This window comes from Lonchura striata, chromosome 4, assembly GCF_050655825.1.
Source record: "Lonchura striata isolate lonStrDom1 chromosome 4, ASM5065582v1, whole genome shotgun sequence".
Taxonomy (NCBI): Eukaryota; Metazoa; Chordata; class Aves; order Passeriformes; family Estrildidae; genus Lonchura; species Lonchura striata.
In genome coordinates, this window is record NC_140706.1 from 19,491,110 (window position 1) to 19,635,288 (window position 144,179).

At 35.2% G+C, this 144,179-nt stretch overlaps 1 long non-coding RNA gene across 1 annotated transcript; it reads right to left on the reverse strand.

Moving 5' to 3' along the window:
* Positions 1-28,738: 28,738 nt before the first annotated feature.
* LOC144246118 (uncharacterized) lies at positions 28,739-118,823 on the reverse strand. Its single transcript, XR_013339801.2, has 3 exons — positions 112,497-118,823; positions 32,966-33,042; positions 28,739-28,753 (listed from the first exon to the last, which is right to left on the reverse strand). It is a non-coding gene; the product is annotated as an uncharacterized LOC144246118 (long non-coding RNA).
* Between the last annotated feature and the right edge of the window lie 25,356 nt (positions 118,824-144,179).

Here is a 144,179-nt window from a genome sequence, read left to right on the forward strand (position 1 = left end):
GTAGAAAACTGCAACCTTTGAAATGCTATCATGTTTTTTTTTAAGCACTTATATCTTGAAACACTACCAAATGTCGAAGTGTGCACTTCTTATATTAGAGCTCGCTTTGTCACATCACCACAGCCTGGAATGTATTTAGCATTAAGGGAGGCTGACACAGGGCTCTGCTTCAGGGATTTTTGATGCTCAATTTCATTCCATATAAGTTATAATTACACTTCTTGAGAGTAGGAAGATGGTTTGTCAAAATCTTCGGAATTGCAAGATATCATTTCAAGACCTATTTGTAACTCTGGAAAAACAGACAAACAGATACAATGAAAATATAGTTAGGCTCTGTTTGCTGTGCACTACCCTGAGACAGCTCTTTTTATCATAGTGTCTGTAGTTTTACAGGATTTCTATTGTCTCTCCTTCTGTTTATAGGAATTTTCATTACGTTCTATGAATCACAATACTTTGCAGCCCAAAGGAAATTTTTACTAAATATATTTTAAAATTAGATATTCCCAAATTTTTTTAAAGCCCTCCTTCATGCCCTGGTAATAGACAGAATGGGGAAAAATAAAAGGATACGATGTAGCCTTACTACAGTCAGTAAGGGTTCACAATTTAATTACCTCTAAATTCAAGCTTTTGCACAGGTGGTGGAATAAAACATGAAAGGCTATAGTTTGCTAAATACTCCTATCAGCACCTATGCTGTCTCAGGCAGTCCCTATATTTCTGATGTTCCTTATCCTCACTTCCCTTTGTTAAAAATAACTAGGAAAAATGGTTTATTTTTACTCTGGATCAATTTCTCAATCTCACAGTTCACATCTGCAAACAGTTGTTATAGCTCAACTGAGAAAATGGCATAAGGACTACAGTGATAGCTGAGAGCTCCTTAAGACAAACTAATACTGAAAAAAGTGTTCTTCAAAATACAGGTAAAGGCATACACTAAATAAAATTATTTTTTTCTCTTGTGCCTACATATGAAGAAGTCAAAAGGAAAATCTGTTTGGAAACAGCTAGTCAGTTATTTTTCTATTGTGTATTAATAACATTTTTGCAGCCCTGATACGTGTAGTACACATCCTATTCTTTTTTTATATCCAATTATAAATATATTAATCATGTTTTATTTGGGGTTTTAGGTACAAAACCCCAGCAGTTAAGAAACAAACTCTTATTTTAACCCCAGCTACTTGTCCTATCCAGGAAAACCTTATTCAACTCTTTCTGAGTTTAAATAAATAAGTAGAAACTAGCTTAATTCAATTTTCAAACTTTTTTTTTTTTTTTTTTTTTTGGTGTGTGTGTCTTATGAGTGCTTATTGTATTTTCTTCTTGAATTCCTATGGCATGATTTATCATGATCCTTAATAACCTCAACAAGTCTTTAATAGAATTTCTTACATATGAAAGGACTTAGTTGATAGCTTATCAGTTACAGAAAATACACAGGAAGTGGATAATAGATTCACCAGGAGCCTCTGTTCTCACAAGAAAAATGTGACCTGAAAAATTCTTTTACTAATGGCTAAACCCAACAGATTCCAGAAGTTAATTCTCAGCTACATTTTGGGTTATATTGCATAATTTCATTTCTATCAAGATATGTTAGGTTAATGCAGCATGGTATATGGGCAAAACATAAAACCTTTATAATATATGGTCTTACTTCAGGCTCTAAAGAAGTTACATAATGAAATCTCCTGCAGGATGCCACAGGTCAAATGAAGCATGTGTTTGGAAAAAGCCAACACAGATTTACCAAGGGTGAATGACACCTGACAAACCTGATTGATTTCTATGTCCCACATCAGCCAAGCACTGGACATTGCCTACATAGATTTCTTCAAGACCTTCAATGTGGTTTCCTACTGCCTTTTCCTAAAGAAACTGATGTACTGTGGTGTAGTGGTCTGTGCTGTGGGTGGGAAACTGACCAGACACACCTACAAGAACACATCTGCTTTTCAAAGTGTAAACCTGTCACAAATGCTGTCCCCCAGGGATCAATATTGGGCCATGAAGGGTTTAATCTGTTCGTACTGGATGGGATCAAGTGTACCCTGATGAAATTTGCCAACAAATTGAATGGGGAAGTGGACACTTCAAAAGGGAGAGTCACCCTGTAGAAAGACCTGGATAGATTAGAAAAGTCGGCCTTATGAACATATGTAAGGGACAAATAGGTCCTTCACATAGGATAAAATAATCCAGCAGTGAAACACAGGTAGTAATCTACCTGGTTGAAGTTTTGTGGAGAGGCACCTGGTGGACAACCAGTTCTATATAAGTGGACAGTGTGCTGTTTCATCAAAGAAAGGCAACAGGATTCTAGGTTGCATCAATGTGGGCATCACCAGCAGAGATAAAGAAATAATTGACCCACTCTGTTTAACACTTGTCAGGTCACATCTGGAGTACTGTGTTCAGTTGTGGTCCCTACTGTACAGTAAAGGATGTGGACAGACTGGAGAGGGTCTAGAGAAGGGGCACAGAGATGTTCAAAGAACTGGGAAGCCTGACATGTGAGGAAAGGCTGAGAGAGATGGGTTGGTTCAGCCTTGAGAACTGGAGGCTTAGGGGAGACCTTGTTCTAGTATTTAAAGGGTGACTACAGAGGAAAATGGAGACACCTTTTTACAAAGAGTCATGTGGAAAAGACAAGAGGTAATGGGCAGGAGTTGTGCCTAGGGAGATTCTAACAGGACACAAGAAAAAAAAGTTTACAGAATAGGAACAATCAGCCATTGGAATAATCATCCCAGGGAAGAGGCAGATTTCCTAACATTGGACACCCAGAATTTTGTGGGACATGAGGCTGGAGCACCTCATCTAGTCCATGCTTTTGCCAAGAAAGGTTGAAGCAGATGAATCTAGAGGTTCCTTCTAATCTGGTGTTCCATAATTCTATGATTCTATGAAGAAAATATGGATGCAGTTATTTTTTAAAGTCTAATCCAAATACTTCTAAGATCTTAGTTTAAAGATGTTATCTTTCCAAAGGAAAGCAGATAAAAGTGTTATTGATTCTCTTAATTAAAATTTAGTCACTGAATGCTTTACAAGGGAAATACAATAACAAATATAATTGTGCACAAAGGAGTCTGCAGATCGTGAGGATATTATCTCAAATGTCTTCTTTCTTTTTTTAATCTCAATAATAGAAGCTATTTATTTATTTTTGTTTGAGGTTCCTCAGCATTTTCAGTCAATGTTGGATGCATCTGTTTTTCAGTTAACTTTTTCTCTAGCAGGCTCCTTCTACTTCATCTGCATGGCATCTTGATGTTTTGAAGATATGATCAGACAAAACCTACATCTACTTTTCTATATTTTCATTCTTTCACAAGTTGTGATTTTGTTGGCTTATTTATTTTTTAATGTAAAATTAATTTTATATCAAAATATCAGAAAATGAAAACATTTAATTTTGCACCTCAGCATACATGCAGCTTAATATAATCTTGGAGTCCCATTGAAAGAAAAATCAACATCAATAGAACCAGGGCCACAGGAGGAATTCTAAAATAACATTGGTTTTTACAGGCATTTGCCATTTTTCTGTGTCCTTTACTTTCCTAACTAGGAGAAATTTTCTGACAAACATTTTTAATTTAAATAAATATAAATTTTCATTGTTAAATCAGCAGAATAAAGTCAAATTCCCTTGTAAAAGGACATTTGTTTTCCTCTCTTTTGTTTTAATTACCACTCCATGGAACTAATGTATATCCATCTCAACTACTTGAAAAACAGGCTTCATGATGACTCTGTAATAAAACTGCTCATATATTTATTCCAATGTCAGGGTTGAAAGTCATTATTCCACTCCTGAGCTTGTTGCCACTTTAACTTCCAGTAATCTATTTGATTTAAAATATTATTTTGAATTGTCTGTATCCTATGTGGTTGTATTTGGTCTAGCTGAGATTAAGTTAATTTTTGCCATGTCAGAGATAGAGCTGTGCTGTGCACTGGTATCTGGAAAGGTGCTGCCAGCACAGCAGTGGTTTGGGTGCTGCTGGGCAGGGCTGGCACAGCAGCAGCACTGTCTCTCAGCATTTCCCCCATCACAGGGCTGGGAGTGGGCAAGAGCCTGGGAGGGACACAGCCAGGGCAGCTGGCCCAAAATCATCAAAGGGATATTCCACACCATGTGACACCAGCTCAGATACAAATCTAAAACATGGAGTAGGAAAGGGTGACATTTGTTATTTTCAGTGTTTGGCTTCTAGACCGAGTGCTCTGTACGCTGAAGCCCTGCTTCCCAAGAAGTGGTAGAACATGACTTGCAGATGGGAAGGAGAGAACCAATTTTTTATTTCTCTTTGCTTGTGCATGCATGACCTTTCACCTCTGCTTTAGTAAACTGCCATATTTCAACCTATGAATGGTCTTCCATTTTATTTTCTCTCTCTGGCCAGATAAGAACTGGGGAGTGACAAAGCACCTTGGTAGGCATCTGGCATCCAGCCAAGATCAACCCATCACAGTGCTATTCCTTTTAGCACCTTGTCAAGATATATTTATCCCCTCAACTCTAATCTTAGCCATTTTTATTTGTCCTGTCTGACTTAATTTTTTCTGTGAAAGACTAGCATTTGTTCCTGTCTTAGCTACAATGCATATGTTTTTAAATACCAAATAAACAAATGCATAGCTAATATTCCATGTGGATTACCCATTGTACTATTAATTCATAGCTCATAATTTGAATGACAATCATTTTAATGCAGCAAGATAGGGTTTAGAGGGTATGAGTCTGGGTTTGGAGTAAACTGAAGCTTCTCTAGTGGATCACATCTTAGGAGACTGAAATATGGTACACCGACGCTCACAAATATGGTAACGTACTTAAGTTGCTGCAGAAAGTCTTGAACCCATTGTGGGGCCTGCCTTGGTCTGTCTCTTTTATGCATAAACAGGTCAGTCAACAAAAAATGAGGAAATATCTTAACTTCAGAGTTTGGTATGTTAAGGAAAGACAGCGCAGTGAAAATTTCCTTCTTTCTAGGAGTTTGTAGTTCACTCTCATTGCAAACCACCAAATTAGGAGCAGGGTATACAGCTGTGGGTAATGTTTTCTCTAGCTATTTATAAATATGTTCATTCATATATACAAGGGCTTGTATAATTCACTGTTCAAATATATTTAAAGGTCACTTACTACATTCTTCTCTGCAAGGAATTTAAATTTGTTGTGCGGTTTTGCTGGACTCCATCTCTTTCAAGAACAGTCTTTCAAACCGTATATAAAGCAGACTTTAAAAAGTTTATTAATGATCTAGTTATATTTTTGCAAAAAATAATAACCACTCCATGTTGGGTTTTTTTTTTGTTTTCTAGTTAGTCAAATATTTTACTAGCTGTAGGCTATAATAGCTGTCATTTATTGGAAAAAATGGGGTGGAGCAGAGTTTTTTCCAGTCACAGCTGATGACATATAATTATACACCAGAAAATAGAACTCCCTGGAGAAAAAAATAATTCAGATCATGCTCAAGTGAAATTGTTTAAGGCTATTTTGGATGGCATGGGTATTTATGAGCTCTATTAATAATAAATGAACTAATGTTGTAGTTCTACAATTTGGAGACAACCTCATCTGACCATTGAGATGATGCTGGCTTTCTGGCAATAATAAAAGTGCATAAATATTAATATCTTAAGAAAATAAAACCTCCTATCATTCTGTAATGGTTAAAAGTACATAAAATGTAATGAAAACATGAAATGTAATGGTGTCCTGGTTCAGGGCAAATTTGGGGAAAGACCCCCCAAAAGGGTTCTTTCAGGAAAGCAGATTCAATCGGCCCCTCCCCCCAACCAGTTCGGGAAAGATACCTCTTTGGAGAAAAGTGGAAAAAACCTGTTTATTAAACTAGCAAACTTAGACAATATTAAGCAACAAAACTTCTCGCCACTCCAAGAGAGACAATCTCAGAAAGATCCCTCAGGTCGCAGCTGGGCTCACTCAGTCTCTGCTCAGTCCCTCCGGCGCTGGAAATGCCACGGCCCAGGCCCGGCCACTGGGCCATCGGTGCTGCTGCTGCTGCTCTCCTGGTGTGCAGTCCAGAGCGGGTCCAGAGAAAGGGAAAAAAAAAAACACAGTCCAGGGAACTTTGCCTCAGCTAGCTAAAACTAACTAGACTAAGGAAAAAAAAAAACCAACGGAGAGCTCCGTCTCGTTGTCCGTCTGGACGCAGACAACTCAGTCCAGGAGCAGGAATGTGGAGGAGTGAGTGCAGTTCTTGAAAACAAACTCCGCGCTTCTTCCCCCCCTCCTTCCCTCCTGGAACAAGTCTTAAAGGTGTAGAACTTATTATTCAACATGAACAGGGCAGACGATTGGGGATAAAGGCATCATACAGTCAACCCAGGACAAATGGTTAATGAAATTTGTGATAGGTTTCTTCATTTATAGTTTAAAACCACATTAGATATTCTTTCAGTAGAAGAAGTTATTAACCCTTCAACCAGTTACTTTCCTAAGAGTATTAATTACTTGAATTTCAGTAGTGTAGAAATATGCAGATGCACAGAAATTTTGTAAGCCTTTGCAGATAACTTTTTGATATATTTTTTATACCTGTCCAGAAGATAATGAATGGTGCCTTATTCCAGGTAAGTTAAAAAAATAAGAAATAGGCCCCAGCTAAAAGATCCAGTAAATGCCTTCTAAGTGCTTGTCTGTTTGAAAATGTTTTTAGTTACAAAGCTAGTTAATATTCTTTGGGAGGATATTCTTGCTTTGAAACACAATTAATTCCACAAAAAATTGTACAGTACCTAACAGGAAAGTAATTCCTTCATACTATTTTTTGTGATCATGATTAAAATTACTATGGAGCAGGACAAAATATGAAATTAGGATTTGCCTAGGTTTATTAAAATCTGAGGACATGCATTTTCCCACACTGGTCAAACTGGGATCAGCACTTGTAGCATAATTCATAAATAGGAAAATGAGAAAAAACCTCAGATTTGAGAATCAGGATAGTTCTATTTCTTCCACTTGGTTTTACAGCAGAAATGGTTTATTCTTTCTGAGGAATTTCTATGCCAGTATGTGATGTAGGTGAATACTGGGAGTCCTAAACATCCTGGGAGCTGGATGGAGAGAAAGAAGAAAACGTTAGAAAACTCCTGCAGCTCTAGAAGTCACATATCCTTATTTCCCTCATGAGTCCAGAAATACTGTGCTAGGCTTTTTTATTATTTTTCTTACATTTCAGATGTCAGTTATATCAAACATGGAAAGAATATTTGCATCTCTGAATTTGATCATCACAACCAGGGATGGTAAAAGATTAAAAAAACAAATAAACAAGAGAAATTAGTTATTATTTTCTCCTGTCAAGGAATTTAGTAATTCTCTTCAGTCACCTAAATACATATCTGTATCATCACACAATTTTCCATGAATATTCATATATCATATATATATATATTTATTTATATGTATCTATATCTAAGCATTAAAAATTAAAGGCTGGCAGGACAGGACAGACATAAAAGAATGAGGACATGAATAATTTTGTAACCCTGATTCTAAAATGTTAAGTACCAAGGTTACAGCCACAGTTCAAAGTCTGATGTAGCAGCTACAAAACAGATCTGGTTTTTCTCACAGCTTGATACAACTCTATATATCAAGCCACTTCATGAACTACACTTCAACCAAAAGATACAACTCAAAAATTGCACAGGATCTAGGAAATAATATTTTATTGCACATTACCACAATGCATACAAAATGTGAAAAAAACTTGCCAGTGCTGTAGACCTGGACTGGGATTTTGCTGGTTATACCCAAGCTAACAGAATTAGGCATTTGATAATTCAAGCACAGTGTAAAAAGCAACACTTGGCAGCAAGTAATAAGGTCCTTCAACAAGGAGGCCATTATTTCTTTTCCAATACATTGCAAACAATAATCTCTTTTAGTATTGTCTTGATACTGAATAGACTCCCCTGATCTTGTTTTGTGTGGTTTTCTTTAAACCTCTCTTGTATTATATGCATGGACATGTGTGTGCATCCACATATAGACACATACAAAGAGTATTTCAAAGTTTTTGTTTAGGAACATTAAAATTCCTAACGTTAAGTAGTTCTAATTATTCTGTAACTCTTGCTGCCTAAGTACTGTTATATAGCTGCTGTAATAGAACTGTATGATCCCCAAAATTCTAGACATCCATCTCATTTCTATCAAGGCATTAATAGGGTCAAAGATACTCTCATTCACTGAGCAACATTAAACATGAATAATTGGAGATACTTGTGCTATTTTTAAACAGCTAAGGGAATCTCTATACCAATAATTTATTTAAATTATTAGCAGTAAGATGGCAATATTGAATCCATTAATAATTTTTATTTTATGAATTTCTGTTTTACTTTTCTGAATCAGAAGTATAAACCTATCCTAATTATAACAATTTCTAGAAACCTGAGGGACTTTTCTACTTTCTGTTAATTATGATAAAGCATGGGTACCATCACAGTGGACCAGTACATGTTGGAGAGGGCAAGACATGCTTTTCTTTGAGATATTCCTAACAGGAAGAACAAGAAAACCATAAAATCTTTAGGGAAGTGTTAGTATCACCAAGTCCTACTAAAATGCACCATTCTTCATTGAAAAAGTCTTGAGGTCATTCTCAGGGCTAAAAGCACATGTCCTCGTCCATGAAGAACTGAGCCTTATACTGCTGAACCTAATGGTCCAAATCTTCTCAATCTAGCAATCTGAGACCCAATTCTCCCTGAGGTCAAAAGAATTTCCTTCACTTGTGCAAGATGTTTTCTTCTTGGGGCAGGATACTCTTCCATACAAAAAGGAATTATATTCTGCCCTAGTTTTCTATTATCTTTATTAATACATAATGAAACATTTTCCTGATTTCAAAATTTTACATACTATAATGCATTTCCCCTCTCATACCTTATAACCAAATACTCTCATTTTGTTTCAAATCACTGCTTACTATAGCAAATAATGTATTAGAGATTAAATATAGGCAGTATAGCTGTCACCTAGATAGACAATATCTACATGTAATATGAGACCAATGTCTCAGATTTCTGCTTTTAAACATATGTTTTTCTGAGACATTTGAAATCTTTCCTGTTTTTCAGATGTTACTTATCTCTATAAAATATTTCTGTTTTTTAATAACCTATTGTCTAAAAGTACGACAAAAAAGTCATAATTTGAAGTCAGGTTCTGAATGTAAAGCACATTTTTTCAGTATTAGGAGAGTCAAGCATTTGGAACAACCAGAGAGTTTCTGAAATACCCATCCTTGAGAGTTTTCCAGACCCATCTGGATGATCTATCAACTGATCCTGGTTTGAGCAGGAGGCTGGATTAGAAAACTCTTCAGGTTCCTCCCAGACTGAATTGTCGTATTAACCTGTGCTGCTAATTCAGGTAATCATAGAATGTTAGGTGTATTAAACTTTTCACTTATTGACTCTTAATCCTAAATGCTCCCCACAGTTTTGCTCAGCCATACATATAAAAACAGGACTGGTAAAGTCTATCAGTGGCAGGTACTGTGGAAATTAGCACCAGTGAACTATCTTAGAGAACAGAAAGCATGTTCCTCCTTTATTAGTGCCTATACATTTTGCATGCTAGGTACTGAAAGTGAAACTTTGTCTTTTCTATCATGCCCCATCTCACAATATCCAGGTGGTTATAGACAGTTTCAGGTTAAATCTTATTTTGGTCTGCTTTGGTTTATACTTGAAGAGACTTCACCATGACAGCTTTACTTCATGGTCTAAGAATAAAAATGGGAATTGGCAATCAGGCATAACTTCATCTGCAAAACATAGGGGTCTTCAGTATGTTTTATATGAAATGGAAAGTTACTTGTGAAAAATAATATCTCTGGCTTTCCACAATTTTCCCATCTTATCCTTAGTCTCTATGACCAATTAATTGTTGAAACTCAAGATCAGATTTAAGTTGAAACTTAAGATTGGAAGTTTTCTTCTCATGCTGCCTGTGTCACTGCTAACTTCACATTTTTATTTCCATTCTATTCTCCTATTTACACTTTCTGATCTCTACTGGACTGTATTTCATTTCAACTGGTCAGTTTCTGTCATATATCCCAGTGAATACCATCAACAATTTATAATTGCTATTTGGTAATGTCCTGGAGCTTCAAATCTAAAAAGTCCACCTTTATACTAGAATATAGAATGTTCTACATAAGCAAAGATATATGTGTTGTTAATCATCTTTATGTTATGTATTAACATTGGATTTGAAAATTTTTAGCAGATCAGATATTCCTATAGAAGACTAAGGAACTTATTTTTAAACAAGGACCCCTTCCAACCAATTTCTAAGTAACTGTTCCAAAGTGTGATGTTTTTTAAAAAAGTCTGGTAATTATCTAACATTGGCAAACAATATATTGTTTTCTGCTTTAATTCTCAGAAATTAATGAGCTGTTTTATATGACATTAAAGCTGAAGCAAAAAAACAAAAACCACAAAGAAAATCAATCTGAAGCAATCACTTGTAATGGAAAAACATATACCCAAATAGATGAAGTTTATTGATGTTTGGAACAAATGAAAGTAGAACCTTGTAATGAAAGGAATCAGACTACCCTAAAAATAATTGATATTACCATCATCTAGTAAAATATCTGTTCAGATATATGTGGAGAAATTAATGCTTGACATTACTAAAGGTTCAGAAATCAAGCCAAATTAGACACCCATTCTCTCTGTCTTTAAATATTATTGTATTGCAATTGTACATTTATGTATGTCCTGGTACTGAAAGCCCAGCAATATCCTACAGTAACCATCTCTGGAGTATTCTGTGCACACACACTACAGTAATTTTGCTTTCAGTGGCTTTCAGTCACTGTCAGCTATGCATCGTTAAATGTTGAGTATAGCATGCCATAAGAACAGATCCACTCCCTAGGTCTAGCTCTGGATGAGAGCTGTTAGTATGCATCGATGAAATATTGTGGGATTTGAGATGATGGGTAACAAGTTTCAGCTTCACTGTATGCAAGAAAAAAATTCAAGAGCATACATAAAATTACCCACTTTTCTGGATCTCAATTTGTAATTTTTGGGTGAAGAGCTTCTTTTTCTGTGCCCAATGAGTTCATTGTGATCAAAATGTATGTCACCCAAAGCACATGGAAATCCAAAAGTTGTGATCTGTCCATAGCAGAAAACTTTCTATATTTTTATAGAACCATTGCAGTTGAACTGAAGCTATTTTCATGACTTATTGGAAAATAAATATGACTCACACTCCCATTCAGTGCATTCCTGCATCTAATTGAAAAGACTATCAGGTTGTAAACCAGGAGGAATATTTGCCCATGCACAAACTTCAAGCTCTCTGGTCATGGGCATGAATCTTTTGTGCTCAGGAAACTTGTACCATCTACAGTTTGTTCATGTCCTGGTGGGGATCTTATACAAATTCAATAACTGAACATGGTTTAGGCTGACATAAACAATTTGGATTATAATTTCTATTGTCCTTGCTTTCTCCCTTCCTCTGCAGTTTGACATCTCTCTAAAACAACAGGAGAAACAAGACTTCTGTCTGAGCACTAGGAACTATATCTCACTGATCCTTAGCATTTAGTGGTGTCCTACAGTTTCCATTTGTTACTATCTCTTTCCCATAGGTTGTCTTCCTTTATAGGGAATGGCAGCTTCTTTATTCCTTAATTATCACTGTCCCTCTGACCTACTACAGCAGAGAGAAAGACCTTGCCTGAATAAAGTAGTTAGAAGGGAACTCTGTCTTTTCACTCTGCAACCTAACACCATGTACGTGCCTGTGGGAAGATGGTTGAGTATCTACAACTGAGTGGATATTAACTGAGGGAGCATTTAAACCTTTGCAGTATTAATTTCAATTAAACCAGATCCTAGACTTCTGTATTTTCAGTTTCTCTATTGCTTTCCAACCCCTGGCAGAGAGGCAGATTTTTTTAGCATAATTCTTGGTCTGTTTTCCAGTCTGTAGATATCCATTTATGATTTCTCAGGTGTGGTGGTGTATATATGCAAGTGAAATGACTCTATGAAGACATAGGAGAAAAAGATCTCTGTAATGATAAAACTCTGCACTATTTTCCTCTTGTCTGATAAAACTAAAATTAATTTTTCAAGAGATTTAAGAAACAGTACACATTTTCTTCTTCAAATATTAACTATAAAATTCAGCCTAACAGAAATCAAAAATACTTTCAAACTATTTCAGCTCATTGTAGTAGAATAAGAGCTGAGTAAATTCTACCACTTTCTCAACAGCTTCTTCAGCTGAAACTTAAAATGTCCTGATTAGATAGCAGCTCAGACTATCTCCCTAGAAGGTAATAATTTTTCTGTCTATCTTTTTTCTAAGCTTTCAGCTTCTGTTGCATACATATGAACTCCAAATACTGTTCTCCGTAAAACAGCCCCTTTAGAATGCAAATACCTCCCAAAATAATTCTGCCATTCTGAATCTGGCTCCCCTGAGTCCCACCCTGTAAAAGAATTTATTTGTCATTTATATGAAATAGATATGAAAAATACATTGAAAAACTCCCAAATGAAACAGCGCTATTTTGGAATGTTATTAACTCATTAACTGCCGCAACCAAGTCTATAAAAGTGTCTGGAAAAAATATGTTGCACAGCTTGCCTATTCTTTGCTCAGTCATCCTTTGTGTTCAGTACTAACCTAAACTAAATAGAGTAAATAATGATGCTGGAATCTCTGGATATCATCTGCTCAAATGCCAAAATGTAACTCAGATTATTTAGGACTTTGACCAGTCAGACTGTGTCACACCTATTTCTGGTAAAACTGATAATTAAAAGAAGGAAATCCTCGGTAGTCTGGTATGATTGTGATATTAGAAATCTGTTGTTCTTTCTAAACACTTTAACAGTTTTAATTTAAAAATTAACTCAATTAGGTAATTAATTTAAAATATTAATTTTAATTCTGTAGCTTTTTAACTATGTAATTAATTGCTAAGGATGACTAATACCCATATTTATTCTCAGTTTCTGAAGCCTTCTATATATAAGACATTATTAATATTCTGATAAAATTGTTAAGACATATTATAATTCTGATAAAATTGTTAAGACATATTATAGAACCCTGAAAGCTGCAGCATATTTCTAAGAGTTTTCAGTTAAAACTCAGAATTACAAAGACAGTGCAAACTTAAGGCTTTCCAGCTGCAGCTCACAGTTCTTATTTAAACAAAATACAAAGTCTGAAAAATTTATTCTGCTTTAAAGTAGTAAAAAATTCAGGATCAAACTTTTATGATTGCTAACAACGTCTGTGAAGCCATGGCAATTTATATTAGCCTGCCATTTGGCTTCTGAGAGTGAACAAAGTCAAATGTAACTGCAATGTTATTAAATGTTACTCAAAGTCCACAAAAAGAATTTGATTTCAGTATCATAAACAGTATAAATGAGTGAACAGATAGCAATAAAGCAGATGGGAATCAAGACCACCTCCTCTACCCAATGCAGCATGGAAAGAAGCATTTCCTAGTCACCAGCTGGCCCAACATGAGTGTTCTGGAAACTTCCCTCATTAATTCAAAGTAGGGAAACAAAGCATGGAGAAACCTTACTGATGTCACAAATTTTATCATCAGAGAGAAAACAACCAGTGTCTAATAGAAATGTGAAGTTAGGAGAGGCAAGGAAGTTAGGAGGGAACATTGAGTAGTATGTGTGAAAATCCCAGATGTATTTGAAACTTGATAGTAGGTTAAGGAAAAATGGTTTCTGGAGATTACTTTTCTAGTTAATTGTTATAATCTTTATGACTTTCAGCTTCTGGTTAAATGTGACTCTCAACTATTTTTGAGTGGTTAGCTAGGTGATACAGCCAGCATACTTTTAATCTCAATTTAGTTACAATTTTAGAATCTTATCTTTCAAATTGTCAAGGAAATGTGTCAAATTGTTAAAGGAATATTTCTACCCTCTACTCTTAAATCAAGGTGCATTTCTTTCTGCTGACTTGCAGTACTTAAACTCATTCATTCCTACTTACAGACAATCCACATTAATAATAATAATTTAAAACTGTCACTCAGCAAGTCCCAGCCATCTCCCTTTTTTGAAGAATTGCAGAAAGGGCAGAAGCATAAGGGAACCCACATAATCTACCTGAACCCTTGTGCACAAAGGTGTGCTAGAATACATTGATTAGGGCCATATTCTCCTGTGTTTTTAATATCTCCATAGATGGAGACTCCCAGACCTCTCTTGACAACCTGCCCAAGTACTTAATCACTCTTGGTGTTATTTTTTATTTTTTAATGTTTAAACAGAATTTTTCATTTCATACCTATTGCCTCTCATTCCTTCACTGGGCACCACTGAGAAAAGTCTGTTTCTGTCTTCTGTATATATACCTCTCTCATCAGGTATACATGCACACTCATAAGACCCGTTGTTGAGTCTCCTCCAGGCTGGAGTCTCAGCTCTCTCAGCCTCTCATTATGTGGCACATTCCTATCCCTTAATCACCTTCACTGCTTTGCATCCAAGTTTCCCTTGCAGAACTGGACACAGCACCCTAGCTGGGGGATTCCCAGGGATGAACTGAGGGATGAAATCACCTGTCTCAATCTGCTGTCTTTCCAGTTGCTAATACTTAGAACTCTTACACATATATATATATATGCTCCTTATAAATCAATTCCTTTCTTCCAGCTTCATTGCTGTATGAGAATGAAGTATGAGTATGTTAAAATGTCTGAGTATGTTAAAATTGCATGTTTTGCACATTTTCTCATTAATACTACTGAATAGGTAAAGGGAGGAAATTGGACAAGAGCCCTTGGGATTCTGGAAATTAAAATAGCCTCTTAAAATCCAGTGCCCTGTAACAATATAGTCAGTGTTGCCAAAAATAAATAAAAAATAGGTAAATTTTTACTTAGCAATTAAACAAAAACTGTAATCCTTCTAATCTGCAAAGCCTATGTGGTCTAAAGCTGACTTTCCTCACAACTTTTCTAAATTGACAAGAAGAAAATTCCCTGGTTTTGCTTGCAGTGCAACACTATTCTTCACACTGCTAAGCTGTAGCCAACATACTATCAAAGCTTCAAGAGGAAGTCAGTGTGCCAGGTCTTTCTTCTCAGTTTAATATCCCTGACAGTAGAGTGAATATCGATGACAGCATTAAATGTCTTCTGGCAGGGCTTTGCTAAATCTGAAAGTAAAAAAATTGAAAAAATATATAACCACTCAGTAAAAGCATGCATGAATCTTTAAAGTCAGTATCTCCTTATGTGCAAATTGAAACATGAAATAATTTAAAACTCTGTAGTTTTTTTAAAATTTAACTCTTTCTGGGATGATTAGTGATGAAGCAACTGTGAATAAAATATACAGTGGTGGAAAGGGGCAAAGAAGTTGATATGCCAATTTTATAACAGTTCTGAATTTTTAGTAGATACTTTTTATAGCATTTAAGGGATGCTGAATAGAATGACAGTAAGAAAGTGGCAGGTATTGCTCTAATAACTCCCTTAACTGCTTTCTGTGGAGCACATTGAAAAACACATAAAATTTTGAACAAGATGGTTGAAACTTCTCCTGCTTAAAAATGTGTAAGTTTTTTATATATGGATTTTAATAAACACAACAGAATACTAAATATGAGGAAGCCATATCCCCTGGTTACCATATCTTGTGTAGGGGTAATTATTTTTCCAGTACTGGCAATCTAGGCAGGATTATAAAGATAGGTTATATGACTGCTAGTGCCCTAGTGAGCCATAATGCAATGCATAGAAAAAGCTCACATGCTCTATCTATGACCATCCATTTGGGATTTTGTATTTCTTTATTCCTCTGACCCTCTGAGCAACTTCAGAAATAAATTGTGACCCAGACCTGAGAAATCTATATATTTTGCTTTTGTACTAAAGCTCAGTGGATGGTTGCTTTTGCACTGTTGGAAAGCACTTAAGCAATAATAAAAGAACAGTATGGGAAGATGCCCCTGCATACATTCATTTTAAAATCAGAAAATATAGTGAGTCTTGAGTACAAAAGCTGTCATGTATTTAAATTACACATCTCAAATATTTATTCAAAGCTCATTTTCACAGAACAGGTGAGTATATAGTTGCTAGACTCTAGGCAAAACCAGAATAACAAGAACAATTTTACAGGCAAAGAGAAAGATCCTTTCAGCTTCAAAGTTGCTGTTGTTGATTTGGGCTCTTGCTGGTGATACAGATTTATGATCAATGCACAGGTTATTTACAGCCCTATTGTAAAATAACACTGCAGTTTTCCCATGATTTACGGTGTAGTTTATGCAAGATACCAGCTGGTATTTTACAGTAGCTGGGGGAATAATGTTACTGCTCACTGCAGCCTTCTGACAGTGACAAGGATTTATGATGTCACTTGAAGATGAGAGGTTATGAAGTAAAAAAAAAAAAGGCCTTTAGTCTTGTATCTACTCCTGGCATCCCACTACCACTTTACATGTTTTGAAAACTTGAATTAAAGGACAAAATAAAATGGCCTTGTATGGCACAGACACCATTCTGCTATAAGACCAGTTATATTTTACCCATGGGAAATTTTTTTATTAGAAACTCATTGGCATGATCCTTCATGATTTCTTAAAGGATTAATGACTATTGGCAAATCCATTTTTAAATGCCTAACCTAGCACCCCTTTCAGAAAGAAAATACTTTACAAAATGAGGAACATTGTTGGTGTTATTCTTTAACAGCCTAGTAGAGCTAGGAATCTTTCTTATTAATACAAATTTTCATAGGCTGTTGAAAATATGTTATCTAGAAATAAAAGGGGGGTCAATAAGAACCTAGGTACAAATTAAATTAGAAGGATCTCTATCAATTGATAAAGTAGCTGCAGGTAAAAGTAAAATTCTTCTGTATTTATAGGGATTCAAGCTGATGGGAATCCAGAAAGCGTGAATACTTAAATTTTCAGGAATTTCAGAAGTAGTTCACAGAAAAAAATATTACTAAGATAATATTTATAAAATGATAGCAACCTAGTATTCTCGAATAGGAGGGCAATCTTTTTCTAAAAAGGTTAGAGTGAAGTTAATTGTGTTTAGGTCATGTTTCTCATCTGAGTACTGGCAGCAGATTCGCAAATAGAGCTGTTTGTTGATTTTAATAGATACTTCAGAGGCAAGCAATGTCTTTATGTACTCAATCTTGTATGTGTACCGTTGAATCACTCACAATAAGTAAGTCAACTACAGTTTGTGTTGATCTCGGAAGATAATTAAGGCTCAGTACTTCTGAAACTGAACTACTCTGATCTTTTCTTTCTTCTAGTACTTTTTCTTGACTGTCTTACACAGTAATGAAAATATTACGAGTTTGCCTGCTTTGTGTTCACAGAAAGTCACAAGATGATGCTTGCATTCCCATAAAACTTTCTTCCTTCTACCTGTTCCTCTTCTCTAGCTCCCCATACAAACAGAAGAGTAAATGAATCTTCTTCTTTAGGTAAAAAGTTTTAACTTTCAATTTTCAGAAAAGGACAAAGCAAGAAAGAATGGAAGAATACAATGGGAAGTATCGCAAACAAACCAGAGATGAAAAAAATAGTTTGATAGTGTGATCAGTTTAATCTGTGACTGTTTCCTCATTGGCATCTTGATGCTTGTGGTTTAAGTTTGATTGTGAAACTCATATCTTTCACTCCCTTGGGACTTTTCTTTTGGTTTGGTCTAAGTGCAGAACTAGACTGTATGACATATACTTAGGTTCCTAAGAGTTAACTTGCAGGTTTAGTATTCTGTGGTTTTGACATTAAGAGGGTTCTGGTTACTTTGAACATGAACTGTAGAATTTTCTGCTGTAATGTCCTATGAAAAGAGACTTTGCAGAGGTATTAATTCTCCTCAAGATGTAACTGGGATGACTGAAGTGGTAAGCAGTCTTAGCTCTTTACCTTGACCATATGACAAATTTTATTTTTCCAAATGTAAAGATGTCCTGAATCTATCCTGAATAGACATTTAAATCTATCCCAAATGGGATACTTGTTCTCTCCTTACATGTTTACAGTCTAGAATATTAATATAAGCTACTTATGAAAAATTAAGAAGCTGACATAAATCTGCTGGTGGACTAAGAAGAATGCTACTTTAATATTTTGCCTGCACAGTGTGATGACCCAAGACCAAACATGTATCCTGCTGAGCCATGGCTGTTGCCAAGGTGGTGCTCTGTCTGATGGAGATGGGCTCAGGGCAGTATTCACTTGTATTGATATACTTAGTACATTACTAAATATGTCAGTGCCCCTGTATTCAAATACATTCCACATAGCTTTGTTAACGCAGGGTTTATGACTAAATTAGAGGGACAAATCTCCAAATATTGAAATATTAACAGTCATGACGTAGAAAGTGCAGAAAAAAATAAAATACATTTCATAAATAAAACAATTTAAAATTAGCCTTTTTACAGTACCTCTTTTAGCACTGGAAATTATATTAATGTATTCTTTACAGTGCATTAAATTGTATAAAGAACTTGAACTTTGTTTCAGAAAGAGAAGTTTTTTCTTTTCTTTAGGAATATATATTAAACTCGATCTTCTTTTCTTCAGTTATTCAGATAACTTAGGTTATAATAGACATTATGATTTTATGGAAATGATTAATACTATAATCTGAAGAAAAGCTATTAAGTGTAGAAAAGATAGGGAGGAGCTACAGAAATATCATTTCCCACTGAATAATCCTCCTGAAGAAAAGTAAAATTAATCTGATACCTTTCTGTTAACGGTGCAGAGTGGATCAGAGAGTTGAGATCTATGAATTGGAAGATTACCACTAGGACTGTAGAAGTACAGAATCCTCTAGAACAGACCAGACTTTTGAATTCCTATTGTTTTACTTTCATTATATGTTCTAAAGCATAGATTTAACAATGTTAAGGTAATTCCATTTTATTGACTCAATATTTTTTTAATATGTCCATTATTCTACAATCCAGCTCACCCACAATACCTTGGTCTTGATCCAAGCTGTACAGATCTCATTCATTAGCAAAAGTGAACAAACTAGATTAATTTGTTGTCTCAGTTAATATTTATTTTTTCTTTCAGTCTGAGAAATAAACTCCATTCCATCCAGCTGATCACTATCACCAGTTTAACTGACCTAACTGTGTAAGAGGAGTGAAGCTGTTCAGCTCTCAGTAGGCTCAGAAGAGGATTTTGAGTAAAGACATTTTAATTAAATCACGTCATTGACTGGGTAAGAGAGAGGAAAAGGCTACTTTCATTTTCTTATAACTTTATTGCTTCTACAGTTCTAATAGAAATAAAAGCAATCTAAATATTATTACTAGTAGTAAAATGCATAGGTAGACTTCACAATTCGATCAAGGTGAATATTGGTGAATTGCTAACTAACTAAAATACAAACTGAAGAATTTTGCTGAAATGTTTCAAAATTCAAAAAGTAATGTTTTCATTTATGTAAATATTTTTCTAGAATTTTTCCTCCAGAGTAAAGACAAATATCATACTTCAAGAATAAAATACTTCCATTCCACAACTCCACTATTGACTATACAAGTATATTAAACTTTAATTACAGAACAAAGATTATATTAAAGACATGAATAGAGTATGGCAGGTGATTATTGATGGTGTTTAGCCTAATATATGCACTGCAAAGCACAGGAATGGGTAAAAATGAATAAGGACATTCTCTTTTTATTTCATACAGTGAAAATCTGATAATAACTTAATTGTTACTATGTTCTTGCCAATATAAATGTACTTAATCATTATTGATTCTACCTGAAACATATGCCTAAAATAATAATGATTTAACAATTTTAAAGCAAAGTTAAATCAAAATTATGTTTAATCAAAAACTACTGACTTTTTTTTTTTTTTAACCTGGTCTGTATATGTCTTAAGTCAATGTATTAAATGCTTTTTCACCTCAAACATGAATATCAGTAGATGTGGATGGCATGTAATTTCTTCATTCATCTTATGCCAAAGAAATTGAATTTTCTTCTATTTTTTCATTTGCTCTTCTCTCCATATAATGCAATCCTTTGTTCCTCTGACTCTGTTTTAATGCAGTAAATAGATTTCTTATTTAATTAATCAGCACTGCCAAACTTCATATAGTTTAATGCACAAAAACTCTTGGAGCAATATTGACAACTGGCACTTCCTTACAGGTGATTTGCTAAGCATGGTGAAAAAACAAATTTTGCATGTGGATTTATGGACTGCTGAGACTTGTAGCTTTTTCTTGTTTGGGTTGAAATACATTAATATGAATGCCAGTTATAGCTGAATAAATTATTTCTTTCCTTATTTTTCTATCTATGCTATGAATTATGGGACAATAGAACAAATCTTTAATTACCATTGCCTCAAAACATCTAAATCACTAACTGTGAAGAGTCAGCTAATCAAAATTTTGGTGGGTGGCCCATACATAACATAAGTAATATAAGGTTTTCTACCCTTGCACTAAAGCTGAGATTCGTACTCCACTAGGTAACCTCACACTACATAACCCTTGTTCTTTTATATTTCCTTCCAGTTTATTCATGTATCCAGAAGTTTATTTTAATGACACTACTAAGAGAAGATGATCAGAGGGCTTGAGCACCTCTTCTATGCAGACAGGCTGAGAGAGCTGGTGCTGTTCACCCAGCAGAAAAGAAGGAGTCAGGGAGACCTAACAGCAGCTTTCCAGTCCTTAGGAAGCTGGAGTGGGACTTTTTACAAAATCATATAGGGATAGGATGGGGGGGAATATCTTTAAACTCAAAGAGATATATTTAAATTAGACAGTAGGAAGAAATTCTTTGCCATGAGGGTAGTGAGATACTGAAACAGGTGGCACAGGGGAATAGTGGATGTTTTTTGGAGTGTTCAGCACCAGATAGGATGGCACTTTGAGCAACCTGGTCTAGTAGAAAGAATGTGTCGGGGGTTTGTACAGGATGATCCAACCCAAATCATTATATGTTTTTTTTTTTTAATTTAATACATTACTTGATACTTATTTCATTTTATCACTATTAATTTATATACCTTGAATGCCATCTACCACCTTTTTAAACTGTATTATAAGGTTCTTCTGCATCATCTTTCCCTTTTCACAGCATTTAACCAGCAGAAAGTTGCTACCTGAATACAATTCTACATAAATGTGATTTTGATTGATTTGCTCTGTGTTATTATCTCTCTAGGACCTGTTATCCTGTGACCTGAACAATTTTTTAACCTTAGACTTAACTGCTCAGATGATTTAACCCAGAATATCTCCATGTAGTTCCTATTTGTTCTTGTTCACATAGTTCTCAAACACAGTTGTGCTATTTTTTAGTCCCTTGTAGCTAAAACTGCCTATGGCAGGGTGATAATGGGTATGATGCCTTGATGATTTATTCACAGTTCAGTGTCACTCAGTACACAACCTGATTCATTGCTGCTACACTTTATGAAACTTTCCTCAGGTTTTCTCTGTGACTTCCTTCAACTCTGTCAGCCCATCCTGCAGTGCCTTCACCTGGCAATAGTATGTCTTCCCAGTGCTCTCTCTACTCGTTTTAGACTATCTCTTACTTAAATAAGCTTAGCTGCTTTCCCATTTCCTGTATAGTGATTCAAACCATTCCCAGCTTTATTCCTACCTTACTACTAGAGTTCCCTTCTTGGTCTATTGCTTTCTATCAGCTAGTCTATACCTATCTAATCAAAAATACCTTTTGCATTCTCAGAGTTTTTGCTAACTGTTTGCTAACTCAACAGATCAAATAAGCTTGTGTGAAGCCAGTAGATTTATAAATCTTTTGGGAACCTTTTAACCTTTGCAGCAGCCTCACTGCTAACCTATTAAGCTGGATGAGGAAGGGTCAGTAATGGCTAAAACCACAGCTAAAAATAGAATAATTTAATCTTGGAGTTATAATAACCATTCACAGAAAAAAAAATGTTGGAGGAGAATCATGTAAAGTGGTCTTGTCTCAAAGCAGAGACAATTGAAAAGTCAGAACAGCTTGTTCAGGGCATTGTCCAGTTGAATTCTGATCATCTCTAAGGATAAATATTCCTTAATGTCTCTGGACAACCTGGTTCAGTATTTTATCCCTTCACTGTCATCTTTTTCCACCTACATAGAATTTTCTTCTTTGCAATTGTATATTGCTCAAAAAATCAATTTCTTTGCACTTCTGACAAGGAGCTGATTCTGTCATCCTTGTAACCTCCCACTAGGTAACCAAAGAGACAAAGAAGATCCCCTCTTAACTTTTTTTTTACTTAAGCCAGCTCCCCTAGCACCTTCTTACTCTTTATGTAGCCCAGTTTCTTTTATCATCTTGCATAACTTCTGGAGGACTGTCTCCAGGATGTGATTTTCATTTTCAGCTGAAGAGCCAAGAAACAAATGCAGTGCTCCAGGCATGGCCTCCCAAGCTGCACAATAGAGAATATAACCACATCTCTTGAAGATCTGTCTGCTAATAGAGCCCCATATGGCCTCATCCTCATTGTCACAAGGTTCCACTGCCGAGCTGAAATCTCTTAAAAATAAGCACTACATTCCAATACTAACTGAGAATAGGTGAGAGCCCTGATTTCCTAAGTGTCTTATGCTGTCCAAGCAGAGAAGAGATACTTCAGAAATGTAGGGATCTTTATATAAAATTCACAGCTCTACTAGGGTCCTTTATGCTTAATGTGTGCAGGATCATGTGAGAGGAGGTAAGATGAATAATGCAGATGCCAATCTAGGGCAAGTTAGTCTCAGCTTTTGAATAATTTTTAATAGAAGTTACATAACTTATCCTTTTTCACTTCTTCACATATGAAGAAAACCTGTAACATTACTTGTCTTATTTCACCTCTCAGATGTGTTTTGCGGTAACGTAGACACATTTTTATGGTAATGATGTGGCTGTGAACCAAGTACTTGCATGGGGCCTATTGGCATCATGCAGACAAAGCTTGTTGCCTTTAAGGAAAGAGTGACAATTGTGCTGCTTTTTAAATTATGCAGTATCTCACTTGCCACCCTGACAAAAATTGTAGTTGTAGCACATTATGTTACATTTTCTAGCTTCTTGGAAATTCCACAAAGGAAAAAGCCCAACAACCACTTAAATATTATGACTCCTGTTGTATCATTGCTTAATTAGGTCAATATAATTATATTAAAAATCAAACATAGTCTTTGGTTTCTCCACTAAAAAAAGTGACCCTAACTGTGAAAAGAAGCATTAGATAAACAGAATTTTAGATAATTTTTAATCATTATTTTCCAGGTCATTTGAAACACCTCTTTCTTGAAATGTCACTATAAACCCTTTATTTTTCTTTCAGTGTCATAGGAATAAATTATATGTAATATCTTTCCTATCCCTTTCCTTTTTGGTGCTCTCCACAAAACCAAACATAAAATCTCAGATAAATACTGGGGAGAAAGAAGAAACTTCCTTATCAGAATGATAGAATAGCCTGGATTTTAAAGATAATCTACTTCCAACCCCCCAGCCATGGTCAGTGACACCTTGCACTAGACCAGGGTGCTCAAAGCCCATCCAGCCTGGCCATGAATGGTTCCAGGGATGGGACAGTGAGACAGACTGCCAGGGACTGCCGGGGAGGTTGTGCAGTCTCCACGCAGGGAAGTGTGCAAGAGTGACTGCACAAAGACCTGACAGACCTGGTCCGACCCTCTGCTGGGCCTAAGGCTGGACTGGATAACTTCCTGAGGTGTCTTGCAACCCACAGGACTCTATGAAACTACAGACAAACTGAGAATGGTAAAATATAAAATGAAGTAACGATGGGGATTAATCAAACCTGTTCCTTAATTCCTGAATTCAATTGGACCATATATCAACCCAACACCCATTAATTTTATACTCCAAATAAAAGTAAATTGGAAATTTGAAAAGTTTCAAGCAATCTAAGTTTGGGGATATTTGTTTGGAGATTACGATTCAGTTTGTAGCTGAGTATATCTACTCAGAATATATTCTACTGGAATTATTTTCTAGTGTTATCCCATCAGCCCATCAAGTTAAAAAAAATGGCCTCTCTTGTAAAACAGCAACAAAGGGAAACACTTGAAAAATATTAGAAATTTATGAGTCAATGTCTATTAAGTTGGAAAGATAGTCTGAACATCCTAAGCATATGGGACTTTTTAATTCTGTATATCCTAACGATAGATAAATTGAAAGATGATTCCTTCCTCTTGTACATGGCCAAGGACAGAAACTAATTAAAACTCATTTGTTATTAAAGATTTATAGTTATAGAAATTAAATGACTACATCTAGATTTTTTAAGAGATTGAATTTTCCTTTGTAAAAGGGGATTAATAATATAAAAAATTGAATCCACTATAAAATGCAGTGCTTTTGTATACATGCAACATTATTGAAATAGAAGGGAAGTGTTTTAATGAGGTGAATTAAATTTTACTTTAATAGCAGGAACAAATGTGTGTGCATTGTTACTAATGATACAATTTTTGAGTTCTTATGATGCTTCGCTGTGCAATACAAATAGATATAGCTAATTCTTTCCATAATGCTAAAAAAATGCCTTTTCAGGAAATGTCCTAATACTTTATAATTTTATACATCACAAAAGCATTTATGTTCTCAGTTCTCTTACTGGTTTAGATCCTGTGCAACTGTTAAATCAGTATCCTTTCCTTGACAGTGAGATCTGTAAGTGTCCAGCTGAAGGTTTGATTAACCTGGTTACAATTACTTTTGTACTTATTTGTAACATTAAAGATGTTGGTTAAAATTCTAATGGAATGCATATTAAGGAAAGTGTGTTCTCCAAAACATTCAGCAACTGGGACAGACAAATTGCATCCCCCAAGAGCTAAACAGTATCTTCATGTCACAGCTTAGATTCAAATTCTTTGCCCAGTGATTTTTCTCTTAAATCACTTAATTTAAATTTACCTTTCATACATTTAGTTGGAAATCAGCTGCAAATGATAAAAATACCAACATCAAAACAACGCACTTTAAAGAATAAAAACAGGTGTGTTTAATAGATTCTGTTGCTAACAATGTTTATTCAGAAGCATATGCACCTTATAGAATAGCTTTGTCTTTCACATGAATTCTATGTGATTATACTGACATTTTCATCACTGTTAGGCTGCCCACAGTGTCACTACATGCAATTCAGTGATAATCATTAGTTTTACACAGCTTTAGATACCTCAGGATTATATTCCTAAAGCAACACTCACTTCATTAAAAGTATTACTGCATATGTGAATATTAACATAGAAATGAAAAGAGAAAGGCTGCCTCAGGAAGTTAAGTTTTTTTTCTTCTGCTATTAAGACTTACCACAAATCTTGATAAGAAGCAAGAATAGAATACAAAGTACAAAATGAATACTTATAAAGCATGGTTGAAGTATAATCATATACTAGAATACTGTCCTCAGTACTCCTCAGTAAATCATAGGAGTACAGAATATTTCTAATTAAAACCTACTGTAGCTAAAAATATCAGTATATTTTCATGTATTTTAAACAGGTCCAGGGTTTTTTAAACATCAGAAATTCACAATAGAGAAATAGCAAAAATTAAGTAAAATCACTTCTTACTGTTTTAACCACATATGAACAATATCCTACGATAATTTTTGCACCTTAAAAATATGCTGAAATTGACATCTTCATTTATTATTAATTCTACTGAAAATAAAAGCTTCTGGTTACAACAGGACAGAATGGCACAAAGTGTTTTTCTACAACCACATTATGCTAGAAGGAAAAAATGCAGCACCACAGTAGCTAAAAATGAGATTTCCTCTGAGTTCACATACCCTCCAAGCTAAAATGTGGTTTGATGTCTCTTGGTCAACTAATGTACTGGGGAATCAATTAATTAAGAGTTGCCCTAGTCTTTAAGGCTCCCTGTAGACTAATTATTAAAATGCCTTGGACCATTACAAATCTACAGCAAAAGAAAGTCACAAAAGGGTTGCTTATATTATGAGAACTCCAGTACCCAGTAGATTATCTTTTGCACTGAAGAGAATCTACAATAGGAGACTACTTCCTTTTCTGCCATGTGAGGAATAGAAAAATGTACCAATAGAAAATCTGCATGTTCCTGAGTGTTTCTTTTTTGTATATTCATATGCTTTTATCAGTTGTCAAATTGGTTATAGACGGAAAAAATCTGCTTTCTAATTTCTGATTTTTGTTTTCTTTTCCAAGATTGAGTTAGCATATATACAATGCTTAGGGATTTTAAAAATTCTATGAATTTTTAAAAAAATGTATAAAATCATTAAATAGAATTTCTTACAGAAGGGCTGAAGCTGTCTACAAGGTCACTGCTTAGAAACAGTAGGACATTTTCCCGTATACTACAACTACCCATTTTTTTTCTGCTCTGTCCTTTAAGAATCAGAAAAACACAAGGACTCTAGGCAAGGGATTCTGTTATCTCAACCCAGTTTCACACGTCTGTAGCTCTGCTCATTTCACATTATCAAAACCATGGTGCAGAGAGAGCAATAAGACCAATGAAGTGATAGAAGGGATGACATGGAATATATTCATAAAATCTAATTTTGTTTACTCTTAATTTCTTCTTAATTCTTAACTAATTTGGATATCTCTCTAGCACAGATGCATTCCATCTCTGACAACTGATTTTCCCTGAAGGGGCATACCGTATCTGCCTGCTAGCCACCTGAGTTCATCAGATATCTCAGGAGAAGCATCCAGGGCGACCTTGTGTGTTTTTCCAAATCCATTTTTGGATTTCATCAAAAATTATTAGCCATAGGTACATCTTGTGAGGTCACTCAACATGAAAGAAAGTTGAGGGAGCAATTATGTGGCCTTTCTCAGACAGAACACCCATCTTCCAGTATATTACCAGAACAGAGACATGTAAGGTCATATGCAAGAAGTAAAAAAATGCTGCTCAGTATTACTGAGTTATTCTTGTGCTTTGTTGTTGTACTGTGTGATTTAACAGTTCTGTTTACTTGATAAATATGATCCATTTAAGATTGTACCATACAGGTGAGAATGTTGCCTCTTTCACATACACTTATGGTGAACAAGCCTGACTATTTGATTGCAGACACAGAGAGACTTCTGTATTTAAAATACAAATTAATCTTCTGATCTTAAAAAAATCCTATTATATTTTAATTATTAATCATTTTTGTTAATCATAAATTATGTATTAAAAGATACTTTTACAGTTTGAAATATATTTTTTTTCAAAAATAACCCTCTTACTTTTGTTTATGGATTTGAATAGGTTTGAGGTGAAGAAATATTTTGCAGTAGTTCATTAATCAATGGAGGACACAAAATTTGCAACAGTATAACTGAATGATAAGACTAAATTTAATACATATTTAGTCTATACGCAAAGGTGTTATCAAGACTATTTCCTTCAGACTTAGAATTGTTCAAAGACCCACCTGAGGAAATTCATATAATTGACCTGTGGAATTCTATATATGCAAGTCAAAGGCTGGCCAATCGAGTTCAAAAGCATGGCTACTTGATCAAATCACACAAAGCCATAACAACTGTAAAGAGAGAAAACTAACTCAATAGGAGAAGCAGAGGAAAGCAACAAAGAGTACTTGCCTACTGTTTGTGATAGCAGTCTATTTCAGTATTTCAACTGGTATAAAATCCCTGGTTTTAAAACTTTCCCTTTTCAGAACAAGCTGTACCTCTCAATCCAGTGATCTAATTGGTTACCATAGGAACAGCTGAAGACTTTCAGGTTTTGAAAACTGAGCCCCTAACAGTTTCTGTATATGCCTCCAGGTCTAGCCTGATCCTGTAAAGGAATATTTAGGATTTTTAGACCCCTTCTGAAACCCTGTAAAGCTACCTATATGCCTAGTAATTAGTATAAAAAGAGATGTGACAGAAAAACCTAGTGATTACAGGAGGAAGACTATCTAGTTAAATGAAAGACTGTGGTGGATCAGCAAAAAAAATGAACCCAAAAAAATAGACTAGGAAGAACAGCAACCTCCTAAGCATAATAATTGGAGATTCTTCTGTTTTCTTAATTTTTAATAATTTTTCTATAATTTTTAGAACCTTTTAGCTCTATTTCAGTGGCACAATATTTGTAGTTGGATAACTATGCATAATCTGTTGTATTCACTGGAAGCAATTTTTTGCACTTAACACTTTTGAAATCTTGGGAGGAAAAGCACGTAAAGATCATAAAAACACGTGTTCATTCCTCTTTTGAGAATTACTCCAATTACTTTAGGAAAATGTTGGATTTAGGATTAATGGATTTTTCACCCTGCTATCCAAGCAGTCTTTGCTGCCCTGACTGGCATCATTTGAGAGAAGAAGCATCAGCCTTTGCAAACACCAGACCAAGACTTTAATATTGCTCAGCTGGCATCACCCACTCTCTCTGTTAACACTGATAACTTGACCCCAGTCATTGTTTCTGCACTTGCTCAACTACCCTTCCTTTCTTTAACATTTTATAACCTTCTATGCAGGTATTTTCTCTCCTGAATCCTTCTGCACCAAATAATGCCATTTTAACAATCCTAACTCTTACCTTATATCTCTGCAAACTTTCTCACAGTTCTTCCTGTGTGAATCAATGCTGTGTCTTATCTGAGTTGATCCTTGGAGTCTTGGATCCCCAGCCACTAAAAGAGGGAGAAATGGGAAGCTTAGAACAGGTAGTTACAACACTCCTTTCCAGATTCTTTATTAATTTGATGATGGAATGCATAAGTAAGGAAACAAAGGAGTAGTCAGTTCCCTTGGAGTGAGAAGATATGAAATGTCAGTGTCCACTGCTATCTGCAGAAGTGCTTGTCCCCTTAGGACATAACCAATTGTTAACAAAAAAATATGTTGTTCTCAAGAGGAAGATGGGAAACAGTGTTATGAGAAAGTAAAAAGGCTGAAAATCACCAAGGATAAAAAATAAAGTAAAACCATTCTTTATTTTTTGTAGTTATTTGAAGGTTATATGTATATTTTAGGAATCTAAAATATTAAAGAAATAAACAAATAAGCCAAACTTAAAAAACAAACTGCTAATGATTTATGTCAACATATCCTGAGACAGAATAACACCACAGTTTTTTGTGACTGCTTATCTATTATTCTGTTTATTCTTATTAAAAACTGATGCTTTGTGTGTTTGTGTTCTGTATATGAGTCCAGGATAAAATTAGGGAGATGGGTTTGAAAGGATGCGAAATACTAAAATATTCTTTTTTAACTGTTTTATTAAAATATTCAATATGTGAAAAATAAAATAATATGACAGGAGTTATAAGCTATGATTAGCTTCCCTAAAAGAATTCTTGATTTTTTAGCTCTGATTTTAGTACTCTGTTGCCCACATTGCCCTATGTTTCTGTTTCTTTGTTATGCTGTGGCTTACACAGTCAGCACAAATAGCAATTCACATCCATGGTCAAATCTTCAAAATCAGCACCTTCTTGCCTAACTAAAAACTAAAATCTTGTTTTGGACATGTTGCTCAACTCAGTTTGAATTTCTAATTGTTCAAATTATTTCAGAGGGACCTTCAAGCAATGAAACCATTCTAAAGAGATGGCAGGGCTTCACAGAGAAATTTCTGAATGCTTATGTTAACTTTTACAGGAGAATAACTGAGGTCTAACATTTCCCATTTTCTTATTAGCTAGGGCTTTAAAGTTTTGGGCTTTAGGGTTTTTTATATGTTTTTCCACTGTCTATTAAAACCTGACTATTATCCATCTGTAGAGAAATTATAACAGTCTGATGTTTAGTTCATGTGGAACAGATTTGTTCTTCAGTTTTAAGACTCACAATTTGAGGTAGTGTAGGCAATCCTTATAGGTGTATGAGCATGTTACTCTTCTGGATACATAAGCATACAAAAAAAGTAAGGGTACTTCTCAGTGTAACAATGGATCCATTTCTCATGGATCAAAGCAGCAGCTTTTAAAGCAGCTGTTGCTCTTTATCTCCTGCTATAAACTCCTACCTACTGCTGCTACTTCTCCAATCAGCTAATACAGTGAGAATCTCAATGGAAAAAAATGTCTTTCATGATATTTTCTCACAAAGTGACTCTTGATATAATTTCTGATAGAGGACAGGATCACTGGGGACTGTATAGTATTAGCACAGTAAGCATCTTTAGCAGAAACTTTGCAAGCCTTTTCATTGCTTTTCTTTTGCATTCTGACAGCTCTCAGCAGCAACATCTAGAAAGTTTAGAAAATATAAGCGAAAAAAGCTACAAGCAAAGGCACCAAAGAATTCATTTTCTGTATAGTTTTAGTCAATACAAAGTCAGTTAAAGCAATTTCTCTTAAAGAGAGATTGAGCACTTAAGTCCAATAATGCCATCATAACATGGTATCCATGAGAGGGATTGAACTTGTTCTATGTTGTTGACATTTTTACTCTTATTTACATCAGTAAATCCCCTAGTTTTGTCTTCATAAATTCGTTCTAGTGAACTACTTCGATACCAACTGTCAGTTGATTATAACAAAATAAATTACAAGGTAGTTATGTCCCTGTTTAGTGAAAATTTTATTATAATTAGAGTTCTCTATTCGTCATCTCTGCCTCTCAGTTTCTTCTCTTTGTTCTGTGCCTTACATGACATCCACAGGACAAAACATGGGTAATTTTTAAGTAAAAGGTGTGGATGTTTTTTTACATTATTTATATTTCACTGAACACAGCTCTGATTAATGCTGAATAAATTCTAATATAACTGCATGCTAATGAACCCTTCATCCTTCTTACTGCAACTGAATTTGGAACTTCTCTGAAGAAACATCTCCTGAGGATGCTCTTTTGCCCAGATCTGATCCTCATTCCTATTCTGTCACTCAGCAATTCTTCAGCATTAAAGATAATGAAGAACGAAAACAAAATAAACATTCTTCAGGAAAACTCCTTTCTTCTTTTTCTTGACACAAAAATGTGTGAAAAAAAAATTAGATTTTTCCTTTTTAGGGATTGTTTAAAAAGGTGTGTAAAGCCCACATATATAAAAAAAGTTTGAATTAATAACTTCAACAGAATTTTTGAACGGGAGTAAAAATCTTATTATTAGAAATAAGGTTCTACATTTTTCTCTAAAAACTGTCAGTAAGTCAATGGATTAAACACCAATTCTGCCAGGAAGAAGAAGATGGGCAATGAGAATTGTCATTGAGTTTGTCATTGACTTAATTTGTCAACTTTGTTGGCATAGGCTGGGGAGATAGGCAGCTGAAAAACAAGTGAAAATAATAAAAAGGTAAACACTTGTCATCATTTTATCAGTGATCTTAATTCAATATATTTCTCACAAATATACACATTTTACTATATAAAAACATGGTAATGAGAAGTGGTTGCACCAATGGCACTACCAGTAAATCAATATCTAAGTACTTATAAACAATAAGGCGTTTTGTCCATGGCGCAAAAGAAATAAAACATACAGGTTTTTATTTCTAAAGGAATAGCTTTGGCTCTTCAGGAGTGAATCCTGAGAAAATATTCTGTGCACAATTATTTAATCCAACTATATTTTATACTTGAGGTTAGTGCCTCTGAAACAAGCTAGTCATATAAAAATATTTCCTCTTTTATAATTATCATAGCAGTAAAAACCCTGTTTACTTACATCTTCTGGATTAGCTATTATCTCATATCTTCTTTCCTAAATAAAGACTTTATCAAGGTATATTAGGAAGAAAAATATATTAGAAAAACATATATTAGATATATCTAATGATATATTTCTAAATTTACATAAAAGCAACTGAATTTCAGAAGTACTTTCTATAGAAAGGGTCACCACACCTTAAAGAGTTACTTGGTAAGGAATAGCCAAGGAATTTCTTTTCTTTTTTTAATGTTCATGCTAATTTTTGTTTAACAAGAGCATAACATAATAAGTGTGATGATGGCACATTTTTCTGTGTGATAAATTTATTCTGTTTGCATCCATCACCTGCTATCCCATCTCATTTATGGTGCTATTATTGGCAATATGATTTTATGTTCCTGATATCAGTGTCATTTTTTAATCAGATTTGCTCTTTATGAACCACTCCATACTTGTAGTTAAGATTTTACTGCCCCATTTCCAAAATTAAAAAAAAATATTTTCCTTAGTCTCCTAGTGAGGAAGTGAAAGTTTGCAGATTCAGGTAGCAATCTAAACTTAAACCTACATTTCCTTGGTGCCTCCTGTGTTGATTTCTCTTGAAGGATAATCAGTGGTCAATGAGTGGTCAAAACAGTCTTTCGTTTATATTCAAGGAGCTGAGAAATGGATTACTAAAACTTATAAAAATACTTTAAAATATATTTCAAAGTACATTATTTGGATTTTTAATAATTAAAGGGAATTTAAATTTTTTTGTTACTTTTGTGTTAAATCTGAACTTATTAGTAAATTATTTGTGATTTTTTTTTTTTGGTAAAAAAAGAAAAAAAATATTTTAAAATTTTATCCTCTGTTTCTCAGGAAGACATAAAAAGATAAAACTTTATTGTTTTAAATTTCTTTATTAAATTTCAGTATTACACTACCTATATAAAATGATAGAAATCAAAATATTCTGAGATGAGAGACACTGGATGAAGATCAGTGTAAGGTATAAATCCACAATGCAAACACCATATTGGACATATCAGCAAAAAGAATACTTGCAACGTGGTCTAAATAATCCACATATTTATTTCTTCATATGGGATCTAGAAAGGAATAACTTCTCTTCAAATGAACATATAAGACCTTATTTTTTTAAATTTAACTTTAATTTCAGTTAATACCTGAACAAAAGGAATTAGTTTGTAGGGTCTGTAATTTAGAGTAGAAGCATACATAGAAGTGTTCATACCAGAGTTTTGGTTTGCTGTACTGGTTTTCTTCACTGTTTTGTTTTCTTGCTGATCACTTTCTTTCCTCCCCCAAGAACTAGGAAGTGAATGAACAATCACAAGAATTTCTCAATCTCTATAGATAATTAAAAAAAAAAAAATGCCAAATGAATTTTATAGCAAAATATACATGCTTAGATTCTGAACTGTGAGAAAACTCTACCAAAATGTTTTTGCAGTTGTTTTATTTGAGTAGTATGAAAGAACTTCAAAACATTTTGATCTAAATTTTCCAAGTCATGAATATTGTAAAATAAAAGCAATTTTGTATATTTTTCCTTCTTTTTTTTTTAACATGAATTGACTGATTGACATCTAGTTTGAAGATTATTTTATAGAGCACATATGTACTTAACTGCAAGTGTTATGACTTCCCAAGAGAAAACATAAAACTCAAAATGGAGCAGTACAGAGCCAGCTTCTGAAGAAATTTAAACCAATCTCCACTCTGCCCTTAATATCCCCTCTGAGAGCCATTCTTTATATGCTGCTTAGCTTGCCTCTTTGCTACAGCTACATTATATTTCTGTTTAGTTAGTGCACAATATTTTATTTTCTTAATACAGAAACTAATGAACAGTAGAGGATGATAAACTTGGACATGTGCCAAAGAGACTCTCAGGAGAAAAAAAAGAAGTAAAATATCAATAAAAATCTCCATTAAGCATCATAACCCTGTCCGAGTCTACATTCCTCTCCCCAGAGTAACAAGTCCAAACTCAGAATGCATACTCAGACTGGATCAAGCACTGTGTCTGGTTTATAACCAGATGTGAAGGGTCATTCAACCTCAAATCCTCAAATGTTCCTCTATGTGGTTTCTAAAAATATCACCAAGGTATTATTTCTAGGACTCTTGCTTCAATGACAGGAAAGTTAGTTGTTTCTTTTTTGAGTTGGCTTCTACACATTCCCACCAATGCAACCCATGACTGAAAGTGTATATCTATACCTATGATTAGTATGTCTGGAGGCACAACTTACCTAAGGATATACAGAAGTTAATTAATCATTGAAACTGTAGACAGATCTTTAGTTTCCTCAGTGGCAAATGTGGGTTTTAATTAGTATTTTATTGCATTGCTTGTAAAGGCATAAAGAAAATGAAAATACTAAATAATGCAAATTTAATATACCATAGAGTATATATGGTATTGCTACCGTTCAGAGAGACTATTAACAGTTCATGAATTTTTAAATATTTTTTCTGTGTTTGTTAAACTGTCAGTTAGAAAGTATGATGGATTAGCTCCATAAATTCAACTGACCTTGATAGGAATTCAAACTCCCTTCCTGAATTTTGAAACCTGCATAAGACAATATTCAGTCTGAAGAATTCATATCATATTACCATTCAGTGCAGCATCTCAAAGGGACTTCTGAATACTTGCTACTTTTTTCACAATTGATAGCTCCAAAGTAGGGATGTTACAATTCCCAAACAGAAATATACATAATATATTTCTTTTTTCCCCAAAAGGTATAGAAGTTCTTGCAACAAATGGTACTAATAAGCTCTGCAACTCTTTCATCACTTACAAGCTGTGGTAAAGCCTAGACCTCTTTGATGGAATTTAAAATTATCACCCGGAAGAAAGCTATGAGATCCTCTAAAAAGCAATCCTGAGATTTCCATGAGAGCAGAGGCAGAAAATATTTAATGTCATCATAGTGTAGATGTCACTGAAATACAGAAAGATGCACTCCTGGTGGAGTGGCAATAGGCAATTATAAATAATCCATATAATAAAAAAAAAATTATTGTAAACAAAATTTTATATGTTGCAACTGAAGTGTTACAGCTAACAGATGGCTATGACAAAGATTTAAGCTGCTGCCTTTGAGATGAGCTATAGACCAGAAATGCCAAGATATGAAATGTGTGACAATCTCCCCCTGAAGTAACAAATATATTTACCAGCCTTTCCAAGTTGTTCACATCATGCAAGGATGTCAACCTGGCAATATTTCTTAGGTAATAAGAAATACTCCATTAACAGGTTGAAAAAAAACTCATTGGCAAAGAAGAGGATAGTACAGGTAGACCTAGTTAGACAGCAAATGTTTGAAGGTAAAAGCAAGAAAATTCTAATTTAATTTCAGATTATTTGTGTAATTGTTAAATCTTCAGTCAGTGTCATATAAATAATTGGAGTCTAGCCAAATACCTTTGAATGCATCATAGACAAATAATCATGGTGATTTAGCAATTTTATCAATAAATGTCAGCTATACAGTCACAAAAAGCAAAGAATACCTTTTTAAAAAATCACAGGCTGCACTTCAGCAGGAAGGACTGTTTCTTTCTATAATTCCTTATTCATCTTCTGTTAATATACTCTAATATCTAGGTTAAACTTTGTGGAAAGATTCTTTTTTAAGGTACATAAAATTTTGAATCTAAAATGCTACAATTTCAAGATATTTTAAATAATCTATTCAAGTAACTAATAAAATACACACAACTCTTCCTCTTCTCCTGAGCATCAGCCATTAAATACACATTAACTCCATTATCATTCTACATTGTTGTGTATTTATTTGGATTTCCCTTTTAATGTTTAGATATATAATGATATACATTCAGGAACAAGCCCACTTTGATTGGACTTACATCAGGTTGATCAGCTGTTGCAGTACTTGGACACTGAGGCTACACATTAATGGTTAGAAATGTAACATAGGAAAATGTCAGAAAACATGTTCTAACTAGTATTTATGAAAAAGGTGATATATTATTTCCTTTACTTTACATGTATTCCTACTGTTTTGGGGTTTTTTCTCCTCAGAATTTGTTTAGCCAGTCTATTGCAAAAGACCATTAGTGTGCCATAATTTTCAGGTTAGGTTCTTTTCCATTTGCGTTCATTTATGTCTTTTCCAGAGTTGTATGGGACTCAGATATTTTAAGATCTATGTTGATGTAAAAGTGAAAAACCACATAGATAAAATTCTGTAGAAAATATTCCTATGATGTCACTGCTGAATTGTATACAGAACTTTATTTTGTTTCTACTCTAAGTCATAGATACAAATTAATATTCTGAAGCTAAAAGAACTTAACTGTTTTGAGCACCAACATCCTATATGGACTTAATGGTATGTGTCACACAGACACACCAGGAATTAAATTGGTAGCTGGAATTTGGTTTCATTTGTTTGAAAACTCATTTTCAGTATGTGGTACATAGTAAGCTGCCTGATTCCATTGAATCTATTCATTACACACGGTTTATTTTCCAATGGTGTCTATTCAATCAGAATCTGTATCTCTGAAATGCTTTACATTCCTCAGGACAAATGAGATTTAGTGCCTGTAAAATATATTTCTTTACTCATTTAGTCAAGCTGTTTCCATTTAGTTGGATACAATTTTGTGAAAGCTTCTTTCCTACCTCTCTTTCCATCACACCCTCTCCCCTTCAGCAGTGGAAGTCCATAAGCCTAATTATTTTCTACAACATATCTCTGCTTTTCATTATTTTATATGTTCTTACTGTTTTTCTATTTACAGTGTAGCATGTTCAAGTTCTTCCTGCTGCTTTTTAAGTGAAAAATACATTTATGTAGTAACTGGTAAGGTCAACTTAAGGAGGTAGAGAATAAATAAGTAAATAACATTTATATCATGTCTGACTAGTATCAAAACTAATTATTAAGTGCAGTTCATCTCTATATCCATTTTGGTTATTACAAGTTATACAGTACAGTAGAAGTATCAATCCTCTTTCTAAGGTACATCTAAATACATAGCAATATTATTCTTCTTAGTAAAGGATCCTGTTTTTTTTATTATTATTACTATCCAGTTTTTATGTTTATTTCTAAGGGAATAAAAATTATTCTTTTTCTTAGCTAAAAAAAAGAAAAAAGAGAAAAAATAGGTGCCATTTTTTTTCAAGATCCAGTTGTGATATTGAATGCCAATTTAATCAAGAGCAATGTCAAAAAAAGAGTACGTGCATTTTTTCACATACACTTCCATTGGTGTATCTAACTGAAATCTAAAGAACAGCTTGTAAGGAAGATGATGAACCTGCCACTTTTTATGCTGATCACAGAATTGCATTTATGTTGGAAGGTCCCTCTGGAGATCGTCTAATTTGACCTTATGCTCAAAGCAGTGCTGATTTGAAAGTAAGATCAGGTTGGTTATGGTCATATCCATCTGAGTTTTGAAAATCTCTAAGAGGAAGGTTTTCCAGCCTCTTTGTACAACCTACATCACCATCACTCTGAAGGGCTTTTTCCTTCAATCAGGATTTCCCTGCTGCAACCTGTTACCATTATTCCTTGCCCTTTTGCCATGTACTTAAGTGTCTGGATCCAGCTTTTTGGACCACTGTAATTAGTTTGCCCTCCTTTAAGTATCCTTGAAGAATAATAAAAAAAAAATAATCTCCTTCAGTTTCTTCTCACTTTACCTGTGATCCAGACTCCTGACAAACTTAATAGCACTCCACTGGACTACAGTTTATGTGTTTTCTACTGGGAGCCACAAAACTGGACAGTGCTTCAGATTTGACCTCATGAATGCTGAGTAGAAGGAACAAGCACTTCACTTCAGCTGTTGTTTATGGTCTTGTTAACACAGCCCAGTGGGCAATTATCTTAAGCACGCATTGCTGACTTTTTCAGTTTCTAGTCTACCAGGACTCATAGGTTCTTTTCTGAAGAGCTGTTTTCCCAGCCTACATTACTGCAGACAGTTGTTCTGTCTCAGATGCAAGATTTTCAGATGTCTGCTAAATCCATGAGGAACATGTAGATTCATTCCTCCATCTTACTGAGATTCTTCTATGTGACAGCCTTGACATTCCATATATTAATGATTCATCCCTAATGGTTGGGCTAAGTGGGCATTCTGACCCATGAACCAAATACTTAAAGCAGAAGTGAATACACATGGTAAAATTCTCTTTCTTTCTATAATAGAAAAATATTTTTAAAAGAATAAAATCTTCAACTATTATTGCTAGATTAGCTTTTTGTACATTTCCAACACTTAAAGTGTACACCCAGTAATCACGGTTTAATTCCTGGACAGGTATATAACTATCAACTCTTTGGTTTGAGAAGACTTTCTAAATCCTAAAAGATGATCCTGTTAATAAAGCAACTGTTATCTAAGCAAAAGTGCTCCTTGCAATGCTGTCAGAGATAATGCCCAGTGGGGGAACATCTGTCATGCTGAGCATATAACACCCAAGTGACCACAAGTCAATCTCTTCATCTATTAGTTTTTAGCACAGCAACTTAATTCTCTTAGTAACCAAAAAAAGGAGCCAGCAAGCATTCCCTTAGCATTTTGGATCAGATTCTATCTTAGCTATGCATTTGTAGCTACTATTTTCTCAACATAATATTTCCATAAGTAGTTGCTCTTGGGAGTGTGCTGGCCCTATCCATTGTTGCTTAGTACCATATCTTATGGAAAGGTATCTTATGAACAATGAGTAAGTGTTTTTTCTAGTTTAAAAAATATTTTCACTAAAGTTAACAAATATGCTGAATTCTTTCAGAACCATAGGGCTATCCGCAACATTCTGAAATTCAAAAATAGCTGACCTGGAGCCTATGAATCAGGATTAAAATGAGGGCAAGGGCAGAAAACATTATTGTGGAGGACTGCTGCTGGCCATCTGACCAGGAAGACAATGTGTATGAGGCCCTCTATAATGAGATCAGACTAGCCACCTGTTCACAAGCCCTGGTCCTCATAAGGGACTTCAGGCACACTCGTCTCTGTTGAAGGAACAGGAAAGAAGGGCATAAATACTGCAGGAGGTTCCTGGAATGCTTTGATGAAAACTTCTTTCTCTGAGTGATAGAGAAGCCAAAAAGGAGAGATGGTATGCCAGACCTGGCTCTCACCAGAAATGGAAAGTGGTGGGGAATGTGAAGCTCAAGAATGGCTTGGTCACCATGAAATGGTGTTGTTCAAGATCCTTATGGCAGTGAGGAGAGCACACAGCAAGCTCACTGTGGATTTTATGAGAGCAGAATTTGGGCTTTTCTTCATGGTAGTGTACCATGGGATATAGTCCTGGAGGAGACAGGAGCCCAAGAAACTGGTTAATATTCAAGGATCACTTCCTAGGAACTCATGAGTGAAGCATCTCATCAAAGAAAAGTTGAGCAAAAAAAGATGGCTACATGGGTGAACATACAGCTCCTGAAAAAACGTAGCACTAAAAGGAGGAAGCTACAGAGATTGGAAGCAAGCAAAAACAGCCTGGAGGAATACAGAAAGGGTTTCTAAGTAGACAGTAAAGCTAAAATCCTGGGGGGAATTAAACTTGGCCATGGACATAAAGGGGAACAAGTAAAGCTTCTATAGGTGTCAGTGATAAAAGGAAGACTATAGGAAATGCAGGTCTTCTCAGAAAATAAATGAGATTCCTGGTTACCCAGGGTATGGAGAAGGCTGAGGTACTGAATTAGGTTTTTGCTTCACTCTTCACTGGCAATTGTTCCAGCCACACCACCCAAGTCATAGAAGGCAAAGGCAGGGGCTGGGAGAATGAAGAATCCCCCACTGTAAGAGGGAATCAGATTTGAGGCCTTGAGCCTGAAAGTGTACAAGCTCATGGGACCTGACAAGCTGCATATGTGGGATTTGATGGAAACTGATGGAAGAAGTAGCTAACTTCTGAAACGTGCAGCTTTTACAACTATCATTCCCTGTCTGAAATTCATAATAATTCACTTAATTAGTGATTACTATTAAACTGCAAGTATTTTCAATAAGTATATTTAACATATTTTTAATGAGAAAATGAAATAATATTTTGAGTATAATAAAATATGCTATTGTTATTTTTTTCAAATGCTCTATATGGTAAAGTGTCTTATAATTTAGATGCTATATTGCTAGAATTATAAATAAATGTGTGAATGATCTTATTTATCCAAACCATGGGCAAAGTCTTCAAGACATGGAAGTATTAAGTTCATATTTTCCTAACCTAAGAGCAATATATTAAAATATTCCCATTTTACACTTTATTTTTCTTAGTGAGGTTAGAAAATTCAGCATCACCCATCAAATCAAAGGGAAAGTGATTTTTAAACTAAGATGTTAAAAAACTTCTCTATCAGAAACATATTATGAACTATCCAAGCATTTTGGGACAAACCACTGTATCTGATGGAAAAGGGAGAGTCAAAAAGTCAAACCAGGCAGGCATAAACACCTGAGCTTTATTTAACACCATATGTGCATGTTGAAATACTGATATGTCATGAAAAGAAAATGCCTGAGGAAGTCTCTTTGAATAGAAGTCACTTTACTTCCCAGTAGTGACTCATCCACTAGAGTTTCATAAGGTTTTTACTTCATTATCTCCACAGTGAAGGATTATAAAAAAGGTTGTTGGTCTTAATATACTAGGTACCTAGTATAGTCGAATGTCTAATTTCTGAAGACTTTCGATTCTGAATTCTTCAGTGCATGACTCATAAAATGAACTCCAGTGAAATCCTCATCCTGCTTTTGTGTAGGTAAAGTGAAATCAAAATATATTTTTTTCAAAATATGACTGAATTGTCATATTCTAGTGGAAGTTTTCTATGCTTACTATTCTTTGCAGCTCCCACATAAAAATGGGCAGAAATGGTCAGAAAGATGCCTTAGAAGAATAACTCCACTACTTACAGGCATGTGTAGTATCAGCTGCTTCTTATGCATCTCTTCCTTAAAATTCCTTTGAGGAAGACAGAGGTATGTAGATAAAACACTTATGCTGTGCTAATTTCTGATTTGTGCATTTACTTTAATTCTTCTAATGTCCAAGGTCCCAACTTTTAATTTTTTTTTTTTTAATTGCTATTGTCAGGAAAGGAAAATATCAGAATAAGACATGCAAATTACCAATATCTCCTCTTTTTTTTTCATCCTTTCTTGTCAAGCCTGATGACTCCAAAAAATTACTAGACAATAATTTACTTCCAGAAAATATTCTATGCAGCTTCACCTCTACAATGCTAGTCACTGCAGAATTTCCTGATGGCTATTCTGCTTTTAATATATTATTTTTTTGATCTTCCTCAAAGTGAAAAACTTTGGCTCTTTGGTGCAGTTCAAGCCATATATTATCTCAGTTAAGAAACAATTTATTGAAAATACTTTAAAAATATGTATTTATGTATTTAATATATATTATTTGTACATTTTGTATATTTATATAGTTATATTTTAATTTTAATACTTGTCTGTAGTCTGGTATTTAAATTCCAGTCACTAGATTACTTTTATTTGCTTTACAGAAGTCAGATAACCATATGATAAAATACATACCCTAGTCCAATGTGATCTGCAGTAAGGAACTTTGCTTGACAATGCTTAACCAAAGAAAGCGACATACAACTAGAATGTTCAAAGCTATGCTGGAGAGTAAAAAATTAATATATTTTTTAAAAGAAAAATATTTTCAACATAAAAACTTGGAGAAATCAATGAAAATATCCTCATAATTTGATGTTTTCATTAAGCATTTTGAATATAATGTAACTTTCTACAATGTTGTTTTAAAATGAAAATGTGTATTACTTTAGGGGAATAAACATTTTCATTCAACATGTCAACAAACAGACTATTATTATACCAGACTTCTGATAAGAAAAAAATATAAATCTGGTTTTTATTAAGTTAACATTATGAGGAATAAATAAACACTATTATAATGATTTTTGGTCTGTTTTTTTATTCATTTCTTCATTACCAAAATAGTCCTTACCACATCCTGAAATACACATTTCTCTTCCCAACCTCTTCTGAATATTTGTAAGACATCATCTATTTGTTAGTTTCTTCACATCTATAGCCAAACTTTATTTATTTTTCAGTCCCTCACATGTTCAACACCAATTTTTGCTAAAGATTCTACTCAAAACTAAAATAACCCCACCAAACTTTATCATTTTTACATGCTAAGTTTAAATATAGTCTTTCCTATTATATTTTGTAGAGGATGGCAAATTTTCCGTAAAACTTGTAGAGGAAAAAAAAAAACAGACAGTATATTTCAGGTTTTAATATTCTAGAGCTACCACTAATCACACATGAGCAAAAATATCCAGATGTCAGTACCAGAGAAAACATGTATGAGCAATGGATATTGAGATTTATTTATCTACTCATATTCTACTCATATTTCTACATCTATAGAAAACTAACTTCTGTTACCTGTTTGCTCCAATTTGCTACAAACCTCAAAATATTAGGCAATAAATTTTAGCTAACAAACATGCCTGATTCGGCTTCTGCATCATGTAGAATGTGTATACAGAGAAATGAAATGCAAGACCAATTATTTAAAGACCAATATAAGAGAGGTATTTTGGATTTTTCTTATTTTTTGTGTTGGTTTAATTTTTGGAAAAATGGAGGTTCACATTATTTTGTTATAAAAATGTTTGGATTTTTTTGTTTGTTTGTTTGTTTGTTTTAATCAGACTGCATTACAGCATATAGGCTGGTTACCCAGTAACAGTGCAAAACAACTTGCTATTGAAGTGGCAGTGACAGAACAGAATTCTTCTCAGATTAATGGAAACTGTCATTTCAGCTTTCCTTCTTTGGCTTACTTTTAGGCATTGGAATGTAGTGGACATGACTTTCTTTTTCAGCCACTACCTGAAATGGTGCTACACATGAGAATATAAGTAAAGTAATAGATATTGGCTAAACATCTTTAACATGTAAACTAGATAAAAAAAGAAGCAGAAAGAGAGAGTGTTGAAAAAGAGATGAGATGAGATGAGATGAGATTACTGATGAAGTTGTTAAAGATTAGTTTTGGGATGAAGCTTGGTTAATAAATTCATTAGTTATAATGAGATAATAGAGTGTAACAATGAAAGCTGATAATGATAAAATTAAGTGCTATTATTAATACAGAACATCAAGAAATAACTGTATGACATGGAGAACTAAAATAATAAAAATGACTTGAAATTCAATTATAAATAAATTTCAAAAAGGGAAACCATCGTCAGGATTAATAACAATAATTTTCGTCATGATGTCTAACTCACCTGCTGGAAAGAGAAGATAAAGGGAAAACATAAGATTATTGTCTGATCATCATTTCACTTTCCAGAGATTGCAGGATGCACCTGTTTGGCAGGAAAATGAAATTTTTTTGATGTAAAGATAAGTTCTAGAATAGGGTTCCAGGATAGACAGGAAAAGATTTACATAATTTTTTCAAAGTTTTGGAGACCTTTTATGTCATGCTTCTTTGAAAAAATCTGCACAATTATTATTTAGTTTCCTAGGAAAATGAAGTTTTTAGGAGCAGAAGTGATCAGAAATTATGAAAAATTGTCAGACATTCTGAAAACACTTTTCAGTATGAGGATGCATTAATAAATGACTGAGTACTGAGTAACTAACTAAATAAACAGTTTCTCTTTAGTTTAAGCACCTTATAAAAATATATATGATAGCAGTATAAAAGGAATTAAATAGCCAAACCAAATAACCTGGAATATATTCCACTTCTGTAGTCCTGTCCCCATAAATTTCTTTAGGCTCTTTGAACACCATTTTTACTGCCTTCACCTCTCCCTGAATAAATAATAATAATAAAAACCACAAAACTAAAAGGTAAGCTGTGAGTCTTTAAAAACATTTTGAAAAAATTGCTATCGGTGAACATATGAAATATTTTTTCAGCAACTTCCATGATAACCCTATTGACATCACATTAAATAACATTGATAAAACAGAAAATAATTTTTATAATGTATTTGTATCTTTTCTATAATGTATGCATAAATATATATACATGCACATATTAAATATATACACCTAAAAATACATATCAATACAACAATACAGTACAACTATAGATGCTTTTAACTTATCTTGCTGTTTCAAACAGCCTGATAGAAAGTTTTTCAAAGCAGCAAGCAACCTTGATTCATTACGCAGTTGTTTCACTGGCAAAAAGTGTTCAGGTGCTTTTCCAAATCCTACTCATAATCCTATTCATATAAAAATAATTCTTTAATTAACTTCTCTTACTGTTAGATTTCTACTAAAAGAACTCTTCCATATGAGTGAAAATGATGTGTCACCATTGACTTCAATTGGAGGCAGGAGTCTGCATACTTTATTCAGATACAATCTAGGTGTTTTTCCATCTGCTACATAGATTGTTCACAAGGGATTGTGCTCAAGAGGCCTTTCACACATTCAAATATTTTAATGTTGCAATTGTAGCAGTGTAGAGAAACAAGAATGTCCTTTTCTTCTGCAGAGAGCAGAAGAAATACATTATTGTAGGAAAACATATCAAGATCTAATTTGTGCCATGTTCCCTGGTGTTCTTGTAGTCGATGACCTGTCAGTATTTTCATGTATCATATTAATTTTATTTTCAAATATTTATAAAACAGGTCAAAAGATTTACTACGGGGTGAAATTTTAAAAAAACAAACCACAAAGTTTCAGGAAAAAGCCTCAAAGAAGCAATTTAGATATAATGTTTAAAAAGTTTACTCAGGCAATTTTATATGAAAATAACCCTCCCCAAGCATCTGCTACATAAAACAAATGGAATATACAACTCTCTACATCTTTCCACTGCGCTTTTTAAAGCCCATTTATTGATACGTAAGCTTTAGTTGAATCTTTCAGATCATAATGCAAGTACAATTACCCTTAATAAAGAAAGTCATTACAAATTGTAACTATGGAGTGGTCCACCAAAACAAAAGCTGCACTATTAAAAATAAGTGCATATAATTAAAACTGCAACTACATGTCTTGAAGAATATGTAAAAATTATGTAATTTAAAAACTATTGGAAACAACAGTTCTGAATGAGAGATTGAGTATAGCAAACTAAAAATCTAAAGACTGAGATTTTCACAATGGAGTAGACTGAGGATTTCCAGAGGTCTCATTATGTCCAGAGTATGTCAACTCTTGAAGGTGAATACACAATCCAGGTTTCCCTCTCCGATGAAAAAGTCCAACATAAGCTCTTTAAAGTGCTTTAATTCCTTTAAAGAAAAATAATCTATCATCATGAATTTTTAAAAATAAAAATTGGAAAAGCTTCACAGAAGATATTCAAAATGTTTCACTGCAGAATGTCCACACAATAATAAGTTTTGCTGTCACTGCTTATGGGGAGTATATCCAGTTCTTTTTAATTCCCAGGGATCACTGCTGTTGCTGCTGTATTTTATATAATTGGTACTACCGCTAGTAAAATATAATTCCAATTTCTTTTCCACACAGTTTGATTTATTGAAATGCATCTTAGATTGGAATAAAAAGAAAAATAAGACCCAGTATGAGGGACTCAGAATCACTTAGATGGGGGATGAACTAAGGCTCCGCACCCAGAATAGGAATTCTTGGGTGCTCTATTAGATATTCAGATATTTTAAACCACCAGGTAGGTTTTGTTAAGCAAAATATTTGCAGCAATATCTAACCATCTTTGAAATTAATTTTCAATAAAATTAGTATCCTTGAAGTTCTTAATCACAAAGCCATCCATGAAGCCAAACAGCAAAAGTTCTGAACAGTCTTGAAGGTATAAAAAGGACAAAGTGGCAGGTAGACATTTGTATAGAATTAGCCCTAGCCTTTCCCATCAATAACAGAATGAAACAACACAATCAAACAACACAGGCAACATCCCTCTTTTCCATTTTTAGCAGCATTTGTCACATAAGATGAAGATTTCATATGAAATCTGTGAATTAAAACAATCCAGAAGACAGGAATGGGAGGGAGAAGGCAGCAGTGAGCTGCACAAAGCCCTGTATTATCTGTGAACTGCAAAATGCCCCTGCAGGAAGAACACTGCACTGGGGCTTTAGAGCAACAAGATGACATGAAAAGAGAAAGGCAATAAAATGTGATGGGCAGGGCTCTCTGTAGGCACTTTTGGTTGCCAAGGAAGCTTGCAATGTTCAGAGTTCCCTTGGGAGCATTTTAGTCACTCATTTAACATAAACTGTGGAGAGTGTGATGAGTAACAGTGTCAAAGCTGTGCTGTCAGGGGTTTTGTTCTCTCACCTATAATATCATAACTCGTGCCTCTGCCAGTAGTCTGGCCTCCACAATATCATAAAACAGTAAATGGAAGGAAATAATTCCATTTTAAAGAATATATTATTTTATAGTGTGTTAGTGATTTCCAGTATTGATCATTGGTAAATTGAAATAATGTGTACTCCTGAAGGTATTATTTTTTAAGTAATTTACCTATTCATCAGTGAGTAGTTAATGCATCAAAAATAAACAGATTGCAAATATTTTTGGTTTTGAAGGACATAATAAAACAACTACCAAAAAAATTAGAATTATCTAAAATACCTATAACAGGAATTAGATTCTGTATGACAATATATGAATTCATTTTATTGAGATATTTTTTTAAAAAGCACAATTCAAAATTAAGATAGGAAATAATTGATGTAAGCTGAAACTTTAGGTTTTCAAAATGATGAGTAGTTGAATTCTCACCTTTTATCTCTAAATCAACTCATAACTTTTAACAATAACAAAATTTTGCAAAACTCATAAAAGTACCAAAGGATCTTAGAGCTACCAATCCCATAACAAAATACATTTGGGGGAACAAAATATTATTAACAATTAATATAAAGAAACACTTCTTATTTTTTACATCAAAGCATATTTCTGTATATATAAATAATTATAAATCACATTAATAAAAGTTAAGGCTCACAACAGGGTTCCTGTGCAATTTTTTAGCCTCCCAAGTGTTATGAAGTGCTAAAACAATAAGCATAATTTTATTACAGAATTAGAAGAAGAAACTTCTAGGGAAAATCCCAGAAAACCATGTAGTCAATCCCTTTTCACTAAAGCAAGATTGCTTATATTCAGAATCAAACTTGAGAGCATTCAATTAATCTTCCCTTAAAGTTCTATCTAAGAACATTTCTCTGCAATGTCATGTAGCCTACTGCGCTCTGGACCTACATTACAATTAGACCATTTCCTCTTACTAACAAACTGAAATAATTTTTCTTAATTTAGCAAGCTAGTATCTCTTTCTGCAAAGACATCTCCTTTGAAAGACAGCTTACATTACAGCAACAAGGCCAAGTGCAAGACCTGGGTCAAGGTAACCCCTGGTGTCAATACAAGGTGGGGAATAAACTGAGAATAGCCCTGCCTTGAAGAACTCGAGGGTGCTGGTGGATGGGAGGCTGGACATGAAGTGGAAATGTGCTGTTGCAGCCCAGAAAGCCAATTGTGTCCTGGCTGCATCAAAACAAATGTGACGTGCAGGGACGTGATTCTGCCTCTCTACTCCTCCCAGGTGAGACCCCACCCGCAGTACCACACCCAGCTCTGGGGTCCCAAGCACAGGAAGGACATCAATCTTTGGAGTAAGTCCAGAGGAGGGTCACCAAATTTATTAGAGGCAGGGAGAGGCCATGTTTCCTATGAGATCAAGCTGAGAAAGCTGAGGCTGTTGAACCTGGAGAGCTGAAGGATCCAGCGTGACCTGTTTGAAGACTTCCAGTATCCAGAGGAAGCCTGGAAGAAATCTGGAGTGGGACTGCTTACAAGGGCATGTAGGAATAGACCGAGAGGGAATGGCTTTAACCTGAGTAAGATGAGATGACATATTAGAAAGAAAATCTTTACTGTGTGGTTGGTAAGACACTAAAACAGCTAGCCCAGAGAAATTGGATGTCTCATCCCTGGAAGTGTTCAAGGCCAGGCTGGATGGGGCTTTAAGAAAATTGGTCTAATGGAAGATGTCCTAGATCTTGGCAGGGGGGTTGGAATTAGATGATCTTTAAGGTTCCTTCCAGGCCAAACTGTTCAATGATTCTATGATTTAGGAAGGTTATTCTTATGCTCCCATTTTTATCTCAATTTGTACATTCTCTCTTCCAGAGAGTCCCAGGCATGAGAGGGCATGTCCCATTTGCTTATTTAGAATACATGTGATATGCCCAACATAAATAAGAATTCCTTTCTGTACAGTGCCAGTGAGCAAATGGAAAGGGAAATGTTATCCTCCATATATGATGCAAAAATCCTTTTCAACTCTAAGTGAATCTTGGAATGTAACTGCCTTTTTTTTTTAACTCAGAAATACATAAAGTCTTGTCTAATTTGTGCTTCCACTGCAGCTGTACATTATTTTTAGCAGCATTATAGCCTAGACAATTTAATTTCATATTTGTGCACATTTTATTTATGCTTCTTATTTATGACATTTATACTTTGTTTTTATAGATGATTTCAGGTCAGTTTTCCATTTTCTCCAAATCGCACTGAATTCTGATCTTCCAAAGCACTCATAACCCCTCTTATCTAACACCGTCTGTACACATTGTTATCATCTAAATAATGAACTAAAATATCAATAAAATCAGTCATAGAAAATTGTGCCTCACTTGAAATTCTTCCAAGAGACAGTGAATCAATAATACTAAATATTAAATGTAGGTTTTCATCCAACTGTACACCAATTTTGTACCAAGAAAATGTGAACCATACTTTGTGAAGTTGCTCATAAGTGTGTGTTATATAGTCCCCAAGTCTTACTATGGCCTTCGTAAATATTGTAGTCTTTTCTTTCCCCTTATTCACTGCACTATTAGCATTAAAAAAAGAAAATGGATTGATATGACATGTTATTGATCAATACAAGGTGCTTTTTACCACTTCTAGTTATTATTATTAATTAATTTTATTTTTTAATAATTAAATACTGTTCTGCTCCACAGACAGAAAAAACCACTCTATTTTTTTTTCTTTTTGTCTTCTATTTTTTTTGTCTCTTTCCAATTTTAAGTGTGAATTTCAGAATGAAAGACTCAGGCATGATTAGAAGTTCAGATCACTTCAACACTTTTAAAGTAGGGTGGATTCCATTAGATTCTCAGTTCACCAAACACTGAAGACGAACTAAAGTTCTATTCAGTGTCTTCTTTTCATTGTCTGGCCTACAGTCCTATTTTTGTGCTAAGATTAGTCTTGTAATATGTTTGGACACAATTAAATTCTTAAAGACTGAAGCAAATTCTACTCAAACGTCCTTTGTTTAAATCATAATTCATTCTCTTTCCCATAAGTAATTAACCTATATATTTTACTTTTTTTTATAGTATAGTCATAAAAGATTCTTTTTATCTCTTCCTTTCACTACAAATAACTCATTTTGTCTCTTAGTTTTTCTAATTTTATCCTTTTTTTGTAGAAGTACATTACATAATGAAGGCTATACACTAAGGAACAATGAGTTATGAAGAACCACATAGTGTAAATGTAATTAAAACCAAACTATTTAACTGGACTTTCCATTTGAGTAGGATGATGGAAGATTTGTCCGTGAGAACAAAGAGTAGATTCAAAGAGAATAGAAAGAAAAAAATGTATTTGTAGAAGAATCCACATAAAAGAAAATCTGTTATGTACAGTAGCAAGCAGCATTCTGAAATCTTATTACTCCTCTGCTGTGAACAAGTATCTGTGAAATTTATGAGCAAATATCATCAAGTTCATTCTTCTTTTTCTCCTTGTAACTGATGAACATGCCCTTCTGCTACATTCCTTTAAAGAACAGATGTCTGTGGCTGATGGAAAGTTTCCAAAGAGTAATAACATTTAGTGGTGGTAACTGTTAAATTTCATAGGCAGACAGGGTCGTGTTCAGTCCATGCTCCACATATGTGTGAAAAATTGCTAACACAGCACTTATCACTAATCTCTATGTTAGCAAATAATGCTAAGGTTGGATATATTTGCTTCTGCTCAGCACTTTGCTAACTCTGCTCTTTGTTCTTGGACGGTAAACACACATGGAGCTCACATGTAAAGTCATATGACAATTGTTACAGGAAATATGACTAGTGATACTGTTACAGTGTATTAGATAATCCTTGAAGGGTAACTATTAACATCAACATAAATTAAAATTTCTTATCTTCCCCTTCTTTAGCTAGAATTTAAAACAAACAGGTTACATCATAGAAAGAAATTCAGAAATTTATTGACACTAAGTTGTTGAACAAGAAATTAATTCCTACATGAAAATATGTCTCTCTATGTGAAACCCTTTATTAACTGCTTGGGATTTATTTTGTATGGTCAATGGAATATCCTTATGGTTATAGATATATTAAGCCATCTATATCACAGGCATCAATATATTCTTGAGTGAATGATTCCAAAACCATCCAAAATCAGACTTAATAAGGTGTAAAAATACACACAGAGAGCTTCTTTAATCGACATGAAATCCTGAAATAGAAAGCAAACCAATCTAATGAAAAAAATCTTTGAAATATGAATACAAAACACAGATCAAATACTGATTTTCCTAATCCAGTGCAGAAAATTTCTACTGGCAGAGACAAGAAAAAATTAATGTTTTAAAATTAAACTCCTTTAGTTCTTTTTACTTTATGAAAGGAAATGGGTATATTTTTAACCACTACTTTCAGTGAACCATGAATTTTTAAAATTATTTGACTTGATGCATATTTCTTGGGATAACCTGTTGTTACACACCATTAAAAAAGAACATTGTGTTTCCTTGCATAATACCCCATGCTGACATAACAATGAACAATTTATCATTCTGATGAACCTTCACAATTGAGAATTTTGAGAAACTGGTTCACTGGAAACAAGGATGTAAACAATCTTAATTTATTTTATTAACCTTTGCAGTGCCATGGGTTTGTGGCATTAATAGTTTAAACCTGCTGCAAGAATTTCACATATTTCTTCTCAGAGAGTTATTCTTAAGAATACAACTATTGAAACAGTATTTTATATATATATGTATATACAGTATAAAATACAGTATAATATATATTTCATAGTTTAACAGTTGTGCCTGCTTTGAAGAGGTACTCTGGAAACACTTTTCAGTTTATTTAGGTCTAAAAGCTATGCAATAGAATTGGTATTTTCATGATTGTCACAACGTACTGTCATTTCCAGTCCATTCTGGGACAGTGCAGGGGAATGATGTTATCAAACCTGTAAGTATACAGCACACTAACTCCCATGACACTCAAAGCCAGGTTGCAACAAATTTTGTAAACTTTGCAACTGCTGGCTCACAGCCTCCTCAACATTCCCAGCTCTCTATGTGAGGAACTACTCAGATGGCATTAAAACCTCAGTGTCTACTGCACTGAGTACTGTGAGAGCAGCCTCCGCAGTGAATATTTTAAATCTGGTAAGGATGATCATCTAATTAAAAAGCTATCAGGAGGAAAGACTGCAGAGGACCTAAATATTATGTTGCTTAATATCTTTCTATCCAAACTTATAGCATCTAATTTTCTTAATTCTAGCCTGAAATTTGTTAGTCATATTTTTATCTTGAAAACAATGAATTTCCTAATGCTGATTGTCAGGCAGCCATAGCATTTTAGGATATGGTAATTTCCCTACAAGTTCTTTTTAAAAGGGAAACTCAAACAAATGTGTGTCAGCTGGTAGTACATAGGAAACTTAAAAATAAAATCTTGCATCAGCCCAAAAAATCTTGCTAATCAGTAATGTTCACATTGGGAAATATTAGAGATTCAGTTAAATACTTAATTTAGAAACTAGGATCAGTAATGCCAGTTAACCTAACATTTTGCTGTATTTAATTTAGGACTAGAAATAGGGGGGGTTATTATTTTTTCAATCTTCTTCCTCCACAACCTATTAAGAAGTGATAGGGGTGATAGAAGATTTTGATATGCATTTGGTGCCCACCTGCCCACCCAAAGTCAATCCACCACACTGACTCAGAGCAGTCCTGATTGAAATGTATTCTGTTTTACCTATATTATCTGTTCATACCTCATGAAAGATTATAACACAATAGTAGTCTTATTTGTCTTTTATTTATAGACACAAAATACACCTTAATATGGTTTTTCAGTCATGATGTTTTGCTAAATGCAATGTTCATGGTTCTGTTTACCCTGCAATGATTAATTACTTATATTTGCTCTTACTTTCAATTTAATAAATGATTTTATGAGCTGTTCCTCTCCCAGCAGTCTGTCTCCTAGGAATTTTTTTGACATGTTCTTATCTTGCTCCAACTGACATTATTATTAGCATTTTCTCTATTTTATCCTTAAACATTTTCCTTTTTGTAAGTAAAAGCAAATCCATTCTGCTGATTCTCACTTTTTATTTCAATTAGTTATTTAAAATAAATTAATTATTCACTAGTTTTGGGAGTCCCAAGGTCATTTCTGGTTTTGTTCAGTGGCCATTAATATAAAATGCATGAACAGTCTTGACAGCAAGACTGACTCCAGATATTTTAGAACAGCAGATAAGTAGATGCTGAAGAGTCCAGTAATATTTAAAAATTGGAATAAGAAACTTAAATAGATGATTTGTTACTGTTTTACACAAAAGAGTGGAATTAAGAAATACATACCCTATGCAAAATGTTACATTAGAAGCATCTAATCCTATAAAGTGTGCAGCTTTTTAATCTAAGTAAAACTGTTATTATCCTACTCTTCTACAAGATTTTTTGCTTTACAGTATTCAAGTTTATTGACTCACTAGGTCTGATAAATTACAGATGACAACAATTTGATGTACATTTATCACAGAATCACAGAATGACAGAATGATTGCAGCTGGAAATGGCCTCATGAGATCATCTAATCCAACCTCCAGTAAAGCAGGTACACCTAAAGCAGATATTATGGAATCACATCCAGGCTTGTTTGAATATCTCCAGAGAAGACTCCACAACCTCTATGGGCAGCCTGTTCCAATGCTCTGTCACCCTCAATATAAAGACATTTTTCCTCATATTCATATGGGAAATATGAATATGAGGAAACCTCCTCTGTTTCTGTTTGTGCTTTTGCCCCTTGTCCTGCCCCTGGGCAGGAGTGCCATGAAAAGAGTCTGGCCCCACTTTCTTTACACCTGTCCTCAATATATTTCTTAGTATTGATAATATCTGCTCCTCTTCAGGCTAAACAAGCCCATCTCTCTCAGTCTTTTTTCCTGGGAGAGATGCTACAGTCACACTAATCACCTTTTCCAATAGTTCCTTGTTTTTCTTGGAGTGGGGAGCTCAGAGCTGAACACAGCACTTCAGATATGACCTCAATAGGGCAGAGTAGATGAGGATAACCTTCCCCACTCTGCAGCACACAGTCACTGTTATAACTGAATATTGGCTACATAATAATTATGTGCAATATAATAAAACATACTACACACTAGAATAAGAAATAGCTTGAAGCTGTAAAATACACAAGTGGTCTATACATATACTATCTGGATAATTAGACTCACTACTCATTGAAAAGTAAGTATAACAATAAAATATCGCTATATTCTGAAATTAAAGAACTTACCATTTTATGATCATAAAGAGCTGGCAATACACAAGTTAAAAGTATAAAGAGAAAATACTACAGTAACCTGTGGTGGAACCATCCTTGAATAATGACAGATTTATCCACTCCTTATCCATTTATCTATTCAGATTTATTTCCCATTTTAGAAAGGAATTTGTTACCTCCAATTTAACTACTCATTTTTTCAGCTAGATTTTATTTCTTTGTGCTGTCTGAACATAAAGAAAACTGGAAGATGAAAAGAGAGACATTTGTCAAAATTTAAAAATTAATGTTTTGCATTACAATCTATTTATGGAGAATAAAAGGGGAGGAAAATCTGTGTTAAAAAGGAGTTAAACACTGAAAACTCACTTAATAACTTTTCTCCTGAGAACTTCTATTTGCAGATAAATATTTGCCTGACTGTGACATGTATATCTACTATAGTACTACCAAGTGGATACTCCATCAAATTCTTCCAGCTTCAGTTAAATTGATATGTAGCTAATCTGTATTATGATTTACTTTTAAGAGTGGAATTTACAAGAAGTGGAATGAATGTCGATAAAATATTGTTGACTCTTGTAGGAGAGTTGGTTGGTAGGATGGTCAGGATGGATGGAGATGGGAGATCTCTGAAGTCAGGTCTTGGAAACGGGGTTTATGATAAAGAGCTTGGGTGCAGGGGGTGCAGGGGCCCTGCTTAGAGCTGCCAGCTGCAGCTTGGAGCAGGCCCAAAAGAGCAAGAGAGAGAGAGGCAAGAGCAAGAGCAAGAGAGTAAGAGAGCAAGAGAGGGAAGTTCCCATTACAATACAATAAATCTTATTCTGTGCTATGTATTCTAATTTTCACTAACCAATCTAGTACAAGATACATATCCTATAGTATTTACATACAGCCTATAAGAATCATGGCATGACCATACTGTGTTACATTTTAAACCCTAAAAACTACTCTTTGGACCCCTACTGCCAAGCTAGTAGGGTCTGCTCTGAACCTTGGACCTGTTTGCAAGAAGGGGGTATTTTTTCATCAAAAGGGATTACCTTCAGCCAGCCATACCATTGTTTTCCAGTTGTTCAGTAACTAAGGCTTGCTATCTCAAAGCTTGCTTTCATTTCAATATCCCTTTTAGTTTCCAGAGTCTCAAAATCTTTTGCCAAGCCAAATATTTATAAGGCTTTCCTGTTTAATCTTCCCCAACAGACTCTGTGTAACAGATTTTTAAAAAGAGATATGTGTACACTGCATTTGTTTCATAGTCACAGGGTCTTGAGCAATCATCCACTGAATTCAAAACTTGAAGTCACTGAATTCAGCAGGACTGGAGCACACAGCTTCTTTTCTTGGGGAATTTTTTACAGCAAGTCTTGTATATTGATGCCACAGCATACAGGATAACACACATGAACAGTAATTTCAGAGCATCTGGAAACTTCTGCATTGGTTGTGGCTTCGTATCAGGGCAGAGTCTTGGCCCAAGCCTGTACATGTCCTGTTTCAGGACACATAATTCTGAAATTATCTCAAATATAAAATAGAACCAAAGAGAAAAATACGTAAGACTGAAAAATTACAAAACAACAAACAAAATGACTCAGTACCTGAATTTGCAGTAGTCTTCTAAAGTAAGCAGATGACCATCCAGTCTAATGATAATCATGAAACACAAACAAACATTTAAATGGATTTTCTTTTTTAGGCTCTGCTATGGAGTTTTCCTTTCTTTTAGTAGAACTTAATTTTTTCCTGTGTTTTTTATTAGGCATGGTTTATTTAACAAAAATACTATAAATATAATTTCTTTGCCTAGAGATATCAGAAAAAGGAAATAAATGTCATTTGAATGAAGGATGAAAATTTGCTTTAAAGATCTTAAGTTTGTTGTAAAGCTCTCAAATTACCTTTCATTATACTAGTAGACATTCCATTAATAATTTTGTTGAATATTCTTTCATTAAATGCTTTGCTCTTACAAATTTTTATCAGTGTTAAGTGTAGGTAACTAGGAAATACTTAGACTGACAAGAGTACCATACTTATATGCTTCTTTTTAAATTCACCTTTGAAAGGTTATAATTAGTTATCAGATTTTATGTATTTTCCTCACATTTTTAAATTATATGTATTTGACATTTTGTGTTATAAGGATCTTCCAAACTATTTTATAAATTCTGGAAATGCACCCTTAGATATCAGCCAAGATCCCTTGTTTGGAATGGAAAGAAATGTTCCATCAGTTGTCTCTTGCTTTATTACTTTTCTCTATCACACCATTGCAGTAGGGGGTGAGTCACTGTATCAAGCATGTCAGCTAAGAAATTAAAAATTGCAAATTTCAGAAACTCTACTGATTTAAAGCCCAAACCTAAATATTTTGACTGTTTGTGTACATTTCCAGCAAATAATTAGGTGAATGTCAAGGGTAATGCAACCCAGCAGTGCAGTTACTTAAGGACTGTGAAAATGTCCTGTAACATGTAATACTCAGTTTTGAATAAGTAACTGAAAATAGCAATTTTTAAAATAAAAATAATCATTTATTTATGAGTTGTCATTAGTGAGAGCCACAATTATTAGATGGACAGAAATAGGAGGTCCTAGCTTTTGGTTGCTTACTGCTTTAATATTAGTGACAAAAATGCTTATGCTTATTTTCATAATTGTATCATTTCAAAGGTAGCAAACATAAATAAAATGTTGACGATACACTCTTATTCACAGTTTAGAATATTAATCAATTATCTTAAAAAAAGAAAATTCTAGGCTCTTCTGAATTTCATAGGCATTCTGTTTCAGTCAACACATTCCCTAACCAGGTGTGTGAATCTTTGTTTTTTATCATATTGACTTCCTTCAAAGTTATGGCTAACTCTGTTATTTTTGAGGAATATTGATGAGTGTTAAAGAAAACTTGTACTGAATGAACATTTCTTCACTATTGCTCTCTATACTCCAAGAAAAAGTAGTTTTAAAAGTAAGCTCATAAAATAGAGGTTTAAGAAATTTTTTATATAATTTGGCAATTCTGCATAATCTTTACTTTTACACTATTTTACAGATAATAACCTATTAATATTTCTCAACAAAATCCAAACTTGTCCTCAAAAGAAAAAGTAACAGCCTTTCTTTTGATAGCTTCATTAGAAATAAATGAGAAAAGAAAATAAATTCTTGCATAGCAAATGTAAAAATATTCAAAAATATTCTTAAAAATGGACAAAAGCATAATAGTGATGATATTGATTGTGCACACCCATGACCCATGGTGAGAATGTTATTTTACTTCAATAGAAATGAGTAGAAGAAGCTCAGTTACCTCATCATTCTAGAGATAAATTAATCCTGCTTGTATCATCACAGGCTCTCCTCTCTTTCCACTCTTGGCAATGCAGTGGCACAGAAAGCTTGAAGAGAAGCCCAGAGGACCTACCTACATGTGTGGGCACCCACAGGAGTGCCCCAGAGGGGCTGCTGAGACACAGGAGGCAGATTTCCTTATTGTGTCACAAGTGCACTAATGTAGCCTCTCTTTTTTCCTTCTTTTCTTTTTTTTTTTTTTTGAGGAAATTAACTGAACCAACCTTACAGTTTCTATGGAATAACTCAGCAATTAAATCCTAGAGCTCTTTGTACCTGGAGCTATAATGTCATGAGTCTTATTTGGAGCTACAGGTAGGTGCTTACTTTTGGGAAACAAATGCTTCCTTTCTCCCTTCACTTTTCAGTTAGCTCAAAAAGAGATAACCATTCATAAAGGACTTTGAAAATACTTTGTTTCTGTCATCAAAATATTTTCCTCTATCATACAACATCTCAGTATTTTATCTTGGCCATGAGGTACACAGTAATATGAATTTCTTTTGAGGAGAAGGATATGCTTCCTTTTGAGCAGGATATGCGGAGCATCTCCTTGTTTTGATTTTGTCCCAAGCTACAAGGGGTAAGAAAACAGCAGTCAGGCTCTCACTTTTGAGAAATGAGAGCACAGCTGCATCTCTTCTTGACCGGAAATTCCCAAGCATGAGCATGTAAAAGCATTTTCATCCCTATGGATTAAATCACATAGTACTTTACAAATAACTTATATCTTGCAATGTGACTATTTTACTCATCATTTATCTTTTGAATTTGAACACAGAATGAGCTTTTTAAATATTGCTTTGAAATGCCTCTATTTCATGCGGCACTACATAAATTATGTTAGATAAGTTTCATTATGTGTCTTGGCTAAAATGTTGCAGCTTTCCTTAAAAAGTGTTACACATTCTGTTATTCCAATACATGGGCCATCTGATTCAGGAATGAGACTTGTATTCACCTGCTATAAACTAGGCAGGTTTGCTGGCAATATGTAGCAAGGTGCTAGCAGCTGGAGCTGAGGGACCCCTCAGGGAGGAGAAGCTGGGGCTGTCCCATGGCAGACAGGGGCAGCTCCAGCCCATTCCAGTGGACACCACAGGACACGGCTGAGCCACTCAAACAGCTGACGGCACCTCAGGAAAAACGTGTCAGAGACAGGGCAAAAAATGACAGGCAGGCAGAAGAAAGAACAGAGAGGGTGAGAAGCAGCAGAGGGAACACCACAGTCAGTGAAGGACATGCTTTATATGCCAGAGCAGGTATTTCCCTGCAGCCTGAGTTTGAGTGTTGTCTTCTACATAACCAGTTTACCCACTTTGAAGTTTACATACCCACACACAGAATAGTGAACTGAACCACAGCGATTAAATCATCCACAGCCCCCACAGGGGCTAAATCACATAGTAAATAGGAAGAAAGTGATATTTTAATTCCCTCTCCCCACTTCTCTGTTGCTCCTCCCTGATCCAAACTTCTCCCTCCATTTCCCCACTTTGGGTTCTTCCTCTAAGCACCCCACAGTTGTTTTGCACATTTCCACATTCCTTTTAAAACATCCTCTACCAAGGTTTGGATAATCCACCAGGCCTTGCTATATCCCACAAAAAGTTTATTCATTCCCATGAGTCCTATTGTAATCTAACTTCCCCCTTCCTATCAGTTACAAAGTTATGTTTGAGCTTCTTCATGGGGACATTGAGGGACTGTGTCAGTGGCTCAGCCATTGGTGGCATGGGAGCTCTTATCTTTGTTATTCTCAGTGTTATCTCCTGACTCTTTATGTGTATTTACTTAGTACTTTTCCTATCTCTTGTTTCTGTTTCCTAGTGAGTAAATTACTCGCCCAATACTCTCACTCAAATCAGATATCCCTGCAACGCAGGGAATCCCATACCCTTTGAGGTTCCTACATCTTTATGGAGCTGACACAATGACTTTAATCTTAATATAAACCAGCTAGGACAAATAAAATGTTAGCATGCATAAAATAAAACTGAAATTGAATGTAAAGCTCTGTAATAGTGAAGTAAGAAATTGGTTAAATTCAAACTGTATGGAGGGGACTGTCTAGCATCATAGAGTATTTTCCTCATTTATTTTGGTTTGTATTTTATTTAATCAGATTCAGCACAGGTTTTTCTCTTCATACAGAAAAAAATATCAGTTTTAGTCAGTTTACTGTGCTGTAATTTGATAGCAAAATGAAGACTAATTATAAGCTTAACCAACATTACACATCAGTCTAAAATAAAAATAATATTAGAATATTTTATCCATTCAAACAATAGAATGAGGAAGTAATAGACAAAAGTATCTCCCAGAACAAAGAATTTCTTAACAGCTGTAGGTTTTTTCTCGTATGGTGTATGCTAATATTAATGAAATTTAATACTTTTCATTCTTTTAGTACTTTGCATGGTATGAACAGAAACTTGTATTTCATGATTTGTATGGTTTTGTTTCTCTAGTACAATATAAATCATGGTAGAGGTATGGACATGAGGTGACATTCACTGAACATTTAAATAGTTTCTTTGTTCTTTTATTTATTTCTTAGATAAAAACCTCACTATATCTCCTTATTTAGTTCACACACAACATTAAACTTGCTTTCAGAACATGTATGATGAAGACATTAGTTGAAAGTTGTTTTGTCTATGTAGGTCCAAATAAATCTTCCCTCTACTTAACTGGATAATAGTGCTAATTCTTTGGGGAAGAAAATCTTACCTCACATGTGAATCACTTGTTTTGAATTTCTAATTAGCACACTTACACAATTTTGTCCTTGGTATGCAGTGATTGCAGCATATTTACCAGCACTACTATACTTCTGAGCTTTAGAAAATAAATAAAATGTGCAAATACTGGGGAAGGATATTTGTTGTAGAGGTTTTATTAAGACAGAGAGGAGACCTGGAAGCAGACACTATGCTTTGTTATTGTGTCCCCCAAAGAACATTTACAGCTACTCAAGCAGACGAAACTTCATGGTGAAAACCAAACTCCATCTCAGACAATTTACACTCGCATTCATCTTCTGCTCCTGTGACAGCAGACCCAAACTCTTGCCAAACCAACAAATACAGTCTCCAATATTTTGAGTTTTCAAGCATCGAATTTGCAATGTAACTTGAATCTCTGTATCTGACTTGATTTATGTACAATTCATTTCTATGAACTCACAGCTGTCTGCATGTGCTCAGTGCCCGGCTGCTCCGTGAACATGTGCTAAAGTTGTGCTACATCTTCCACACTCAGGGGCCATCCTCTTTGCAAACTGAAGAGAGGGAAAGTGAGGAAGGGGTGGAGACTAAACAAAAGTGAAGTGTTTTGAAGTGAACATATGCTGAGACAAAGTTAAATGCATTGTTTCTAATCTACCTATAAAATCAGAACTTTGAGATAAATTATGAAATGTAAGAAATTCTACCAGGATACACCTCCAAATAGAAAACTCAAACATATGGGCTTCCTAGCTTCTGGGTATTTAAATTTATTGCAGTGTGCCAACATACACAGTATTCGTTTCCCGATAATTACGAAATAGACCATTAACTGTTCTAAACTGTCATATCTCTTGGGATCCAGGGTGATATGTGAAATTATAACATAGCTATAGATGTAGAAAAAAAAGATTAAGTTATTTTAAAAGATTAATTAAGGAAGACTAATTATCAAGATGCATTTACACCATGTGGGCAGGTAAAGATAAACTTAGAAAAGGTAAGAATTTCTTTCTAGATCAGTATCAATGAACAAGGGTGAGTCAGTGCCAAAGCATAATTTTCCATTAGTGTTCATGGCCAAAGTCTCTTTTCAGGGGGTATTCACTAAGCAAAATTATTGTAGATCTAAAATGTTGGCACCATCCCTGAATTTTTACCCCAACCAGAAAAGCAAGTATAAATGAATAATGAACCAGTAAAACAATTGTATTAGGGAATTATGTCTTGTGTCTTTCCATTAACAGCAGATTTTGCTTGGCTAAAAACTCTTGGAGAAATAAACAACTCTACTGGGCATTCAAGAATAAAGCTCGTCAGAAACTTTCTGTGGATTTTAAAATGTTTATTTGCTATTATTTGAATCATAAAACCTTTTCAAAATATTTTAGACTTGATTAATTTTAAGCAACCCCACAGCAGAACTCCAGATGAAACCTAGGCAAACCTGGATAAGGACATTCTTAGCAAGTACAAAACATTCTATAGTCAATGAGATTTTTTTTTTCAAATTATCCTATGCATTCCTTCTACTTCTGACATTCATAATCAAAGTTAGGCTTAGTATTCCTCAGAGAAGGTTTAGTTTTTCCTAAACCTTGGAAAGCATATGTCTTTTTAGAACTCAAGAAGGGCGAACACACTGCCTGCCCTGATCTACAAGCCATTTTGTGGTTCACCATGTGGGACATTGGCCACCCTGCCTGCACGTGGGAGTTAACAGACCAACCCTGCCAACCACCCAGAGGTGTTGTCTTCACTCACCACCAGGAAACTGCCAGTGCAAATATCTTTTTTTCACCTATCACGAGGTCAGTCAGCAGATGAGATAGCTGGGTATTGTGAACACTGTCTTGCCTATTTATTCCTCTATTCTTATACAGAAAAAAATCTGCTGGTATCTGCTGGAACAAGTAAGGCAATGGCAACAATACATCAAAGAACCTTAAAAGTTGTTTTTTGTTTTGTTTGTTTGTTTTCTTTTTTTCTTTTTTTTTTTTTTTGCTACAAGTAACAAAATACTGGAAATATGATGCAAAAAGAAGTGGGAATAATATAAATTGCTATAGAAAAGACAATAACCTTGATTTAGGCACTAACATGAATGAAACACACAAGATCACTGACAGGAGTCTGCTAACTGCCAGAGCCAATGCAGCCTGGAATATGGGAAGGCAGTAATGTAAAGTTCATCTAATAGGGTAGCTAGTCAAGAAAAATCCCTTTCACTTTCTGTGAAAACTTGACAACACAATATTTTCTGATGAAAACTTATGAAAAAAAGTCCATTATTTTGGCATGAGTATCCAAATAAAGTCAAAATAGGTATACACCATATTTTAATAGTTGGCTTTGTATATCTGCTCTCATGAAAAACACTAGGTCAAATTTGTTAAAAGTTGTCTTTTCCTATGAGTTAGTTAAATTAAAGCTTTTCCTTGGTGGAAAAGCATAAATACAGAAAGGAAGTAAATAGACCCTGCACTAAGCAAGGAGTGTCCAGTTCTCGGGTATTCTTTTACTCTATTCAAAACCAAATTTTACTCTCAAAATAGTGAGTGATGCTCAGAAGGGATGAGAATATAGACTATACCATTATTACTCTTTAATTTATACTTGTAGTGCTAATACTGTCTCTTAACTTCTTTGTAGCCTATAATGTTGTTTCTTGAGGTATAAAGGATATATAGCAGATAGAACCAGATAAAAGATATTGTGTTAAAACAATTCAGAGTCTCTTAGAAAGAAAAATAATTATGGTATGAAAAAAGACTACGGAATATATTTTCCTCAATGAATGCCTCAAGAATAACAAAGAAAAAAGTTAAATTTTGTGGGATACTGTATGCCAGTTTTGAGGTTGGAAAAAATTCTGTTTCCAGGTACTTATTACTTTAAAGGTGTGAGTGTAGTGGCAGTTATACTTGTAGCTAAATATCCAGGTTAAATATTGTGAAATGATAAAAGCATTGTAACTTATGACACATACAATAAAACATGGTTATAGATTATTTGATTAGCTCGTTTTGCCAATATAATTTGATAATTAAGATTAAAATAAAGTATTTAATTTCTAAAATAATTAAAGCTTTAATATTTAATTTATAAAAACAATTTTTTTTCCTGTTGGTACCTATAAGCATATAGAAACATACGTATTTCTTCACTTATATTCTGTCTTCTGGTAAATAAATAGGACTTTGACAATGACTTAAAATGACCTAAAATTACACCTATTTTCTCCATTATACAGTGTAAAATGAAAATGAGTTTAAAAGAGAGCAAGTTAATAAAGAGAATCAGATATAGGGAAGGTACTCTTCAAAATAAAAATATCTCCGCAGAGAAATATTTTACATGCTTGTCTTCAAATGTTTAGTTTTGTGACCTAGATTGACAGTTTGTAATGCATTAGTTTATATCTGAAAAAGAACTTTGCTAGGGTGTCACCTCCCAGTTTGTATATAGTATATTATGCTGACAGATGATAAATTATATTCATGAAAATTGCTGCTATAGGTGTGGGTAAAACAGATCCATTTTCACAGGAGCCATATTCATTTGCATTCCATTTGGAACTCTTATCAATTAAAGGTAATAAACATTTAATTTACAGCTTGAAAATATATTGATTTAAATAAATAATAATATTCTAAATAAATAATTGCATGGGAAAATATGTTGTTTTTTTAAAAATGTCTCCTTTGTTTAATTTTCTTGTTATGGATGAGCTTACTTGGAATTAACTTTTCTAAGTTTAAACATGGACATCATTAGATAAAAGTACTAGGTATTTTGTCATCAACTATGTTTCAGCATTACATTATGAGACATAGATTTGTGTATGAAAGACACAAAACTTACAAGGTAAGTACATTCAGGAGATATTGCATGATGAGTAAATGACTCAGTGAAATCTAGTTTGTAAGACACCTGCCTAGTCTATCATATATAGTTGAAGAACAGCAATATAATTTCAAAATACAGAATCAGTGAAAACCTGTATATTTAAAGTAATTAAAGTAAACTGGAATCAGGCCCTATATACTTCTCCTGGTAAAAATGTCAGGGAGAACAGAACTATTTCTGACAGGTCTTTCATGACAATTTTGCCTGAACAACTGAGTCCTAAAGTATGTTGTGATTACCCTAGAAGTGAGTATCACTATGGAAATGATAACCCAGGAGAAAATGTGCCATGTGAATAGCAGGATAATTCTGCAAAACATATTAGCATTGCAAGCACCACAATTTCAATGTTATTCAGCTGAAGTTTTATCTACTAATTATTCTGCTTTTCTGATTTTTGCTTTCATATATATTTTTCCCATAGAACTTTCTTTCAGAGCCCTTGGAAACATCTAAGCAACTAATGCGAAATCATTCCAGTCTGTGTTAGGTAACAAAATTAATATTGATGAGCTAGCTGTGAGATAAAATATGGTAGAAATTCTACTGTTGCCTTGCCCTCCTTACTACACTGATGTTACCTTGTTTGATTTTTTTTTTAATGGTTAATGTTTTAAGGGGTATGTAATAATGAAGGTACTTTGAAAAGTTACAAAGAATACAAGTTAATGTAAAACATAAAACCAGATATTTATATGAAATTTTACTACAAGATGCGAAATTAGAATTTTTTTTACTTGTTCAGCAGGTGTGTATCAGTAGAATAGCTCAGAACCAGAAAAAAATGGAGACTTCACAGCCAATGAGACAGAATCATCAGTTTTCAGTTAGGTACTTTCTGATTTTTATCTCTGTTATGAAAAAGTATAACTCTGTGGGTTTCTTTTTCACTTTACACTAGACTTCTGACAATCAGGAAATTGGTAACTAGTTCTAATAAAACAGCTTATCTTGTCTTATCCTGGCTGTACAATAAACTTCTACATGTCCCAAAATTTATAGCATTAATCTTCACTCATAAGAGAACCTGCAAGAAAATCCATTTGAATATGAAAAATATCCACCCAGATGTTATCTAATTAAAATGATGGTAAAAACAAGAATTCATTATTTAATGTTCACCATGTCCTATTTTAAGAAGTACTTAAAATAGGCTGTTTATTCCACATAAATTCTGATGATCTTGTTTATGCAATAAACCATTTTTCTTTGTGCACACGGTAACTGTCATCCCATCAATTAAAAAGTTGCTTCCTAGTCCTATCAGATATCACCTTTTTTAATGTTACATGAACAGAAAAAATTAGTTTGGCATTTAAGCAAAATATTCTGAAGAGGTGTGGTGGTTTGATGTTGGCTGGATGCTGTTGCCTACCTAATCTACTCTATCACTATCCCTCTGCTGGACAAGAAAATATGACAGGGTCATGGGTTAAAGACAAGGAGACATAACTCACTGATTATCAACATGGGCAAAACTCACTCAGCTTGGGGAAACAATTTGAATTTATTACCAATCAAATCAGAGTAGAGTAATGAGAAATGAAATCAAATTTTAGAACATCTTTCTGCTCCTCCCTTCCGAGCTTAACTAAATTCTCTTCCTTCTCTCCCCAGCAGCACAGGGGGATGGGGAAAGGTGGTTTGGCTAGTTCATCACATGCTGCCACTCCTCCTCCCAGGGAGGACTCCGTACTCCTCAAACTCTTCTTCTACTTCAGTAAGGGGTCCTTCCCACAGCAGACAGTCCTCCAAGAACTACTCCAGTGTGAGCTGTCCCCACAGCCTGTACTTCTTGATGAATTGCTCTAGCATGGATACCTCCCACCGGGTGTAGTCTTTCAGGAACAGACTAGTGTGGGAACCCCATGAGGTCACAAGTGCTGCCATCAAACCTGCTCCACCAGGCCAGAAGTCCTGCTCCAGTGCAGGCTTCCCACAGGGTCAGAATTGCCCTCAGGCATTTCCCTGCCTTGCCATGGGGTCCTCCAGGGGCTGCAAGTGGATTTCTGCCCCACAGTAGAACTCCATGGGATGCAGGGACACAGCTGTCTCACCATGGGTTGCATCACAGGCTGCAGGATAATCTCAGCTCCAGTACTTGGAACATATCCTGCCCCTCCTTTTTCACTGACCTCAGTGTCTTTATAGATGTTTCTCTCATATATTCTTACTCCTCTGTCCTGCTATTTTGCAGCACTTTTTTTATTCTTCTTAAGCACATTATTGTCCAGACACAGCAATTGCTGATGGGCTTGGGCTTGGCCTTGACTAGTGGTGGGTCCATCCTGGAACTGGGTGGCAATGGCTCTTCTGGATGTGGGGAAAGCTTCTGATAACTTCTCATAGAAACCACACCAGTAACCTCCCCACGACTAAATTCTTACCACACAAAAAATATCATGGGAAATCTCTTGTATTTGCCTGCCTGTCTGAACCATATTTTCTATAAATTTAGCTACATAATACAAGTGCCTCCTAAATCATTACAGACAAATTTGATTCGATCACCTCGTATTTTATAAAACCTAGTAATCTATTTTACATCCTTCCAAGTCATATATATAACAGCAATAATATTACATATTAAATGTTAGCTATTATTACAGAGAAAAGGTTTGTAACTGTGAATATGAATGTGAATAGTTAATATATTAGAAATGTTGAAGATTTGTAAATAGTTGTATATCTATGTTGTATATCTATACCTATTTAGGAGCACTACAGTATTATGTTTTTAATACTCAGCTGTAGTAGAAGAGAGATATCTACAGCCCAGAAATTTACTTTACATAGTGTGTCAGGTAATTTACTTGTTACATCTTCCTTGACAAGAAGGATATTTGCTAGGTCATGTTATGATTTGTTTTACATTCATTTTCAGACAATCCACACTGGCATCCTAAACATGAAGACTCATAATTCCATTCTAGGATGATATTTGGAAGTGTGTGAAGAGTTTTAATGTTCCCCAGATTCATTTACCTCTGTAACAACCTAACAGATTAATATGGGATCATTCATTAACATGACAGAATCAAAGTCTGAAAGCATAGATAAGAGGATAAGTGAGCTGGGGTTGTTTAGCCTGGAGGAAAGGAGGCTCAGGGAAGATCTTATCAGTCTCTACAGCTACCAGAAAGGAGACTATTGACAAGTGGGAGTCAGATTCTTCTCACAGGCAACCAGTGACAGGACGAGAGGAAGTGGCTTGAAGCTTTACCAGAAGAAATTCAGGTTGGGTATCAAGAAGAATTTCTTAATTGAATGGGTAGTTAAGCACTGCAGCAGGCTGACCAGAGAAGTGGTGGAGTCACCACTCCCGGAAGTATTCAAGGAAGTATTCATGAAATAACTGGACCTGGCATTAGATGGACTTTGAACTCAATGGCTTTGGAGGTTCTTTCCAACCTTAATGATTCTATAACTCTTTGATTTTACAAAAGATTTTTTTCCTTTATCTCTTCTTCTTCAATTCAATCTGATAATATCAGGATATAAGATCAATACAGTCAATATTTTTATTACTGCTGTTACATCTGTGATGTTAGTTACCTAATAATAGTCTTGAACTGACATAGAATAAAGTGACATAACCTGTGCTGATATAAACTAATATTTCTTCAATTACTTCAACAGTTATGATAATTTAAAGCAATTGAGATATTTCCTTATTATTTTGAAGGCCAATGAAGTCTTGTATCTCTGAAATCAGACCTTAAATATGCTAAGGCATATAATGCTTTCAGACATCATGATCTTTCTTTGCTACAACTTATGAAAGTTTTTCAGCTTTCACCTTATTGTGATTACTATTGTATTTTATTATTACTTATGAACCAGATGCCACAGAATTAAGTTCTTAGCAGAAATAATTTCCTTTACTGGGAGCATTAACAGACAAAATCTACTTGTGCCCCCTTTGCCCCTGTTTTTAGTGGTCTGTGACAGAATGTGCAATAATGCCACAGTTTGTTCCTACTTTGTTTTCTAGGTGGTTTCCTAGCATCTTTAAACAGTTTTCCAGCTCCTAATGACATTTTTTTTATTTTTTGGCACATAGGTTAATCATTCTTGTTATCTTTTAACACCATCATTCATATTCTTAATGCAGAAAGATATTGTTGCAGACCTTAATCTCTTGCTGAGACAGTAACAGAATGGTTTGAGATAAGCTTGTAAGATAGTATCCAGTCTGTACTCTGCTGAGCTGTAGAAATTATTTCATATTCACATGTGGCACCCAAGTTTACTCAGCCTTGGTTATCATATTATCACTGTATTTTCATGGCTTGTTCTATCATTCTATGCTCATACTCTGGAATCCTTGCCTCACCCTTCTGCTAATTAATATGAAACCTAACCAATGTAGGAATTTTTGAAAACTTCCTACTGTGTTAATCTGAAAGAAGCAAATTATACAAATGAATTTGCAGCATAGTTAAATTTTTAAACTTTGTCCTTCAATTTATGTAGATAAGTTTGAAAGTCTTATGATATTTTGAATTACTTGAAAATGTTCTGGTTTAGAATATACCAGCAGTGAAAATGCTTTATGTTGCCTTTATTTACAATATAATATACTATTGTTATGTAGCAATGTGCAGCAATCTCAAAGAAGTATTCAATGATGTCCTATTCCAGTTATCAATTTGTGCCCAAGTAATCCTTTGAAATAATTTTCAAGTTATTTTTGCCTTTCTGAAGTCTGTTCAAAAGAAGGAGCAGACTTGTCTCTGCCTGGTTGAGGCCAGAGTGGAGGTCTCTGGCTAGTATGGTCCTGATGGCCGGAGGGCACCACAGGAGCGGCTGCTCCCAGATTCTTTCCAAGTCCCGTAGGGTGGCAGTGCCCACAGGGGCTGGCAGCTCCCTGTGCCTGGCTGTGGCGTGGGAATCACAGCTCCCCAGCAGAAACGATGGACTGAATAAAGAAACAGACAGGGGCCACTTGTGAGAATTCCAAGGTAATTTATTAGCTAGGAGGGTTCAGGCACAAGTAAGGCACAGGAATGAGGGCAGCAGCACATTATAAAGAGGGGAGGGTATGAGGGGTGGAAATGGCTTACATCCATTGGGGAAGCATTAGGGGAGGAGAACACAACTGGGATAATCCAATGCAGCACAGGGGAGGGAGCAGGCTTAGCAACCCAATGGGGTGCTGGGGAAGGGGCAACAGGGAACTTTTCAGAACCAAATGGGGGTGGCTACAATGACAGGCAGGGGAGGTGGGCAGCACAGTTTGGATTGATAGAACCATTGAAGGGAAGGAGGGGAGGAACAGGGAGATTGGCACTTTGAGGGACAGGGGGAAAATTTAGGGATAAACAACCTGCGAGAAACCATTGTGAGGGGAAGGAATAGGGGTACAAGGAACATACCAGCTGAAACCACCTAACATTAAATGCCTAACCCTTAAAACAAAACATTGTGAAATCCTATTAAAACATGCACCACCACACAGAATTCCTTAGTGTGGAAGATCACTAAGATTATATTAATATATAAATTTATAAAACACATATGTCCAGCTTCCAGATCTATTCTATATTTCAAACAAATATCTCAACATTTATTTTGCATATAATACACTACAAATAATGTTTAGAAATATATATCTGTTGTGTGTATACATATACATATTGATTAGAGGCTTTCTGCTCCACTTCTATGAACAGGACAAATGTAGTTAGGCAAAGAATTTCTAAACTGTGTTACCCGTTAAATCATATTGACTGCAATTACTGATACTCCCAGCAACTTTCTGTTGCCACATAGTTTGTTCTAGTGAGCCTTGGGGAGAGACCATTGTAGCATGTTTCATGAACAAATAACACTATTTGATATAAGAGAGGTTCAGAAACTAATCATCAAATGACAAGTTTTCCATGCCAAAACTTTGGAATCAGTCAGGCCCTAGCAGATTTCCCTCTGGGCTGCAAAGATCCATTTCTTCTGTCTCCCAGTTCCCACGACCTAATTACTGAGAATATTACAAACTTGCTGCCAGGCAACTCTGAACACTGCTTTCTGTCTTAAACGATAACAAATATATGGTCCTTAGTAGAGCTGTATGAAGAGAGGAATGAGAAGGTTACAAAATGGAGGGAAAAATAAAAGATTCAAAAAATATAGTTTGTACTGCTACCAGAGATATGTTTTTCCAAGTCAAAGGGGAGAAGGTGGCAGGTAAAACCTGAAAGAATTCAGTTTGAAAATGGGATTTGGGCACCTTTCCTCAAGAGGGAAGAAAAAGAGAGTTTTATAATTTTCATTATTAGAACTGAAATATCAGTCAATATTCTATATAACTGTGTTTCCAAATCTTTCATGAAATTAAATGAAGATATCTGAAGAACAGAAAAACCCACATTGAGAAAATATTAGGTAAAAGAACTAATTCCAGAATTAGATTGTGTTTTTACCTGAAAATAGAGAAGTTTTAATATAAACATGTAGGCATGTAAAACTATTTATGTTTAAACCATATTGCAGAAATAAACAGAATTACTATTGACAGAGTAACATCATTGTACAAAGGACTTGACAGATCTAGAATTTAAATGTGAACTTAGCAGAGCTGGATTCCAATTTCTTAAAATTACACATACATTCCATTTTTTGGGTAAAAAAATTGTCAAATTTGTGCCACGAATTGCCAGAAAATACTTCTTTCCTTCATGGACATGGAATTCTTGGGCACTTTTTCTACATGAGATCCATACTTTATTTGGTTAAACACATTTTTGTTGAGTAGACAGAATGAATGTAACTCAAATTATCAGGTGATATAAGATTTTTAAGGTGCTCTGTGTACCTACAGTAATTCTATACCTGCAGAATTGCAGTCCTATTAAGAAACTCCTTTGTAAAGTATACTTTTAAGGCAATATTACACTGTGATGGGTGGATACTGCCAGGAGTACAGTCTTGAAAATCAGCCAATGCTTCTGGATGTTACATGATGGTTTCCCTTCTATCCTATTATGCTGGAATAAAATCACCTTTAAAAATTCATATTTGAAAAGCAGGAAAAAAAAAGACAAGGAAAGAGACAAGAGAACAACCTCTGGAGTTTGTCATAATTTGCTTGTAAAATTATATATTAATGATGTCATAGATGTATATACACAGTCAAGCAGTGAAAGGAATTTATTGACCATTGCTACCTATCTATTTACAAAATGAATTCCTGCCATCACTTCCTTAATGTGATACACAATGAGGCACGAAAGAGAAGTTACGCATCTCAAGAGCCACCACATTTAATGAATTCTCTATGAATGTCATGATATTCATATTTTACTTAATTTCTTCACATTGTTATATTCTCACACATGCATAAAAATAATCCAGTCATATTTTCCTTAATTTCTTCACATTGTTATTTTCTCACACATGCATAAAAATAATCCAGTCTAGTTCCTATAAAATTCAACAATTATACTAAAATAGCACTTCTGTAGTTCTTAACCTTGATTTGCCCTGGAACAGGTTTTAACACCTGGATCATACATTATTTTTATTACTGAATACTAGTAATCAATTTGAACTAATGATATTTTTCTGCAGTGTAGCTCTTCAGGACCGTCACCACAATACTTTACCTAATTCTGTCCATCCCAGTTATTCCACTTCTCATTGTTAGTTAATTCTAGCCTCCACTCTTGTTCCCAAAATTCTGACTCTTTTTTTTTAATTTCTAAAATCTTGTGACTAAATTGCATTGTCTTCCTGTTTTGCAGTCATTCTTTCTTGTTTTGTGTACCCATGACACTCTAGCACTAATTCTTTACTCTCTTTACCGTTTCTAATGTCTTAAGTTTTTTTTCTCCCTTTTCATCCTAGTCTGTCAATATCCTTATCACTGTGACAGCTTTGACCTTAATTTCACAACTTCTTGTTTGTCCTAACTGTTTCTGGTTCTTCGATTGGCATGAGGTTTTTTTTTGGGTTTGCATACTATTTTTTTCCTTTTGTGAACTCTCCCTGTTACTCTCACTTATCACTTATGCTACCATCTTTGTTTTACCTCAGATTTTTCATATCATATCCTTCCCCAGTCAAAAAAAACTTTTGGATGTATAAGGGCAATGGCTACTTGCGAAATTCTTGGAATAGATCTTATTTCTAGAGTACGCATTGCATCTTCTGTAGATTCTCTTGTATCCTTTATCTGAAGCCTTCCATCTGAAGAAAATTTCAGATGGCCCACAGAGACAGGATGATCAGTATATCAGTAGTGATTCTAATTTAGGAGATTATAGGACTGTTAATTATATTTTATCTAAATTTAAAATGTGTTGATCTGATTTTCAAAAGCTAAAATGTCACTTGATAAGGAACTAGCAAGTGTTTATGATGTTTTTTAGAGTCCCTTTATTCCCACATTGTCTATTTTCAGGCAAAAAACCATATATGATTATAAATGAGGCATACCTTTGTGGCAAGTAATATAGAAATATAGGATGGCTATACTAGTTTATTTCAAAGGTACATCTAATCTAACCTTTTCCTTTATAATAGCCAAAAGCAGACACAGAGAAGAAAGCATGAGACTATAAAAATATGTAGCAATATTTCCCCTGGATACTTTCTTAGTCTCACTGGATCACAGATTTCTGAGCTGGAAGTTCTGTATGCATATTAAAACACTTTTTCTTATCCACCACCTTCTGAAGTGAAAAACTTTTGAATCCACATATGATTCTTACAAGGTCTATTATTCAACAAAGAATGATTGATTTTTACTTGTTTTTGTATTCATGTGAATTATAAAGAGGAATATACTGACATCAAAAGGAGTGATTTTTATGTTGCTTATAGAAATGAGTACCTTCTTGTTTTTAGGTAGGTTTGGATTCAGTGACTGGCTTTGAAGATTTACCATTATTGTTTCTATACAGTGGAGCAATAAGTCCTAAACAGAATCCCAAATAACGAAAAAGGTTTTATGGAACCTTTATGGGTCAGTGACATATTTATTGAAATTAAATATTGAAAAATTTAAAAGATTAGAACAATACCCTTCATGGATGGTATCAATGATAAACAATGTTAATGATTCATACAAGTCTTAGATATAGCACAGAAATACTTCAAGACAAGTGTAATTTCCCTATTTCCAATCTATAATAGACATTACTGCATAATTAATTCTTATTTAACAATGTTAATTCATTTATCTTCTTGCATTCTAGTCCTGTTTTTAACAAGAACAAACACATCAAAAAAAAGGAACATAGTCAACATGCACTATTTACTGTATAAGTTGTTACATTCACATTTATAGGTTTTGATTTTGGTGCTGTCATGGTACAAAGACATGGCCTAGAAAACCAGAAGTATTAAAACTATTACCTTGACACCAACTTCCTAGAAATGATTATATCTAAACTTGGAAAACATGAGCAAGACTACTAACTTTTAAATGTATCTTTTAAGTTAAAAAAGTAGCATACAAACTCAGCATTGCCATTGGTAATAAGAATTTTTACTAACTTTGCAGAGCCTCAGGCTGGGCTGTGAGTCTTACCTTTCCTGGACTCAATCTTGACTTGCTTGGAGGTTTGTTTTAATCAGTTAAGCTGAAAGAGCAATTATCTAATGACCAAGTGGCTATTAATTAAATTTTGTTTACTTTGGCTTTACATGGCATTACAACCTTGTTAGCAAATTCTACGTGGATAGGAACACCAGTTAGTTATTCTGTGGAGAATGTGTGATCCATGGCCCTAGAATAATCATGAAGCTTCTAAGAGTACAGGACTGTGGTGACAGCAAAGGCCTTTAGAGTATGTACACAATATCATATTAGACTTATTAAGTATATCAACAGCTCCTCTGTTAATAATACAAACTTAGAAGCTGAGCAAAACAGATTTTAGTGTTAACAGAAAGAAGCAAGCATATCCAACATATGCACTGGACACCATTTGCCAAAGTCATATTGTAACACAGAGTCAGAGAAGAGTAAACAAAAAGCAAAGGATAAAGTCTGTTGGGAAACAGACAAATATGATCCCAAGTAGACCCTGGAGAGAGGACAAAACTGTCACTTTCAAGAATGTCTTTTTTCTGACATTGAGGAAGAAGACAACCCCTTAATTAACATCTCATTCCTTGGATCCTGAGAGAATGCCAACAGCTTATCACGACACCTCAGAAGCCATGCTAAAAGAATTGGCTTGGGCTCTCTGAGAATATTGGGAATGGCCATGCAAACATCCTTGTTCTGGTGGATTTGGCCATGCTGAAGCTCATAGGCAATTTAGAGATGGTGCAGTGGTGCCTTTGAAAGAACAATCTAGCAGAGGAATCAGTGGAGGCCCCCAGACAAGCAGCAGGGAGACTCTGGCTTGTCTTGTGTCTATGCCAACTGCTTTCATTTGAGACTTGTCCTGGGCCCCTAACAGCATGACTGGGCCACTTGTCTCATTTATCCAGACAAGGACCCTGAGCTGTGAGCTGAAGCCCTGGCCCGACCTCACCCACACCTTGGCACCAACAACCTGGCGCTGTCATCTGATGCTGGTCATTGTCTCTGAACCTGGCAAAAGAGGAACAACTTTAGCTTTCATAGGGGTTTGGTGGGTTTTGTTCTGTTTTTTTTTTTTTTTTTTTTTTTTTTTTTTGTTTGTTTTTTTTTTCTTAATATATAACACCTGCTTACTGTAGCTTTGCTAATAAGGTTTCTTTTGTACTAATTAGAAAATTTGGACTCACACATTTGTGAGTATGTGTACCAATGTAAATGAATTAACAGTAACAGTAATTTGTGTTTTGTTCACACTATTAAAAGTTGACTATTTTTTCTTTTTCACTTAGAGAGCATTTTCTCTTTCTGCCTAGAACTGTCCTAGAATTACCAGATTCCTATTTCAAGCACCAGCTATTCATAAATTTTCAGGGGTAACACTTGTTGACATGAGACTGCTTCTAATATAGTGTCTCTGACACTGAAAAACATATTTACATTGTAATACAATAATAATGTCTCAGACTTTTAAATAAGTCTATGGAACAATAGGTTTACCTTACCTAAGACACACTCTTTCTTCTACTGTCATGATTGTTTCATGTCTAAAGTAAAAAAACTTGAGTATTGATTTGAAAAGAAAGTCATATCCTAATTTACTGTTTTTTCCCTTTAGCTACAAAGATCATGACTTATAGTCTGCAAATTAGCTTTGTCAATGCTTACTCTTTTCAACTTTGTAAGTGGTGTCTTTCACCACTTCTGGAGAAATTCTCACACAAGAATTATTTGCCATGTTTTCTAAATTTCAAAACAATGCTCATTTTGCCAGATTTCTCCTATTACTACAAGCATTGCTGAACTACTGTTACCTTGATTATGTATTCATAAAAGCTTTAGTAAAACAAAGGTATATTTAACCATACATGATACAATTATGAACAATAAAATCAAAATAATAATGTAATTTGTTACTGACACACCCCTCATGGTCTTGTTTTTAAGAGTCATACTGAAATATATACACAGACACAGCTGATCCTTAGCAATAAATTTTCAGATGATTTTAAGAAAAATGTATGATAAGAAAAAGCTGAAATGACAATTTTCATCTATGGCAATCTCTTTGAATACATACTTTTACTCTACCAGTTGCACCTTGATTGTTGTTTTTCTTTAGCTGATACAAGGAATTCTTAGTCTCCTCACTTAGTCACTTGGCCTTCTTACTCAAGGAGATGCCATTTCTTCCAATCAATACTCAATCCCCAAGATATGTATGCATCATAGTAATAAAAACAATCACATTTCTTATTTTTTTCCAAAAGGCTTTAAAATTGCAGAACTTGTATCTAGAAATGTTATTAAATACTTAAAATTTAAAGCACATAATTGTTTTTAATAATTTCACTGTTTTTTTATTTTAACAGAAATGCAAAGAGAATTTTTTTTGTTGTTGTTCAGAGGACATTCCTCTAGAAATACAGCTTTCCTAGCTAAAAATATGTGGGGAAAGAACAACCAACATATTCATTATGAGTACATCTCCCCCTGCTGCAAATCAAACTGTAAGATCATTTTTTTCTGTAAATGCCAGTTAAACTTAATGAACTGCATAAATTAATAAGAAAATGTAGCAGTGAAATTAACTTGCATCATACATTTAGAAAACAATACTATATTGTTTCAATTGCAAACTAAATATGTTTTTCATGTTCTTTGCTTCATTGCAAATAAATGTATTTAGAAATAAATATTTTATAGCAAAAGAATTTCCAGCCTACTTATTAAAAATGCTATTGCATAGTTTTGCACAAAACACTGTCTTATCATTCCAGTTCCCTGACAAATATGAGTAGAGAAAACAGGGAGAAGAAAACACAAAAGCAAAGAGGGATGGCAATAAAAAAACTTCCTGCAACTCTTGTTCCACCTTTCCTGAGTGGGCAATAGATTTTCATTTAGGGTAAGAGATATACAGCAAACTGCCATCATTGCACTTGTGCTACTTTGGCCTCCATTTATTGGTTAGCATGAAAAATGACATTTTTTCCAGATTACCAAAATGTATGAATAAGCAAAGGTAGGCCGAGAAGTCTTATATATTTAGTGAAAATATTGCTGCTTGAGTTCAATTAAGTTTGAATGATGTCATCAGATATTTTTATTAATGTCAGCTTTGATAATATCTCATTTTGGGATGTTTTCCTAACTCTAATACCAGCTTTGAATTATCTACCCAACTTTTAATGTTAACTGTAAGATCATTTTGGATAGTATTCAGTGTCTTTGAGCTCTAAGAACAGTCATAAGAGCAGTGTCTAGAGATGCTATTTAAAATCTAATTGGCAAGTTGGTGTAGAGCAAAGAGAAAAGTTGACACTTTTTCCAAGAGCTTAAATGGGTGGACACATGAGAGCAACGTCAGCTCACTCTGAAATAGTTGCTGCTTGAAACTCTTACAGATGCACAGCCTCTCACAGATATAACAACTTTGTACAATCTAACTGATGCTAACCTAAGTTATCTTCTGCAAATTCTTCAGTGCTTCTGTTATCTGCAAAAAATATTCATTGGTTTGTTTTGATTATGAAGAGGAAAAACAAACAAGAAGAAACCAGAGAAGACTCCATTTAAAACAATATATTTTCTCCCTTGGTCAGACTTAGCACCAATATTTCATGAGGGCATTCTTTCACTGAATGTTGTCACCATGTGTTTTCTTGGTGATGTGTATACTATGACAATATCAATGAAAGCACCAGAAACATTGTATTGCATGTTATGCAACAAATAAATACAAGCTGTAGAAACTGGAAATCTCTTATAGTGTTTGGTCTACTTTACAAATTTTATATATAACACATAAACATACAGGACATATATATTTAAATATTTTTCTACTAAAGTCATTATGAATTTCCTCTAACCATGTTCTCATACTTAGCAGTGGAATTTGGGTGGGATTACTTCACTACACAGAATGAAAAAAATGTGAAAGCCTTGATAGTTTAAGGGCCATATGCCAGAAAAGGGTGATAAAATTACACAGAATTTTACTCACAATGCTAAATATCATGTGATGAAATGTTTGTTTTTAGCACAAAGCATTGGCTGAACTATATAGTCTGCAGCAGAGGTCTTCAGGTAAAAAAAAAAAAAAATTAAAAAGGCACATAAAAGAAAAATGGTCTTGTCTTGTATTCAAATTGTATAATCTGGAGAAAAAAAACACAAACAAGTTAAAATCTAGCTCCCTTTGACTTGGAAAAAGGAAAAAGAAAGACTTCAGCTAAAGTTTTCTCAAATGTAGACAGAGAAATTTCATATCTCTATTTCAGTGTTCCAGGAGATCCAAGGAGATTTAGAGCTCCCAGATAAACTTAAGACCTTTATATATAATTTTCTGCAGTGGAAATTATATTCTCTCTCTCTTTTTTTTTTTTTTTTTTTTTTTTTAGAAGCATTTAGAAGCTTATGTAGAGATGAGTTGCACTGTGATTGTTACTATCCAAGTATATAGAAAGCAGAAGCCTGAACTTAAAAAATACAGATGGGCCTGACAAATTAAATATTTTTTACATCCATGATACAAATTAGGAGCTTAGTCAGAGAGAATGAAGAAGGAACCCAAGATCTTAAAGAATATACACAATGAAACTGGAAAGATAATTCATTATTTTCTTAATATCAGTTACTGCTAATTCACGAAACCGTTAGAAGATAATGATTAAGTTACATATTTGAGACATTTTTGGTTTGTACATACATGTTTATGTTACTGAAATGTGAAGAACTTCTATTACATGACATAGATTACATAATACTGCTTTATATCAACACATACTGTTTGATTTTGAGTCTTTAGCCTGTTTACACAACAAAATTAAAAGACTTCAACCTTGTGATTACCCTGAAAATTTACAGCTTCTACCAAAATGTATCTTTATCTATTTCATTGACTATTTAATTATTTAATTACATTCAGCTGGAAATATTTTCAGGAAAAAATTATGAAGCTGTGAATAGACTGACAGCTAAAATTTAATTGTCTCATGAAATATAGAAGAAATGTTTTTCTTTCAAGGGTTCCTAGTCTGGAATAGTAGTCCTTGGATTTTTACTTGTCAAATATTAAAGAATGCTTCAGTTTGCTTCCTATTGTAATTTCATGAAATGGTCATAGATAAAATATATTGCTTTGTTTTTGCCAATGTTTACAAATTGAGCAGTATGTACTTTTCCTTACATAGAAAAGTACAAATAAAGGTAATTTTTAATCACATAACTGTGTTGCCATTTGCTAACATGTATATAGTGATTACATCATTATTCAAATCATGGTCTTAGGTTCAAGCAAATAAGCATGAAAATCACAGCAACATGTTTCAACTCATTGTTTTTTAGAAAGAGCACATTTTGTTTTATTTGGTCATGTGTAACAAATGTGTGGTTGGATAGGCTTACTGATTATGTTGAATTTACAGGAAATATATTTACCTCCAACTCTCCTCTAAAGGACAAGAAACTTGACTTTCTACTACACTCCAGTGTTTGTCCAGTACTACCTAACTAGGAAAAGCCAATTGCTATACTTCAGCAATACTTTTCCATAATGCAAAGAGCCATTACTTACTGTTGTATTAGTGGGTAACCTTTTGGAATGTTCAGAATTTATAGTGCACTCTCCAACATAACATATTTTTATATTTTTCTTTCAAAGCAAGACAGTGAAGTAAAAGTAAACATACTTCCTGAAGTTTAAAGGTTAAAGATCAAAAAAAAAAAAAAAAACCTGAAACAACAACAACAACAAAAAAAAAAAAACCAACCAATAAATGGGGCTGTATTCTCAACCTCTCCAAAATGGTGTCAAAATGCCTAGTAATTGCCATTTCATAGAAAATGGCTCAATTCCATTAAGAAAGAAATTCACAAATATACACAGTGGGTAATGTGTTAATAACACCATTATCAGCTGATAACATGGTGCAGTTAATGTAGCTCAGCATGAGTTGATTTTACCACAAACCATTGTTTCCTTTTAAAACAGCATGAGATCTTGGGAAAAATCTCTCAGCATCTCACTGTGGGGACTTAATAAACATTAGTCACCACGGTGCAGAAACAGGGAGGAAAAAAGGTACTTTATATTTCTTCTGTTTCATGCTGTTCTATTCAACCTTGCTTAATTAATTAGTTCCTTTAAGCAATGTATCTGATCCTGGGCTCACTGACTCTTACATTATTATGATGGACAATTTTCTCTAAAAGAATCCTGAAAACTCACCTCAGTGAGTATCAGAATACTTTAAGTGACACAAGATTGTATTTCATAAATATAAAACTACCAAATAAGACCATCTGCTTTGCATTTTAGTACTAAGAGATCAACAAGAATGGATGAGAAGAGGAAATCCTTTTGGTGGAGCTGCATCTCTGAATCCAGAGTGTCTTTATTCTGTGTCTGAACATCCAAGTCATCCCTGGGCTGGATGTACAAACAACCCTCCTTGGTTGATATTGAGTCCAGTCCTCCAGGTTTCCTTGAGTCCTAGTTAAGTTCATATACTTGCAATTGAAGTGTGTTTTAAGACAAAAATCTTTATTGCTAAATAAATCCAAAAAAGTTGTTTGAATTTTCAACAGGTACACTGAATTTTCATTATATGTCAGAGTTGGAAAGCAAATGCAACTTACAGTTGCATGTTAAATATGAATAAGTGACCCACGGTACAAACAAGGCTTGTTCCATGATCCACTAGGCAATTGATTCCACTGGGAAATAGGGTTGTGTTTGTGTAAATACTAGTTGTGGTCCAGATGTATGTTTTTATCATATAAATCATGGGTAGTATAATGCTATGCCTTCATTAACTAATGGTTAACACAGAAGTATAAAATGAGGCATATATTTATAGTTTGTAATTGAACTTTTTTTTATCAGAAATTTGTTTAAGTTTGTATTAGGATTTAATTCTACATACCATATTTCTTATTAGATGCAAAAGACCATGAAAAGATTGTGAAATGAATCTAGTGATTTATATCTATGCTGGCTGAATCTTCATTCTATTCCTTTATCATCCCACATCCATCTACCTCTAGATTATTTTCCATCTTATTAAATTGGTAGCTATTTCTACAGTTGGTCTAACTGAACAGTAAGAAAGGATTTTCCTAAGTGGTTGATACTTTGTCTTTTTGTAATTACTGGAAATTCTTTATTTTGTAAACAACCCTTTACCTTGCATTATTCTTCAGGGGAAAATAAAAGGAGATACTGTACTTATTTGAAAACTACTTCATAAAAGAGTGGTGAAAACTTTTCAGCCTCTGAGATAAGAACAATTAATTGTCCTAAGATGAATCCACTCATTGCTGAAAGGAAGAAAAGTTCAAGATATTTCAGTTATTTCTATATAGAGTTAATTACTTTAGGTAATAATTGAAAGCAGCAAGCATGTTCCTCTATCTCAACAGAATTTTCTAATGGGTTAAAATTGCAAGATTGCTAAAGAATATTTATTAACTTTAGATGAGAAGTAAACAGGCTAAGAAAATGCCTTCTGCTTTGCACTGGATGTCACACCCCTGTGAAGCTGGGAATGATGTTCACAGATGATATGCATAAGAATAACAATTTTTGAGGATATGGGAAAATTATGAAAGATGTTTAAGCATATTGGCAGCAGCAGGTGACATTATAATAAAGATTAAAGCCATATCTGATTTTACAAAAAAAAGTGAATTGTGAAATATTTTTCACTGCTGTCATTATTGTTGTTTTGAAATGCTAATATATCATGATTCATTATAGCAGTCTTTAGAGTTAGGATTTTATTCAGCTGGAGAAAATAAGATGTCTGAATTACTATAGTAGGTTTAATCATTTACAGTTGCTATACGGCTGTATTGGTTTAATATTTAATACAAGTTTTGAGAAAAAATAAAAGCTCTAGACAGACTAAATTGCATTTGCTATCAGTGAAAAGAGTAACTTACAAAAAGTATAACTTATGGATGATTTGCAAGTTAAAAATTGCTCTATTTCTCCATCAGATTATAAACTTTGGTTCTCATCTCAGGCACTGCTGAAGTTTCCTGTGCAAAGGGATAGCAGAGGAGAAGAATGTCCTCCACCAGGAAAAGCCCACTGAAAAATGGAACTGGGGTCAGGTTATATGTGTGTACTATGTGTCACTTTCCTTATTAAGACTACTCTGCTATTTCGCTTGTATATCCGTTTGCAACACTGGCAAACTAACCTTCACTAGTAAATTTTGGGAATGATTATATCACTTGTTCTGTTATTCCACTTCAGAAGTAAAAGTATATTTATGGGGCAAGCAGTTTTCCTAGTTGAGACAATGGATAGCATCTAACAACATTCTTCTTATGCAGAAACATATTTTAAAACCAAGACTAATAAAGTTACTTTTGAACATCCATTTAAAAATAGCTCTTCCTAGTAATAAGTCCTTATGCAAAAAATGGTTATATATGAACTACAGTTTTTTCTAAATTATCAGAATTTTGATAATAATCTGTTTCTTTAGTTTGAGCAGAAGGAATATACTTTCATTTACATTTTTTATTCTTCTTATAGTTTTTCACAGAATAGTTACATACCATAAACTAGAATTTTGCTCAGGATTTATAAAAGGTTTTGCTTACATTTTCCAGATAAATACATATAAAAATATAAACCATGCCAAGAAGCATTTTATCTAATTATTCACTTTGCTAATTGTGAGGATATCCCTCATGATGTGTTGAACACAAATAAATAAGGCTGTCACCTAAGCAATTGCTCTTTGACTGTGTTGTAACTCTGGCTCTTTGTTTTCTGTCCTGTCAGTAGATCAGGATGGAGATATAATATTAGCCTTTTAAAATTAATTAATATGAGCCATGGATGTGCCCTAGAGAGATTGTTTCCCTTAATTATTTCTAAAATATCTTCTTTTTTCCCACTATGGTTAAATATGAATTCAGAACCTTTTAATTTAAAATAGATTATCAACACAGCTAGAGTCTTAAATGAAGAGAAATGAATAATTTTTAAAGAAAAGCAACAAAAATCTGTACAGGCTAAGAAATACCAAGTACAAAAGACTTTATTTTGCTTTGTTTTCATCCAATTTTAATTTAGAAAAATATCAAAACTGTGGAGAAAATACTATAACAAGCCTAAGGACTATCTGAAATAAGTTCTACATCATCACAGTTCTGTAAGATGAATGTGAAAATTATACATTTAGGGATTCTTTGCTGAATCTGCAGTTGTATCAATGAAGGATGTATGTTAATAGCACAGGAAGGTCCTTAGAGCACTAGGATTAACTGAATGAATAGAATAATGCTTCAATTGAAACCTCTTTTCTCATATAGATCTAAAACATTTTATAAAAATATTACATGTAAAACTAAAATTACCACTGAAACTAAAACAAAGGAGAAACAAGATCAGTAATGCACCCCCAAGTTTCATGTTATTGGATTTCTAAGATGTCAAGATGGACTCCATGGTTTTATCCTGAAATATCTTGATCTATCAGAACTAAGAAGATGCATTAATCTGTTAATGTTGTGCATAATCTTGTTTGAACTAGAATTTTTGTTGTGTTTTTGGTTTGTTTTTGTTTTGTTTTGTTTGTTTGTTTGTTTGTTTTATTTGAAGGGAAAATTATCAGCATCTCTTAAAACAGAGGAATAAAAAAAAACAACATCAGTACTTTTCTGCATGTTGGATAGGAGACGTACTGATACTACTGGTTGCATCCCTTTGTAAGTAACATGTCACTATGATATTTTATTAAATATGTACATTCTTATTAGATCTGTAGATGTAAACAATGACATACAGTAGACTATTGCTGAGTCAGAACTCTTCAAGGGCAAAGCCATTTAAGGTTTTATTATTCAAATCCAGCAAGAAAACTTATCACATAGTTCTTCCTGAATTATATACATATTACATATTCAACTTGTTACAAAATATATATTTCATAATTTTATTATAATATAGTTAAACAAATCTGCTAAATGTTCAGTGATTATCTTTGATGATGGAAAGTATTTCTTCATTCTTATGCTAAGTACTTGACTCCTTCATAAATATTGAGCTGTTTTCTGACACCAATAAGCAGTAAGGCAGACTTTCATATAATGACACACTGTGGGCAAGTCTAAATTGCAGTGTACTAATTTTGAAGTAAGCACTACTTTGGCATGAAGGAAATGTTTTATATAGTGACCAGGTTCAAACTATAGAATTGTGTTGCCTTTCTTGCTTATATTTGTCCTAGCCATGATATAGATATGATGGAAAAAATAGACTTGCAGGCTTTAAGCATTATTTCAATTAACAGTGATGCTATTTGAAAATCTCACTAACTTCCTGATCACACAGGAGTGATCAGGATTGTATATTCTGCAGTCTTGTTATAGATGCAGTCATGTTATAGATCATCAGAAATTAAAAAACCTGGCACTTTCAATGCAAGTCTTTCCAAATTCCTCTTCATATTTATACATTCCCTCTTGGGATCTATTTATTACTTGAGCTGCCTCTGCAGAGTTAATTCCTGTTCCAAAAGTTCTCTACACTTTAGTCTTACCTGCCCATTCTATTTCACCATGATTTCTTGTCTTATGTTATCAATATTCCTTAAACCAATCATGACATCGCATTAAACTTATTTTGATTCATTTGACTACTTTTAACATCTCATTTAGGGTTTGTCCAAAGTCCCTGAAAGCAATGGTAAAAGTTTCCACTGAACTTTAGTCTAGCATTGTTATAGCAATAAAAAGATAATTTTAAAAAGTAACATTCTCTGCTACTACCTGTACAAGCTACTCTGTAAATTTACATTCAAATTAATATATAAGAAATTTAGTATTATAGTCAGTGCTGCTGTTATCACTAATGAAATACCATCTGCCAAGATGTACCATATCTAATGAGTCCAATACATAACTTTCATCTATGCCTTCTCACAAGAAGTTGCATTTTTTAATATATCAAATATTCCGATTACATTGTTTATTCATCTCTATGTATGCTTGATGTACTTTCTAATAAATTTAAAGCCAATTTTACACATTACACCACTTGGAATAGTAAACTGGCCTTTTATTTTGTTTTAGTGTCAAGTAAAAAATAGCTCAAAATTAATATGACCAACTATGAAAAAATCCAGGGTAAATGTGATGAAAACAGTAGGATATCCTTAGTTTCACACTTCTTGCCCAAACAATCTCATGATTTCCAGAAAATTCTGCCAACTTGCTTTTAGTGATCTGTTTTAAAATTAACCCAGTCTCAAGGCACTGCTTTTAATGCTGTGCCTGAATGATGCAATCATCAGGCTCTGGTGACAAACACATAATAAGAAGCAGACAAAGCAAAATAATACAGGAAATACCTTTCCATAGAAGATGCCAATGACATTTTAAAAATTACTAAGCCAAACATGTTTCAAAATTTTTGCCAACAGCCTCTATAACCAAAATCAGAAAACCATATATTTAATTAATAAGAAAATGGTAACTATACCAATCATATGAAGCAGACTGGTGTTACAGGCACAGGTTCTTTGATAAGTTAGGTTCAGTAAAGCAAATGTTACTATATGTCCAAAATTAAAGAAGCCATTCTGCATCACTTACTAAAAGAGAGTCAATATTTGATAAGTATTGGTGATTTAATAAAATCATTTCCATTTCAATAATGTGTCTCTTTCTTAAAAAGTGGAATTTATATGAGTTTGCATAAGAATATTAGTTTTTGTAGTAAAACAAAAACAGGAATCCGTCTACCTCTCTTTTCCCTTGCAACCATAGAAAACAAGAAACTTAGGAATATGCATTAACACCTCAGTGGAGATGGTCTCTGTCTCTCCAGTGTACTCTAAAAGGGAAATTTAAAAATTCCTTTTCCCTACTCTGGAAGTACTTTCTTATTTTCAGTAATTTTCTGGTTTCCCTTTTTGTTTGAAATATACAATTGCTTTTGAAAAAAAAAATTCTATTTGTTAATGCTCATGGAGAACAAGATAAGTATTATTAATTAATTATTAATCAGTAGATAAGTTAATTATTTTGCTTTACCCTCCAGGTATCTAAATGCTCATGGCTGTTTTATCTTTATAGTTATATGTGCCACTGTCCATTCAGAAGTAACATACACAAACTGTGAACATGTTTTTGAATAAGGTAGTGCAATGTTAAATCTTATGATCCAGAAATATTTCCCTGAGATATTTATCCTGCTTTTTAGAGTTCTTATTCAGAGAGGTGAGAACACTTAAATAAAAACTACCATCTGACCTCTAGTATTAAGTTGAATTTCTTCTTACATGCCTGTGTTTCACTCAGTTAATTGTTTTCTGCTAAAATGAGTGAGATCAAATTACTTCAACATTCCACAAAATAAAATGTCTGCACATAAAAGAAAACTTGCATGGTGGATGAAAGTTCTGTTAAATTTCTGTAGAGTTACAAAGCTCAGCAGAAACTATTCACTGAGTTTGCAGAAAGAGAAAAGTCATTCCTACAGTTGCAAGTTTCTGAAGTAAAAACTTCCCAGCAAATAGTGAGAACCAAGCCTGCAGGAACAAACAAGCAGATTGCTAAACTTGTAACCATGTTATTTAATAAATCTGTTAAAGCAACTTGTTACTTCAGACAGCTGGTTATGTGGAATAAGATTGCATATGTGGATGAGATCACATGATTCACACTACCTAAAATCTCCTCAGTTCACACTACCTAAAATCTCCAGAGCATAGCAAAATGATTGAGTTATGCACTTTCACTTCTCTAGGAGGCTATATTTATCAAAGTAGTTCAGCTTTAGTAACTGAGAAAGCAGTGTGGTCTAAGATAGTGTCACTACAATTCGGATACTTGGAACCACCTCACTATCTTGTACACTCACTGCCTCTCCTCAGAGATAGTCATTTATTCTTATCTGACATGTCATACCAGGTGAAGGGTGGACTGATAAACTTCAGGAAGGACTATTTATTTTATAAGACAGTGCTGCCACAGTACTATCCCGAAGCTTAATAAAACCTTATTGTTCCTCATTTATCCCAGACTGGCTACCATATCCTCTTTCACACATTATTTATTAGGTTCACAAAATGAATATTTTTACTCTTTTCCATGATAGACTATCCATTCTCCTGGGTGCCTTATTAATTTTCATAGCTCATGGTATCTAGTTTGAGTTTGTATGTCTCAAACATGTGAAAATATCTGGCTGATGTTCCAAGCTCCTCTCTTTCACTTCAAATTTGAGCAGATCCAACTGCTTCAGGTATTTTTTTTTGGTTTTCAAGAACAGACAATTACACATTTTTCTTCTTCCTTCTGCATGTGCTGGGCTAGAAATAAAATGTAGCAAAATTATAAATTAGAAACTGTATCAAGCAGTCAAGAAAAAACATACATTCAACATCAAAACAGTTTTTATTGCCTATATTTTGATAAAGAAAAAATAATAAAAATAATAAAGGTCTTATGGAATTATTCACCACATCCAACTGCCAAAAACTATAAGAAAGAAGAAAATGTACTGCTATCTGTAGCTGTAAAAAAAATTAGATGTAGAAATATGAACTACAGGTAGGGTTGCATCTCAGTGATGTGCTTAAATGGGTAGATGATACCTTTAGCTCTATACTTACAGAGTAAAAGTGGTTCTCCTTATAATATCATGTGGGAAAAAAGCTCCTGACTTCTTTATCATTATTGTTATGTGTGGAGTTGCGTTATGTGATTATCTATAGAATTTACCTAATTGAATTTTACTAAAGCATCATTTTATCAAGTCTTGATATCATAAATTATGCTGTTCATACTTTAGTTTCATTTTAGTTGATAGCCATTTACAAGACCTATGGCTGCTAACAACTCCTGTATTTCCATTTGTCTTTCTGTAGTAGCACTATCTGTATCTCTTTTTGCAAGGTGCTTTGTGATAGTCTTTGACAATTCTCCTGGCAGCTGTAGCTCCCCATGTGACAGGCACAACATGTTCTGCAGGTCTGACTGGCTTCTATTCGTATTTGGGTCTAACAGTTGAGAAGCCAATCACTTATTCAGGGAAGAGGGGTCATGTTTTGCATTTCAGAATGTCTAAATAAACATGCTGTGAATGTTTTATGGATGAAACAGTCATATTTTATTTTTAGAAAAACACTGATTTCATATACTAAATACTGTTTTTAAAAAGTCTACTATTTTCAGGGTGCAGAAAATAAGAAATAATAAAAAAAAATCTATTGTGCTTTCATTTTTCTCATGGGCTTGCAACACAAAGGGAACTTTTGGTTCTAACAGAGTCTTTTGATGTGAATTTTTCTTTAGATTAATTCCAGCTTGTTTTTTTTCATCCTTTGCAGTGAATATGCTAATAGAATTTACTGAATACAGCTCTTTTTGTAAGTTTCTGCATTTTTCCTTTACTGTAAGCTGTAAATCAATAGTAACTGATTCCTGGGGCCAAATACGTTGACAGCAGCTTAATCAACTTGTGTCCATGTTACTTTCAATGTCACCTCTAGCCACAAGGCAGTAAATTCTTTCAGAGCATTTTTCTTTGAACTGTTCTGCTATATTTTCTCTTTGTTTGTTTTAGAACATAATTCTGGCCCTTTCCCTTACAAAGTGCTTTTAGTCAGCAGTTTTAGAGAGTGCCTCTTTCCTCCCAGCCCTACTTGTCTTCTTGTATTTCCTTTATACTTTCCCTCCTAAGAATTTCTACAAATCCTTTCTGGCAAGACTAGTATGCTTGATATTAATAGACATTTTATGACTGCAAAAACTGTACTTAGACTGAGGCAAAGTACTCCCTCTTTGTGCTATATGTGTCTATCTGTGTCAAATATCTGGCTAAATTCCAGTCAGGATTTCTCAAAAAATGCAACATGAAGTAAATTTTGTAAAATCATCAATTGGAAATATTACTCTGGAGAAGAAGTTATGAAAGATGAGAAATAAATAAATAGGAATATTCTGTATTCACAAACATAAGCATTTGCCTAATAAAAAACTTTGATCAGTCACCTAAACAACTGGATGTAACAAGAAAAATGGCCCATCAGTTCCTCAGCAGACAGGAGTGCCACTATCTTAAATCTATAAAATTATTTATTAAGATTATTGAACGATATGGAAGTGATACAATTATAAAGGTTTCATAAAGCTCTACATGTATCCATGCTAACCAAGAGTCAGCCTTATAGTCACTTTGTTAGGTTTAGTCCCTAAAACGTAGTACAAAAATATGTTTTATTCTCTGGCAATTCAACAGAAGTGTCTGTCTTAGAAAAGAATCTGTAAGGAGGAGCCACCAATACATCAAATAGTAAAGTCCAACTTTGACATAATTGTTAAAGAAGACCCATAATATGTGGCTTAGCCTTTTTTTTATATATAAACATTCTTTCTTTTTAAAACACAACTAGATACTCCTCAGAGGTGGGACAAAGTGAAAAAACTGTAGTGGATATGGGTACTAGGTTAGTTTCAGAGTTTATAAGACAGTACCTTCTGAAACTAGGCTATTCTACTAGACTCTTCACCTTCCTAGATGGGATCTAAAATTATATTCCTTAGATCCAGCCTTCTCCTTCCCAAGTGAAGAGACTGTTTTCAGTCAGGCAAAAAGTCATACTGACTTCTGTTGCGGCACCCGTTTACATTTACTAGTCCCAGATGTTACTTTCTAAGCTCCAGGATATATCCAGACAAGTCTCCCTGATTGCACAGATCTGCTGCCAGTTCCCAGACCCCTTTCTTCAACAGCACTTTTCAGCTCCTTTTCAGGACTTTAAGATCAGTGTTGTCTCTGTCTAAATAGTGTATGTGCAGATCCTATGAACAGCCTTCTAGTTGATAATTCTCTCTCATTTTTTATTATTTGAAGAATTCCGGATTTATTTCCTTAGCTCACATTTTACCTAATATGTATAGCCAGCCTAAACCAATTGTAGCTGGCAAGCAGTCTTCTGCTTGAGAAATCAGAAGTTCAATTTTGAACACTTGCACACACAATTACCTGGTCTCTGTCATTATTCACAATTTATTTTTTGCCTACTATAACCTCCAAGCAATTTTAGAATTTTGAATATGAAGTTCAGGTATATGCAGTTACTAAATTCATCTAACGTTTAGACAGATATAATTTTCTGATTTGACTTAAAGTGTCAAGTATTAAGAATTTAAGTAGTAGCCTACTTCTTTTGATCACTCCAGCTTACGATTGCACCATGTAACCTAAGTCATCTTAAAATAGACGCTGAAAGCAAACAAGTAAAACTAGTAGCTCAAAAATCAAAACTTTTTCCTGAAATGTGCCCTTTGTCCAGTCCAGTTTATTTAATTTAAACCTGTTTCTTTCACATCTAACACAAGTACAGGGGCCATGTATACTCTGCCTTTCCTGAAGATTGCTTTAAAGATGTTTTTCTGAATAGATTTCCATTTCAATGCACTGAGAAAACAAATATTTCTCAAGGTTTATTTTTTTAAATATAACTTTCCTGGATATGAATATAGGCTGGAAAAAACTGTTGCAATACACAGTAATTCTAGATATTGTCACACAGGTGCTGTACTTGGGAAGGTACAGAAGAATTGTGTATATATAAAATAATATGCAGACAAAAAAATTCTCTTGCATAAGGGAAAGACAATTTCATTTTTGTCAAGGAGAAAGTCTTTGAGGTCAGAGCCTTTGCTTATTCTTTCAGAAAGTTTTATATTTTTAATCTTAAACCGCAAGAAATTACTGGTTTAATTTCGTTAATTCAGCCTAAAAAGGAGAAGGCTCGGGGGATCATATCGATGCTACCCCTTTTTAATGGGACAGAGTTAAAAAATAAGATGGAACAGCTCATGGATTGAGATGAAGACAATTTAAAAGGGAAAGCAAAAACTTCAGAGAGAAGCAAATATAAAAAAGAATTTTATTCACTAGTTTCCATCAACAGCAAGACATCCATCCATTTATTAAGAAAAAAGGCTTCTGAATGAGTAGCAGTTTCTTGGGAAGAAAAATAACATAGCCACAAAAGTCTCTGTATCCTCACCTTTTCCTTCAGCCTTTATTATTATGTTGTAGGCTATTATATAGTGTGTGGAATACCACTTGGGTCAGTTTGGTCAGCTGCCCCAGCTATGTCCCCTCCCAACCTCCTACATACCCCCAGACTACTAGCTTTTTTTGGAAGGAGAGGTTGGAGAGAGATTAAAGTCATGATGTTTATGTGACTTGTCCACTTAAGTATTCAGCAACAGACAAAACACTGGTAAGTTATCAGCACTGGTTTAACCACAAATGCAAAAATCAGTACCATAGGGGCTGCCATGGCAAAAGCTAACTCCATCCCAGCCAGACCCACCACAAGAATGCAGAGACTCTCGTATCCAGTGACAGAACAGGAGGCAATGGTCAAAACCTGAGATGCAGGATGTCTACCTGGACATAAAGAAATCTTTAATGCTCTGGCAGATAAGCAAAACTACAAGATGTTCTTGAAAAACATACAAAAGCTGTCTAGATGTGTAAGAATCCAAAAACTTGCTTTATGAGTGTCTTAAAAGAGCTTACTGTTTATGTACTATGAATCATATGCACTACAGAAACCCTGACAAGGTATGCTCAAGAGGTCAGAACAATAAAAAACTTTACTGGCAACTTCAAAAGATCAGAGAACCTTGGCAAAAAGCTTGGAGCAGAATTCAGTCAACATAAAACATTCCACAAAGCAGTAACAGCCCATTTCAGCTAGGAAAACTCCAAGCCCATCTGATTTTAAGTTACTCAAAACTCTGAGAAGAGGGAATTAGAAGAAGAAAGAGAGAAAATACATAGAAAAGAACAAGTATAGCTACCATTCCTAGTCCTGGCAGTGTTCAGCTGATAGAAATTCCTAAAAGAAGTAAGGTCAAAACATGTACTTTTCTCATGTCATGGGTTAAATATCCTTTGGCTTTTCTGAGCCCTTCTCCCAGGTGAGACTTCCATTCATCTGGCCACTCTGGGGCTAGATGGGGGCTCCAGGGGTAGGTGTGGAGCACTGTGGGTTGATGGCCTTTGTCAGTCTGGGATACAGGCCTGGGAAGTGGGGTGTGCAGAATGGGACATGGCCTTACCTGCCCCTGACCTGTCCCTTCCCCTCACACACACACACCCTAAATGTCTTGTGCCAGCAATCCTTCCAGTCTCTCACATGTTCCTCAGAAATCTTGTGTGGGTGGCCCAGCTTGAGCAAAGGAGTTGAACAAGATGACCTCTGGAGGCCCCTTCAAACCTGAAACATTCTGTGATTCGGTCATAGTATATAACGGAAACTTACTTTTAGTAGAGGCTTTCTTAATATATGTAGAATCTTCAATACAGCATACCAAAGGGGAACGTTAGTCTCTATAACATGCTATTAGTTTATGTTACTTTATCTTAATTTCAAATAAAAATATAAAAGATACACACAAAAGAGTTACAATGACCAATCAATTAATCATAAACAATGTGACAAATGGGTAGCTGCATGTATATCATTGTAATGTTGAATAGAATGAATGAACTTTTGTGGGCTTGTTAGTATGTCAAGGTCAAAATGGTAGATCTAATATTTGTGTAATTTTTAATAGAAGTTTTCTACAATTAATAATGACTCACATGGAAATATATATGAAAACTTTATGGAGAGATTAAATGGAATTGTCATCCTATAGTGGTGCACACATGAGATACTTTCAGCTTGATTAGACAGGATTTTCCCTAATGAAAGCAGAATGAGCTCCTTTCTTACTAAATACACGGACTTGATACATATGGAAAGTAAATTCTATTCTATTATATGAGGTACACCCTATGAAAAAATTATGGAAACATTATTGCTGTAATTCTGTACTTATGTTCAAAAAAAACCACACCAGATGTCAGCTGGCATTATTATTAAAATCAAAGCAAAAGGTAATAAGAAAACAGAATAGGAAGTACTTTTCAAAAGCACTCACAGATTCCTTAGCATAATGAAAAAAAAGCCATATTTGAAAATACTGCTTCAAAAAGTCCTAAAATATATCTTAAGTTCATTAATATGAATATTCTTATTCATCTACACATGATCTGCTGTTTTAACTAAATAATTATATATTAGTCTGGGTATTTTCAGTTTTACTATGCTCTTACTGTTACCATTACTAAGCAGCAGAATAGTCTGAGGCCCAGATGACACATCTTTCAGTAAACTGTGCTTTCTTTCTTTGTTCTCTTTAAATACAAACTTATACTACTTTGTTTAGATAAAAGTCACAAAGTAAAATGATCACATTAGTGTTGATTATGCTTTTGAGTAGTATGTCTTTATCATCCCTTGTACTTAATTTTGGTGTTTTCTGTGGATTAACCTTGAATCCTGCAGAATTAATTCCCTTTCAAATGAAACTAAACTCAAGGAAGTGCTCTAGAAGTGAATTTAATGTACAGCAACTGCTAAAGAGCTTTCAGTCCATGACACCACAGTGAAAATACTCAGGGTAAAGATGGCATAACACATATAATGTGATGTCTACACAACCTGTTAAGGGTAGATGATACCTTTAATATTTAAAAGCAATTTGTTTTGTAGATCATGGAGTGCAACACAAGATGCTTCATAAGAGTTAAATTGGATTCTGATAATAAATTCTCTTCTTGATTTCTGCTGAAATAGAGCTATGATTTTCTGTAGTGAATTTAATTGATCATAATCAAGCAGAAATAATATTAAAATTTTTAAAGGAACCCTGTTTATTACAGCTCAGTGTAATGAATAAGGGCTTCTCATTGCAGTAAAAGGCCTCTATTTTGACTATTTTACAGTATATGGAATCTCCACAGTATCCATGCAGGAGGTGTGTAGTATCTATGTAGGAGGAACCATCTGGAGTGTATGGGGTTCAGCTATTATAACATTTTTTTATTGATGAAAATGTGCATGCAACATAATGAGTTGAAATAAAAAATACTGTTTGGTGGAATTTATGATAACATAATAAGGTCATAGAAAAAAATCCAGTATTGAATAACTTATCATTACAAAATATTGGAACAGGCAAATTTATTGGACATAGGTCGCAGCAAGTGATTAACTACTTTTTAAACTGTACCTTCAGTTTTATGAGGATTCATTGCTGCATTTGTGTTAAATGTTTGTGCAGCTCAAAAGAATTTCTTTGTGTTTGACCACAGGTCAATGATCAAAGACCTGATGATGTCCAAAAGTACCAGTACTTTGAAGTTTATGCTACTGTATCTTTGTATTGTGTCCTCAGAAGACATCAAGCACTTGTGGAAACAATGAGTAACCTCAATTTAATTCTGAATTTCTGCTTCTTTCAGATACAGATATTGCAGTGAATGTCACCACAGGAGCAGAAGACAACTTCTGCTCCCGGGTGATTATTTTATAATGGAGATCATAATTTCTATCACTTTTTCATTACATCTTAACTGTTCTGTCTTGCTTGGCTGCATCCAAACACTTAATGAAATTGCAGCTGCTTTTACATAAAAGAGCCTCGCTACAAAGAGGGCTGGTTGCATGCCAGAATTCTATGTATTCCAGCCATTCAAAGACTGAATTCAAAGTCTTAAGGCTAATCTAAAAGTGCAGCTATGAAGTCCTTAATTAGTCAATAGACAGACAACAATGACTTTTTTTCTTCCCCCACCCCCCAGTTATTATGCACATTAATAAGCAAGCCATAGAAGACCTGGGAATAAAAAACATTCCTTTATAAGTTTCAAGGCTTCTTGTTTTGAAGTATCTCATTGACATTGCATTTGATCTTAATTCACAACCAACTCACACTGACCCCTGAATCAGAGTCTCCTTAATAGTTTTTACCTCAAAACACGTTATTCATAGCAAGTGAGACAAAGAAGACAAAATGAAGATAAGCCAAAGGAAAAAGAATGAGAGAAGAAAAGCTGAAAAACCTTGAAAATTTGAAGGAGAGCTCTATGAGGTTTTTTTCTTAATTCTACTTACTTGCTCAATGTGAAAATGTAAGCTTAAAACACAGTGCATTACAGCTGCAAGAATCAAGTGTTTGTTTGCTTATTAAGGATCATAATTATAATTTCAGTATTATGTAGGTTGTTTGCAAACATATTAAAAAACACAGAAGTTGTGAAAATCTGATTTTTGAATAAGACCTATATTTGCATAAATGCCTAACGGATTGGCAAAGGTTCATTATGAAGTATTTCAGTTGAAAAAAAATTGGAAACACAGTGAGTAGAAAAGCATATTTTATTCCCAAAAATCAATATTGCCTGATTTGTACCATTAACTGTCATTTAAAAACTCCTATGTATAAGAGAACCTTTTGTCTAAGTACAGTCATACATATGCATGAATCTCTTCCTTATCCAGCAAACATTTCAGACTAATTTTCAGTACTCAGCTTCCTAGATTCATAATTTATTAATTTTTTTGTTGTTGTTGTTTTGGACTGATTCCAGGTGGAAAAGGATCCACATTATATCCTCAGCTGAAACTAAACTACAATTTCAGATAGCAGTATATAGATATTTCCACACAATTAATGCAGACAACACTTAGAGCAGTATACCTGCATGGGCAAATCGAGACCATCACCACGTTATAGTCTAGGGTGTGATTTGTTGACTTTAGGGGGTTATACTCTAGGGTGTCTGAATTGTTGACTTTAGTTTCCTAGTACACCTGTCATTAACAAGGGAATATTTGTATTGCTATTGATTCATACTGCTCTCTACTGCTTTAATTCAAAGTGCATGTACACAATATATAACCATATGTCCCATTCTGGTAATTATCATGGCAGGAATTAATCTCATCCATGTTTAGATACCAAAGAGTTCTTCAATCCATATACAGTCTAATGACCCATTCCCCAGGCTTTTGAAACTGAACTGTGAAAACAGGGTGGTTTCATGTAAATAGAAAAGATTTTTAGGCATTCTAGACCTTTAAACTTGCCAGCAATTAATTTGAGAGAGAGGTCTGAGCCAAAGTTACATGATGAATTGAATTTTGATGTCTAGGATCATGGCTTGTTATAGTTTTTACTACTAATAGCTGTAATAGCTGTAGTCATTACGTCTTTTCCTTCAGCCAGCATGCACAAGCTTAGCTGAAATGATCATAGTCAACTTCTAAACAGGTATGGAGCTTGCCACAGTTATTTTATCTTCCCACATACCCTACAAGAATGCTATGTTTTTGTTCATAATGAACTAATTCTTAAATTGTTGAGTAGTAAATAAATCTTCAACTTAAAAAATTGCTGCCTTTCTTAAAATAAAATGTATATATACAAAACACATCACCTCCAACAAGTTCTTCAAGTTATTGATCTACATCATTGACTGTCTTTCTGGCTATCAAATACTAATGCCTTTGTCAATCAAGAAATGTAATAAGTATTACAGTAAATAGTAAAGAAACAGCAAATATTATGTTATAAATGTTTTTTAATATTCTCTTTTGGATAAAACATATAGTAATTATAATGTACAGTATTTAATGTAAGTGTTCTTACTACAGTCTGCTTTTCCCTTTCTTCTCCAATTAAAATCTATTTATCCTAGATGTACTAAAAATCTCCCAAAACATTAAAAACTTTTGTGGGAACTCTAACATTATCACTATGACTGTTTCAATTTCATATTATTTTTTTGTTATTCGCAGGTACGATTTCTTTTTAGCTGTTGTAAGTTTTTAAGTTTATCCAACAGATAATTGAATTATTTATCATCTCATTAGCATGCTTGTTGATATTTAATGCTAAATTTGCAAGTTATTTTTGTTGCTTGATGGTGATTTTCACATCTTTTGATCATTTTTGTTCCCCTTTGCTTATTATCAAAAGTTTGTAAGGCCCCAATTATCTTTAATTCAATGCCTCAAAAACAGATCCTTTATTTCAGTATTTTTAGAACATGAAAAAAGACAAGATACAAGAAGGTAAAACACATTAGCCTATATTTCCCCATCTCATCTGTATTAGAAATAAAAATAAAAGGAACATCACTTTGAAATCTCTGGTTTTGGTAAGGATGTATTATCACCAAAAAAAGACAAAGTTGTGATTTTTGCTGTGTTGTAGGGTTGGTTTTGTTTTTTGTTTGGTTGGTTTTTTGTAGTGGTTGTTTGTTTTTTTAATCTCTGAAAGAGAGGCTTTTGAGAAAGTTTAATGTATAATATAGGTATAATAAATAAATACATAAATGCAGAAATTTTAATTGTGATGCTTAATTGATTAAAAATAATGCATGTATTATTTAAATAAATTTCCTAATTAATTATTAATTTTTGTGATTTTTAATTACATACAGCTATTTCCATTTCTATCTCTATGGCTTTTCCCAAAATGCTGCAGGTTGCCTGAAGCTATTCCAATCTTCAGTGTAAGATTTTGACGTTTTTAGGATGTGCTTATTAGACATTCAGGTGAGAGACTGCATTGCAACACATTCTGTCAATCTCAGAAGTATTTTATGAACACTGTTATGCATCTTCTCTTTCCAGAATAAAAATTACCAAACTTGATAAGCCTACTAAAGACTTAAGCTGCGTCTGAAATCAAGAAATAAAAAATAATTAACTCTTTCACAGGTCAATAAACATTTATATGTACAGTATCCTCTATTAATGTAGGTATTCAATCCGTATTACTAGTTATAAGGCTGCATTCGTAAGGATTCCCTTCTCACCTGACTTACTTTCCTTCCAGATTTAAAGTGACATTAGATGATCTCTGAGCCCAGTGAAATGGAAGCTGATGGAATCCTCCCAGCAGTGTCTGTCTTTAGATCATAAAATTTATATATGACAAAGTGGAAGAATGATGCAATCCAATGCTTAAGGTGATATTTAGAGAGAGTGTATTTCAAAAATCAACACCGTGAAATCGCAATGCTAATCAAACACCATGTACAGAAGGGACTGGATAAAGCTGAACAAACTTCAACATTTAAGTAGGACAATAACAAATCTCTTTTCCTTCCACCCACCTCCTTGTTTCTGTAATTAAAGGATAAGCCAATATTTACCTTGTGTTCAGTATTTATGATCACTATGCAGGATTCAAAAAAACCCAAATTTGTAACTTTGACACTCATTCAGCCACAAATTCTGGTACTTCCAAACAGTCATGAGCTGCTGCATCTGGGCACTGGAGCACCACTCTAAGAAAAGATCTTGTGCTATAACAGCAGATGTAGAGAGCAGGCATTTCATTGGATTCATTTACAGTGTCTCCCAGTAATTAGCCTGAACCACACAATTTAGTAATAAGACTATACTGTTTCTACTAGCTGGTGCTGCATCTTCAAATTTTACCAAAGAATAGATGTAATATCATTCAAATAAGCAAATTTATTTATTAAACAATATTCTGAATAAGATTAGAAAGTTGATATTGTAACTTAAGAAAAATTTTAATATGTGCAATACCTTTAAGGCCTAATAAAGATGTTTTTTATTTTCATTATATTCTATAGTCTTTAGTCTTTTCTCTGCCTGCATTGTATAGATCCCTCTAGTCCCTTTCTCATTCTGCTGCCAATCCACTCTCAGAAAAAATACAGTATTCAGCAGTTCTGTCCATTGCATATGAAAACTGTTTGTTTCTTCTATTTCATCTCAGTTGTCAGTTATGGCAAAGCTTGACAAAGTCTCTAAACTTTTCAATATATCTAAAAATCTGAACAAAGACAAGACTTTGACATACAATGAAGTTATGCAACATTTAATGTAAATCTACTGTTGAATGAGTATTATTCAGAAACCACTCTGGCTAAGTTGATACACTTTCACAGCTTTCATTGTCTCTCAAAAATAAAGGCTCACAGATAGAAGGTAATTTATCCTCATATATTTGTGTGATAATTTTACTTTCTGAAATAGTTTCTTCTTATTTTATTTTAAATAAAATAATATCTCTGTGGAAAATAAAAGAAATAATTTTCTGAACACACTAAGTGTTAAAAGCTTTATCTTGCACCATCTAAATATAAGAGTAATTTAGAATTAGTAGTATACAGTAATATATTTTGAAATTTTAAATGCCTTTTAAACAGCTGTTACAGTTCCAGATAAATATAGTTCCAAATAGTCTTTAATAGAATCAGTAAAGTTGGAAAATACCTCCAAGATCATCTTTGACCAAACACCACCATGTCAACTAAACCATAGCACTAAGTGCCAGGTGCAGTCATTTCTTCAATACTTCCAGGAGTGGTGACTCTGCTACTTCCCTGGGCAGTCTGTTCTAGTTCTTGACAACCCATCAGTGAAGAAATTCTTCTGGATATGCAACCTGAACCTTCCTTGGCACTGCTTGTGGCCATTTCCTCTTGTCCCATCACTAATTGCCTGAGAGAAGAGGCCAACCCCACCTGGCCACAACCTCCTTTCTTCAGTCGAAACACCTCCAGCTCCTTCAGCTGCTGCCCATATGATTCATTCTCTTGACCCTTCCCCAGATCTCTTGCCCTTATGTGGACACACTCTACCTCAATGTCCTTATTGTAGTGAGGGATCCAGAGCTGGACAGAAGACAGAAGATGTGGCTTCATCAGTGCTGACTAAAAAGAAACAAATTAGTTCCCAGTTCCTGATGGCTGTTCTATTTCTGATACAAGTCAGAATGCCACTGGCCTTCTTGGCCACCTGGGCACACACTGACCAATGTTCAGCCAGCTGTTGACCAGCATCCCCAGGTTCTTTTCTGCTGAAAAAGTCTCAAACTGCTCTTCCCCAAGCCTGTAGTACCTCATGGGGTTGCTGTGACCCAAGAGCAGGACAGAGCACTTCACCTCATTGAACCTCATGAGCCTTGGCCCACTGACCCAGCCTCTGGAGACCCCTCTGCAGAACCCTGCTACCCAACACTCCCACTCAAGTTAGAGCTGTCTGTGAACTTACTGAGGGTGCACTTGATCCCCTCATCCAGGTCATTGATAAAGGTATTAAACAACACTGGTCCCAGCGTTGAATAAGCCTTGGGAAACCTCAGCAGTGACAGGCCACCAGCTGGATGCAGCACATTCAGCACCGCTCTCTGGGACAGCCATCCAGACAGTCTTTTACCCAGTCAAAAAGTTCACATGTACAAGCCATGGGCTGCCAGCTTTTCCAGGAGAATGCCATGGGAGACAAAGATTTTACTGAAGTCCAAGTAGAGAACATTCACAGCCTTTCTGTCATCAACTAGTTAGTAATACAAAAAGATCAGGTTGGTCAGAAGGACATACCTTTCCTTAATCCTTGCTGGCTGGGCCAGATTCCCTGGTTTTCCTGTCCATGGTGTGGAACTGCAGTCAAGATAATCTGTTGCATAGTCTTAGGCATTGAGGTCGCACGGACAGGTCTCTAATTACGCAGACCCTACAGGTTTTTTATGTCCCATACTTCATGCCATTTGAAAGCAGAATTTCAATTGGTATCACTATAGAAATTACTTACCATTCTATCATAGCAATATATTGTACAGGTTTTATTATGAATATATGATAATAAGGAAAATGTTAGAATTGTCAGCAGGTTCAAATCTGGAACTGCTTGTGAGAAAGAAATCAGAAATAGATAACCCAAATCTCCTATACAGTTCTGTCACCTCTGTTTTCCCCTTCATATCATTATCATCTCAGCTTTTGCACAACTTCATGTAAGAGCAGGTAGTGCAACACATAGTTGTATCCAAACTAGAACCAAACCTGAAGGTTCAGTACCAGACCAAGTACATCATAAAATTTATGTGGGCTAGAGAAAGATATACAAGCCCAAGGATTGTTGACATTCTAATTGAAGAATTAAAATCTAAGAAGAATTTTTATCTGTACAGTGATTGTAACAATTATAGACCAGTGTATCCAATTACTGGTCATTCCCTTTCATGACACAGTTAAAACTTATCAAACTGAATAGTATCTGCCTGTTTCTTTGGTATTATTCTTACCTTTCCATTTTTGTTGAACAAAAGAAAAAAACTCAGCAAAACCCAAAGCAAAGCAGTCCCAAACAACCAAATAAATTAAGAACCCAATACACACCTGCAGATGAAAAGTAATTTGTATTTCCAAGTTCTTTACTAGATGGGAAATGATGTCACTCTCACTTGTCTGGTGAAGTTCATATATGCTCTAAAGCTCCCCTTTTCTAGTCCATAATCTATGATTCCTTTATAATTGTTGTGTGTTTTATGGTATATGTGTGTTTCTTTTTTAGCTCTAAAACTGGTCCCCAACTTCCAAGGTTGTATTTCTTTAAAGCCTATTAGTTGACTACTGATGATATTTATAGCCCTCAGTATTCTGTTCTTATCTTTTGTGCAGACATTCAAGGTATATCTTTATGTCATTACTCTAGAGTCATAGGTAATTAATTTTCTCCAGCATAAGTACTGCTTATTATTATCTCTCATAATAATATTAATAGAACAGAATTAGTAGCCATTAACTACAAGAAACAAAAAAGTTATTATAACAGTAGGTGTTGCAATTAAAAATCATGCTAAGCTAAACCTGAAATAAATTATATAATATATAGTTATCTTTTTAGCAGCTACACAGATTGTCAAAAGTGTTCCAGATAGGCCAAGTTTGCACAAAGCAAGCAGGGTCAGTTAAAATTCTAGGCCTCTGTATACTTACTGCAAGGCTGTGCCCTGTTAATGGTATGGTAAGATACTCTCTCTGTACTGGAGGACAGCAATTTTACATTTGCTCAATTGAATATGCAGTGATAAAGAGCCCTATCTCTCCTTTAAGAAAAAGCTGAAGGGAGGGTAAACTCTTTTTTCTGTTTTCAGAGAGAATATCCTAAGATGCTGAATTTTAAGAATGCATCAAATTGTTGACAACGGAAATCAGCTCCTGACATTGAAAACACTGGAAGAGTTCCAACAACATAACCCATTTTTCTAATTGCTACAAAGCAACACAGCTCCATTGAAGTCAGTTAAGTGCAATGTTTGGCAGGAACTGAGAAAAACAGGAAATGTTCTTCCATATGCAAAGCCAATTTTTTTGTTGAAACCTTAAGACTAATCAATGATTATTGGCCCACATTTAGTTTTTATATAACATGAAAAAAATAATTTAAAAATAGTTTTAAAGGCTTTGTGTTTTGCTTTTCTTGATTAAAATTCTACTTTATAACAAAATATATGGAGAATCTTACATATGTATTGTTTTAAATTTTTTGTTATTGATCTCAGAAATTGTTTTTGCCCAGCAATCAAGTCTACATTTTTTAAAATGACTACTGGTGAGATATTTATAGCTATGGGATCTCATTTATAATCCTATGTCTTCCTTTTCATATCATATCATCATATCATATCATATCATATCATATCAATCATATCATATCATCATATCATATCAATCACATCATATATTATATATCTGCAGCCTTTTCCACTGCTCTGTGTCTCTTTCAAGACTGTTGTTGTTCCATGATATCTGTATTTAAATTGCTACTACTGTTAGTGTTATAAATATTTCTTTCTATATACCATAATTACTTTCTACTAGCGTCTATAGAAGAAATACACCACATGATTATATAAATCTAAATTAAAATTTAAAAATTGAGTACTAATTAATAAACTGATAATAAACTGAGTAATAATTAGTAAACTAATATGGTTAAACAAGCTAATTTTCTTCAGACAGGCTAAGATTAAGACAGACAAAACTGGAAAAGTCTTCAAGCCTTGAAAAGTTGAACAAAGCTTGTTATTTCTTGCTAACACTGCTTCCTGCCCAGTATTTTATTCTTAATATTCAGACGACAGAATTCTTGCTAGTTCACACATTTGTAGAACACATTTTCTAAGGTGTAACCCATCACATCAGCTTATGGATAACTGACCTACTTGGTAGTTTTCCAACTAAAACTTCTGACCTTGTCTCTCAGAACTGTTGTCTGTGGTTCTGTGATGGGTTGGCCTTGGTTGAATGCTAGCTTTCTACCACACTGCTCTAGCACTCTGATCCTTAGCAGGACAAGGAAGAAGAAAATAAACACTTGTGGATCAAGATAAAGGCAGATTCTTAAAGCAAAAGCAATGTTGAGTGCACAAAGCAAAGAAAAAAAATCAATATATTTTATTCTCTAATTCCCATTATCAAACAATGTCCAACCCTTGCAGGGAAGCAGGGCTTAGCATGCATAGCAGTTGCTCTAGAAGACAAATGTCATAAGAATGAATTATTTTCTTCCTCCTTTTTTTTCTTAACTTTTATGTCTGAGCAAAGGTTTTACAGTATGGAATAACCCTTTTTGTCAGTTTGGGTAATTGATGTCCCCCCAGACTCTACTGGTGGGAGGAGAAATGTTGGAGATCCAGCACTGATGCTGTGGGAACACTGCTCAGCAGTACCCAAAACATTGCTGTGTTACCAACACCTTTCTAGGTACCGATGCACAGCACCAAGCTATGAGAGTTCTGTGGAGAAAATTAACTCCATCTCAGCCAGACTAAATACAGCTTCACATGTTCAAGCTCTGCAGTAATAAGAACTTCAACAGTTAAAGGTGAGTAATTATCATGCTATGTTCACAAAAAAAATTTTCTAGTACTTTGGGATACTGCAGAAGTTTGTAATTCACTCCCACTTCATGCTGGATTCACCTACTGCAAACTGTATTTCAAAGCCTGTCAGACTTCTAGAAATAACTAGGTCCTGACCCACAATTGTTGAACAGAAAAGTAGTGATTTCATGAAGTGATTTTAAGACCAATTACTGAAGGAAAGTTCCCTGGGTCATGCTGGTTCTATAAAATCTAAAGGAAATAAAACATAAAAATTCCCTAAAATCCTCTGCATTTCTGGTACAATCCCATAAGTTCAGTGGCCAAGCTGCAGGCTTTCTTCATGTATCACAATTTCAGCTTCTGTTTTATTTTAGCTTTACACTCTTATTTAGCAGTCACCTATTCATGACTGGTGCCACACAGAAGTAAATTAATATCTTCTCTGAAAACTAAAATGATAAATTAACTATCCTACAGAACCTCCAGTCAAGAACACCTAACAAAATAAGGATCTATATTCAGGCCCAAATATGTAAGAACATGATCAGTTTGAAACACCTGTTCTGAACATGTTCAAAGACCCTTGTTTGTATTCAATCTTTAGTTGAAACTATGTCAGAATCAGAGCAAACCACAATTGCTGTTGTGTGAATTCTATGTTAGCTAAGTGGGAGTAACACTACTTTAACACTTCTTACTAAGTTAATGTTATTGACATGGTGTTTAGGGACTGGTATTATAATGCTGATCATTTTGATTTTATGCTGCTTGTAATAGTAAAGCTACTACTGCCAGAAGTATACAATATATCTTCTTCAAAAGAAGAGAACAACAAGAAAATCTAAATCAATCTAGAGCTGTGAATCTGGCCTTAAAGTAGAGCCCAAGCCAGGGTAGACACTATGACACTATAAAGTCAAAATATTCATAAGAGTGCTAAGACAATTGAGAACTGGAAACTGAGTCTCAAGGAGATTAATTTCTACACACATGGGTTCCTCACAGAAGCAGATGACTACATAGGAGTAAATCTAGAACACTTCTTTATTTACAGCCTATTGAATAATTGCATTATACAAAAATACAGATTAAAGCTAAATACTCTGCTGAAGAGTATTCCAACACAAAATGTGTACTTTTCTGGAAAATTGCCAAAAGAATAAATAGACTTTTTGAATAGGATGAGAGAAAATCATTCTCCATTTTATTCCTGTAAAGCTTTGCAGTGTTATATAAGGAAAAGAATCTAGATTCATAGAGCAAAGGAAAGCATGAATGTGTCTAACTGTACCCTTCTGACTCTGACACTCATTTAAAATAATATCTTGTATAATGCATGGACAGTGTTAGGATAAAATGGGAGTGAGTAGCATGTTATCAGTTCCATAAATAGAATGCAAATTTTCACCATCACAAAGGATTTCCTAAACACTAGGTCATATGGTTCTATTTCACTGGCTTGAAGGAGAGACTTCAATAAGGAGAGAGAGTAATATCATCTATATTTAACTTTAAGCTGAATTTCTTTTTGAAGATTGTTCCCTAAGCAGTTCACAAAAATCTATTCTCTAGGCAGTAAAAATGTTTCAAATGTGTTTTTAAAATGATTACTGGACTAATCACTTCCATTCAAGAGTGAAAGGAACCAAATGGCCTATAACATGTGCCTAGCTCCTCACACAGTTAAGAGGACTATATACACATGTTAAATCAAACTTTAGGATCTTTGGAATTGCAGGGCATAAAGACAGATGTTTGCAATGTAGCAATAGGCATAAATAGGCATAAATAGGCATAAATAGAGAACAGGAAGAGGTTTTCTGGTGTTTCTGTAAATATTCCACTTTAGCTGTTAATTTTCAACTTTATAGATGGCCTTTTGTTCTTGTTTTTGCTTTATCACAGTAAGGCTACTTTGTTATGTATATAAATACTTCAAAAACCAAAATTTAAAAAAAATTAATTTACAGAGATTTATCTGTAGAGCCTTATAGTTTTCTATCACCAATGTCACAGCAAAATGGCTTTTCTAAAACCATTTACTGAAAGAAAATTCTAGTTTCCATGATTTCCCAGTATCTGTTCTTAATAGATGACAAATTATTTGATAATTTATAAAACAGACGAGCATAAACAACTAGTAGATTTTCATAAAAATTTACAGAAGAAAATACCTCTATTTTCCTATGGAAAAAACCCCACAATTTTAGTGAAGATTGCATTTTATAACAAAACTGGTAACAGAAGCAACAAAATGATTGAAAGTTATTTATATTTCAACATGACATTCTCCTAAAGGAAAATCTGGGCTAAAAAACATCACAACAGGAAATTTTGTGTGGAAAAAATGTGCACTGTACTTGTGTAAAGAGGTCAGACACAGTAGGTAAGTACCTCTACAGGAATCCCTTTGGAAAAACAATCTTATTGCTAAGTACAAAATTAAACAAAAAGTTAGGCTAATGGAACAACTTGGTTTTTTCCCTAGATCTGTCATATGAATTAATCAACACATAAGATATTTTGACTTTGTCATATGAAAGGAAAACTAAGCAGATAAACTACTCAAAAATATTTCTACTTATTCAACACAGTATTTTGATCCCCTCCCATGCTACAACAATCCTTCAGTCTCCAAAGTATCATGGAACAAGAACTTTTTCTATATCAAAGGCCTAAGAAAAAAACAAGGCTCTGACAGTGACATTACATTAGAACTCGAAAAGTTTACCTTATGCCATCAAACTCCTCCGCCTCTGAAACCTTGAAAAAAGCACAGCAACTCTCCCCTCCCCACAAAAATTAAAAAACATAAGTAAAAAATGTACAAAATGGAATAATTTTTAGGTGTCAAGTGCCGTTTATAGGTATAAGCCTAGAAATTACAGAATGCACTATTGCAGGGTATCATTCTGTCACTTTATTATAAAGGAACAAGACAAAATTATCTAGAAGTCCATTTCAGACAGATGAGTTATTTTTCGTCATTTAGTTTCATTCAGAAAACCTAGTAAAGCCTGCTAGAAAGTTGTAGGAAGAGTAGTTTAAGGAACTGGAGTTCCAAACAAAATACTAAATTGCTTTAAAGCATATTTGTAGTTCTCATGAATAAATAAGAGCAAAGCAAAAAACAGCAGAGCACAAAGGTAAGAGCTTGATGGTAGAAAAAAATGGTATTTCGATCTGAAGAGATGTTTCTTTGAAAGCTAGTTGCTTGTTCTCAACATTTTGAGCATTTCAGTCAATAAAAATATGTTTTTTGCTTAATCAGGTGAATTTTGTCAGAGAAATATAAAATTAAGAAAATAGCCTGAAGTATTATGTGTAGCTAGATTTATAAAAAGGTTTTCTCATTAAAAGAACAAGAATATACAATGAAGTTAAAAGTTTCAAACATGAGAAATGTTTTTAGGGCCAGTTTTAATTTCAAGCTAGGCAGTCAAGAGTTAATAAACTGAGGCCATGAAATGAGCCATTCTAAAATAAACCAGGCTGAAGAATTTGTTTAAAATAAAGTAGGAAAGTTTCCTGCCCAAAGATCACTGAACAAGGGTCTACATTTAAGATCATAGAACTCATACACCCACAACCTCCTCTCCAGGCTAAACAGTTCAGCTTCTCTCAGCCTTTCCCCAGGGGAGAGATGTTCCAGGCCCTTCAGTATCTCAGTGATCTGCTCCAGACCTGGACCCAGGGCTCCAGATGCATCTCACTGGGGCTGCTCTCTCAGCACCCTTGATCTGCTGAGTCTCCTAAAGCAGAGCAGGACACTGTCAGCCTTCTTTGCCGCAAGGACACATGGCTGGCATAACATTCTGTTTGGTGAAACTAAATGAAATCTAGACATAGTTGCAGCAGAAGTTATTATTGGAAAACATTTTCTGAAAATAACCTCTGAAACCTCTTATAGATTTATCATGTAGAAAGAGGCATTTTCACTATAGGAAATATTCTGATATAACCTAGGATAAATAGATATTTCTTTTTGTAACTCCATCATGTTGTTAGCCTATAGTCATGATGAAATTTCCCAGACATTTTGTCTCTTCTGTTTCCAGATGATGATTCCCAGTGTAAAGTGAACATTTTTGAAACTAATTTTTAAGTCTGTGGACAAGGGGGAATAGTTTTAAGCTAAAATAAGCTATATTTAGATATGGTGTTAGAAGGAAATTCTTTACTGTGAGAGTGGTGAGACACTGGAACAGGCTTCTCAGGGATGGTGTGAATGCTCCTTCCCTGGAAGTGTTCAAAGCCAGGTTTGGTGGGGCCCTGGGCAACTTGATCACCCTTCTTAAGGCAGGAGGCTGGAAATTAGAAGATCTTTAAGATCTCTTCCAACCCAAACTATCCTGTGATTTTCTGGTGAGTGCTGTTAAGCTTATTAGGGTTCTAGATATAATACAGAAATTATGTCCTGTAAATAGATTCTTGCCTCTTCATAATGAAGATAGTATTTGATAATTTTATTGAATGAATCGGGCTTGTGGGAAACAATTTACTTCTAATTACCAACATTTTCCTTTTGTTGGAGATTTGGTACTTCATTGAAGACTGCATTTGGTGTGATTTGATGTATGTATTATTGGTATGCATGAATATCCACAGAAATATTTAGGAACATATTGGTAGGTATTTAACAGTTAAAAATAGAACTATGAGCTCTGGGAAACAGATTTAAATCCCTTATCTCTTCTTAGTGTTATTAATACAGGGATTTTAGGTCAGCATTAAACTGAAGATGGTTCTCTTCCTGTGATCTGAAATTCTCTAGGTAAAAGTTAATGGGGAGTAATAACTCTACCTGAGCACACTTCTCCACATCCATCTTTCTGTTCACATTTTTACCTAGCGGATCACTGATAAAGAGCAGGGACAATGAAGAGGCTCAGATCTCCGAGTCTCTGTGACTCAGGTGGGGATCAAACCACCTGCTAGCTGAATGAAGGGGCACACATGTATGCAGACAGGTTTATAGAAAGCTCCAGGAGTTTCCAGTCTACTTTATGGGAGTATTTAGGCCAAAGGCTTTGGAGATACAAAGTTTCCAAAGGCATTTTTGCAGCAGCAGCTTCAAGACATTCTTCAACTGTCTATAAGTTAGAACAGCCTAGTCTAATATTTTCTCTGTAGGTTTGTCCTACAAGGAAGCTTAATAAATCAAGTTTTCCTCTCCTCCTATGTTATGCTTCAGTCAAATCATTCCTTATTGCACAGAGGCTGTCCCACACTTCTTCAGTTCTCAGACAATATATAGAAAAAAATTGGTAAACAATTTTACTCTTTTTTTTTTTTTACTCTTATAATACATCTGTTATTATGGTTTTCCATTTTGTTGCAAAGGATCATTTATAATATCCTTAATTTATGCTTTCCTGATCTTAAACATTTCTTTTGAAAAACATTCAGTAATTTCTTTCAAAAATAATGTGTACAAGTAGGGAATACAATACAAGTTAATTACCCTGAATAACTCCACTGGTATCCATGATTTTTTTATTTTGTTTTGGCCTGAGAGAAAACTCATATTTCTAAATATGATAATTAATTTTCAATATCTCTGTATGATTGATCATGCCTTTCTGCTTCAGAAAACAAATGACTTAGAATAAAAATATATAAACATTCAGTTTTCAAAAATCATGGTCTACAGATCTATATGAGGCCTTTAATAGCTATTACCATCCACTTGCACCGTAACTGACCATTTATCAGATCCTGTATAAGACAAACATACAGGCACTGTCATGTACAACTTTAGGTCATTATGCCCCATCTTTGTCTTGAGGACTTTGGAAGATAGAGAAAATAAAAGGTTTTAAACTCTACCTTTCATCACAGTTATATATCATAAAACAATTACTTGAGTAATTGCTTCTTAGATTACTTTCAAGACCTTTCTATACACAATGGAAAATGAGTGAGTATGAAATATGAAATAAAATACTTTTAAGATCACTATTTCAAGTAAGAAATCAGGACTACTATGATTGTGAAAAAAACACAGAATTGCAAATACTGTTTCTTGGTTCTTATTTGATGTTTTTATTTCTTAAAAAATACTTGATTCAAAATGAAAGAGAAACGGGACATACTTTAAGAGAATTTGCCTAAATTTAGTTTTAAGAATTATTTTAGAGATTTAAAATTAAAATAATCAATTTTAAATGCCTGTACGGGTACTCACTCCTTTTTCTTGCCCTTTCCATGAGCATTTATTGCTGAGCATGAGGTCACCTGGTATGGAATGCCAGCTGTCCCAGCTGTGTCTCCTTCCATCCTTTGCCTGAGCCATCTTGCTCATTTTGGCTGGGGAGTAGGGCAGAGTAGGGAGGAGAGCACATTTTGCAAGAACTTCTCAGCAATAGCCAAATTAGTGAAATTTTACCAACCCTGTTTAAGCCAAAAATCCAAAGCTTATATTCATAGGGGCTGGTATGAAGAAAATTTACTCAATCCCAGACATATTGTGCACATAAGAATGTGGCAGACACTACTGTACAGAACTACAAAACAACAGAATCTCCTCGCAAAGATCTGAGCCTTTCTGTTTGTTTGTTCATTCACTGTAGTATATCATAAAAAAAAGCAAAAGAAAAAACCCACGAAAAACCCCAAAAAACTTGGTGAAAATATCTCTCAAGAAATGAATTCTTAGACTCATAAATTGAAGGCTTCAAAGATCCATAGCATGTAGACTGCAAAAGTGTGTGTTTGAATACACAGTTTTAAACCAAAATGATGAATACAGATTTCTACATCCAGGATTTCTTCATTAGCTTTAGAGGAAATGTGTAGGAGTATAAAGATCCACACTGTGGGCACTGATGAATTGAGTAGGGCTTAAGGAACCAGAGAATAAAATCAATATGAACACAAGTTCTGAAAAAATGAAATATTAATAATTGAGAAATAGATTCTAAATTTGATTCATGTGCATACTATATGGTCATTGCAGAGCTTCAGCAGCTTTTCTGACTTTTTTCTTTTAAAGCCAAGGAAGCAGGCAAAATCTGCTTTCCATAGAAAGACAGGAAAACAGGATTCACTGTCTTGAATAATAACATATACTGAGATAATCATTTACTTTTTACTCTGTCTCAAATAATTCACAGAAGCTGTTGGGGGGGGGAAACAGCCACTAATGGAATGTACATCATATACCAACAACACTGCAAGCATTTCCAAAATAAACACTGCATTTCACATCAAAGTCGTAAGGAACAATTTGTGACTAAGAGGTATTTAATAAACTCAGTTAAAGAAGAATACTTTTCAGAACATCTGAAGAATCTGAAAACTTTCAGAAAACCTTTGCCTGATATTCAGTTATCATTGTGGGCTTTTGAAAGCCCTGAAATAGGTCCATTGCTTTTTCTTTTAAATTTATTTAAATTATCCAGTACATGAAAGCTTCCAGAACTACAAAATACAGAAAAGAAACCCAGCTAAAAAATGGAGACCCATTCCCTGAACCACTCTCCATCCTTTTCATTATTTAACAATTAACAATTGGTTTTGTGGGCTTTTTGTTTGTTTGTGGTTATTTTCAAACTCTAATGCTTCACATTCTCTTGAAGAGAAGAATCATGACACATAAACAGTTGGACAAGAAAACACTTTTACCAAGACATTTTCTATTTTAAAAGGAATTAACTCTTGTAATGAGATAATTGGTTGCAGTCCCTCTGAGAACAGATCCACATCATAATTCTGACATAACCTAGAGTTTATTTATTAAACATTTTTTAGTATAGTGATGAATAATAATATCTAGGCAGACGGGTTAATCCTACATAGCACCTACCACATCCTGCAGCCACATCCCTGCCCTTCCAGTCTAGGTTAGACTGGCAGTACAGATCCAGGGGCTCAGGGCACAGATGCTGACTGCTGTATTCCTTTCTGGGGCCTGGTCTCTGTGTGAAACTGTTCCATGCTGGCCTCAGCCTTCAACATGATGCCTGAGGGCCACACGTGGTGTGTTGATCTCACCCCATATCAAGCAACTCTGTCTATTGCATTATAAACTAGAACATCAGTACAAGATGATACTGCCCTTGCTAATCAAATAGCAATGAGGCCAAACTCTCACAGTTTTCATCAGGCTTTGTCTCACCCACTAGTTTTCAGCCTCAAATATATTACAAATATATGAAGTCAGCAAAAATTACATAAAATGTAATAAAATGTACATAAAATGTGTATCTACTGCTTTGTATTCCAGCTCGTCTTGACCTAATCTATTCAGATATAAAATCTTTTATTTGAGCAGTGATTTAGGGTAGACTTCATACCATGTCAGTGTTTAAAATTAAATCCCCTACAGCTTTGCTAATGAAAATAAGCCAGCTAACTAGTCAAGACGTTACATAGATGGGTAGTTGCATATTTGTATGCAGCTAGTTTCATAAGAAACCCTTATAGCCTAGTACAAGTACATCACTGGAGATAAAATCAGGCAGAAAGGTTCACCCTGGTTTGTCCCAAAACTGTCAGCTATGAGGTAAAATAAGAAATTACATGTGTAAACAAAGTCAAGGTAGTCAAAGATAACCTTTGATTGTTTGTGATCAGTTCTTCAGTTTGGGGCTGGAGCCTTCACCACATCACTTCATGTCTATTTTCCCCTCAGCACATCACTTAATGTCTATTTACCCCTTGTGTACTTTCTCAGTGTCCCACTACCTGAATGTGACAAGTATGCAATACTACATTTCTTGGCTGCCTAAGTTTTGAACACTTCCCAACAGCAAATGCTTTCATGTTTAAGGCCATTAGGAAAAAACCCAAACAAGCTAGCATATCAGGTATGTGTTAGCTTATATATTGTAAAAGAAAAGGGAAATAATAGGTATGAGTTGTGATAGGTGCTCCATGTGATACTGAAGGAAGAAATAAGGTTAGTTCTGTAAGCCTCACTCTGAATGAAGGGGAAATAAGAAAATGCAGCAATATTTCTCAGCATTAAACTATAGATTTTATAACAGAAGTATCCCCAATATGGGCAAATGTTTGGTCTTGATGGTTTTGAGTAGTTAGTTCTCTACTCATTTCTATAGTCTTCCAGTTTCATAGCAGCTTCATTTTCTAATAAATTATTTCAAATTCTATAAATTGTAAGATAAGAAAGTGCTGATCTAACTCAAATTCTGCATAAATTAACTTGTAATTCTGAAAGTTTTATATATATAAAAATCCCAGTTAACTATGGCAGCCAATAGGTATCTTCATCTTCATTCATATATGTGACCCATCTATTTTAAAGTTTTACCCACAGAATAGTTGTCAGAGCTGTTTTGATTTCTTGAGTGTACAGGCTAAATCAGATTTCTATTAACTCTCCTTTCTTTAAACTCAACATGTAGTTTGACTTCTCAAAGGCTAATTATTATAGTATGTTTCCATATATATTTGAATATTCAGTAACTTTAGTTACATCCTATAATCTATATCAGAGCCATTTCAAAAAATTGTCTTTTCTTCTGTACTAATTTTCAAAATGTATTTGAGTTCTTTTCCAGCTCTTTGATTCATACTTGTATCCAATTATATTCAAAAAATATATTTATATTATTGATTTAACTATAATAGTCATTAAATTCTAAAAAAAATCTGTAACACTAAAGTCTGGGCTTTTGAGAGCATAATTAGAAGTCATATTTAGTTCTATTAGAAAATGTATTCTCACCTATATTAAATCTCATTTTAATACTTCATGATATTTAATATAGCAAACAAGATTTTGAAAAAGTTCCAGACATCTTTAATATTAGTGCAAGTCGATTTTACAGAAATAATGAGATTTGCTTGTGTTCTCCTCTTGAAAGACAGAAATACTATTCTGCACTCCTCAATAGCATAAAAGAGAAGCAGTCACCTTTTTGTCAGTGCACTTATGGCCATTTTAGCAAATAACAGATTTTTTGCTCTCTCTTATAAGATATTGAAAAATGATTTAAGAATCATTTGATGATTTAAACCTCACTAACTTCCAAGATTATTAAGTATTTGGACTGTCAGAAATTCAAAAACAAACAAAAAACCCCCAGGTAATCCTACCTTTGGCAGCATGCTGCTCCAGCTCCTGTTCAACCCATGCAGGCTCCTAAATAAGTCAGCAAAGTAATTTTTACATCTTAAATATGCTAAATCTTCCCAAAAGCTTTCCAGTTCTCAGATTCTCCTTTTTATAATCCACACTTCTGGCAGTGTGCAGATTTTAAATGACTTCGTGATATTGCTTGTATTCCCAGTAATAACTCTTCACATCCGCTTTAGGTATTATGGGATTTCAGAACTTATTTATGTGTAAAATCACTTGCAAAAGAGAAAAAAAATGGAGCTCTCAGAAACTTTGTTACCTTGGAGGTCTCTGCCTGCTGGCTGTAAGTTTTATCTGTTACCATGAACTATCTTGAAATCATCCACTGTAAACTACAGACAAAACTAAAACCTCTTTGCCAAGTACCTTGAGACTTGTTATAACATGAAAGTAACTTTCCTGGTACAGGATCAATCCATCTACTCCAATTGATTCTGGGGTAAGCCAAAGGTATATCACAAACATTTCTATGTGCTTTACTGCTTTGTTTACACGAACAATTACATAGCATGTCAATTTATGCTTTTATCTAGACAGTTACTCTTATTATTATTTCCTAAGTGCTGTTACAGTGAAGAAAAAATTCTGCATATGAAAGTCACCACTGAGAAATTGCACAATGAAAGACACATTGAACAGATACTCAGATTTATTGGGAAAGATACTTACATGCTTTCTGTGCATCACAAGTGTCACTGAGATAAATATCAGAAACAGAATGGTTTTTACTTTTTTGTAAATGCAAATCTTCTTTTATGAACATGTATTAAATCCACTGAGGAACAGATCAATCATAAATTCCAATGACTATCTTAATTTATTTGGACTAAAAATGTCAAATAAAACACTGATGAGATTAGTGAAATTAAATAAAATATCAAATGCTGGTTTTACTTATTTTTGTGCATAGAATGTTCTTAGTGAAAAACATTATGCTATACACCACTGAATGGAGAAACAAATACTTTCATTGAATGCACATAATATTGAGAATGGATAGCTGAACAGAGAAGGCAAGGAGTTTCCTAATTACTAGAAACTAGTGTTGAATCCCTATCAAGGAGTCTTGAAAGCATAATAATATGCTTTTAAGTTCAAGGACAAGTAGTAACAAATTATGTCAATGCAAACACTGATCTACTTCAGCCCCTTGGCATCTTCTGTTTTACTTTGGTTTCTAAATGAAGACACAAACACCTGTTCTTGCAGCAGGTGGTATTTGTTTATTATAGCTCTTCCTGCTGAGTTTTAATCAGCCTGCAGCTGCAGAATCCAGACTAAGGAATGGTTATAATACCAGATTTTCATATATAAGCAGTATTGGTCCAGAGAAAAATTTTCATGCTTCATTTCCATCATGTGTTACCAATCATATAATTTCCTTCTCACACTCCACGTTTTTAATTAAAGAGTAAATTCTTGTATAATGGTTGTAAAAGAAATTTTGAACATTGTGCCCTGAGGGTGTTATTTGATTGTATTCTCTTATTGCAAAATCTCCAATTTTTGGAAGAAGATTCTCAAATCTCTGCCAATTTGTACTCCTGCCATTCTTTACTGGGAGAATCAAGAAGCTTAAAAAAAAGCCAAGGGACAAATTAACAACATGCAAATCCCTCTATTCAAATGCAATTTAAATAAGAAAAAGGTGCTTATGAGACAGGAGAAGTTGGGTAAAACTTTATATTTCAAGCTATAAGGTAAGAACACTGAAGTAATTATGTAGAGACATTATTAAGAAAGTCTTTCTATGTATTGAGATATGCTTTAACGTTTTCATCCTTATTAAAGGCCTTCTATGCATGATGAGCATGCAATATAACTTAATTCTATTTATTGTCATTAATAGAATGAATTCATGGGCTTCAGACTGCCAGACATTTTGCAAAAATGTTATATTAATTTTGCTTGGTATTAAAGCAACAACTATTCAATGAGGCTTATAGAATACAAGAATTTGTTTAAAATAAACTAAGATAAGGGTCAAAAAAGTGAGATTTTACTGTGTGGAATGTCAGAGTTGCTTCAGTGCAACTAGGGTGAAGCCAAACAGGGTAGTGAGACGCTGGAACAAGTTGCACAGAGAAGTGCTAGATGCCCCATCCCTGGAATCATTCAGGATCTGGTTGGATGGGGCTCTAAACCACCTAGTCTAGTTGAAGGTGTAATTCAGACTTTTGGCTTCAGGTTAGTTTAAGTCCCCAAAGGGTCCAGTTCATTCCAGGAGACTGCTTCAGCAGGGACTCCCCGTGGGGTAACAGCTTCCTGTGGGACAAATCCACCTCTAGGAGAGCAACTTACGTCGCTCTCATCTGCACTGCCGCAGGGGAGTTTCTGCTCCAGTGCTGGGGGCATCCTCCCCCTCCTTCTCCGGTGACCTTGGTGTCTGCAGAGATGTTTCTCCCACATCTCACTCCTCTCTCCCAGCTGCTGTTACACAGTATTTTTTCTCCTTCCTTAACAAGAGTTTTCCTCAGGTGCTGCCAACTGATTTACTCAGCTTTGTCTGGGGATGGGTCTGTCTTGGAGCCAGCTGGAACTGACTCTTTTTGACATGGAGGAAAGTTTCTGGCATGTCCTCACAGAAGCCATCCCCACACATCTCCTACCAGCTACCAAAATTTTGTTACTTCAAACTAATACAAGGGCTCCATGGCACAGTGTGTGACAATACTTGGCCTGAAACAAACTCTGAAAAGCTAATTTTCCAATGGAAGTGGGGCCTTTTTTAATTTGTGTTAATGCAGCATCAAGATCACAGCATCTTGCTCCATAGCAATAGAAATATCTTTATTAGGTCAAAGTTCTGTCGCTTCCTGAGATTTCTACTCTTATTTTGCCAGTATGTTTTTTCTGACGTCAAGAGTTGGGGGTTTTGTTTTGTTGGTACTTTTTAAAAAAGTAATTTTTCTTTTTTTATTATATTTCTATGTAATGAAAAATTGTAATATCCTGAGCCTCTGACCACCAGAAGTCCTATAGGAGAGAGCAAGTAAGGAATAGGTATCTGGCTCCTAATTAGGCAATAAATTAGGACAAGTGCTCTCAAAGACACAGTCATTTCAAGCATCTCTTGAGATAAGAATTTCAATGATCAATACAGTTTTCCCTTTGTGAAGGAAAGGGGAACAGTAGAAAAGAGAATGAAATTATTTTTATTTTTTTTATTTATGATTTTTAAATACATTTTTTTTCTTTTCTTTTTAATTTAGTCATTTTTTTTGTTACTTTTTGATCATGAAAACTGATCTTTTTCAATTTAAAGTACTAAAAAAACAGACATTTGTAAAATGTTTCCAATACATACAACATACTAACAGCATTTCTTATATCATGAATTTAAATCCTTATTTTCATGAAAAATGTCATTCTTTTCCAAGGTATCACCATGCTGAAAGGTTATGTGCATAGAGAATATTGCATAGAGTTATGTGTGGTAAATTAATTCATTGTTCCTTAGGTTTTGCTGCTGCTTTTCATCATAGATGAAACAGACAGTGGACATTTTTATCCTTTCTACTAGCTTTAAGTCATTACAAGAACTTCATACAATAAAGGGTCACATGAAAGGGTTTTAACAGTAACAATATTTGTCCTGAGAAAGTTTGCTTTCCGAAGATGAAATTTATGCCTTGCTTTGCTATTGAACTTATAATAATATTAACTCCTTAATGTTACATGGTCTGTATTCTTTATATACTGCTTTTGGTTGGAAAAGAGTTAATTTTCTTCACAGTACCTAGTATGGAGCTGTGTTTTGGTTTTGTGCTGGAAACATTGATATTTTATTACTGTTGATCCTTGCTTGCACAGAATCAAGGCCCTTTTTGCCTCTCAGCCCACCAATGAGGAGTCATGTATACAACAAACTGGAAGGGGACACAGATGGGACAGCTGAACCCCACTGACCCAGGGGATATTCCACACCACAGGACAGCAGGAGGAGCACCTAAAGTTGGAAGAAAAAAAAAATAAGAGGAGATGTTTATAGTGATGGTGTTTGTCTTCCCAAGTCACTGTTACATGTGATGGAGCTGTGCTTTCTGGGGATAGCTGAACACCTGCCTGCCCTTATGAAGCTGTGAATGAATCACTTGTTTTGCTCCCTTGCACAGTTCCTGTTTTATCTTTTAAACCTGTTGTCTTAACCCACAAGTTTTCTGACTTTTCTGATTCTGGAGGTGGAGTCATGATCTCTGGAAGAGTTAAAAAAACATATGGGTATGGCACTTGGGGATGTGATTCAGTGGTGAACATGGTGGTGGTCAACAAGGTTGGTGGCTGGACTCGATCTTATCAGTATTTTCCAACCTTGATGACTCTATTATTTTATGATTCTTGCCCCCATTTCCTGAGGAGTCTCTGTGTTTGTGTGTCTGTGTATGTCCATGTGTTAATGAATCTTTGTGGGATTTAGTTGCTGACAGGAGTTACACACCCCCCAGAAAAGAAGGCTGGCTGGAGTAAACACCCCCTCCCCCCCCCCCCTCAAAAAAAAAGTTAGTGCTAGTCCTGGTCCAAAAGTCTGACACACAAATTGTCAGAAGTTAAGAAAGGATCATGGGAAAAACTTCACCTAATTTATTCTGTGAAGATCTGTCCTAGAAAATTTCTATTGATTGTTACTGAAAGTATGGTATTGGGTCACTGGCAGTTCAGAGATTCTTAGGACTTGCCTCAGTTCATCAAAAAAATCCAATAGGTTGAGAAGTTTTGGTCTGAGTACAAGACCCAGTGAAATTTCCAGATAACTGCTTTCCTGTTAAATCCAGTAAATGAAAAGAATGTTAGAAGACTTGGAGTTGTAACCTTGAAAGCACCTGGGAAAATGGGCGGCAGCAGTGAAAAGCTGGGATCAAAGTTCTCAGCCAACAGAATTCTGACAATTACACCACTTCCCAAGCACATGACAGCGTGTGCGGCACACAGAAGATTACATAGCAGAGCTGTCAGCAGTCTAACGGACAACAGCAGAGCTGTCTATTAGTAGACCCTTAACAGATTGCTTTGTGGAAGTGTGGCTTCAGAAAAGTAATTGACAATGAAAATTCAAAGTGTGCATCTATAAATATATATAATTATATACCTATACAGATAAATATGTACCATTATGTATAAAAAATATATATATAACACTATAAACATATTCTTATTGTAGTAAATACCTCCACAGTACTTGTTTTGCTCGAGTCACCTTGACCAGATTAACAATTTTTGAGGCACTGGTCATATCTTCTGAACAGTATGCATTACCCAAGCATGTCCTCTTCAGTAACCTAGTTTTTATAACACAGTACTCACAAACCCACCAGACTTGAACTAAATCCAGGTTATCATGCATTGTCTTTTCTATATTAATTAGTACCAGTTCAAAGTTCTAATTTAACTTCATTAACTTAGGAAACAATGATTTCCTTAAAGGATAACATGAGCTACAAATGATTAAATAAATCCTTCAGAAGTTCAGATCCTTTTGAAACTCTTATAGAAATCCTGAGCCCCAGTTTTGCAAAAATGTAAAAAATCTGACTCTAAATAAGTGATATTCATCAAAATGAAATCACAAGAATTTTTGCTGAAATTATGCCAGATCACTAAGTGTAGAGCTATCCTATCTTGTAGTCCTATGAGACACAGAAAAATTAAAATGAGTCCAAGGAAATGTAGATTTAAAAAATCATACAATATCTGTTTAACCTGCAAGTTAAAAAACATTCTGATCTATAGCACATTTATTTTTCTTAAGCTGGATAGCATTCTATATTTCAAATTTGGGAAAAATAAAGCATCTTTGGCACATTATAACAGTCCAGTCTGTTCTCCTTTATAGACCATAGAACCTCATCTTGTATTGCTCGATTAAATCAGAATTTGCTTGAACAACCCATCTTTCAGGAAGATTTAAGTGATAGATTTATAATTAAACTATCAAAGTGGCACACAGCTCAGACCTAGATGGCAATTTTATGAACAGTACATATTCCAAATCACCTACCTATCTTAAGTCCAAACAACTATATATCACGGTGAATTTTAGTTCAGTCCCAAGAGGGATTTTAAATCAGTCATCCAGAGGCATCCTGTAATAATTCAGCTGTTCTCCAACTGTGCATCTGAGAGGCTGCAATACCTACAAACTATGTTTTCAAGTTTTGTTTGAAAGTTAAATATTTCAATGTCCTTTCATTTTCTGCTTTCTTACCTTCAGTCCAGCAATTTCACTCACATGTTCAAGGGAACTCACTAGGTTTTCTGTATACACCCCAGAAATTCATAGGTGTCTTCTGCATGTAGATGGTAGTTCACTGGATGCTAAGCTGAGCAATGAATAACAAAAGAAGTAATACTGCATAAAAATTGCATATGCAAGACAATAATTATGGCATCTCCTTAATGAGAAAGTGGCCTACAGTCCTTTGAACTTCTTAGCTTTGTCTTATGCATCCACATCAACATATAAACTCCATTTTTTCACACCACACAGTTTAGAAACTTGCAAAAAATAAAAAGCCCAAGTGATTGATTTGTTTAACAACAAACAGAATTTCCTAAAATATAGGATGTGACTGCTTGTGAGATGTGGATTGGCACAGCATAACTGATTTTTTCCTACATTTTTAACCTCTTTAGACACTTATAAATGTTTTGGTCACAAAATCTTTGTGATGTTTTATGGCACTCTGAGACAAACCTCATATATATGCTTGAAAATTATACTGTGTTTATACAGCATGGATGAGTAAAAGATCAGGACTAAAGTGCAAACCAGACTGAAATCCATTTGCAAGTTAATGGATACATGGTTAGGGTTAGCTAGAAGAACTTGGGACAACATGAAACTCCAGAATCTACTGAGCAAGAAAAGAAAGTATTTTTAAAACAATGCAACCAAACAGTCACAGATGTATTCTGAGCTCAGAGAAAGCACCATGCAGGTTCTGGTCTAGCATTTTTAGAAAATTTGTGTATTAACATAATTTTTTCTCAGGTGGAGTTACATTGTGCTCCACTACCCCCATTCCACTTATAAAATACCACAGTGCATTTAATAGAAGTCTAGAGTTGATATTAATAAAAAACCAGTTTTATCAGTCATTGTTTCTTCATTCTGAATGAGCACACTGTAATACATAGTCTACAAATATTTCAAAACTTAATATGTTTTAAAGCTCAAAGCATATAACTTGTAAGATGTATAGAAATATTTAATTCTGGAAACAATTTAATCTAACTTGGTTGGAATGGATTCTTTTGATCTGGGTGTGTTTTTGTTGTTTTTTTTTTTTTTTTTCAAGGAGCATAAATACATTTTAATCAACTAAGAATTTTGACATGAGGTTCCAAAGTGCTTTCTGAAGTCATTTGATCTATAGAGTACCAAGAAAATTATAGTGAAACTCTAAAACATATTGGCAATGACATTGCAACAGAGGGGAATAACAGCATAATAAGTTTGTTAAGAAGGCTCATACTGACTCTGTAAGAACCATGGCAGTGTGCAATGAAGAAATACATGTTGGTTTGTCCTTACTCACTTGAGACTTCATCCCAAAGATACTGGAATTAAAGTAATCCATTTGGAAATAATATTAAAGTCCTTCCAAAAAAAGACTTCAATAAATCAGCTTTTATAATCTTTATTTACTTTAAGTACATCAAGTGTATGCAGTATCAGTTATGTTTCTGTGGATTTTTTTCCCAAACTCAACATATAGGAAAGCATCATGTGTGCTTAAGTCAAGAATAAATTGTAATGGCTTTCCATATTGTTCAATGTTAGACAATTTATTTTTGTTTTGTTTTGTTTTGTTTTAATTAACCGGAATTAACAGCTTCCAGCAGGTTTAAAGACCATTGACCAATTACATTAGTTTTCTTTAACCATAACAGACATTTATAGTAAGTGGTTTAAGCACTGGTAATTAGTGTCAGTATTTCCATACGAAAATAAAAATAACAGTTGGCACTTCTAGAGCACTGCCTCATTGAGAATTTCAGACTGATCCAACAAGAAATTTCTGAAATTGCTTAGTACAACAGGTCAAGTTTTTCCTATTTGTCATGGTGAAAACTATCAGAGATTCATCACAGCAAAATCAGTACCGGTTTTATCTTAAGAGCTTTCTAGATAAGCAATAGAACAAAAAGTGTTTAGACTGTTATACACCTAAATCAGTTGTGCTCTGAGCCAGCATCAGTCCATATTGACCTCAGTGAAACAATACCAAACTGAGCACGAGGTGTAGGATGCATCAGCTCACCTAATATATTTCCTTAATACATTTTTGGTATTTTCCACACCAGTTAGATCACATAACCAACTCAGCATATACCAGGGAGAGAAGCAGTTATCATACAATCAGAATTATTAAGGTTGGAAAAAGACCCTGTGGGAAAAAGACTGGGGGTACAATTACATTTTAATAGATGGAGATTGAGATCAGTATGCCCAAGTCACCACACAAAATGCATGTTAAGAGGATGATGTGATTGCTACTCCCTGGCTGGAAGACAGTCAGCACTAGAAAACCTGAAGTGTGATACTGCAAAACTTGAAAACTTCTAAAAAATAAAATCCTTGTTTAGTGCTGCAAAGACAACTAAAGTACATGGATTATTAAATTTTTAAGGGCTGAAGAGATCTACTATGGTTGCTGAATAGTGACCTTCTGATTAATGCAGATTTCTAACACATCTAGGGATTTTTTGATTTCCTTTTAAATAATATGTGCTCCAGCTATATATGTCCTGATCTTCAAATAACATATATTATTAAGTCTTCACTGCTTTGCACTTAAGCTTCAGTAAATAGACCATTTGGTCTTATTGAGCTGATGCAACTGCAATTTATTTATCTATAAGTTTGTCATGTTCAGTTCTTCTAGATTACACTGTCAGTGATCTGGTTCTTGTGGATTCTTGTGGACATTGGTCAAGTCAGCCACATAAAGGAAAAGTCTTTCTTTCTATAAAACATGGTTTCCTTCATTTCAAATTATGGCAAAAACTCTCTGATTTCTCAAGCTCATATATCCCATAATAGTCTCATTAGTGACAGAAGTAATACAACATCAAATTCCTATTTTTCTATCTTCATAAAAAAGGAATTAAATATAATTAATAAATTGTTTTGGTCTCCAGTGTTATGGCACCAGAAAGATCAAACGGTCAGCTGTTTATCAATCATGACCTTAAGTCCTTTATCCTTTAGCTTTGGCAAGTCAATTTAAACATAGCTTTAAGGAAAAAACTATGCTTAAAAACTAGTCCACCTGCCATTGTCAATTCTAAACAATGTGGTGATACTACATTTTTGTGATAGTGTAATTCCATGTAGTAATCCAAGTGCTGTTACTTTCCTGATCAAAATTTCTGTATCTCAATAAAATGCTTAATAAAAGACCATGTGAAATTCTTAATTGTTTTCACTGCAATTAGAGAAGTGACCCAATTTTGTAGTACTTTAATGGAAGCATTCATTTTTATGAGAGTATTCACTAAATTGCCCTAGAAAATACCTACCCAAAGAAAAGAAAACATCTCAGTTTTAGCTTTTCCTAAATAGTAATAATGATTTTTTTTTTCTTTTCAGGTTAATATAAATTACAAATTAACTCTAATGAGAAGATTTCTATTTAAAGTCAGCTGGTTCAAGGATCTAGAAAATAATTTCAATGTAACACAGATTATTCTTCAAGGAAAGTACAGAGTACAGAGGGAGTATCACAGTAAATATAAGTTTCTTTATGGGACAGTTGCAAAGACTGTGATTTCGTCTCATGAATTCAGCAATAGCTTTGGCTGACTTTTTTTTTTCATTCATAAATACTGTGGTTAAAAATGAATTAACACTTTCTGGACCTTAAATCCACTAATAAAAAGAGAAAGATGGCATTTAACTCCTATGTTATATAAATAGTTGTTCAAAAATTGGAAATTCTTTCCATAAATTAGGAATACAGACAGAATTCCATTCAATTTTAATTTTTACATAAAGCGTTACTGAATGTATAGGTGCTACCGCAAGTGAGTAGGAAGCCTTCAAGCTTCTAGCACAAAAAAATTTGCTACTGAAAGTGCTCTAGAAAAAATGTTATAAAAGAACAAATATAGGATGAAAAAATAATTTAAAAACAAGTAAACAATGAAAAAAATGGGAAAGGCTCAGACTTTTGTTCATGTTGTACTCATTGTTTCTTTGATTTTTATTATTAATCTTATAAAGCATTTTTCAGATATTTTCTTCTGTTACTATTAGTGTCAGCCATGGTTGGATCAAGAAAATTTAAGTTTGAAAAAGCATCTTTAAAATTTTAAAGATTTAAGTTTGACCTATCACTATAAAACAAATTTAGAGACAGATTCCTTACTTTTATTATCTTTTAGACCTGACACCAGAAAATTACCATTACAGGACTACAGATTGCAAAACACAGAATAACAAAATTAACAGAGATGAAAGGGATCCACAAGGATCATTGAGTCCAACTCCTGGCTGGGAAAAGTTCCATCCCCAAGAATCACACCATGTGCCCAAGAGCATTGTCCACATGCTTCTTGAGCTCTGTCAGGCTGGTACCGTGAGCACTTCCCTGGGGAGCCTGTTGCAGGGCCCAGCCAACCTCTGGGTGAGGAACCTTTTCTTAATATCCAACCTAAACCTCCCCCAGCTCAGCTTCTGCCCATTTCCTCGGATCCTGTCACTGTCACCACAGAGAAGAGATCAGTGTCTGCCCTCCTCTTCCCTCCACAAGGAAGTTGTAACTGCAATGAGATTTTTCCTCAATCTCCTCTGTTTGTGTACACATATAGAGCAGAGTTTGAGTCAGTACTTGACATAGTACATGTATGTAGGATTGTGAAGAAGCCAATATTTTTATTCCTCCTTAATAGTTATAAGTAAATTTAATGGTAATACTCCCATGTATTCCAAATTTCTCAAAAAGAGAACCACTTATGACAAGTTCAAACTTTAGAAACAGAGCCAGAGAAAAGAGGATGAGAAAAACACTGAAAATCTTAAAAAAGCAAGGAAAGGTAAGCTTCCTTTAATTCGGATGTTTCCATGTACATTGTTGCTATAAGTCCCTTTTCTCCCTCATACAAACATGCACACATTTTGTGAAGACAAGCATTAACATGCACTCTTTGTTCTCTGCTTGGAAGGAACACTCATGAATGGAAAATACTTCAAACTTCAGAAGCACTTGACTTAGGTTCTGTATTTAAACATAAATTCAGATCTTAAATGTTTTTTCTACATTCCTGTTAATCTTGGAGAGGGAGATTTGCTCAAATGTTGTTTACCTATTGCTTATGTCATAAATTTATAATCCATAAATTTGTTCTGTGTATCCATTTGCATAACATTATAAACTGTGAAAACATGAATTTTAATGTTGGAAACTTAAAGTGCTGCATTTCTTGTAATTCTATTTTTAACAGCTTATTTTCAGTCATGAACATTAGACATATTCTAATAGATACAGATCTTATGTATCACCAAGGATGCTTCAGCCTTATTCTTTGGGTCATTATCACCATATTTTGTCTCTCATTCTCTCGTATTCTCTGACATAGCTTGGTGCCATCTTTGTCATTGGCATCTCTTGGCTTTAGGACATGAAGACTTCTGCAATTACAGTTTTGAATACATCCTGAAATCCTTAGTGAATTTCAGTTTAGGAAAGATGTGAATCTTCACATTTTCTAGTATTTGGAAAAGAAAATTGATCACTCTATATCATCATTACAAACCAGTAATACTGCCTGTGATTTTCTTCCAGTATTTTACAAAATCTATTTTGTCTGACTGTCACAAAATAATCAGTACTTTGGGGAAAGAAAAAACACCAAAACTTTGCAGAAGTTTCCCTGAAAAGTTTGTGTTTGGTTTGGTTTATTTTCTGTTGGTGTTTCTTTATTTTAAATTATTTATTTCTTTATTGCCAGAAGTTCAAAGAATTAAATATCTCTTACTATCAGAAAATTTTTGAAAAATAACTTTGTTTGCTTTAACTTGATTTAAAATATTTAATTATGACAGATTCTATAATTCTAAATATAAGTGCTTGACTTGCTCATTTATTTCATTTAGTAATGACTTATACAATTTTTAAATAACACTCTAAGGATTTGTTTTTTGGCTGAAGCATAATCCCTGGTTGTGCAAAATAGCATAGCACTTCTAGTCATGTATCTTATTGTTCACTGTATTGGGTCTGGCTGGAATGAAGCTATAAAATCTTCACAGTAAGCTGTGTCCCAAGGAAAACCCTTGCTGGAGCAGGCTCCTGGCAGGACTTATGTCCACAACCCCCATTCCCAGTCCTCCTGTACCACCAGAGAGGAGAAGGTGGAGGAGCTGAGAGTGAGCCTGAGCCTGGGAGGGATGGGAGGAAGGTGTTTTTAGATTTCTTACTTCTCATTATCCTACTTTTTTATTAACTGGTAACAACTAACTTCACCCAAGTACAGCCTAATCTCCCCATGGCTGTAATTGCTTAGTGATCTCCTTATCATTATCTTAAGCCATGAGGTTTTTGTTATATTTCCTCTCCCCTGTCTTGTTTGTGGAGGGGATTGCTAGAGCATCTTGCTGAGTACCTGGCAGTCTACCAAGGTCAGCTCACTTCAGATTACTGGTTAAGATCAGTCCACCACATTTACAAAAGAAAGGATGTAAGTATCACAATCTTTGTTCTCTGGAATTGTATCAGGGTGTAACAGTGAGAAAATTTAAGGTGAAATGAGACTTCTGTATACAGGGCATCATGACCAAGTAGTGAAGGCTTCCTTTGCAAGTTAGAGTGTTACACAGAGAGTGTAGTAATTATATTAACGACTGACCAATCAACAGAAAGTTCCAGTCATTAAAATCACATAGAAAGATAGAGATCTGTCACAGCCTCAAGGCCAATCAAGTCACCTATAATGGAACTTTTGCAATTTGTAGCTGTGATACCTTTTTCTGAATGAATAGTTAATTCTACCTAAAAAAAAAAAAAAAGGTCTTTCTGAATAATGTAGCAAACAAAGCCATGGGATAGAGACAATGCTTTGTGTGACTGACAGCAGGAAGAGTCAATAAAGGCATGGGAATGAGACTATCATGAAGACTAATTCTCACTGTGACTGAGTTTATCAAAAGCTTGTGCAGTTTTGTTACTGCAGTAAGTATTTCAGCTCACAAAGAGAACAGGGTGAAAATTCATATAGTACAAAGCTAAAGGAGAACCTCATGAATAAAATAATAATTTTATATTTGGGGTAAACCTTTGACATGAGCAGAAAAACATATTAGAATTATGCATTGGATGGTGAAGATAATGAGAAACAGTATACAGCTACCTCACTTTCTTAATATTTATTACATTTGTACAGAAACCATGTTTTTTTCACTTTACAGGTGTCTATACAGGCAAATAGCAGTATATGTATATATGTGTCAACAAATGTTATATATATACATAGATACAGATGTATACATAAAAATAAATACATAGGCATCCACAAGTGCTCCATTTTGCTTTGGCATTTGTAGCATGGCTGTGCATTTAGTATATCTTCCATAGATAAAGGTCAATCAGCTTTCCACTCAAATACAAAATAAAAAACCAAAAAATTTCTAATAAAGTCCACTACCAAACACACAAATTGAACAAACAAATAAATATGAACCTGCCTTATTGAGGGGTTGGACTAGATGATTTCCAGAGGTGCTTTTCAGACCTGAGAATTCTCTGATTTTGTGATGACACTCTTTATCGCAAAAAGTTCATGCAAAACTTAGGAAGCAGAGATTTCTGAACAGATTTTCTTGTTTTTGGTTCAGCACTTGAAATTGTCAGAGCAGTGCAGTTCAAATTTTATTATCACACATCTGCTCTCATCCTGAAAATATTGCAAAGACAGTCAAGCAGGACTGTAAACAACAGTCCAGGTAAAATGGGCTTTTATCTTTCAACCTGAATGGTTCAAAATCAAACTCTATGAGTTAAATCTGAACATCTGGGTTATCTGCCGATAATCATCTGATGGAAGCACTCTCTGAGCAGGAAGTCTTCTCTCAATCAATGAGAGAGGCAAGACTGTTTCAGTGTCTTGGCTTATTGCAGCTTAATACTTCTCCTAACCCTACAGCTGTCATGAAGAAGAAAAAAACAATAACAAGATGTATGTGCAGAAGTCAATAATCATAGAATGTCCTGAGTTGAAAGATCATCTAGTTCCAGCCACCCTGATGTGGGCTGTGACACCTTTTACTAGACCAGGTTGCTCAGAGCTCCATCCAACCTGGCCTTGAACACCTCTAGGGATGGGGCATTCATTTCTCTGGGCAGCCTCTTCCAATGCTTCCTTACCATCAGATTTTTTTCCTAATAGCTAATCTAAACCTTCTTTCTTTCAGTCCAAAATCATTCCCCCTTGGCTTTGAAATAATGATGTTTGGCTTCTATAAATGGAGCCTAGTCTTGTTTCCAGAACTAAAATATCTGCAGATAAGTGTGAAAAAAAATGAACCATGTGATATATTTTCTCTTAGTATGTATGGAAGGCTGGTAGTTTTTCTCCTTCTACATGGGTATGAGTTATAGTTAATTACAAATTTGAATCCCTTTTGCAAATAAGATGCTATTTCTGTCTGTGAGATCTCACCTGTCTGTGAGACTTCTGTGAACCACTGTTGTCCAACACCACAAGTAAGAATGATGTTTATCTGGCTGTCTTTCCCATATGGATTACATTATGGCCTGTTGAAACCAAGACTATTTCTTAATGCTTATTTGGAGTTTATGTAGAATAGTAGGGTTGTGATCTGGATCAGACTTTTTAGAAAACATAAGAAGCGTGTTTGCTTTTTGCCCTATTTTATCCAGGTATGTATGTATTTTACTCAAAGAATCTAAATTAGCAGACATTTACATGGACTGGTTCTGATTTGCCTCAAATATATTCTAGCATGTCAAACATGTTGGTACAGTGAGCTGCTTTATTATGACTTTTTTGTTTGTCTTAATGAAAATAATAGTTTTTCTATAGCAAATAATAGAAAACAAAAAATTCTCTGAAGTGCAACCTGCAATAGAAGATATACAATACCTATATTAGTTTATTATTACTGCATATCATTATGGTTTTTTTACATATTTGTGTATGATTGTTTGTGTATAGTTTCTTCTCTGGGAAGAATAAGTTATGTAAACTGAGAAATAATTCAGATATGTCCCTATGCCTCATAAGTACATAACAACATTCTTACACAATTATTTTGATAATAAAATATTGTGCCAAATTACATTCTGGAAACAGCTTCTGTTATTATTTCTACGAGCAGCCCAATAAGCTGGAACAATTGGCATGGTTAGGGAAGATTACGAGATCTCAGGTGCACTGCAAGAGAGAAGAACGTGACTGAGAGAAACAAAACCTGTACAGAAACAGTTCTGCTGATTACTTCTTCCATTTCTATAAAAAATAGGAAGATTTTCTATTTCATTTAACTTTGTTAAAGAATGGGAAAATTTGCCATTAGCATCAAAAAAAGAATTCTATGTGGTATAGAATTCTTCAAATCTACGAAACTATACCGTAGTCTTCATGGTATTGTGTAACATCCACAGCTGACATCAAGCCTCTTCATAGCTTAGCCTCAGATTTGGCACATATTTGACCTAATTTATTATATATATATATATATATATTGGTCAAATGAAATTATCTCTGACCCTTGTACGATAATCTGGAATAAGTAAAAAAAAAGTATGGATATAGAAAGAAAACTCTTTTAAGAGACACAGAGCCTTAAGATAAAAAAAAAGTATTGGGATGCTAAAGTGATAAAAATTTTGGGATGTTAAAGTGTCACAAAAAGGAATTTTCTAATAATATAGTTCTTGGGCAAACTTTCAAATATCTAGGAAGAAAACCAGATAGAACACATATTTTAAAAAGTTGTAAAATATTCACAAAATAAATGAGGGTAATGATCAGGATGAAAAATCAGAGCAATGTGTCACTGAGGAAGAGAACTCACTAGAAAATTATCCCAAATGTGAAAATGCACACTGAAGATCTATCTTAGATAGATCTGTGCAACATGATGTTAATTTTAAAGTTATAAATAAGCTGTAAGTGATGGTAGGTTTCATAGCCAATAGCTATGTTGCTAAATAATTGCATAAATGGATTCCAGAACTCAAAAATAAGACTCAATTAACATCAAACAATAAAGCTGAGCCAAAATGTTAAGAGAAAAACATTAACACCATTGATTTGTACTAATATCATACAACTTTCTATATAAATAGCAATGATAATTGTCATTCAGGCTTTTCCATCAACAATTTCCAGCTATGGACAAGACTGCAAACAAATTCTTAGTTGATAATAATACCAAGATATTTTAAACAAACAGAGCACATTGTGCTCTGTTTCAGAAATAAAAAAAGCAATACTAACCAGAATAAATGCTGTAGGAGAAATTTCTGGAGAAGTAAATACATGTTTTCATATTTTATGGATATGAAGTTTAGATCCAGTGGGGTGTGTTTGCAAAAAAAGCTGAAATATGCTGATATGTATGAGTGGATGAAAGTGTTGCAAGAGGAACAAGATACAGACTCATAAATTCATAATAATACTATTACCAAAGATTCCAGTGCTAGACCTTGGACTACAGTTTATTTTTTTCTGCTGTTGAGCAAGTACATGCCTCTGTATCCATTTGTCTTCTTCCCTCTCCCAAATTCCTGTTGTCACCCTCCTATTTCTTCAAAGCTTTATTCCTTGTACAATCCTCCATGAATGAACGTTTCTATAGTCTTCTACTAGACTAAACATTCTTTTTTTCTCCTCAAACTTATCCTCTCATTCTCCTTCAGAGATTTTTTTTGTTTTGTTGTTTGTCTTCAGTCCCTTTTTATTTCTTGCAGGCAAAATATAAATGCTGAGTGGTTGAGTGAGAATAGAATAGAATAGAATAGAATAGAACAGAACAGAACAGAATATTTCAGTTGGAAGGACCTACAGTTATTATCTAGTCCAACTGCCTGATAATTTCAGAGCTGACCTAAAGTTAAAGTATGTTATAAGGATCTAAATGCTTTTTAAACATGGACAAATTTGGGGCCTCAGCAAAATTTCTAGTAAGCCTGATCCAAGGTTTGACCATCGTCTCAATAAAGAAATGTTTCCTAATATTCAGTCTGAACCTCCCCTGCTACAGCTTTGAACAATACACGTGTCCTATCCATGGGCCCCAGGAAGCAGAGCTCAGCACCTTCTTCTCCCCTTCTTCTCCTCTTCCAGAAGATGCAGAAGGCAATGATGTTACCCCTCAGCTCCTTGTACTACAAGGTGCATTCAACTCCTCCTTTAGGAGGAACGGACCTGTCCCTAGAACTGACCTCTGCAGTTCTGTCCCTAAAACTGACCACTGGTCATTACCAGCCAGCTGTAGCCCCACCCATTACAACCCTTTGAGCCTGGTCGTTTCAGTCCTGGCCAGCATGCCATTAACCTGCTCATCCCACAGCTGAACAACTTGTTCAGAAGGATATTTTGAGGGTCAGTATCAAAAGCCTCACTAAAATACACAAAAATTCTTTTTGAAGTAAATCTTTCTGGCATTTGGTAATTTTGAATTCTTTGTGCAATCAGCTTAGTTCCTCACTTTTCTGTGATGTGGGCAGATAGAGGATATAAATATTTTGCACAAAAAGGACTTGTGATTCTGATTAGCTGAGAAGCAGAAAAAAATGCATTTGTGGCTCTATCTGTAGCTGCATTTTCCCTTAAGCAAGGAATATTCTAAATTAACTTGTATAGAGCTGAGCATTTTTACTGATGTAACACACCTACACAGTATCTGATCTGGCTTGGGTATTCCAGCTCTGTACTACATTATAAACTGTGGATATTTAATAAGAAGCCTCAGGGCTCAGACAAATTATCAAGTCATCCAAGTCATCTGAGCTAATTAATTGTCTGTGTTCTTAGTTTGCCTCTGACAAATTGAAATAAAATGACATATTACTAAAAGAAGGTGCTGTGGGTAAGTCATGCTCTCTCTATTTCATACAGCCAGATACCAGAGGTTTTAATTCAGGCTATCTCATCAGCAAAGATAAATCAGATTTAAGCCTGAGTCTTCAGGCTTCATGTTGGTAGATCTACCCTTAGGTGTAGTGGCAGTGGTACAAATGTCACTATTCTTCTGCATGGGCTTCAGTTGCCTTATCAAATATATGTGGATTTCAGTTAGAAGCCCAAGTAACTTTTCCAAAATCAGTTTTTAAAGTAAACACACAACTTTAAATTTAGTCCCACAGTTCTAATGGCACTGATGAGATTTTGTGATTTATGGAAGCCTTTTGCACCGAGCTTTTGCTGTCATTGCCTATATATCTTATTTATTCTAAAAAAAAATAATAATTTGGTAGAACCATTGCTCCCCTAGCATGGGATAAATAGAAGAAGGGAACCATTCACAGGGTACACAGACACAGATGTTTTGACTGATGGAGACAGTCAATATCTGTCATATCTAGGTTTGTAATATTAAGATCCCACTAGAGAAGTCTTGTTGATTTTCTTGGGCAAAATTTCTGTGTAACTTCCAGAAGAAAAAATTACATCTGTAAGATCTTCAGCTTTCTCATGTAAATAGTTTTTTAAATCAAAAGAACTATGTTAGACAGGTGTGAGAATATCTAAGTAGAAGGTGTCATCAAGCACCAGAGAAGCCTTCTCAAGGACTACTAGGCTAAGAGCTCTGCATGTAAGGAAAACTCCCTTTTCACATGAGGCATTCTGTATCTCAAGGCAGTAAGTAAAAAGGGACGAAACGCTGCATATGAAAATACTATTAAAGCTTATCATTGTTTTGTGTAAGACAGGAAATGACACTCAAATGCACTTTTTTCATTTTGCAGCATTTCCATAATAGTTTAATTGAATTACTGTGCTATTTGAATGCGTCTGTCTTTCAGATTAAAAGAATGTGCATATTGAATCTGAGATTATAACTAGAGGAGCTGATTTTAAATCAGATTCCTTTTTCATTAATAAAGACAGCAAACTAAGATGTTGATTCTTTAAAAAAATAGTTCTTTATCAAACAGCAGGGGGCAATGAAACATAAATCAAAATTAAAAAAGCTCCTTTACAAAGTAGAGGAAACATAGAATATTGCTACCTGAATATTCTATTTGCTTTAGTGAATGTTTTATGAGAAGATAAAAATACAATGGGGATATTTTGGAGAGGAAAATAAGGAGAATTTTCATGTAGCCTACAAAAGTATATGAGCAGAAGTATATGTAGTTTGTGATATGTCAAAAGATCAATACTTTTTTCCTGTGGAAATGTTTAAACATTTTTAAGTGGCTACCAGATTTCAGGTCTATAAACACCTTTATGTATCTGCAAGTGGAAGGATATAAAATCTCGGCAGAAATAAGATTCCACTGAAAGAGAATCTTGATTTCCTCTAAAAAAGACTATTATTCTCTCTTATCACTCTTTGATTGCAGCATAGTTTTAGTGTATGTAATTAATTTCTTGTCATTTTTATTATTTATGCAAAGCCATATAATACTTTAAAAATTGCGAGACTTATTTATTATCAAAAATGCTAACTAGTTTCAAATTTAAATGCAGTAATCAATATATGCTCCAACTCCTTATCTTAGCATATACTTCAGAGTTAAATATATAATTGTACATTTTATTATTCAAATGAAAGAATATTCAACTTCTTATTTTACTGGTATGTGAAGTACGTGGCATACACTTTATGTCATATATAGCATTTTATGTGAATAAAAAGGAAGAATTTGCATATCAAGGTATTAAAGCCCCCTACAAACAACAAAAGATATTATGTGTCTCTCATAGGACCCATTTTAGAATTGCATTCCAAGGGAGTGAAATTAGCTAAAATGCCTGAGAGCCAAAGCTGATCTATGCCAATTGCCAAAGCAGTGTGGGAGAGGATCTATATGAGAGTCTCCTCAAAAATAAGCACTTGCAGAGGCTGTAAAGCTTTCCATTAGTCCTAGCACTTTGTACCAGCTTTTCTGCTATGTGTACCTGAAAGGAGAATGCTTCCCTCAGTCCCTATATAGGATAATGAAAGTAACCAGTTCCATGGACAAATCCATAAAAATTCAGTTGGCTCATACCTTTTATTAACCAAATCTATGCAAGCTTGACAACTATGTGAAAACTAAAAAAATTTTGTTTATTGCAGTGGAAAGACTGGCATAAATGTTTATGTGTGATATTAGGAAAAAAAAGTATTTTAAGATAATCTTGGATCTTCTGAACTTGTCATGTGATCATAATCTGCAGAGTCTTTTTAACCTTTTTGCCTGTATAGACACCTTTTTTTTATATGTATTTATGTTAGTAATGTGTAGGAACACAGCTTGCAGAGGATAATACCATAAGTAATGAAGGAGAGGAAGACTACACAAGTGTTAGGCAATCGAGGTTTGAGAAGGCATTAGAACAGTGATTGTGTCTGGATATGTACCTAGCAGCACTCAAAAGATGCTCTCAGTTATAGTCCTTCTGTATCGTAATGTGTAATTGCATGTTTTTGAAGATATACCTGTTACAACCAATAGTAAACTATAACTTTTATGATGTTCTAGGTATAGCAGATATGTTTCTAAGCAATGTCTGTTAAATGTCACAAATATTTTATGTTATATTTTGTATTCCACTGCAAAACTCTAGTGTTGTCATATTACATATTTAGCTCCTAAAGTTGATTGATTGCTTCAGAGAAAAGTGTATATGGCATTCCACTTCTTATCTGAGTCAATGTTTTTCTCAATACTGCGAAGTAAATTAAAATAAAGTGTTTAAATCTACTGCTTATGATAAAGAAGACCAAATCTTATTCTAAAAAATGTGAAATACAACTTGTCATGTTCTTTTCACTTTGTAGAAATGCTACCACAAGGCTTAGCCAGTTAAGTCTAATATGTTGACATTTATTTTTGCTGCAATAAATGTTAGGATTATATTTTTGCATTAAATTCTGGCATTTTTAAAGATCACGATGACAAGTGATTTATTCTTCAAATCACTCTGGTTTGTTTTTACTTTTTGAATATGGATTTGGCCATGTGTCTCCAAGGCACAGTACAAAGCATATTTCATATGTTTTGCAACCTATTAGTTTGATTTAAATCCACTTTTTCTGTCAGGATTTATGCAAGGCTTTCTTGATGTTATTTGCTCTGAATTATTGCCCAGAAATAATCACATGGAATCCAATTTCACACAGGCTGTGTGGCCTATGAGGTCTGTCACTGTAAAGCTCTAAAGCTTTTAAAACTTTTTCAATTGAGGTGATCCTTCAAATTTTATTTAATAGTACTGTCTTGCTTTACTTTCACATTTGTCCCTTCCCTTAAAAGTATGAAGAATTTGATTGGGTTCAGTACGTGGTGTGTGGTGTTTGGCCCTGGCTGAACATAAGGGCACACATAAGGACAGGGAGAGATCACTCACCAAATACCATCACAGGCAAAACAGCTAAGCTTAGGAAAACGAGTTTAATTTATTAGCACCCAAATCAGAGTAGGATAATGAGTCCAAATCTTAAAATGCTTTCTCCCTGCCTGTCTACTTTACTCTTGATTTTACCTCATCCCTTTCTGAAGTGCAAGGGGACAGGGGAATGGAAGTTGCAATGAGTCCATTACATGTTGTCTCTGCCACTGCTTTCCTTTCAGGGAGAAAAATTCTCAAATTTCCTCTGCTCCAGACAGTTCTCCATGAACTTCTGCAATATAAGTCCTTCCCACAGGCTACAGTTCTTTACAAACATCTCCACTGTGGGTCTGTTCTGTGGGATCACAAGTCCTGGCAGGAAATCTGCTCCAGCATGGACTCCTATCTCCAAAGGGCCACAGGTCTTTCCAAGAACCTGGTCCAGTTCAGGCTTCCCACAGGGTCACAGTCTCCTTTGGGCATCTCCCTGCTACAAAGTTGAGTCCTCCAGGGGCTGCAGGTGAATCTCTGCTCCCCCATGGACTTGGTTGCACTTTGCTGCTTAGTCATGGTTTTCACCACTCTTCTCTGGTGTCTAGAGCATCTCCTCCTCCTCATTTTACACTGGCCTTGCTGTCTGCAGAGCTTTCTCTCACATATTCTCACTCTCTCCTCTTAATTAATTCTTTGGAAGGAAATATGATAAAAAAGGGTTATTGGTTTTTGGAAATGTACTAAACTTGTGTGGTCAAATGCCTAATTCAGAATTGGTCCTTACAAAATAGTCCACAAGTTTTTGTTTTCCAAAACACTTAACAAAACCCCTTAAAGTATTCTATTGCTTAATTTGCATATATATATAAGGATGCCTAGAGGCAGACTTAATTTAATCCTGCATATTTCTGATTAGTCCTTTTCACCTCACCTTCATTTAGTAAAGGTACATATGCTGGCAGAACTGGACTGCAGGAAAGGCTTATTTATCCTCAACATTAAAACAAACAAAATAACTCCCTGAAGCAGTTAAAGCTAGCAAAGTGGTTTCTTTAAGGGTTTTTTCTTTTTCTGTGGGATTTTTTTAGTGCTTCTCTGTTTTCTCTTCAGAAACCATTTACATTTTTAACTGAATGCTGAAAGGTTTCTTAATTATACTTGCCAAAAATCAGTAAAGGCATCTACAAGCAGAGCACTAGAAGCATGAGCCAGTTCAAATTATATAATGTGTCTCCAGGAGAACTAGAGTACTTGTTGATTCTCGGCAAAGGTTGTCTGCTAAAGTCCTATGTTTACTATGCTACTTTTGAGATGCCATAGAGATGTAATTTGACTGTTCTGATTTCACATCATAATTCCTGTAGTAGATAGGGACAGGCGAACGGAAGATTTCGGGATGTGACGGAAAGAAAGACCCCTTCCCCCTCTCACCCTGCAACATGTTATCCATTACCCCAAAGAATGTAACCACACCTAACCCAGTAGTTTTCCACTCCTGACTAACCCTAGAGACCCTACCAACCCCCCCTGACGTAGCAGAGTCCCCCAAGACTATTTAAACCCATGAGATAAGATAATAAAGGCTTTCGACCGTCCACCACACTGGTGCCTGCGTGTGTCGTTAGCCCGAGTGGCCCAGGGGAGACTGGGCTGCCGTGCTGTTCCTTGAAACCAGGTCGCCTTGCCTTCCCCTGAAGGCAACATAACTGGTGCCGAAGCCCGGGAATAATTCGCTCGGGCAGCGGGTGTCGCCTGGACAAGAGCAGCGGCCAGACCGGTCAGACCGTGTTCTCGGCAAGGGAGACGTCCCAGGACCCGTAGTCGTCATGGACGCCACTGCCAGGGTCGTAAGTGAGGTTCATAAGCAATGGGGAATTGAGTGTAAGCTCAAAGACTTTTATCTTGCTATAGCAAGGCTGCTTGAGCTTGGGGCAATTGAACGCCCTGTGGATGTTTTGCATCCGGAGATATGGGAAAAATGCACAGCCGCGCTGGCCGAGGACACGAAATCCTCAGGCAGCGGCAAATGCCTTAAGGCGTGGGGAAAAGTAGAGAAAGCCCTGCGCAGAGCAATAGAAGAGCAGGAGACATGGAGCGCAGCGCGTACGTGTTTATTGGTTACACCCAAGCTAGGGGTAGGAGCGGCAACGCAAACCGCCCCTGAGGGTGACCCGCCCGGGAGCGGGGATCCGGGGGGGGCCGGCGCGTCCCCCCCCACCCCGGGACGGGGCCCGGGACCCCCCGCGGAAACCTCCCAAAAATCCGCGGCTTCCCCATCCGCCCCGCCACCGCCGGTCGGTGACCCGGTACCGGAGGTGCAGCAGCGCGCAGAGTTCTTTTGGCAGGGACTGGCGGGGGAAGCCAGAGCCGCGGGAGCCGCGGCTCGGGAGGAGATCTTGCCCACGCCGCCTCCATACCCCTTCGAAAATGGCGCCGGCAGCCAAGGGGAGGGGCGGGGCGCGGGCAGTCTCGGCACGAAGAGCCCAGAGGCGCAGAGTTTCGCTAATGCGCGTGTGCGGGAGAAAGAGGAGGAGAGCGGCAGAGGGCTCGGAGCCGATCGGCAGCCGCGCCTGACGCCGCCACCATATAAGGGAGAAACACCCCCCTGCAGGAGGCAGGGCGAGCCCGGGGGGCGGCAGCGGCGCCACCCCCGGGGGGAGGAGCGGGGTCGGAGCCGCACAAAACGGCAACGAGCCCCGGAAGTGCGCTGGCATTCGACTTCCGACTCGGAGTCCGGCAGCAGCTCCGGCAGCTCGGAAGAGCTGCCGGGAGCCGGCTGGGACTCTGAGACGAAGAGAATAGAGCCAATGCAATTTAAAACAAAACCAAGTAAAGCTTTAAGCCGCACCGAAAAGCAGCCACAATACGAACCAGCCCAGTTTACCGACTGGGGAGAAATAAAAATAGCCTGTGCTGAATGGTCCCCAGCGGCCGCCGTACAAGCCTTCCCGGTGAGGATCACCGGCCCGGAAGGGAACCAGCAGAGGGTATATGCCCCGGTAAACCCAAAAGATGTACAATCAATTGTCAAAGCCATTGCAGAAAAAGGAATCAATTCGGCCATGGTCTCTACACTAATTGATGGTCTTTTTAGTAATGACGACCTGCTTCCCTTTGATATCGAGCGAATAGGTCGTATGATACTTAATGGCGCGGAAATGATTGTATTTAGACAAGAATGGGAGGATAATTATACAAAGCTATTAGCCCAAGCATCTGGCGCGAGGCAGCCACTACACAGATCGACTCTATCCAGGCTTATGGGAAAGCACGATGATATGATCACGCCTCAGCAACAAGCCACGCAGATGCGGGCTGAGGAGGTCAGGGCGACCACTCAGGCTGCTAGGGAGGCTATTCGTGCAGCCTCCCGGGTCATAGCCAAGCCATCGCCGTGGTCCACCGTGAGGCAGGCAGAGAGCGAAAGCTTCACGCAGTTTGTGGATCGCCTGCAGGCAGCAATAGACTCCTCTACCCTGCCAGCAGAGGCAAAGGGCCCCGTGGTAGCTGACTGCTTGCGCCAGCAGTGCAACTCTGTCACCAAAGATATCTTACGTTCCCTGCCAGCCGGAGCCAGCCTGGCTGACATGATCAGACATGTAGTGAGGGAAGAACACCTGACACCCATTCAGGCAGCCGTCCACACCCTGACCAGTGCCATGGCGTGTTTCAAGTGTGGTGAGGCAAGTCACATCGCGGTGAGCTGTCCCCAGCCGACACGGCAGCCCGCCGCGGCGCCTCCACCCCAAACACGCCAGAGAGGAGCCTGTTGGAGCTGCGGGAGGAAGGGGCATCTGGCCAAGGAATGCAGGTCCCAGCCCCAGGGAAACGGGAGAGGGAGGGGGCGTGCGGGCTGCACCCAGCCTCCTCCCGCTGCAAATGCAAGGCAGCCCATCTATGCCAACCCCCAGTGGGACGGGGCGCCCTTATACCCCATACCCCCACGGGAGGCAGCCAGCTTCGTACCCTCACCAGCGAATTTCGCAACACAGCCTGCGGTACCTTCGTACCCACTACCGCCGCAAACAGCGCCTGTGCCGCAGGGTCAGCAGGGGACGCCCCAGAACGGGACCCCTGGGTGGCCCTGGCCATGAAAATAGGGAAGGAGCCACCGAAGGTGTGGGGGACGTGCCGCCTTTATGGCAGTCAGGACCCCCATGTCATAGGGCTTCAGTTTTGAGCAGACACAAGAGCAGACTGCTCGATTTTTCCCCAAGCACTGTGGCCCCGACACTGGCAATGCAAAGAAGTCCCCCCAGTGAACGGAGTGGGAGGGCTGTCCCGAGCTTGGAAAAGCACCCAATTAGTAGCCATAACGCTTCATACAAAAAAGGGACCAGAACAAACAGTAGCAATCCACCCCTACATTTTGCAAAACTCTCCACCCCTGATAGGAAGGGACATCCTTGCTATGTTAGGAGTCAGGATTACAAATTTATAATAAGGGCCACTGCCGTACACCCACTGCTGCCAATCAAACTGACTTAGAAATCACCAGACCCCGTATGGGTCGAGCAGTGGCCCCTGTCAAAGCCTCGAATGGCAGCCTTGCTGGAACTGGTCGACCTCGAGCTGCAAAAGGGTCACATAAAACCCTCCACCAGCCCGTGGAACACCCCTGTGTTTATATACTAGAAGCTACCTTTCTAACCCTAAACGAAACCAAACCGAACCTGACTAACTCCTGTTAGCTTTGTTATGATGTTAAACCCCCTTTCTACGAAGGCATTGCTTTAGACACCCCCTTCAGTTACTCCACAGCCAGTGCCCCCCACCAGTGCAGATGGGACACTCCCCGCAGAAGAATCACCCTGAGTCAAATCACAGGACAAGGCAAATGTTTTAGTAATGCAACTTTAGCAAAGCAGAAAGACAACTTCTGCACTAAAGTTGTCCAGCCCAACAGAAAGACCAATAGGTGGGTGGTCCCATCCGCATCTGGGATGTGGGTTTGCCAGCGATCCGGAGTGAGTCCTTGTGTGTTCCTTGCCAAATTTAATGACTCTATTGACTTCTGTGTCCAAGTTCTGATTGTTCCTAGGGTCCTATACCACTCAGATGAAGAAGTGTACCACCTTTTCGAAGAACCTGACAGACTGCACAAAAGAGAAATAATCACAGGTATAACTATCGCAATGCTGCTCGGCCTGGGAGCAGCTGGTACAGCCACAAGTGTCTCAGCCATCGCAACCCAACAGCACGGACTCTCTCAGCTGCAAATGACCATCGATGAAGACCTGCAGAGGATCGAGAAATCCATCTCCTATCTAAAGAAATCAGTCTCCTCGCTTTCAGAAGTAGTTTTACAGAATAGGCGAGGACTGGACCTCTTGTTCATGCAACAAGGAGGACTGTGTGCAGCTTTGAAAGAGGAATGCTGCTTTTATGCAGATCATACAGGAGTCGTTAAAGACTCTATGGCAGAACTCCGAGATAGACTGGCTCAAAGAAAGAGAGACAAGGAAACCCAGCAGAGCTGGTTCGAATCCTGGTTCAATCAATCACCTTAGCTCACCACTTTAATTTCTGCCCTGGTAGGTCCACTGGCAATACTGCTTTTAGCTGTTACCATAGGACCATGCCCGCTGAACAAGCTAGTCTCATTTGTTCAGGCCCGTCTAGAACGGGCAAACATTCTGTTTGTAGGCCAGCAACAAATGCTGTAAACCAAAAAGTGCAAACACAGTCAGCTGCAAAAAGCCTTCGAAACTCACCTTGCGAGATTTACTCAGGTTTACCAAAAACCCTTTTTTCCTTACCAAGTTACAAGTTTGTACCTCACTCCAGTGCCTATATCTACGACTACCTCATGTTACTTATGAAAAGGAGGGGGGAGATGTAGTAGATAGGGACAGGCGAACGGAAGATTTCGGGATGTGACGGAAAGAAAGACCCCTTCCCCCTCTCACCCTGCAACATGTTATCCATTACCCCAAAGAATGTAACCACACCTAACCCAGTAGTTTTCCACTCCTGACTAACCCTAGAGACCCTACCAACCCCCCCTGACGTAGCAGAGTCCCCCAAGACTATTTAAACCCATGAGATAAGATAATAAAGGCTTTCGACCGTCCACCACACTGGTGCCTGCGTGTGTCGTTAGCCCGAGTGGCCCAGGGGAGACTGGGCTGCCGTGCTGTTCCTTGAAACCAGGTCGCCTTGCCTTCCCCTGAAGGCAACAAATTCCTCAGTAAATGTCTGATCATGTTGCTCCTTGAACATCTGAATGTACATATATATACCTTTTTGCTGCTGCATGGTCAGATTTACTGACCATACATATAAATAATTAATTGATGCTAATATGGAACATAATTCACTCCAATTCCTTGTATGCTGATTTCAGTGGTCTTTGAATCAGACTGCTGGCATTAGAGATTTACTGAAGGAATTTGCAATTTAATAAGAATTCTATGAAATTTTCCCCAGGCTCAGCTTAGACCAGTGCCTCTTCTAAGCAGTGATGGCAATGGATATGAGCCATCAGTTGGGATATCATATATTAAAAAAAAACCCATAAAAACCAAAACCAAAACACAAACCGAAAAAAAATTAAAAAAACAAAAGCTTTGGGGTGTTGTTGACTTATTTTTTTCCAGAGCCAGTTCCTCTCCTGGAAGTCTGTTACAACTTTTTCCAGGTGGTTTACACAAAGATTACACAGTTGGTTTACATAGTCCCTAAATTTCAAGTAACTGGAGATAGGGAGATGATAAGACAGAATCATACTTATGTGCATGGTACATTGTTATTTAGCTGTTTGTTAAACAAACATGTACTGATGTACAGTCTCCTTGCTGAAATTTAATAGATTTCTTTTGGCTCAGCTCTCAGCTTTTTAAAAGTCCCTCAGGACATTAGGTCTGACATTTGGTATATCAGTCACTCCCCATATACAGTAATATTCACACATTTGCTGAGAGTCATTTCTATGTTATCATCCAGATCATTAAGATATTGAACACTTAAAAATACCCAGCATTTCCAAGTTTTGACCCTTGAGGCGTTCCATTTGTTACAGATCACTGCTTATGTCAAACTTTGATTCTGGTGGCTCAGCCAAATTTTACATGACCATTTATTTTTTAGTTGTTAAATGAATTTGTCTAATTTTTTGAATATATATTGTAGTTTATATAGTTCCTAGGGTTACACCAGATCAATTCTGTGATAACTCCTCCCAGCCACTGCTTTCTTGCCTTCAGTCACTTCTAAGCCTCAATATAATGTTGGAACACCACTGCCAGAGTCTCTGCAGCTGAAAGCTCACCAGGAGTTTCATTGTTGAGAGGTCCAGTGGAAATATTTTTCTTTAGGGGGTACAGCTAGGAGGACAGACTTTTAAATGGGTGGTGCACTGTGGATGTTAAATATCTATGAAAAGGGTAGCATCATGATATCCTGAATAAAAATTACAAATCTAACCATACAGCCTTGAGTGGAATGCAATGACTCTCCCCTCAAGCACCCTCCTTTGGCAAGTTAGCAGAGTAAGTGAGTTAGATGAGTGTAAAAAATAATATATTCTCTTGTCAAATGATGAAAACATGCTCCTTCCTTCATGTCATTACAGTTCTCTAAATCTGCATTCTTTCTCATCTCTGTAGTGCTTTTCTTCTCTTCTTGTATAAAAGGACATTCCTGTCATTATCAGCACACCATCCAGCCTTAGGCAGTTATGATTACCATATAGTCGAGAAGAAGAATCTTCACTAATTACCAATACATATGACTTTCTCACTATTCATCAAGGGCAAATTGTGATACTATCCTTGAATCTTTATAAAACACATAATATGCACTAATATTCAGGTATTTATTGGAAGACTAGGTCACCACATCAGATATGTTAAAAAGGGAACAAAAAATAGAAAATATATAAACTGAATTGTATACTAAGAATAAAATTGTTAGGAATAATTTTTTGGCTGAAACAGGAAAATCCTTGCTGTTCTGGAAATTATTAATAATTTTTCATTTTAAAATGACAAAATATAAGAATAGGGCCCATATTTCTTTCGTTCTTCTTCTACTGCTACTTCCTTCCATGTTTTGACCCTAAGTACTAGGTCTGTTCAGAAGTCCTCAATCCTCAAAAGAGAAAACTCTGTATGACACAACCTGTGCAACCAGCGATTGATCTGCAGTTCCCATTTGCTCGTAATCAAGCCTTTCTCTTTAACCTTGGGACTGAGGAGACACAGTGTGGGTTATTATGCCCTTCACTCTCACACCCAGAGCTGTGAAACAACTCTTGATGTGGTTGACATCTCCCCTCACAGTACCAACAGTGTCCACGTGCATGGACAGCAGCAGAAAATAATCCAAAGGCTGGACAAATCTCATTAGCCTCTCCATATCATCTGGTATCTGGGCCTCAGGCAAGCAACGAGTCTCCTTAGACAGCAGGCAGGCCTGGCAGATGGGGGCCTCCATTCCCCTTGGGAAGAGTCTCCAGCTGTTCCTGCCGGCTGCTCTCCTTTGGTGGTGGCTTGCATTTCAGGCTTGGCTGCTCTGGCACCGCTTTGGAGCCTTCTTCCCTCACAGTCTACCAGGGCAATGAAGTTGCAGGTCTGTCTTTCTTCTTCCACTCTTTCTCTAGAGTAAAATCTGTCAGCTTACAAGTCTGGGTATGGCTCTTCCTCCAGTTTATCTATCTGCATACCTGTGCATATCCAAGCTTTGCACCCCTGCATCTAGAGAAACAAATAATTATTTGATATAAAGATTGGTTTTGTAGATCTTGTAGGCTTTTTTTTGTATGTTACTTCTAGACTGAGCAAACTGAAATATAGAATCCTGAAGGACTGCTAGTTTTAATGACTTAGCAAGTGACTTCTTTTCCTCCTTGGAATGAAAGAAACCAATGATACAAAATAGATGAGCGCCCAATATTTAGTTGAAAAAAGGACACAGACTAAATCTTTCCATCAGAAATTTTCACAAATTGAAATGAAGTAATCTACCAATCAGAAAAAGAAATAAAAAAAGACTTTGAAGAATTGTATATATGAAAATCATCACAATTTTTGAAATATATGGATTCATTAAATGCTTTAAATGTCATTTTAAGGCTAACTGCTGTCTCACAAGCCCACATTTTTCTCTCTTTTTAGAAATTTAGAATTGGGTAAAACAAGATTGTTGACCACTCCAATAACACACTGAAATGAGAGGATGTTGTTTTTGTTTCCACATGCCAGAATGTCACAGCTACTGCTTGGGCTCCATACAGAGTCAATCAATTCTTATTTTTTTCCTTCCTGAATGTGTGTACATTTATATACGAAGAAGATCAGGGAATTTCAAAGGTGGTTTACATCTAAGCTTTCTGACATACTTTTCCTCTAGGTCTTTGTTAAATTCACATTAAATGCAAAGGAAACTCCTAGAACAAATAAACCTATTAGTGAAAAATTGTTTGATCATAGCTTCCAAACAAGACATAACAAAAACCTCCCAGGTATATGATTCATATATGTTGTACTTCAATTTACAAAAAAAGTCAAAGCCCTAGGACGTTTGCACAGTAATAAATGGAACTAATTATAGACTGCAGCTACAATAACCTGCATACTGGAGAGTTTTCAGTGAGACTACTGAGATACCAGAAGAGAAAGAACAATAAAAAGAGAGACAATGAATGTATCTAAATTAAATGGTGAACAAAGAAAAGAATGAAAAAAACAGCTGAGGAGATATCTGAAAAAAAATTAAAATATTCTTTTAAGTATAAGTCTTAATAAAATAGTGGATATATTAGTGGTTACTAGATATAATACAAATCTAGCATCAGGACAAGACAAAAAAAAAAATCAAGAATGCAACAGATTCAGAAGTCTTCTGCTAATATTCTAATATGATTGAATCAACCCTGTTTCAGAATTACTCAGATTTCTACTATTTTTCAAGTTTTGCTTTTTTTTCAAGTTGGTTTTTTACTCTGTTTCTTCAGAGCTTATACTTGAGAATTTTTATGTGCCTGTTGGCAGGAAAAATACACAACAGCTCTTTAGGACATGTTAAAGCTGCTGCAGTTTTGTAGAGTTTCAGGGAAAAAAACCAATCTGACCTGGATCTTTTTTCCTATTTTTTTTTTTTTTTTTTTTTTTTCATTATCAGAGACAGAAAATCAA